General features: G+C 41.2%; 9 protein-coding genes and 1 non-coding gene across 14 annotated transcripts in view; 3 read left to right on the top strand and 7 right to left on the bottom strand.

Moving 5' to 3' along the window:
• The window catches only part of LOC117542648 (protein C1orf43-like), a 3,015-nt gene extending 2,662 nt beyond the window's left edge, over positions 1-353 (bottom strand). The window contains 1 exon segment of the mRNA XM_034210452.1: positions 2-353. Coding sequence (XP_034066343.1) covers positions 2-58 — 57 coding nt within the window. The 5' untranslated portion in view covers positions 59-353.
• Positions 354-13,318: 12,965 nt separating this feature from the next.
• ubap2l (ubiquitin associated protein 2-like) lies at positions 13,319-64,017 on the top strand. Its single transcript, XM_034210304.1, is given in 31 exon segments — positions 13,319-13,416; positions 14,762-14,899; positions 16,264-16,341; positions 21,907-22,017; positions 22,859-23,033; positions 23,526-23,627; positions 23,747-23,792; positions 30,607-30,651; positions 31,422-31,528; positions 33,629-33,688; positions 33,795-33,847; positions 34,039-34,124; positions 40,867-41,047; positions 42,797-42,995; positions 43,134-43,438; positions 48,949-49,121; positions 49,414-49,489; positions 49,491-49,535; positions 49,802-49,841; positions 49,958-50,141; positions 50,286-50,352; positions 51,335-51,641; positions 53,743-53,831; positions 53,939-53,992; positions 54,112-54,196; positions 54,647-54,864; positions 55,311-55,416; positions 58,058-58,177; positions 61,656-61,723; positions 61,845-62,039; positions 62,739-64,017. Coding segments are annotated over 30 exon segments (3,567 nt in total). The 5' UTR covers positions 13,319-13,416; positions 14,762-14,803; the 3' UTR covers positions 62,835-64,017.
• An 8,540-nt stretch (positions 64,018-72,557) lies between these two features.
• Positions 72,558-78,224, top strand: hax1 (HCLS1 associated protein X-1). The gene is made up of 7 exons (XM_034210339.1): positions 72,558-72,741; positions 76,218-76,465; positions 76,724-76,938; positions 77,035-77,095; positions 77,186-77,319; positions 77,546-77,666; positions 77,775-78,224. Exons 1-7 carry the CDS (start codon positions 72,677-72,679, stop codon positions 77,846-77,848), a joined length of 918 nt encoding a protein of 305 aa, XP_034066230.1. The 5' UTR covers positions 72,558-72,676; the 3' UTR covers positions 77,849-78,224.
• Positions 78,225-78,616: 392 nt separating this feature from the next.
• aqp10b (aquaporin 10b) lies at positions 78,617-83,974 on the top strand. The gene is made up of 8 exons (XM_034210338.1): positions 78,617-78,914; positions 79,042-79,104; positions 79,782-80,288; positions 81,400-81,526; positions 81,900-82,037; positions 83,094-83,212; positions 83,305-83,522; positions 83,604-83,974. The coding sequence occupies exons 1-8, from the start codon at positions 78,891-78,893 to the stop codon at positions 83,797-83,799; spliced, it is 1,392 nt and encodes a 463-aa protein (XP_034066229.1). The 5' UTR covers positions 78,617-78,890; the 3' UTR covers positions 83,800-83,974.
• A 22-nt stretch (positions 83,975-83,996) lies between these two features.
• Positions 83,997-98,350, bottom strand: znf687b (zinc finger protein 687b). The gene is given in 11 exon segments (XM_034210337.1): positions 83,997-85,788; positions 86,232-86,319; positions 86,521-86,621; positions 87,306-87,659; positions 91,285-91,447; positions 91,558-91,734; positions 92,346-92,530; positions 93,706-93,986; positions 95,287-96,910; positions 96,912-97,630; positions 98,107-98,350. Coding segments are annotated over 11 exon segments (4,407 nt in total). The 5' UTR covers positions 98,204-98,350; the 3' UTR covers positions 83,997-85,170.
• LOC117542698 lies at positions 91,054-91,192 on the bottom strand. The gene has a single exon (XR_004568474.1). It is a non-coding gene; the product is annotated as a small nucleolar RNA SNORA13 (small nucleolar RNA).
• Positions 98,351-98,691: 341 nt separating the features above from the next.
• LOC117542580 (26S proteasome non-ATPase regulatory subunit 4-like) lies at positions 98,692-102,710 on the bottom strand. The gene is made up of 10 exons (XM_034210336.1): positions 102,594-102,710; positions 101,851-101,991; positions 101,260-101,374; positions 101,025-101,111; positions 100,822-100,890; positions 100,460-100,675; positions 99,961-100,069; positions 99,722-99,853; positions 99,569-99,621; positions 98,692-99,295 (listed from the first exon to the last, which is right to left on the bottom strand). Exons 1-10 carry the CDS (start codon positions 102,617-102,619, stop codon positions 99,125-99,127), a joined length of 1,119 nt encoding a protein of 372 aa, XP_034066227.1. The 5' UTR covers positions 102,620-102,710; the 3' UTR covers positions 98,692-99,124.
• A 473-nt stretch (positions 102,711-103,183) lies between these two features.
• LOC117542579 (phosphatidylinositol 4-phosphate 5-kinase type-1 alpha-like) lies at positions 103,184-120,814 on the bottom strand. Of its 5 annotated transcripts, XM_034210333.1 has the most exons (17): positions 120,675-120,813; positions 120,182-120,288; positions 118,655-118,696; positions 118,413-118,447; positions 118,121-118,207; positions 113,565-113,695; positions 113,331-113,448; positions 111,916-112,068; positions 110,438-110,737; positions 110,076-110,284; positions 109,906-109,989; positions 109,709-109,757; positions 109,532-109,619; positions 108,563-108,730; positions 108,208-108,412; positions 105,705-105,780; positions 103,184-105,611 (listed from the first exon to the last, which is right to left on the bottom strand). In XM_034210333.1, the coding sequence occupies exons 2-17, from the start codon at positions 120,228-120,230 to the stop codon at positions 105,606-105,608; spliced, it is 1,800 nt and encodes a 599-aa protein (XP_034066224.1). In that variant the 5' UTR covers positions 120,231-120,288; positions 120,675-120,813; the 3' UTR covers positions 103,184-105,605. The 5 variants fall into 5 exon arrangements, with proteins under 5 accessions (XP_034066224.1, XP_034066223.1, XP_034066221.1 ...); XM_034210332.1 differs by having other exon boundaries at positions 103,184-105,780; positions 120,182-120,314; positions 120,675-120,814; XM_034210330.1 differs by having other exon boundaries at positions 103,184-105,780.
• Positions 120,815-121,648: 834 nt separating this feature from the next.
• On the bottom strand, positions 121,649-123,954 carry LOC117542637 (extracellular matrix protein 1-like). The gene is made up of 3 exons (XM_034210429.1): positions 123,795-123,954; positions 123,462-123,706; positions 121,649-122,496 (listed from the first exon to the last, which is right to left on the bottom strand). The coding sequence occupies exons 1-3, from the start codon at positions 123,865-123,867 to the stop codon at positions 122,293-122,295; spliced, it is 522 nt and encodes a 173-aa protein (XP_034066320.1). The 5' UTR covers positions 123,868-123,954; the 3' UTR covers positions 121,649-122,292.
• Positions 123,955-133,363: 9,409 nt separating this feature from the next.
• LOC117542565 lies at positions 133,364-136,568 on the bottom strand. The gene is given in 2 exon segments (XM_034210301.1): positions 133,364-134,023; positions 134,025-136,568. Coding segments are annotated over 2 exon segments (3,204 nt in total).
• Between the last annotated feature and the right edge of the window lie 7,611 nt (positions 136,569-144,179).

The raw sequence follows: 144,179 nt of genomic DNA, 5'->3' as shown, positions 1-144,179 counted from the left end.
CCAGGCTTCCATATGCCATAACCAGCACAACATTAACCCCTGATAACGACTCTGCCATGTTATCTGTCAGTGTGTACAGTCTATCTACAGGTCAGTTAGCTCACTCGGCTAACAATGAATCTAACGTTATGTTGCTACATTAGCTTAATCATAGCTAACGCTCGGTGGACCATTATGAAAATAATGGCCAGTGCTGCCCAGACGACAAATTGTTTAGGTCTGCAGGACTGTTTAACAAATAAGATACTATTCAGTAATCGTACTGATATGCCTTTTCATGTTCAGCGACATCATGCAAAGTACGCAGTTTAGCTTGTGCTAGCTAGAAGCCGCAAGGCGACAGCAACAATTGATTTGCGACGCTCCAAATTACCGTAATAACCGTGTTAGTAGGACCAGTCAGGGGACGCAAAATTAATCTGCAATAAATAAATGTGGTTTCATAGTTAGGGGAGGGGTTGCAAAGGGAAATTATACAGAAATGTGAACATAAAGAAAGCTAAATCATTTGAAACAAATTAATGATGAAAAGGTAAAATGAAATAGGTAAGTAAATAAAGGGGAAATAAAGCTAAAGTAAATAAATAAAAAGATGATGATGTTCATATTTACCGGCCTTATTTCTGAACGTTAAAATAAACATTTTACAACAAAATAACTGCCCGTAATGGATATGAAGTTATCATTGTATTAAAACTAGAGGTAGTAGCCTACTAGTAGTGGTTGTAGTAGTCAGGGCCGTCCCTGGTCAACTTGGGGTCCCAAGCATGGGTCCCAAGCGAAATTGTGAGATGTCCGTCATTTCCTGCCAAATACTAGTCTCAAAAATATGAAAATATAATTAATCCAAATAAACTACTTCTACTAATAATCATAATCAATTCAATAATATAAATACTATATTATTTTATTGTAATATAGTAAAGACAAACAATGCTTATTACATGCTCAAAAACTGATATTTCTTAAATCTGTATTCAAATATAGTTCCCTCTGTCAGCAATGTATCAACAACTACACACACATTTCTATCAGTATTTCTCTGTGTTGTGGTTGACATGATAATGACTGTTAGGAGTTAAGGGGAGTGGCTGAGCATCACCATGAAATGTGCAAATTGACATAAAAATGAATAAAAAGGTACAAAATTATCCATGTTTTTTAGGCTGTAAACTTTAACTGTTATGTAAGCCAACTAGACAGACAGTTTATCACTCTTCCTCCTGTACATTAGCAGATAAAAGGCATCAAAGGGTGCTCGGAGAACTGCGCTGAGAACTGCGCAAAAGCCGAGCTCATAAGCCGAGGCCCCCTGCGCGAGGCCCCCTGCGCAATGTGAGGCCCCTTGCAGCCTGCATGATCGGCCTGTAGGGAGGGATGGCCCTATAGTAGTAGTAGTAGTAGTAGTAGTAGTAGTAGTAGTAGTAGTAGTAGTAGTAGTAGTAGTAGTAGTAGTAGTAGTAGTAGTAGTAGTAGTAGTAGTAGTAGTAGTAGTAGTAGTAGTAGTAGCATGGCCGCCCCTCCCTACAGGCCAATCACGCAGGCTGCATGGGGCCCCGCCTTGCGCAGGGGGCCCCGCCCAGAGGGCCTCAGCTGCTGTGCGCAGTTCTCCACTCAGTTCTCCGCTCAGTTATCCGCGCACCCCCCGCGAGAGTGAGAGGTGACAAGGGGAGCACGTGTGTAACCCGACACCGTTGCAATGAATCGACATCTGACCAATCACGGCTTTGATACGGCCACTAGTGCAGGTGAAGAGATGTCGGTGAAAAGACAGTTTCAGTCCGGGGCAAGCAAAAGGGGAAACAAAACATGAAGAAACTAGAGCATCACTCGAAGGTGGGTTATTGTATGAGTCAAATGTACAACTTGTGAATGTTGTATAAGTCAAATTGCCAATTGCCATATTAAAACATCAGCTGCAATTCAGGACATGAAGAAGGCAGTCTCTGCATAGCATATAGGCTAATGGAGATGCAGTTATTTCCAGCATTCTTTATTTAACATTCATTCAAGTATGTGATGCCTTTGATCTGCTAATGTACAGGAGGAAGAGTGATACACTGTCTGTCTAGTTGGCTTACATAACAGTTAAAGTTTGCAGCCTAAAAAACATGGAGCATTTGTTCCCCTTTTATTCATTTTTATGTCAATTTGCACATTTCATGGTGACGCTCAGTCTCTCCCCTTAAGGCAAGGCAAGGCAAGTTTATTTATATAGCACCTTTCAACACAAGGCAATTCAAGGTGCTTTACAAAAATGAAAGACATTCAGACAAAGGCATTTAAAAACAGTAAAAGATAATAAAAGAAACATTAAAAGTAAAGATATATGAATAAAAAGTAAACTTTTACTCCTAACAGTCATCATCATGTCAACCACAACACAGAGAAACACTGATAGAAATGTGTGTGTTGCTGTTGATACATTGCTGACAGAGGGAAATACATTTGAATACAGATTTAAGAAATATCAGTTTTTGAGCATGTCATAAGCATGTTTTGTCTTGACTATATTACAACTATATTATAATAAAATAATATATTTATATTATTGAATTGATTATGATTATGATTATTATTATTATTAGTAGAAGTAGTTTATTTGCATTAATTATATTTTAATCTTTTTGAGGCTAGTATTTGGCAGGAAATGCAGACGTACCTGTAAACGCATACTGAACGACATACATGCACATTTACCATTTACCTCACTGTATAAAAAAGTAACTGTGTTGATAATAATAATAAACAGGAATTATATTTGCAAAGTAGCCTACTTTCTTTCCAAAAACAATTGTCGGTTGGGGGGGGGGCCTCATCTCACAATGTCGCTTGGGGCCCCAAGTTGGCCAGGGGCGGCCCTGAGTAGTAGTAGTAGTAGTAGTAGTAGTAGTAGTAGTAGTAGTAGTAGTAGTAGTAGTAGTAGTAGTAGTAGGCTACTAGTAGAAGTAGTAGTAGTAGTAGTAGTAGTAGTACTTAGTATAGTAGTAGTAGTAGTAGTAGTAGTAGTAGTAGTAGTAGTAGTACTAGTAGTAGTAGTAGTAGTAGTAGTAGTAGTAGTAGTAGTAGTAGTACGTAGTAGTAGTAGTAGGACTCCTACTACTACATTACATTACATTACATTGCATTTAGCTGACGCTTTTATCCAAAGCGACTTACAATAAGTACATTCGACCAGGAAGACACAACCTTGAAGAAAACAGAATCATATAAGTACATCAGGTTTCATAGAGCCAAACATTTCAAGTGCTACTCAACTGGCTATAGATAAGCCAATCCTTTATTAGTATATAAGTGCTTTGTTAATAAATCTATCGCTCGAAGTGGAGTCGAAAGAGATGAGTTTTCAGTTTGCGCCGGAAGATGTGCAAGCTATCTGCTGTCCTGATGTCAATGGGGAGCTCATTCCACCATCTTGGAGCCAGGATAGCAAACCCACGTGTTTTTGCTGATGGGAACTTGGGTCCCCCTCGCAGCGAGGGTGCAGCGAGTCGTTTGGCTGATGCAGAGCGTAGTGCACGCGCTGGGGTGTACGGTTTAACCATGTCCTGGATGTACGAAGGGCCAGATCCATTCGCAGCATGGTAAGCAAGTACCAGTGTCTTGAAGTGGATTCTAGCAGTTACCGGAAGCCAGTGAAGGGAGCGGAGGAGCGGAGTGGTGTGGGAAAATTTAGGAAGGTTGAAGACCAGACGAGCCGCTGCATTCTGGGTGAGCTGCAGAGGTCGGATGGCACATGCAGGTAGACCAGCCAGGAGGGAGTTGCAGTAGTCTAGGCGTGAGATGACGAGAGCCTGGACCAGAACCTGCGTCGCTTTCTGTGTCAGCTGGGGACGTATCTTCCTGATGTTGTAAAGCGTGTATCTGCAGCAACGGGTTGTAGCAGCGATGTTTGCAGTGAAGGACAGTTTGTTATCTAGGATCACACCCAGATTCCTTGCAGTCTGAGTCGGGGAAACAACTGAGGTGCCGATGTTGATTGTTAGGTCAAGAGTGGGACAATCTTTTCCCGGAAGGAAGAGCAGCTCAGTCTTGTCAAGGTTATTACTACTGTAGTAGTAGTAGTAGTAGTAGTAGAAGTAGTAGTAGGAGTAGTAGTAGTAATAGTAGTAGTAGGAGAAGGCAGAGGAAGTTGTATATAACAACATAATACAACACTATATTATGAAGAATTATTCTATTTACATAAGATATGTTGCCTATTTCCTTGTAGTGTACATTTCATAACAATATTGCATATTATTGTACTATTTTAGAATAATGCATGTACATACATACACTTTAATATATTTTTTCACAATGTATTTTATTTATTTTTCATGTATTTACTTTCACACTTACACACTTGCAAATACAACGTTATAGCTGTTTCTACATTAGTGGGTCGGGGTCCCTTAACCTGTTAAGCCCTGAGCCTGTTTTTCAGGTCTCAGGCTCGAAAATGACATTAACAAATGACCATATCTTCCCTTCTAAAAGGGTTAAATTAATTATCTTTTTTCTCAAAGCAAGGTTACATCTGTGAGTTGGATGTAGAAGTGTCAGAATCAATATAGATGTTTTTATTTTAAAGTAAATTCAGATTGAACACAGTAAAAACATTTTTAATTATTGTGTCCGTCCAAAAAAAATTACTTATAGTGAAAACAACCCTTGAATGATGGGATGGTATAAAAGCTTTAGGAATCCAAACTACAAAATATAATAAGTACCCTGTATCAAGATTGATGCAAAACAAGTGAAATTTGACCTTTTTAGAGAGATTTAGCACAAAAAAAACACTTCTGGGGTCATTTGGGTGGATTTTCCATATCTCTGGCCCCCCTTGGTCGATTTTGACGATTGACATCTCTTTTTAACCGCGAGAGCCAATGGAATCGTGGGGAACTCCCACATACACACACACATTACCAAATAAGGAGTGAGAGAAACCGGAAGCTGCGATAACTCTGGTGGCTACCATTAGCAGCTAACTTTTACTCTCCGATTTTTACATAGAAATTGAATTATGGATTATAAATATTTTTTTCAAAGTGACATTCAATTAACCTATGGATTAACCCTCAGCCGCTTTTTTTCTCGTATTAATGCCATTGAACACGACTTTTGATCAGAGACGATGTCCTGTTTTTGCTCCGTAATGCTACGTGTTGTGATGTCTGTGTTTGCTTCCCCTGTCGTGAGTTCTGATCACTCAGTGATGATACTATACATACTCTGTGGAGTCTCAGCTTTAATTGGATATCTTGTATGTGCAGTTACGATAAGTAATAAGGGTATCTTTATCTTGAGTTCTGTGCCTTAGTGCGTTAGCATTTTTCCGCTCAGGGGTCATTTAGATGCTTCTTATGAGACTTGTGTTTTGGTAAAAATGGTTTGTTAGCTGAGATTCTTCCCGTTAATCTGGTATAACACATTAATAGGTTTTTAAATATGAAGATGCCCTGAGACCAGAGAAGGAGTACTCGAGTCCTGGACTCGGACTCGGGTCGGACTCGAGTGCCGATTTTCGGGACTCATGACTCGACTCTGACTCGCGCACTGATTGACGCGACTCGGACTTGGACTCGTGAATTCTCATGCACGATGACTTGGACTCGGACTCGTGAATTCTTGCGTATGATGACTTGGACTCGGACTCGTGAATTCCCCCCCCCCCCCCCCACGATGACTCGGACTCGACTTGTACATTGACGCTCCGACTTGGACGCGAGCAAGTTTTCTCTGGAGTCTGATGTCCTCTATCCTGGCGTGTGCACCTGCATGCGAGGCGAGTTCACGTACTGGGCCCCGCTATTCCAGTCTAAAGATGTCTAGAGACACACCCCGCATCATGCTGTATGCTTTCACACATTCTGCTTCCACATTGGAAAAGAGCAGCGCAAAATGCTCGTTATGTGGAAACAATATTGAAGAGAAGGCTCCGTAACACATTACTCTAAGGATCGAGTTCAGACATATAGGCTGTCTTGAACACTATCATCAGAGTAAAGTGATCTAATCAATAAATAAAGATTCAGCAGATAACAGAAAGCACATGGCTACTTAACATGCAGAATGAAGTCATTTTGCATGCTAGGGCTTAATCTTTATCGGTAAACCAATGTAGGTAAAAGTTCCTTCAAATTAAGAGTCCCGATCTTATTACTATCAAAATAAAAGTGCAAAACGAAAACTTTACCATAGAAAAATATTGTCATACAAATATAATCACTTCTCTAAAAGGTAACTCATTTTAAATATAGTTAGACCTATTAAAGGTAATTTACAATAATAATAATATTAATATTACTCATAAGCTTTATATTTGTATAGCACCTATTACAAGAATTGTAGCCAAACTTGCTTCACAGCAGTTCAATAGACAGATTAGTATAACATGACAGGATGAAAGTAATGTAGAGGAGCAGCTACATTTCAACACATATATCCACGAAGAATAATACATGAAGACTTGTGACTCGGACTTGACTTGGACTCTTCTTAGGTGACTCGGACTCAAACACAGGTAATGATGACTCGGACTCGACTCGGACACTCTTTGGGTGACTTGGACTCGAACACAGGTAATGATAACCAGTGTTGGAACTAACGCGTTACAAGTAACGCGTTACTGTAACGCCGTTATTTTTGGCAGTAACTAGTACTCTAACGCATTACTTTTTAAATTCAGTAACTCAGTTACCGTTACTACATGGTGCGTTACTCCGTTACTGCGTTAGTTTTTTTTATATAGTCAACAGCCAGGCGAACAGAGATGAGAACTGTACTTAAGTACAGTACTTGAGTAAATGTACTTAGATACTTCCTGTGTCACATGCGGAGACGGGCTGTGGGCGGGTTTGTGTTGTTTACTAACAAGACTATCATGGCGGCGGCGGAGCTCAAGTCTAGTTTCTCCACCTGGAGATATTCTCACTATTTTACTTTTGTCGAGCACAAAGAAAAGAAAGTTTCTGTTAAATGTAAGTTGTGTCCTGGCGGGTCAAAGATCTTATCTACTGCCCAAACCAGTAATTCAAATCTCTTAAAACAAATGCAAAAACAACATGCTCGGACGAAGCTATAGCTAAGACCACAGAGACTCAGCCGACGCCACTCCACTCCACCTAAGCAACAGCGGCTGGATTTTAACCAAGGGACTGCTAGCCAGGGAAAAGTCGATAAAGCCATTGCACGGTATGTTGTAGAACACATGCAGGACTGCGGTCAAGCCAGCCTCCACTTGGGAAAACACAGTCAAGCCAGCCCGCACGTGATATTGGGGTGCGCGAATATTAGAAGCATTACGGTAAAATCCCAGCGCTTACTCGGTCAATAACAAAGCACTTATAAAAACAAACCAAACATATTAAATTAAGAAATATGTACTATATAATGTGATCAATAATTATTTAAAACAAACTACGTATAACTACCACGAGTAAATGTAAAATGTAAGGAGTTTCAAAATAAAAGTCCTTTGAAATCTCATATTGAAATCTCATATATGAGCTATCAGCCCTGTGTTTAGATACGAATAAAACGAAATCTCTCCCTGATCCAAGACTCATCTCACTGCAGGGTGATAGAAGGACACCCCATCTACTCACCCAGAAAAAATCAGGACATTCTGATGTGGAGTTTCAAAATAAAATACCTTTGAAATCCCATATATGAGCTATCAGCCCTGTGTTTAGATAAGAATAAAACGAAATCTCTCCCTGATCCAAGACAAGACTCATCTCACTGCAGGGTGATGCACCCCATCTACTCACCCAGAAAAAATCAGGACATTCTGATGTGGAGTTTCAAAATAAAAGACCTTTGAAATCCCATAAATGAGCTATCAGCCCCGTGTTTAGATAAGAATAAAACGAAATCTCTCCCTGATCCAAGACTCATCTCACTGCAGGGTGATAGAAGGACACCCCATCTACTCACCCAGAAAAAATCAGGACATTCTGATGTGGAGTTTCAAAATAAAAGACCTTTGAAATCCCATATATGAGCTATCAGCCCCGTGTTTAGATAAGAATAAAACAAAATCTCTCCCTGATCCAAGACTCATCTCACTGCAGGGTGATAGAAGGACACCCCATCTACTCACCCAGAAAAAATCAGGACATTCTGATGTGGAGTTTCAAAATAAAAGACCTTTGATATCCCATAAATGAGCTATCAGCCCCGTGTTTAGATAAGAATAAAACGAAATCTCTCCCTGATCCAAGACTCATCTCACTGCAGGGTGATAAAGGACACCCCATCTACTCACCCAGAAAAAATCAGGACATTCTGATGTGGAGTTTCAAAATAAAAGACCTTTGAAATCCCATATATGAGCTATCAGCCCTGTGTTTAGATAAGAATAAAACGAAATCTCTCCCTGATCCAAGACTCATCTCACTGCAGGGTGATAGAAGGACACCCCATCTACTCACCCAGAAAAAATCAGGACATTCTGATGTGGAGTTTCAAAATAAAAGACCTTTGAAATCCCATATATGAGCTATCAGCCCTGTGTTTAGATAAGAATAAAACGAAATCTCTCCCTGATCCAAGACTCATCTCACTGCAGGGTGATAGAAGGACACCCCATCTACTCATCCAGAAAAAATCAGGACATTCTGATGTTGAGTTTCAAAATGGATGGATGGATGGATGGATGGATGGATGGATGGATGGATGGATGGATGGATACTTTATTCATCCCAAGTTGGGAAATTGGGTTGTCACAGCAGCATGGACTCATTGTACAGAATCAAAATAATCTTTAAATAGAAGAAAAAAAAGAAATAGAATAAATCTGAGCTTCTATAGGCTAAGACTGTCGGGGGACGCATTGCTTCTTCCTTCTTTCTGCCTGCACCTGTGTATTCTCATGTTCTGATTAACCCAGCCTCCCCCAAATTTCTCTTTTTTTTGTGTCTATATCTACGCCGGGATCCTGAGTCGAGGCTGATCCTATTGCTGTGGTCCTGTGTCCTGGATCCTCTATCCTGAGTTCTGGATTGAGCCCTGGACTTCGAGTCGTGGCTGAACCTGTCTCTGCGGACCTGCCTGACTCTCATCATACTACTTCCCTGATGGCTCCCACAGGATTGTCGACATCCTTGTGGATTCATCTTATTATTATAGACACCTACGCTGTAAATGTATTATCTCTTCAATTTAAACACGGCATCTATTGCACGTCTGTCCGTCCTGGGAGACGGATCCCTCCTCTGTTGCTCTCCCTGAGGTTTCTCCCATGTTCCCCTTTAAACTGTGGGGTTTTTCTCTGGAAGTTTTTCCTTGTATGTGATGGTCTAAGGACAAAGGGTGTCTTTTTCTCATACTGACATTCTGTATAAACTGTGCTGTTGTATTTTTTGTTAAGTGTCTTTATTCTAAAGTATTTTTACTGTATGTACAGCTCTTTGGCTCGACCAAAAATCCTTTTAAAAATGTGCTATATAAATAGAACTTGAATTTATTTTATTTTATTTGAACAAATATAGAGTAAAATAGAAGAGAAATAAAGGTTAAAGCAATAGTATCCATATTCACTGTACAATTTAAGTATCTACATCTAATTGCACACTATAGAACAGACAAGAATACATTTGAAATTCTCAAAATTATGCACTGCATGCACGATGTAAGTATGTAGCAGATGGATCAAACTAAGTTTGGTGCTGGGAGTTATCTGCTCTGCCAGGGATGAAGAGTTGTAGAGGGTTATTGCTTCAGAAAGGTTTTTCTTTTTATAGTTATGTACACATGACAAATAAATAAAGCCTTTGAATTTTTGAAAAAAGTGGGTGTGGAGTCTCTCCAGTTCCTAGAATGCACTATCTTCCATGAGCTGAAACTAACATAAAATTAATATTAATGGATGCCAAGCATAGACTGTTTTTCCTAAGCCACTCCGCCTTATGTCCTATACCATTAGATATATTTGTAGGGGCACTGACATGATATGTTCACTTCCTATTCTTAAATACACTTGCAACAAATCTATGTTTCTTTGATACAAAACACTTAAGTACAACTGTATACATCAAATGAATTGTTAAGCCTTCTTCATTGCCTATTTTGCCTTGCATTGTGCCTTTTAGATAGCTATTTTTTTTCTTTTATTATCCTGAATTTTGAATCAATTTTGTCCTCAATATCTGCCTCCCTTGTTTTATCACTGTGTTTGGGTCCTACCTTACCATTTTATTTTGAAACTATATATCAGAATGTCCTGATTTTTTCTGGGTGAGTAGATGGGGTGTCCTTCTATCACCCTGCAGTGAGATGAGTCTTGGATCAGGGAGAGATTTCGTTTTATTCTTATCTAAACACAGGGCTGATAGCTCATATATGGGATTTCAAAGGTCTTTTATTTTGAAACTCCACATCAGAATGTCCTGATTTTTTCTGGGTGAGTAGATGGGGTGTCCTTCTATCACCCTGCAGTGAGATGAGTCTTGGATCAGGGAGAGGTTTCGTTTTATTCTTACTAAACACAGGGCTGATAGCTCATATATGGGATTTCAAAGGTCTTTTATTTTGAAACTCCACATCAGAATGTCCTGATTTTTTCTGGGTGAGTAGATGGGGTGTCCTTCTATCACCCTGTAGTGAGATGAGTCTTGGATCAGGGAGAGATTTCGTTTTATTCTTATCTAAACACAGGGCTGATAGCTCATATATGGGATTTCAAAGGTCTTTTATTTTGAAACTCCACATCAGAATGTCCTGATTTTTTCTGGGTGAGTATATGGGGTGTCCTTCTATCACCCTGCAGTGAGATGAGTCTTGGATCAGGGAGAGATTTTGTTTTATTCTTATCTAAACACAGGGCTGATAGCTCATATATGGGATTTCAAAGGTCTTTTATTTTGAAACTCCACATCAGAATGTCCTGATTTTTCCTGAGTGAGTAGATGGGGTGTCCTTCTATCACCCTGCAGTGAGATGAGTCTTGGATCAGGGAGAGATTTCGTTTTATTCTTATCTAAACACAGGGCTGATAGCTCATATATGGGATTTCAAAGGTCTTTTATTTTGAAACTCCACATCAGAATGTCCTGATTTTTTCTGGGTGAGTAGATGGGGTGTCTTTCTATCACCCTGCAGTGAGATGAGTCTTGGATCAGGGAGAGATTTCGTTTTATTCTTATCTAAACACAGGGCTGATAGCTCATATATGGGATTTCAAAGGTCTTTTATTTTGAAACTCCACATCAGAATGTCCTGATTTTTTCTGGGTGAGTAGATGGGGTGTCCTTCTATCACCCTGTAGTGAGATGAGTCTTGGATCAGGGAGAGATTTCGTTTTATTCTTATCTAAACACAGGGCTGATAGCTCATATATGGGATTTCAAAGGTCTTTTATTTTGAAACTGCACATCAGAATGTCCTCATTTTTTCTGGGTGAGTAGATGGGGTGTCCTTCTATCACCCTGCAGTAAGATGAGTCTTGGATCAGGGAGAGATTTCGTTTTATTCTTATCTAAACACAGGGCTGATAGCTCATATATGGGATTTCAAAGGTCTTTTATTTTGAAACTCAACATCAGAATGTCCTGATTTTTTCTGGGTGAGTAGATGGGGTGTCCTTCTATCACCCTGCAGTGAGACGAGTCTTGGATCAGGGAGAGATTTCGTTTTATTCTTATCTAAACACAGGGCTGATAGCTCATATATGGGATTTCAAAGGTATTTTATTGTGAAACTCCACATCAGAATGTCCTGATTTTTTCTGGGTGAGTAGATGGGGTGTCCTTCTATCACCCTGCAGTGAGATGAGTCTTGGATCAGGGAGAGATTTCGTTTTATTCTTATCTAAACACAGGGCTGATAGCTCATATATGGGATTTCAAAGGTCTTTTATTTTGAAACTCCACATCAGAATGTCCTGATTTTTTCTGGGTGAGTAGATGGGGTGTCCTTCTATCACCCTGCAGTGAGATGAGTCTTGTCTTGGATCAGGGAGAGATTTCGTTTTATTCTTATCTAAACACAGGGCTGATAGCTCATATATGGGATTTCAAAGGTATTTTATTGTGAAACTCCACATCAGAATGTCCTGATTTTTTCTGGGTGAGTAGATGGGGTGTCCTTCTATCACCCTGCAGTGAGATGAGTCTTGGATCAGGGAGAGATTTCGTTTTATTCTTATCTAAACACAGGGCTGATAGCTCATATATGAGATTTCAATATGAGATTTCAAAGGACTTTTATTTTGAAACTCCTTACATTTTACATTTACTCGTGGTAGTTATACGTAGTTTGTTTTAAATAATTATTGATCACATTATATAGTACATATTTCTTAATTTAATATGTTTGGTTTGTTTTTATAGGTGCTTTTGTTATTGACCGAGTAAGCGCTGGGATTTTACCGTAATGCTTCTAATATTCGCGCACCCCAATATCACGTGCGGGCTGGCTTGACTGTGTTTTCCCAAGTGGAGGCTGGCTTGACCGCAGTCATGCAGGCTATTGCTACAGTGGAGTCACCCGCTTTTAGGTAGCTAGTTAGCATGATACCATGTCCGGGCGGCATATGGGACGGAAAACTTTTTCCAACTACCTGGAGAAAGAATATACAAAAATGGAAATCCAGCTAATATCGATGCAATCCAGATTGCATATAATGCATGTCAAGTTGATCAACAGATTGTATTATTCTCCAATGCAATAACAGTACTGAAATGAAGGCTATAAGGGCATTAATGGGAGCCCTTTTTTCAAGTAACTAAAACGTTACTTTTCACAGTAACACATTACTTTTGGGTTAAGTAACTAGTCTTTACTTGCAATGAAGTAACTAGTAATGGTAACTAGTTACTGGTTTTCAGTAACTAGCACAACACTGATGATGACTCGGACACGACTCGGACACTCCTTGGGTGACTCAGACTTGGACTCGGACTCGAAGAGTGGTGACTCGAGAGTGACTTGGACTCGTGAATTGGTGACTTGCCTGAGACCATGCCTGAGACACAGTGTCGTGAAGAAAAAAAGACCCGCCGAAGGGGCCTTTGGGGCTTAACAGGTTAAATGGTCGCTACCTAAATGAGGGTATTTAATGCTGCACAGACAGCACAATTGCACATTCCTTTTACACTATTCATGAATTAAGATTTGTTTTAAATGTATATGGACGGTATTGTCTATATAACCTGTATTTTGCTTCTATGTTTATGTGCTTGATTGTATCTACTATATTCACTCTTTGTATCTGTTTTGTGCTGTCCTGAGTTTTTTACTCATATTTTTCAATGAATGCATACATGTTATGCACTTTTTCGTATTACATAAATGCAATCCCTCACATGCAGCATCCCTCAGTTTGCTAAATGTTAGTTTGTGATCACATGTGATGGGTCCAGTTTCCTTGAAGCGCAATGTAAACCACGTGACGCAGCGCTCAGTGGTGTCAGAGTGGAAAAGAAACAGGTAAATTCAGTCTCTCGCTTATTGTGTGAGCGAGACGGTTCGCTATATTTTTGTCAACTTAGTTGTATCAACTTGGGGTTCAGGAAATATATCCTGTCCTAAATCCGACTGGAAGGTCGACAACGAGACTTGTCGGTCGGTTGTGTAGCAGTGTCTAATATTGAGCCGGGTTTCTGGTCAGTATCGCCTGTTATTTATTTTCATTTTAGGGGCCTGCAGGCCTACCTTTATCCTCGGTGCTTTCTATTTGAAGAGCCCGGCCATCAAATATAAACTGGGGCTGGATATTAAAGAGTGGTGCAGCAGTTTGTGAAGCTTTGCTAACCCAGCTAACATGCTAACGTTGCCTAGCTGGGCGAAACGTCGTTAGTAAATTAATTTAGCATAGCTAACATTTGTTAGCAGACAACTAGTGCCAATGGAGTGGCATGGGCGTTTTTGGTTTGGGTGAATATGGAAGCCTTACTTCTCGGTAGTAACGTTAGCAGATAAGCTATTTAACTTGTTGGCTGTCAAGCTAAGGTAGCTAACGCTAACCACTCAGCGGTTTGTAGCCAGTTATGGGCACTCAGTTAGCTGGTTAGCTGACTGATGTTATAGCTAGCCTCGTTGTCGCCATGAGGTGAAGCCGTGAGAAGCGGAAGCCCATCAGGACTTAAAAGCTAGATGCTTTTCCCTCAAGTATTAATGTTAGCTAGTTGGCTAGCATTTTGGCCATGTGGCTGGCTAGTAGAATGGGATATGTTGGACAGGCCCTGGCTTTAGGCTTGTTTGTGGGCTAGTCCAAATAGGGTTTACGTAACTTGTGAAAGATTAAGCAGTCACTGTCGATAGCTAGGTTAATCGAGTAACTAACATAACGTGTAATAATCATTACTTTGTAATTTACTCTTCAAAACAATGTGTTCTATATATCATGTTTTTGCGAAAATGCACTGTTGTTTCATAATATAGGTTGGTGAAACACCACCTCGGATATTTTTATAAAGTGTTGCATAATGCTCTGAAGATGTAAATAACTTGGTTAACGTTATGCAGTTGTGAGTCTTTTGTGCAGCCGTGTACCATGTCACTCTTTCATCCTGGGTTAAACCCGTTGCTAGCTTTGGTTTTAAACAGTGACTTAGAAAGGGGCTGAAAAACACCCATTGTCAACGTTTTCCAGGCGTATATGGGAACAAGACTGATGCTGTCTTCTTGACACTGCTGCTAGCTTCCCCCACTAGGCATTAAGCCACTATGCAGTTTGAGGAAGTACTATTCATGTGTACCACACATTTACATCATGGTATCAATAGGTCAAAGTTACAGTCTTGTAATGCCTTTCTCATCCATCTCTCCTCAGGTGTTATTCCTTTGTAAATACTGTTATTTGTATATACTGTAAATGATGACGTCCATGGGCGGGAACCGAGCCCGGGGCAGCTGGGATCAGACACAGGGCCAGACACAGAGTCAGACACAGCACAAGCAAAGGCCTCAGGTAAGCCCACCTTTTCCACCTGTCAGAAGTAGAGACAACAACAATAGGAACAGTGTTAGTCAATATAACTTTGAATTCCAAATGTATAGCTCAACATAATATGCACTCTATGAGGCTGTGCAGAAGGAAGCCGCTTGCATCCCTATTACATCATCTTTTGTCAAGTTTTAAATAGACATTATCTGTAGAATCAGGTCTGCTCATTGTATGTAGTTTCCTTTTCACACATGCAACACACAACAGAAGATTGTTGGTGGCAGAATACTTCTCACCTACTAGATGTACTCCGTTTGGTTTAGGCAATGGTTGGCACCTTGGTAAAGCGTGCAGGATTCACAACATGATGTGGATTATACTGCTACTTCTCACATAAGGGTTGAAGAGTCTAACTCAGTGGTTCTCAACTGGTCAGGCCTCGGGACCCACATTTTTCCTTTGTCAATAAATCGCGACCCAATATTTGGAACCACTCAAATCTATTCAACAAAAAATCGTGCTGTAATATATATATATGCTTTTCAGCATACGATATTAATTAAAGTGAAGTACAGTGCATATATCCCTTCACAGAACTAAAGTATGCTTTAAAAAAGGTTAATGAGATGATGGAATCAAAGCTGAACTGTATAACATAAATAGGCCCACATGCTGAAAACCCAACCCCAGAAGGGGCGTCTGGGGGGATTCTCCCCCAGGAGATTTATAGAAATACTAACATATAAACTACGCATTCTGGTACACTTTGAGAAGAAAATAAATCTATCACTAACCGACATATTAATAATATTTTATGCCATTGTCTGTTTTTCACTTTGTTTTGACAGCTGAACTTGCTGCTTTAAATTGTGGGTAAGGGTAGATGGCTCCCATTGTTCTGTGACCTGTCAATCATCAAACCGGGGGTCATATTTCATTATGTGTTCATTGTTATCTGAAGTTGTACCCATGGATGTATAAAGAATAGTTCTACCGCAAAGTTATTCTTTGTGGGGACTTCCGGCAACTATCTTGATTCTGATTGGCCAGAAGACTCGAAAAACACCACGTGACAGAAGTTTTCGAAACTGTTTATGGTCTCTGGTACTAACAGAAAAAAAAAAGTTTTCCTTCACTCACACATCTGCGACCCACTCGAAACGGGTCCGGGTCGTGACCCACCAGTTGAGAACCACTGGTCTAACTCTTAACAAGGCCTCTAGTAACCAGTGGTGCTTAATGTTTGACGAGGACATTTTTTGTTGTTGCAATTATGGATTTTATAAATTGCTATATGGGTTTGTCCTTTCTGCTTTTACAATGATATAAATAAAATGTTGTGCTTATGCTTGTTTCAAATATTGGATGTTTCACTACCCTTGGAACAGGCTACTGCAGAGCAGATCCGACTGGCCCAGGTGACTTCAGACCACAATGATGCAGACTTTGAAGAGAAGGTCAAACAGGTGAGCTGATGCACATCCTTTTGTTCTTCTTCAGCTTTTTTGGTTCTTGCTCCCTTTTGAAAATGGCTTAGTAGCACTATCTGATTAACGCTGGAATATATTTCCGTACAACTATTCTTTATTGCATTGCGTGTATTTTTTTTTCTTTTATATTATACATGCAATTGGTTTGGTCTTCTAGATGTCATCAGGCACATAGTGAGTGATAAAGCATTCAGTGAATTACATTAAGCTGTAAATATTATTTGTGTGTTTTGTATATGCATGCAAATTATTCGCTTTTCGGCGCCTCCCGCTAATTTGGGTGATTTGTGGAGAACCAAAGAGTTTTCGTTTTGGGGGGGGGTCCGACTCACGGACTGACGGACAACTTCTCACTTCAAAAAATATTTAAGAAATGTAGACCGCAAAGTAATTAAACAAGCGAGTGCCTGTTTTTCCTGGCCAAGGACAGGTTCCTTGAACACGAGCGTAATGTGTCATCACGTGGTGTAGTGCTGACGGAGAGCACCGGAACCCCGCTCCAGCACTTCAGTTATTGCAGTACCCATAAGGAGCCGTACACATGCCACAGTGTTTGCGTGGCTGTGTCTTTAGTTGTAAGCCCAGTGGCGATCTGTTGTTATTAGCATTTGGTTAGCTAGCTATGCTAACGAATTTAAAGAGCTTTTTCTACAACCAGGTGGGAGAGAGCTCTCTCCTGAGAGGCTCAAATAACCTCAGCTCAGTGAGGTTAAGGCACACCTTGTCCTTGATATGATCATTATAGTTAATATAAGTTAAAAAATAAGAGACTAAATGAAAAACAGGTATAAAATACTATATGACAGTAACAAAAAAGTTGTTAAAAATAACAAGAATACAGTTTAAAAGGAGTGATATGTAAAATATCCATAAATAAAAATCTGCTTACAGTTCTGTTTCATATGGATGTTGAGAGATGTATCCATAGATCTCTTCATGTTGCTCTCAAAGTGCACCAGATTGATGCTTTTAACTTCAACATTTAAAACAAATCTTCCCGGGGGAGCATCCCCCCGGACCCCCCTAGAGGATGTGAGGTCCCCCCCCACTTAAATGATGTCCACATGGATAGGATACTAAATACATTTGGACACATCTTGTGTCCATATCTTTCTGTTTTGGTGGTCATGCCACAACCGTGCATGCATACGCGAGTCATGTTAAGATATCTGGATTAAGAGGTTGCTTTTTCTTTGCACAGCATGAAAGAAAGGCCAAATGAATGGGCTCTGATTTTAGTTTTTTTTAAGCAGAGGTTGAGTTCAATAATTTGTACGGCCCTCGGAGGATGTTGTAAAAATTGAAAGGCAAAAGGTTCCCCACCCCTGCTGTAAATAATAATAAAAACCCTTGATTTATAACTTAACATCTGTCTCCTATTGATCTGAGTATATTATAACGAAAAGCCAGTTAATTGAAGCATTATAGCACAGGCCTTTGTCAGATGGTATATTACGCTGTTATTTTTCTGCTTCGAATAGTTCTCTCTTTTTTTACCATACCTCTGTTTGCATCCCTGATAGATAGATATAACCAGGGGTGCACATAACTTTTTTGCCCTGGTTCTCAAAGGAGCACCTGGAGATGTTGCTTGGTGCTCATCCTTAAAATGAAATAAACCGTAACTTTTGAGGGGGTCTTGACTTTATTTGCCAGACACACGGCACTGAACACACATGCAGAGGTGAACACAGAACACACATGCAGAGGTGAACACAAGACAACATTAGCACGACCAGTAATCCTACAAGCTGTCATCACTACCCTCCTGACTGTTCTCCTCACCGTCTTCCTCTCTGTCAGACATGGTAGCTGATGATGTAGGCCTACTACTTTCTCTCTGGTTGAGTCTGCGATTAGCTGCTGGTTTTGGGTCGAAAGTCTCTGTTGTCATCTTAGACAAGTGGATGTAATCAAATAAGTATGTGAACATAACCAATAACCTACCATAGCCAATAACAAATGAATGGAACTTATTATATTTGTGTTGTTCATTCATATCTTATTTTACCTTAACATTTATTTATGCATTTTTTTTTATCTCCAGTTTTAAAGGATATTTTTGGTTACTGTCCTATAGTATACATTGGAATGATTTCAAACCTGTTTATCCCAATAATTATTAGGGGTGCACCGAATGGGAAATTCTTGGCCGATACCGAAAATAGGAAACAGTTGGCCGAAAGCCGAATGCCGAAAGGCCGAAAATGATTAATAGAAATATATATATATAATGTATACATTTTTTACCAATGTTGTTCAGCTACCTGATTATGGAAATAGACATGATTATGGCAAAACTTAACTTAAATAATAATCACTATTATGGGTCCATAAAACATTTATTCAGCACTTTTGAATGCATACAGTACATTTATATATGTCATGTATTATTGCTAAAAACATTATATCGCAGTCTTAGTGTCGCCAACTCGTTTCTAATATGCAAAGACAACAAATGCGTCTATGATGTATTTTCGATCAGACGAGCTCTCTCTCCCCCGTCTGTGTGCGAGGGGTCGGGGCAGTTTACACACACGCAGCTGCTACATGCAGCGGAGCACACTGCGGAGATGGCGGAGAGAACGCGCTCCGAGGTGTGGTTAAACTTTACCCGTCTCGATGTGGAGAATACTTGTTACCATAAGTGCAATAAGAGTTTAGCATGTAAGCACGAGCAATTTGTCTAAACATTTAGCAAAAGTGCTCCACATCCAGACGGAGGAATGTACCGGGTTCGACCGTCTTTCTAGCAGCTCTGTAGCCCCATCCACGAGTAACGTTTCCACGTCAGGTGTTTGTATGCTAGCAGCAACACACGGAGGTAACTACATTATACAAACATGGGTTAATGATTAGAGGTAACTGAGTTACTTAGTTTGTTAAAATTTCAGCTATTCTGTTTACAGTCTGTCATCAGATTATTTAATACGATTTGTTAAAGGCTCAGGGCAATCTCGATGACAAAGGTCAATGTTCCCCCCCCCCCCTGTGAGCCAGCCGCGAGCATGGTCGCCGCGTCTTTATTACGTCATCACAACAACACGTTAGGTTACCAACGTAAGCCTGTTCTGACATTCGGTGAGATTTTTTCGGTGCTAAAACACTTTCGGCCGAAAGCCGAAAGGGCCTTTTTAACCATTTTCGGCCGATAATTTTCGGTGGCCGAATATTCGGTGCATCCCTAATAATTATAAAGGAGTGCCTTGGAAATATGTGTTTACATAAATTGTGACCAAACCGTTTGAACTTAGACTAAGAGTCCTTTACCTCAGTGAGCTGTAGTTAACTTATCAGCCTCTCAGTCTGACTGGAGAGGACTCTTCCTCCACATTATTGTAGAAACATCTTCTTCTTATATCCGTTAGAGCAGCTAGCACGGCACCAGATTCTAATAACAACAGCGCTGGTACCGGTGCACCCTCCCTCTCTCCCTCGCTCACTCGCATTTTGGCTGCGGGCGCCAGATAAGCCAACATCCCCCATTTTCATCACTTACAGCGCCCATCGTACAGGGCAAATGAAACGTGTAACCGGGGTGAAAAGGGTGTTACATTTACTTAATTATGAATATCGTTACATCAAGGCCGAAAATTAGGATGAGCCCCAACGGTCAAAATGTTTTTTTTCCTCCCAGAACTGCCAGCGCAGCGACTCCCCAGATCTGGCGCCCTAGGCGAACATCTAGCCAGTGCTACGGGCCGGCCCTGAGTTCATATCATGGTTCATATGCAACTCGCAAATATCTTCTTTCTCTCTCTCTCTCTCTCTCTCTCTCTCTCTCTCTCTCTCTCTCTCTCTCTCTCTCTCTCTCTCTCTCTCATCTATTTTCTCTTTTCTCTTCTCCCTTCTCGCTCTCCCTCTCTCCCTCTCTCAATGTTGGTACGCAAATGCGGTTGTTTCAAATGACCCGGTGCTCTTTTTTTGGCGGAGGTGCGCATGTGCACCAGCGCACCAGTTATGTGCAGCCCTGGATATATATATATATATATATATATATATTAGTGCTGTCAAAATTATCGCGTTAACGGCGGTAATTAATTTTTTGAATTAATTGCGTTAAAATATTTAACGCATTTAACGCATGTGCAGAATGGCCCGCCCCATACGGTGCCACCAGTGGCAGCGCCAGGGTATGGCTGGGGTAGGCTACAGCCATACCAAGAAATAGCTTAGCCCCACCATGCAAAATGATGTTAAAGGAAGCAAAATAAAGTCTGCCAACTCGCGCGGAGTAAATTGCACAGACAGCAGTTAGTAAGATTGATTTCAGTAGCCACGGTTTTGAAAACTTTTGTCACGTAGTGATCGTCTTCTCAATAGAACATCTTTGATAACGGCGTGGTGTTGTTGCAGGAAGTCCCGACGGAGAATACTTTTGCTGTAGTACAGGGGTGCACATAACTGGTACGCAGGTTATGTGCGTAATCTCTCTGAAATGCGTACCGTCACTTGTGTCACAAAGCGCATTTGCGTACCGACGTACTTGTGAAGCTTTTCCAGAAGGCGGTTAGATCACCGGACGACAGAGTCGGTCTCCGTGTGCACAGACAGGGCTGCTGTTAACGTCGGTCCGTACAACGGAATTGTGCCAAAACTACACCAACCGGCTGCGGAGGGAGACTCCCCCCTTCACTGGAGAACTGCGCTAAAACAGCTGATCACAACGTTCACACTCTGTGGTCACGAAGTACTCCACTAGCCGCCCCCCCCGTCGTCGTCGTCGTCGTCGACTTTCCTGAAGTACCCCCCCGTTGATAGAAATCAACACGTAATGAATTAAGACCCCACGGTTTGATAGGTGTGTGGGTTGTCTTTCATTTTGACATGCAGACATTTTTTATAATAAACATAGATACTGTATGTGAAATGGATATATCCGCCTTCTTTCATTTATCTTTCCATTCCCACAACAATATACATAAATAAATGGCATATTTTGGACATAGTTCGAATGGTGATTAATCATGATTAATTAATTTTTAAGCTGTGATTAATCTGATTAAAAATTGTAATCGTTTGACAGCCCTAATATATATATATATATATATATATATATATATATATTATTTAAAATGCAATCTCGGTTATGAAGTGACAAAGCACATGTTGTTGATCCATTTCATCTAGTTTACTGCTCCTAGTAATAGACTCCTTGTACTAGGATGGGTTAAATGCAGAGAACAAATGTCACTGCTGTGTGCTCTGCATGTGTGACCATTAAAGAGGGTTTCATCCCTCCCATTTCTTCTTCTATTATATGTGTTAAAGGAAAAACTATTAGGATTTCCCCCAATACATGTATTGAAAGATCGCATTGAGCCACAGTCTTTAGGGAAAATGAACTTTGTGTTGAAGCTACTGAAGTGACCAAGATGCTAAATCTCTGCTGATGGCAGGCTTTCTGTTTTGTAGATAACCCTGTATTGTTTATGTATGTCTTTAAAAAGCATATTGTTTACATAAGAGCTTTTTTATTATCAAGTCACCAGGAGTGTGAGCCAGCCTCTGTTACTCATCATGCTCCTTCTTCTTTTGCAGCTGATTGACATCACAGGCAAGGACCAGGATGAGTCTATGATCGCACTGCACGACTGCAACGGGGATGTCAACAGAGCCATTAATGTGTTGCTGGAGGGTAGCCCAGACACTGTGAGTATTGGCTTTGTATGAAGGCGAAATCAGTGCTACTCTGGGTTAGATAAGAACCCAGAGTACTCACAGTTTACTCACTTCCATTCCAGTGAAGGTGTTGCATGGTATGGTCAGGGATTTCCTAGTTTTACGTCACATAGGTTGTAGTTTGTTTAAAATGATTAACAGTGTACTCAGTTTTGCTTGCTGCTTTGAGTATACTGCTAAATCACAACAACCTGCTTGTTAAATTGAAATAGAAATGATTAGCAACAATCTTTCATGGCCAGCTCTTTAAATGTTCAATGTATGAATTTGCCTTGCAACATAAGTACAGCATGTCACAACTTTATAAACTCACAAAATGTAATAGAAGCTTTGAAATAAGTGTAACCAGTAGAACATGAGGGGGAAATCAAACTAGGAAATGTGTTTTGCCAGCACATAAATCAGACCTGATAAGAGGTTGTCGGCTACCTTGATTGTTAAGATGCTGGCTCAGTGGAGACACTTTATAATGAAGTAGTTCAAAAATTGCTTTCTCAGAAATGACAGACAAGGAGTAAAACGTTGGCAGTATTGTTGTAGAATTAGTTTTCACTTAGTGCTTTTCTTAAAATACTACCAAACTCTGAAGTAGTATACTCATGGTGAGAAAAAGTACCATAGGCAAATGTTATAACCAGTTGTCTTGCTGACCTGACTATACTGACAACCAGGCAGCACTCAACATCGAACCTGTAGGTTTATGAAAACATTTCTTTTAGTTTTCATATTTTGGCTGTCAGATTGTTATGGCAACAGTCAGTACAATGTCAATGAGTCCAGCAGTGTAACACTGTTTTTTTTCTTCTCCAAGGACTCTTGGGAAATGGTGGGGAAGAAGAAAGGGGTGTCAGGCCAGAAGGAGACGAGCCAGGCAGAGATCGGAGAGGAAGGGAAAGAGAACAGGGAGAAAGGAGGAGAGAAGGATGCAGCACGTCGTCGCGGTGGAGCTCCACGCAGGGCCCGTGGAGCCAGCAGGGGACGAGAGTGTACGTTTTTATTATCACCTGTATTTGCAGTGAATAAGCAGTAGCAAGTGTTTGTTTTGCCTCAACAGTAGCTTCTAAAATTGTGGGAGCAGTGTGTTCTTTCTGTTTGATGAAGTTAGGATTAGAAAGACTGCACAGCTGCGACAAATTTACTGAAAAACAAAACCCTTTTACAGCTTAATGAAAGTACTTCAAAACAAATCAAAGTAGTACAAAAACACATCTTGATTGCCTCCAAATATAATTTGGAGCACAAAATTAGACTCTTATTAGCCCAAACTGTGGTCCCAAAGGATGGGCAGTGTGTGCCACGGTATATAATACCAGTAAGAGATTTATCATTTATCTTCATTTTGAATTAAGGGCACCTTCGCCCTCATGCCTCTTTTTTATGCAGTTAACTCTAAGCTTTAACACATTTGAGTTTAAATAATTATTTTGTCATCTTTATGTAGTATGAAAATCTTACACTGCTTTTTCTTAACTCGGAAGTTCGTGGTCAAGAAAATGGCTTGGAGGGAGACAAGGCTGGAGTAGTGGGAAGAGGTGCCGAGCGAGGCCGGCGGGGAAGAGGCAGAGGAAGAGGGACTGTCGGTAAGTGGTTATAATCCTCCTTGGACAAACTTTTATTTAACTCGTACAGCAGCCATTCTTTCTTGAGGCAATAGTGAGTCAAGCTAAGAAACTAAAGTAATCTCTTTTGTTCTCCCCAGGGGTATCTGGACGGCGGGGAGGCAGATTTTCAGCGCAGGGCATGGGGTAAGAGAACACCTGCGTTGCCTTAAACCTAAGGGCCTTTTGTTACGCTTTTACCTGTTGCCATGGTCACCAGAGAGCAGGACTAACCCCCGCCTATTGTTTTGCCTTAATCCAAAGAAAGGAGAATATTCATCAGCCAATGGGACAGAACAGCAGGGGCTGAATAATTCTTTTCAGAGTTCACAACATCTAAATATTTGATTTTGAATGAAACTTTGATATATTTACAAAGAGGGTGTCTTTGCTCTCTGGCCCGAGGCTGCAGCATAATTCATGTATTATGCTTGTTTCGTGTGTTTGTGTGTGCAATTATTAATGGGTCTGTTGATGACTTGGCTAGGAGGTGTCATAACAGTGCAAGTGCTTCTCTCGACTGTGATGACATTCTTGCCACGTTTCATGGGGTCACATTTTAATCGTCAACACATTTCCTGCTAGCGATTAGATGTAGTTAGGTGTGTTGTGATGTTACTCTGCAGTTTTAGATCTTAAAATCGTCTTGGTCTGCTGAAGTAGCATGTGTGACATAATGTGGCTTTCTCTAATGAGGTCAACACCCTGATTGGCTTCCTCCCAAGAGAAGAGTGAATGTCTTTCACTTTTTGCTAGTACAATGTATTGAATATGTTCTTCAAAAATACACCTATATTTGAACACCGACTCAGAATGAGTGAGTGACCTGGTGAATTTCACCGAAGTGATGGTGCACACAATAAATGATAACAGAATCATGTTCAATGTTTCAATGCTGCTATGAAAATGTCCTACAATTTTCAGTTGATTTGTGGAGTGTGGACCCAGATATTGACTTTCCTATCTCAAGGAACACAACAATAAGCTTGGTTTCATATTGGTTTATAAGCTATGCTTATCGTTGGTGAGCTGAGTGCTGGGGCTTCCCACCTGAAGTCGCATGCAGTGCTAGCTAAAGCGTTTTCGTGTTACCTCACACCACACACACTTTTATTATTGCTTCTGCTTCTTGCTTGGCTTCAGTGTCAGTCAAAAACTGTGACTTAAATGAACCGTAGTTTTAATGCAGATAAGCTCTTTTATCAGTGATGGGAGGTTTGTGGGCAGTTTTTCCTTTTGTGGGTGTATTCCTGTTACCTTGTGCTAGGTCATTTAAAATGATGCTATGGCAGCGTCTGCCAATCACCTCACATGCACATATTCTGCTTAAAAATGTTGGCATGCACTAAATAAAAATAAACGAATACTGTAAGCTCACAAGGGAAACTGCACTTCATCATCATAACTGATGAACAAGCTGACCAAGGAGATTTGTTCTATAGTTTGTATAAAACTTAAATGACTATGATGTTAGGGTGGATCTTGATAAATGAGTTCAAAAGTATCAACAAATGTTGGTTTCGAGGCAAATATAGCAGATTATATTGTTATTATTTCCATATTAACAACACATGCAAATAATCTCAGACTCACTTAAAATAGAGGTATGAGGAGATACTTGATCAGTAGTTGCCTGATACCTGGGTCATCAAGCATAACCAGTGAGGGTAAATTATTACGACTTCCCTAATAAAGGCAACATGTAAAGGCACTGTAAACCAAAATTACATTTTTGGGTTTTTCATAATGGATTCACATGGTTTGTGAAAAATCATGATTCAAGAATCTCAGACACGATCCTTTTTGTTGATATAGATATAGAGGACAGTCTATCTTTGAAAATGCCCCGGTTTGACAACACTGTTTGTCTTTCAGTGTTTGGTGAATGCCTAATAGAAAGATCACTTTTTGCCTTTTTTTGTTTTTTTATTTAAAACCTTGTGGGGGTATTTTGTCTGTTTATGAATACATATATAGTTTTGGCTCATTACTTGAATCAAATCATGGCTCAATTAAGAGTTTTGAATTGAATTACTGCCTTTTGTATTGTATTTGTGTAGGCCACTGCAGCATGTAACATGGCTGCATATATTAACCCCCTCCATTGCTGATGTTGCCTGGTGTAGGAGATGCATTCATTATGTAGCCACTTGTTGTACTTGTACCACAGCATTGGTTGGTACATTTACAGCGCTGCCTCTTTGGTTAGTCTTAGCTGCCTTTGTATTTGAATTCTCTAGTGTCAGAAAATAAACTGAGGAAAGAGTGGGGAGTGTTGTTTCTATAGACGCCTATCCAAGTTGGCATATACAATGCCCTGATAGTATATACATTTACCCCTGATGTCAAAAACTATAGTAAAAGTATAGTTTTGCTCTGGTGGAGACTGAGCTGTTTGTTTGAATTGAAGCTGGTCTGGGTTTGTGTTTTTAGGGCTGCACGATATTGAAAAACACCGGCATTGCAATATTTTCCCTGCGATTCGAAAAATAATAATGAATAATTAGAAAGAATACAGATTTCTTAGTATCTGGTGCTAGCTAGCTGCGCTAACGGATATAAGGAGCTGTTTCAATGAAAACAGAGGAGCGACATTTCGCCGTCAACTGCGCCGAGCACTTGACTTTATGCAGGAAGCCAGACAGTGTCGACATACAAAGCAAAAACCCCCGGGGATTTTATGGGAGCAATATATATATATTAGGGCTGTCAAACGATTAACATTTTTAATCAGATTAATCACAGCTTAAAAATGAATTAATCATGATTAATCACCATTCGAACTATGTCCAAAATATGCCATTTATTTATGCATATTGTTGTGGGAATGGAAAGATAAATGAAAGAAGGCGGATATATCCATTTCACATACAGTATCTATGTTTATTATAACATTTTTCTGCGTGTTAAAATGAAAGACAACCCACACACCTATCAATCATCAAACTGTGTGGTTTTAATTCATTACGTGTTGATTTCTATCAACGGGTACTTCAGGAAAGTCGACAGAGGGGGGGGGGCGGCTAGTGGAGTACTTCGTGACCACAGAGTGTGAACGTTGTGATCAGCTTTTTAGCGCAGTTCTCCAGTGAAGGGGGGAGTCTCCCTCCGCAGCCGGTTGGCGTAGTTTTGGCACAATTCCGTTGTACGGACCGACGTTAACAGCAGCCCTGTCTGTGCACACGGAGACCGACTCTGTCGTCCGGTGATCTAACCGCCTTCTGGAAAAGCTTCACAAGTACGTCGGTACGCAAATGCGCTTTGTGACACAAGTGACGGTACGCATTTCAGAGAGATTACGCACATAACCTGCGTACCAGTTATGTGCACCCCTGTACTACAGCAAAAGTATTCTCCGACGGGACTTCCTGCAACAACACCACGCCGTTATCAAAGATGTTCTATTGAGAAGACGATCACTACGTGACAAAAGTTTTCAAAACCGTGGCTACTGAAATCAATCTTACTAACTGCTGTCTGTGCAATTTACTCCGCGAGTTGGCAGACTTTATTTTGCTTCCTTTAACATCATTTTGCATGGTGGGGCTAAGCCATTTCTTGGTATGGCTGTAGCCTACCCCAGCCATACCCTGGCGCTGCCACTGGTGGCACCTATGGGGCGAGCCATTCTGCACATGCGTTGAATGCGTTAAATATTTTAACGCAATTAATTCAAAAAATTAATTACCGCCGTTAACGCGATAATTTTGACAGCACTAATATATATATATATATATATATATATATATATATATATATATATATATATATATATATATATATATATATATATATATATATATATATATATATATATATCCCGGGGATTTTATGGGAGCAATATATATATATATATATTGCTCCCATAAAATCCCCGGGGGTTTTTGCTTTGTATGTCGGGGGCGGGAGATTCATGTGATTGGTTGTTGGTCGCGTTGCTTGAATAAAATCCCCAAGCTTCAGACACGCCCAGCTCCAAGCTTTTTTTGAAGCTGTAGTGTGGACGCTCCGTTACAGCCTCTATGCTGTTGATCCGACTCTCCCATCTGGTATCAGACCATGATTTCAATGTGATGTTCACATGGCTTTTCTCACTGTATCACTCAGTGCTGGCCAGTTAGCAGGATCTGAGGGGACTGCAATGTTGGACTCAGATGGGCCTGGGCAGTCAGCAGGATCTGAGGGGGCTGCAATGGTGGACTCACATACTGTGCTCGTTATTCCTTCACCTGCAGGCAGGCAATCCAAACATGCAAATAAGTTATTCATGCTTCAGTTTTCATTATTTATCATAATAATGACAATAATAATAATGACAAAAAGTAGTATATTAACGATTACACAGAGACCATAAATGTTTGGCAAAACTTACATTCTTCAGAGTGTGATGTACATGGGAGATCAGATGTTCCTTCTCCAGCAACTGGGGGCTTTTTGAGGTATTTCTCAAGTGCAGCAGGAAAATTATATGGTAGATATTAGCACATTACAAGCAAAAACATGTATATACAGTCAGGCAAAAATAACTGCTGCAATCTGCCTCAGCTGTATGCAAGTTCACAACTGGCCTATATAAAAGTTAGGTCTGGACTTTGAATCAGGGGGTAGCAAGTTCGAGTCCCACTGCAGTCAGCATGTCGTTGTGTCCCTGGGCAAGACACTTCACCCCAAATTGCTCCTTTGGGGATTGTCCACAGTACTGAATGTATGTAAGTCGCTTTGGATAAAAGCGTCTAACAAATGACATGTAATGTAAATAATAACACATGCCCATATTGGTTGGTCTGCCTCACTTTATACAAAAGAGCAGTTATCCAGATAGCTTTCTTCTGGCTAACATTCACATTATTTCGTTACAGAAGCATATAAAACAAAGCGTTGCACAATAATTAGACATTAAAAAGCGCAGAAAATAAACAAATTCTAAAATATAATAGAAAATAAACAGAAATATATATATAGGCCTACACACAAGTTGACCGTGAAAATAAACTATCTGACAAATTAAACACTATTGGAGGATCAATTTACAGCTATCACAATAGAAAAGTAGTATATTATTTACAAAAAGATTATATAAGAATAATAACACATAAATAAAAACTTTAAATCATTTGTATTTATCATTCTGTATCAGAGGCTCGCGGCTAGCATGGCATCAAAGCTGTATCATGGGCAGGCTACCTCCTTAGCTAGCTAGCTTAAAATCAAATGTCTAACGGTACAGTACATACTGACTTTTTTCTTTTTTACACAAGCCGACATACCTCTGTCTTTGACTTTCGATTCCTCCTGTTCTTTTTTCCGTTTCCTTCCCGTTGCCCCTGAAGGCTTGGACCTTTTCATAATGCTAATTGTTTGCCTCTTGCTGTTGCATCGTTGCAATCTCTGACACTTTCAGCTGGAGCTGCTGAGTCACTTTGGCTGTGAGTCGCGGCCCGTGGGTGCCAGATAAGCGACCATCCCCCCCCTTTCATCACTTACAGTTACAGCGTCCATCGTACAGGGCAAATGCTAAATGTTGCCGCCGGCCCGGGGTGCAAAGGGTGTTTACTTTATTCAATTATTAATGTAAACGTATTACATCAAGGGCATAAAATTAGGCAGAATAAAACTTTTTTTTTTTTTTTTAAATAAAAAAACTTTTATTATTATTTTTTTTTCTCCCAGCGCAGCGCCCCTCCAGATCTGGCGCCCTAGGCGACCGCCTAGTTCGCCAGTGGGAAGGGCCGGCCCTGAGTGCGCGCAACATGATTGCAGCGTCCAGGCAGCTCCCGTTCGAGCATATGCCTTGAGTTGCACATAGCTCCAACGATCCATCACACACACACGCACAGACACACACACACGCACACACACACACTTTGTATTGTATTATTGTATCAGAGAGGTTCCAGGTTGAATTGAGGCGAATATTTGTAATCAATCAATCAATCAATCAATGTTTATTTATATAGCCCAATATCACAAATGTTACATTTGTCTCAGTGGACTTTACAGTTTGTACAGAATATCAGTATGACAATACTGTTCAGAGGTTGTTGTGTTTAATATTCATGAGAATATTTGTCATTGTTCAAATGATAATAAACATTTGCATAAAGCATATTTGTCCACTCATATGTTGATAAGACTATTAAAAACGTAATAAGGAACATTTAGAACAGATAAAAAATGTGCGATTAATCACGATTAACTATGGACAATCATGCGATTAAATATTTTAATCGACTGACAGTCCTAATACAGAGTAAATGATGTTTCATGAATCATACTTGTCCTGTAGTTTATTCAATGAAAATGAGAACAGTTCAAGTGTAAACAATTTTTAATCAAGCAGAAAAAAGTTGTAGCATGAAGTGTTTAAGTCAATTTGCCCTACTTGAAACCGCACGTCCTGCGATGTGACTGTTGCGCATGCTCACATCGCATTGTCAATGCAGAACAAATATATCATGCAGCTCTAATGTTTGTCATTCCCATTTTAAAAGGAAAAACAGTGGGATTAAATAAGACTGGTTGACTTGAGGTGCAGGAGATATTGAAGGCCTTCTGATGAATTCACAGCAGCACTCTGTATTGCTGCTCAGGGACAGCTTTGAAATGATGTGTGATAGAAGGTACCATTACCGTAGATTGAATAGGCATTAACTGCAAAGACGACTGCCTTTAATCTTGCATAACTGCTTATCTAGCAACGTTTTTTGTGTTGGTGGCTGCACTGTGAATACCCTCGGCTTTGGTTTCTTGGGCTTTGTATTTACCCACAATGACTAAAACACTCGGGCTTGCCTTGCATTGGAGAATGACTGATGGGTGTAGAGTGTTTGGTACACTGGCAGATCGAAAGCATTCTGCTTACGCTGCTGCTCTATATTGTGGTCTGAAAACAAAAAGCTTGATCTTCTACTTTTACTTTGTTGTGCTTCTTGTAATTGTTGCCATTATTTTTCCTCTAAAGCCAGATTGATAAGGGGCCCAGATATGATATTGCAGGCGGTGAGAGGTGAGTGAATCGCCTCTGGTGTGTCTGTTATTCTTGTTTTCTGTAGGGAGACTTTTGAGTGCCATACAACAGGAAGTCGTAATATAAGAGCTTATCAAAACAGATACTCCTCATTCTATTAATAGGATATGACCTTCCTGAAATGTAGATGTTTAATCTAGTCTCGCAAGCCATAAATGCCCTCAGATTTGCAAAGGAAGGATCTTAGACAAATAATGAAAGGCTTTAGTTAAAAGAAAAAGTCCTGTACTCCATCATGTTGCATAAGCTGTATATTTCTCAGCATACACAAACGTGACGGATTAATAAGACATTACCAGGAAAGAGTTGTTGAGGAACTACAAAAGCAATATTTAGATGCTCATACATCTTTATTTGCATTTACAAACTCTCAAAGACAGTAATGGTTTCACTTGAGTGTCTTATCATTTCCTCTTCCTGCTACATCCCCAGTCACTCCCCTCTGAAGTGTTTCTATGAGCTAATAGCCTAATGATGATAAGAGCAGTGCTGGAGATTTATTCAAACAGTTCTATATGCAGGCACAAAACTAATGAGCTCAGAGTTTTAAAGCTCTAAATATTGAATAGGGGTCTGCTTCTGCTTAACACTTTCAAAACTTAAACCTGTAGAAGGTAAGGACCCCTGATTTATCATATAGGCACCCAGATATGGCCGAAGTTTTCTTTGTAGTGCCGACGGACCTTCAGCTGTTGGTCTGTACACACACTTGATTTCCAATAAGCCCTTTTTATCGCTCTCTTCCGCAGTACATTCAACCCTGCCGACTACGCGGAGCCAGCCCAGACAGATGAAAACTACGGCGGAGGCAGCACCTGGAATAACACAGGAAGTGGGGAGCTTGAGGAGGAAGCTAGTAAGTTCATTTATAGATTAAGGCGAGACACGGCAGGCAAAAACATCGTTTTTCAAGTACTGGTCAATTTTGAGATTTTGTGCTATTTTGATTCTATAACATGTTTTCTTTCAGGCTTTTGGAAGGAAAACGTACAAAATACACATTTAAGTGTTTATTTTACTATAGTTTGTCTATTTGCGTCTGTAGATTTCTCCTAAATTCACCAAAAGTTAGCATTCTAACGTAACATAAAGTACCGCGACCACTATGTGCATCATGTCAACAGAGATATCGTTGGAAAGCTGTTTCTCCTGCACAATCTCATCAGATCCAAATATGGTCATTTCCTTTGTATCAGCAACCAATCGTGAAAGCACAAAGGGGTCTTAAACCAAGAAACGAAATCTCATTGGCTGGTGTCAATTTCTGACAACGTGATTCGTTCAGATGCGTCACGTGGTGTGCTAAAACACTTCCTGGTTAGCTTTCCGCTAGAAATTGAAATCTCAAAATGGCAAAAGAACGGCGAAAAAAAACGTTCACAGAGAAGACGACAACAATTGTCACTTGCACGAAGCAAGGTTATACAAAAAACAAATGACCCCGAACATGAAATACCTTCACGGAGTGCGTCGATGCGCAAGCTATCATCCAAAGAACAGGAGGGTTTAGCTAGCGCCTCACTGCAATCTTTAAAGCTCGTTTTCTCAAAATAAGTATTTTCTCCTACTCTGAGTTCGAAATTTCAACTTCAGTAGCACGTAGAGACACCAAAACTTCCAGTTATATTCCTATCAATATTATGAAGGCTTTTACAGAAGGGTTTGTTCATATATCATTCATAGCCTGAATTATACAACATTGTATACCTAGAAACATGGCAAAAATTGATATTTTAGGGCTGTTGACAGTATTTTCTGATTTATGGAGTGATAAAAAGAGATATCCAATATCCCTTCTGTAAAAGCCTTAGATACTAATATGACTACAAAATGAAACAAGAATTTTGAACCTGGCTTTATCCAAAGTTCAGATATCGATTCCTGAAATGTGTTAAAATATGTGCATATTTAATGAGATAATGGTTAATTTGCATATTTAAACATGCTATTTCAGAAAACTTGTAATACAAAAGACAATTGCCTTATTGTAAGTAATTAACTGGAGACATTTCTGGCTGATACCTTTTAAGTTAAAAAAAATTACCCTATTCACCTGGGGTGTCTCGCCTTAAGATAAAGGTAGCCTCCAAAAGGAGAAGTTCATCTTATCAATCAAGCATCTGATTACTACTTTAAAAATCCTATCGGCATCCAAAAGAAGCGCGTGCGGTTAAGATGAGAGGAAGGTTCACTTGCATTCAAAGGACACTTACTGTTTGATGCTAGGGATGCCAGCGATTATTTGAATATTCGTTACAGTCTACATAATCGAAAATTATTTTTAAAATTCGATTTTATTTATATATTTTTTTATTATTATTTATGTATTTTTTTTTTTTCTGGCTTAGTTTCAACCAAAATATAGACACCACCAGTTTGTTTTACTGAGAAAGCCAGCAGCGCAGGCTGCGCAGATTGCAGACTGCTGCACTCTGCGCAGCCCTTCGCTGCGCTGCTACACACCGACCCCGCCCCCCCCTCTCCGTCACACGTGCGATTGATTTATTGGAGTGAGAACACAACTAAAGATGAACAAAGGAAAGAAGAGTTCCTCGTGGGCGGGCTGGCTAGTGAACGTTGTGATCAGTTGTTTTAGCGCAGTTTTCCAGTGAAGGGGGGGAGTCTCCCTCCGCATCCGGTTGGCGTAGTTTTGGCACAATTCCGTTGTACAGACCGACGTTAACAGCAGCCCTTTTTTTTTTTTTTCTCCCGCGGGGGGGGGGGAGAAATAATTTATTATTCGCCAGGGCTGTTCGATTTTGATCATGGTCAGTTTCTGGCATCCCTATTTGATGCTGGGCGCTAAAGCTTCATCAACCATGCACGCTGTTTACAAAAGCTTCAAATCCTGGAAACATTGTAATCCTCTTAGACCTTTACGTTCATATCAATGTGTATCCAAGTGTATTCATGCCTCTTTGTAAAATGTAACTTTGATCTCTGTCTTTTTCTCCAGGGTCGGAATATGCTCTAGCGGAGGGAACACATTTCCCGCCCAAGTTTGACTCTGCTCCTGGTAAACCCATCTTCACTTCTGGGTTGTTTGTATGCATCCCTCATTCTGTTTGAATATCTCTTTGCCTATCTGTGCAGTATTGAAACCGTTTATCTCTGAATCACAGGCGCCTGGCGGGCTGCCACTGAGGAGTGGGGCACTGAGGACTGGAATGAGGATGTGAGTGTTTCTGGGCTAAACCGCATGACACGGTTTTAGCTCAAAATGTAATAAATAAAAACCTCTAAACACAAATCAGAAGTTATAACAGAGTTAAATGTTGTTTCAGTTACGGAACAATGGATATCAATGGATTGAGATACGTTTGGTTTTTCCAACTATAATATCTTCTACTTTCTCTTTTTCTGCAGCTATCAGAGACGAAGATATTCACAGCTTCCAGCGTGGTGTCTGTGCCACCGCCTCAAGAGAATGTTACCATCACCAAAGGACAGAGGTGGGTCCCGTACACACCTTTATGACTTAGTTATGATTTACAGGAATCCTAAAGAGAATAGTTTATTTGCTTGCTTTCACTGTTTACTTGTTCCAAAAAAAAGTGGTTGGAGCCCTAGTGAAAATAAAGGTCTAGTTTAGAGGGATCAAATTTAATTAACCTCTTAAGCCCTGAGCCTGTTTTTAAGGTTTCAGGCTCGAAAATGCTATGCCCAAAACAAATGACTATAACTTAACTTCTAAAAGGGTTATATGAATAATTTATTTTATCAAAGCAAGGTTACATCTGTGAGTTGGATGTAGAAGTGTCAAAATCAATATAGATATTTCTCAGTCAGAGTAAATTCAGATGGAACATAGTAAAAAAAGGTAAATTCTTACCCCGCCTAAAAAAAAAACATTACTTATAGTGAAAACTACCCTTGAATGATGGGATAGTAGACTAAAAGCTTTAGGAATCCAAAGTATAACATATAATAAGTACCCTGTATCAAGATTGAGGCAAAACAAGTTAAATTTGACCTTTTTTAGAGAGGTTTAGCAAAAAGTAGTCCAGGCGGACTGACCTTTGGGCACATTTGGATACCATCAGTGCCATTTGACCTTTTTCAGGTACCATACTGTAAAAATAATTTTATTATCACTATATGTAATCATTCCATCCAAATACAAGTGTTTTTAAAAAAATATATATATATATTTTTAAATTACTTTTTTTTGTATGTAAATGGTGTGTGTGTGGACTTTGCCACAGCCCTTACATGTTTATCACCCGACTAACACTTCTAGGAAGGTTTACTTACACAATAACAATTAGGAAACATAGGATACATTTGTCTCCAACAGGAGCAGATTTATTAAAAAAATAACACACTAAAAAACGACACTAACACCGAAATAACACCACAAGCATTTGTTTTGTAAACACTGGCAAAAAAGAAAAAATGTACACAACCTGAATGTGTTTAGTGTTTTTGAATTGAGGCACCAGGCACTTAGTGCAGTAGATAGGTCTTCACCGTCGTGTTGCCAGCATCAGAGCACCTCCTGAGCGCGGTGGCAGCTTCCCCATAATACTTGGGAATGCATACGAATGATGATGGGGGGAGTGGTGGTGGTGGGAGGGACTTCACCCCTCATGTCTGCAGCAAGCTGCTCCCTGAAGGACTTCTGGGTGTGTGGCTTCGTCCTGCCGGGGTCACCCCTCATCTTGTACAGCTCCTTGTGGAGAAGGAAGCTGTTCACCACTGCAATGTCCAGAAAATGGTAAAAAAATTCATGTACCATTTCATGGTTTTGTGGTGAACACTGTAGTACCCAATCAAAGCATCGGACACATCCACGCAGCCCATGCTTCTGTTGTAGTCCATCACAGTGTCAGGAACGGTAACAACCTTAGTCTGCCACACACCAGCCCGTTTCACTTTCCTCCTGACAGTCTGTCCACTGAATCAGAAGATGCAGAGGGAGGCTGAGTTAGTACTGGTGCAGACGTCCGGCGGCGTAGCTTGGATGTTGATGGCTCTGGGTCAACTGTATGCTGATCTGATGCACGTCGTAGCTCGGATGAGGCAGATGTTGATGGCTCTGGGGCAACTGTATGCTGATCTGATGCACGTCATAGCTCGGATGAGGCAGATGTTGATGGCTGTGATCCAGAAGCCATTTGATACTTGTCTTCATCACTGTGAAAACAAATGTGGAAAAAACAATTACTTTGATTACTTCACTGGATTATTCTTTCAAAAATGTAACTCAAATCAGAAATAATTCCTCCATTTAGCGTGTGTGAAATAACAGTAGGCTATACACATATGTGTATACTGTTATTTCACACACGCTATAGTATATATATGTATACTGTTATTTCACACACGCTATAGTGTATATATATATATATATATATATATATATATATATATATATATATATAGACTGATATACAATACAGCTTTATTTATAAACTGCTAATAGTCAATGTCTGTAGAACTACAAAACAGCATCCATTTGGCGTGTGTGGAATAACAGTATATATATATGTGTGTGTGTGTGTGTATATATATATATATATATATATATATATATACATACACACACACACAATGGGTTGATCTACAATACAGCTTTATTTATATACTGCCGTGTTATAGTCACGAAATACAATTAATCTATTTATACGTTCACCAACATGATGTTGCCATTGTTTTAGTTTCTCACGGAACGATAACGCTACAACAACAAAGCGGCGTCCATTTTGTATTTTGCGAGTGTGGAATTACTATAGATTACACCAAATACACAACTAATAGATACAAACAGAGAGAGTACATACCTTTCCTGAAGTTCCTAATCAGGGTTGTCTCTGTGTTCTCTGTTCGCTGTGTACTCTGTTTGCTGTGTTCGTTGCTGCTGTGCTGGAGCGGCTGATTCTGCTACGTCTGTGCGTAAAGCAGCCGCTGCTGGCATTATTCATACTACGCAGGATCCTATCTCTGGAACCCATTGGTCGATTTGGGTGATTGACACCTTTTTTGAAACTTTGGAGCCAATAGAATCGAGGGGGAGTTAGTAAATCCCGCTTTACACTTACGTCAAGGAGAGAGAGGCTTGCGTAAACAGAACGTGAGAAAGCCTAAACCCCGGACTGCAAAACTTTATACCTACGATGCGGCCATGAATGTAATGATGGATTATCAGGAACAATTCTAAAGTGACTAAAAGGATTAACCTTGAGCAGCGTTTTTATTCCCTTGAACACGACTTTTGATCACAAAACAGCAACGGTAGGACATAATTATTTTGATGGTTTAGAACACTGTTGTTGTTTTCTTGCTCTGTTCTGGCTGCTAGCTCAGTGAGTTTGTGTCCTACAGTGATGATACTTATATAAAAATATTCTGTGGAGTATCAGCTTTCAGATGATATGTAGTTTGTGCAGAACATATTAAGTTTTAAAGATCGTTTTTGCTAGTTAGCACCGGAAGTAGCATCAGCCTGTTTTCACTAAGGGCTAATGCTAACGCTTCTTGTGAGACTTCTTGTGAGTTTTTTCCCGTTATTTGAGTATAAGACATTCATAGGTTTTTAAATATTAAGAAGCCCTCAGACGCTGTCTCCTGCAGTGACGCGTTTTTCCCCCCGGTATCGGGGGGCCGGGCTTAAGAGGTTAAGGACACACCGATCCTATACTTGTTTTGTTTACAGAATGGCCACAACTTGTACCATTCATTAGCCTTCCCTGTAGCAGTATTGTTGCGTAACAAAATCATATTGTGAGCTGTGTATTCTGCTGGGTCAATAGCATATCTGTTTTACAGTTTGGGCATGATTTTTTTTTTTTTTTTTTTTAGAGCCAAAACAAAAAAAGCAAAACAAAGTCCTTCCTTTCAAATGTAATATTAACCGCTTAGTTGTTTAAGGGAGGGAAAAATACTTTCTCATTAGCCGCGCTCACACCGCAGTACTTTTCCCACTATAGTTCCGAAATGTCGCGTTCACACCAAAAAAGATCCGGAACTAAAATTAGTTCATCAGAACCTTTTTTATCCTCTTTTGGATAAAGAGCAGGGACTATCGTGGGAGAAAAAGGTTCCTATGTCTGATTGGCTGGGCGGAATGCAAACCACGCCCCGTAAAACTCCCAAAAAGTGTTGTGAAGCTGCCATTTTATTATCCTGCATTAGCATTATTAGCATTAGCCAGAGAGATTAACTTATGGCAACACAAAAGAAAACATGGGAGCGGTGGAGATGAGGAGGTGTCGGCGTTCTGGCGATTTACTCCGAAGGCTTCTACTGAAGCCAGTCCCCAACTCCGAGGACTTCGGGTGGAAGTATACGCCGTGAAGTTGTTTGCGGCATGCCAGTAAACCCAAAGCAGAAGAAGAAGAAGTGACGTCAGCAGCTCATTTGCCTAATCCTTCCCCAGGAACTTATTCCGGTGTGAACGTGATCTGTACTTAGTTCATGAGAACTCTTTAGTTCTCATGAACTAAGTTCCCATGAACCTTTGTGGGAAAAGTACTGCGGTGTGAATGCGCCTATTGTTATTAACTGATTCTCAAGTTTGTTATATGGCCATCCCTCATTTAACCTGTTGGCTTAACAGACCCCAAAGACCCCGCCGGCGTGGCTCTTTTTTTTTTTACGACACTGTCTCAGGGCTTCTTAAAATGTAATAAATTATTAATGTGTCATACTCACTTAATGGGAAGAAACTCAGCTAACTGATGATATGAACTGTTTTTATTGAAACATAACACGAGTCTCACAAGAAGCAGGACAGGGCCACTATGTTAAATTGCTTTAATGAGCATTTTGTGTCCTGCGGTTCCATGTTTGATTCTGTGACTAACTCTGCTTCTGTGAACACCCCAATCCGTGACTCTGAACAATGTGGTCTGGAAAACCCTTTCAGTTTTACTCCTTTTACTGTCAATGTGGTTCATGAAGCCTTATCTAAGCTAGATCCTAAGAAACCGGCTGGCCCGGACAACGTAGAACCTTTCTTTTTAAAGATAGCTGCAGATTTTATTGCTCTTCCTCTTACTACTCTTTTTAACCTCTCCCTCAGCACAAATGCAATTCCAAAAGTATGGAAGTCAGCTTATGTCTTGCCTTTACTAAAAGGAGGGGAGGCAACTATTTTAAATAACTATAAACCAATCTCTAAATTGTCAGTTCTGGCGAAGGTGCTCGAACGCCTAGTGAGTGAGCAGGTAAAGGAGTTTTTATGTAAAAATGATATCCTGTCTAAACATCAGTCAGGCTTCAGAAAGCAACATAGCACCATCACTGCCACAATGAAAGTGGTGAATGACATTACGAGTATTTTAGACAATAAGCAGAGTTGTGCAGCTCTATTTATTGACCTTTCCAAAGCGTTTGATACCGTCGATCATCGCATCTTAAAGCAGAGGCTACTCAGTATCGGCATATCCAGCCATGCAGTGGGTTGGTTTGTGAACTACCTCTCTGAAAGGTCCCAATGTGTTCACTTTGATGGGCTGTCTTCTGAGTGGTTAAACATTACTAATGGTGTTCCTCAAGGTTCTGTTTTAGGTCCACTTTTATTCTCCATATATATCAACAGTTTAGGTGAAAATGTGGATGAAGCTACTTTACATTTTTATGCTGATGATACCGTGATGTATTGTGCAGGTCCCTCCATTAAGGGAGGCTGGTGTTAAATTACAGGCTGTTTTTAACATTATTCAGACTCAGCTTGCTGAATTTAAGCTTATTTTAAATGTTGATAAAACCAAGGTAATGCTATTTTCAAAAGCTAAAAAGACACCAGAGCCTGTTTTGGATATTGTTACTATGCAAGGACAAGTACTCAAAGTGGTTACCATGTTATAAATACCTTGGTATCTGGCTTGATGATTGTCTTACTTTTAAACTTCATGTCATTAATCTGCTTAAAAAGCTGAGGGTTAGACTAGGTTTCTTTTTCAGAAACAAGTCCTGTTTCTCATTTTGAAGCCAGAAAAAGGCTAGTCACTGTGACCTTTTTACCTGTGCTGGACTATGGTGATTTGATCTATATGAATGCACCTGCCCATTGCCTGGAAAAGTTAGATGCCGCCTATCACAGTGCCCTGAGATTTGTTACTAACTGTAAAGCACTTACTCATCACTGTACCCTATATGCCAAGGCAGGTCTGCCTTCACTAACTGTACGGAGACTCAGTCATTGGTACATGTTCATTTACAAAGCCATGTTGGGTAAACTACCTATTTATATCTGCTCTCTGATCTCTCGACGAATTGAAAGTACATATTGCCTGAGATCTCATGATGTTTTATTAAATGTGCCAAGTGCTAGGACTGTCTTAGGGAAGAAAGCTTTTAGTTGTGCAGCTCCACTAAATTGGAACAGTCTGCAAACATGTTTAAAACTGAGCACTTTGGTTCCCCTGCATCATTTTAAAACTCGGATGGGTGACATGCTGTTTGATACTCATGGTACCTGTCACTGTAAATAGAGTTTGTAAACTGTATCCTGTACATTATGTTGTATGTCATCCTTATTGTTGTTCTGTTGTTTTTATGTTACATGTGTAACTAATGTCCTGCAGTTCACCCTTGAAAAAGAGATCTTTTGATCTCAAGGGGCTTTCACCTGGTTAAATAAAGGCTACAAACAAACAAACAAAGAAGCATCTAAATGAACCCTGAGCGAAAAAATGCTAACGCACTTAGCACAGAACTCTAGGTATAAATCGAACTTCCCCTCGATTCCATTGGCTCTAACGGTTAAAAAGAGATGTCAATCATCAAAATCGACCAAGGGGGGCCAGAGATGGGTCAAATCCACCCAAATGACCCCAGAAGTGGTTTGTGCTAAATCTCTCTAAAAAGGTCAAATTTCACTTGTTTTGCATCAATCTTGATACAGGGTACTTATTATATGTTATAGTTTGGATTCCTAAAGCTTTTAGTCTCCAATCCCATCATTCAAGAGTGGTTTTCACTAAGTAATTCATTTTTTTTGGACGGACACAATAATTTACATTTCTTTGACTGTGTTCAATCTGAATTTACTGTAAAATAAAACAATCTATATTGATTCTGACTCTTCCACATCCAACTCACAGGTTTATCATTACTTTGAGAACAAATATTATTAATTTAGCCCTTTTAGAAGTGAAGTTATGGTCATTTGTTCTGGGAATGTCATTTTTGAGCCTGAGAACAGGTTAAAATGTCCTCCTTTTTTAATAAATGTTTTCACCTTGTTAGGATCGACCTTGCAGTGCTCCTGGGCAAGACTCCCCCATCCTCCTCCTTAGAGACAGAAAACCCCCCCATGGAGGCCGCCCAGCCCTCCTCCTTGTCCCAGTCAATGGTTTTCAGCAACTCCAAGCAAGGGGTGCCGCTCTCCCAAACATCCTCCAGCACCCCTTACACCCAGCACAGCATGGTGAGAATGACCAAAACAGCTTCTTTTTTTTTTTTTATGTACAGGTGCATCTCAATAAATAATACATTCAAAAAGTGAAACTCATATATTATATGGATTCATTACACACAGTGAAATATTTCAAGGCTTTATTTGTTTTAATCTTGATGATTATGGCTTACAGCTAATGAAAACCCCAAAATCAGTATCTTAGAATATTGTGAAAAAGCTTAATATTGTAGACTCAAAACACCTGCGAAGGTTTCCTGAGCCTTTAAATGGTCTCTCAATCTGGTTCAGTAGGCTTCACAATCATGGTGAAGACTGCTGACCTGACAGTTTTCCAGAATACAGTCATTGACACTCTCCACAAGGAGGGTAAGCCTCAAAGGGTAATTGCTAAAGAAGCTGGCTGTTCACAGAGTGCTGTATCCAAGCATATTCATAGAAAGTTGAGTGGAAGGAAAAAGTGTGGTAGGAAAAGGTGCACCATCAATAGGGATGACCGCAGACCTGAGAGGATTGTCAAGCAAAAGCCATTCAAACATTTGGGGGAGCTTCACAAGGAGTGGACTGAGGCTGCAGTCAGTGCATCAAGAGCCACCACACACAGACGTATCCAGAACATGGGCTACAACTGTCGTATTCCGCGTGTCAAACAACTCCTGAACCAGAGACTACGTCGGAAGCGTCTTACCTGGGCTAAGGAGAAAAATAAATGGTCTATGGCTCAGTGGTCCAAAGTCCTCTTTTCAGATGAAAGTAGTAGTTGCATTTCATTTGGAAATCAAGGTCCCAGAGTCTGGAGGAAGAGTGGAGAGGCACACAATCCATGTTGCTTGAAGTCCAGTGTGAAGTTTTCACAGTCAGTGATGATTTGGGGAGCCATGTCATCTACTGGTGTTGGTCCTCTGTGTTTTCTCAAGTCCAAAGTCAACGCAGCCGTATACCAGGACATTTTAGAGCACTTCATGCTTCCTTCTTCTGACAAGCTTTATGGAGATGCTGATTTCCATTTTCCAGCAGGACTTGGCACCTGCCCACACTGCCAAAAGTACTAAGACCTGGTTTAGTGACCATGGAATTACTGTGCTTGATTGGCCAGCAAACTGGCCTGACCTGAACCCCATAGAGAATCTCAGGGGTATTGTCAAGAGGAAGATGAGAGACACGAGACCCAACAATGCAGACGAGCTGAAGGCCGCTATCAAAGCACCCTGGGCTTCCATCACACCTCAGCAGAGCCACAGGCTGATCGCCTCCATGCCAAGCCGCATTGATGCAGTCATTCATGCAAAAGGAGGCCCAACCAAGTACTGAGTGCATACACATGAACATACTTTTCAGAAGGCCGACATTTCTGTATTAAAAATCCTTTTTCTTTATTGGTCTTATGTATTATTCTAATTTTCTGAGATACAGATTTTTGGGTTTTCATTAGCTGTAAGCCGTAATCATCAAGATTAAAACAAATAAAGGCTTGGCATATTTCTCTTTGTGTGTAATGAATCCATATAATACATGAGTTTCACTTTTTGAATTGAATTAATGAAATAAATTAACTTTTCCACGATATTCAAATGTATTGAGATGCACCTGTACAGTATATTCTGCCTCTAGAAAAATATCTGCAAAAAAGAATCCAAGTTTCATACCTTAACCATTTCCGAGCCCAACAGGAAAAGGACACGGCCATTGAAATCATCTCATGACAAACCATGTTGTGTCAAGACTTTTTTATTTTATTGTGATAATCTGCTATTGTTGCAGGTCAGCATGCTGAGCAAGAGTTTCGGGGAGGTAGGTGACCCTAAAGGAGCCAGCACAGGGACAACCGGCTCTCAGTTCCTGGAGCAATATAAAACAGCCCAGGCACTGGCCCAGCTGGCAGCCCAGCACTCTCAAACTGGACCCCCCAACACAACCCATTCTTCCTGGAACACCAGTGGACCCTCACTGGGACAATACGGTGAGATGACACCCTACTGTAATTACTCCATTCTCTCCTTCGATCTTTTTTCGCAAGTTAAAGATAATGGCATAGAAAAACTGAACTGCTGTACGGGTTTCTTTACTAACTCTTTCTCCTCCTCTCTCTCACTGTCAGATATGAAGACACAGCCAGAGCAAGTGGTCCATTCGCCCTTCACAAAGCGGCAGCCCTACCAGACCGGCACCTCGTCCATGTTGGATGTTTTCCTGCAGGACAAAGGCCTGCCTCCTTCCTCCTCGTCTTCTCCCTTGCCCCACGCGGTGCCTCCGCCAGCTTCCTCCCTTCCCAAAATGTCAGCAATTCCTTCTCTAGGTCAGCAAGTTTCCCCGAGTTCCTCAGATGCCCATGGTTCAAGTCCTCTGCTTTTGCACCAACACAAACTCAAACAGCAGAAGAAGAGGACTTCCATCTCAACAAAGGTAACAACAGCATTAAATAGATGATATAATAAAGGTTCTATATGTGAAGTTTATTAATCGAGCAGACAACAACTGAATATTGCTTTACCTGACTTGATAAAGGGGTAAATGCCTAATAGAAAAGCTTTGCTAAGCATCTGGACTACCTATGTTGTAAATGTATTATCTTTTCAATTTACACACGGCATCTATTGCACGTCTGTCCGTCCTGGGAGAGGGATCCCTCCTCTGTTGCTCTCCCTGAGGTTTCTCCCATTTTTCCCTTTAAACTGTGGGTTTTCTTCGGAAGTTTTTCCTTGTACGATGTGAGGGTCTAAGGACAGAGGGTGTCGTATTGTCATACTGATATTTTGTACAAACTGTGAAGTCCACTGAGACAAATGTAACATTTGTGATATTGGGCTATATAAATAAACATTGATTGATTGATCTAGGTCTCACTTCATGGACAGCAACTGAAAACTAGAGAATGCAATTCCTGAAGGAATTGCTAGTGGGAATGCTTTATGCTGAAAAGCTGACGCGAAACTGCTATGCTGAAATGTAATGTGTAAGAAGAAAGTGAAGAATTTAGATTGAAATGATACATGAACACTGGGGGCTTGAATGTGTGATGAGAGAAGAAAAGAAAGTAAAAAGGCTTGGAAAAGCAGCAGAATATTTGAACTGCAAACTTTTGAACTAACTTGATGGTGAATGATCTGTCGCCATGCCAACGGCATTTGATGACATCCCATAATACGCTTAGATGCGTTGATGGCTGCATCTGTGAAACCTGTGAAGTTTGAGCATTTTCCCTGAAGTTATGAGAAAACCGTGTTTCATGGCGAACATTGTGTTGTCATGGCAATGGCATTTGAAGAAATCTCAAAACTGTCCCGTAGATGTCTTCACGGCTGGACTGTTGGCACACATGTGAAGTTTGAGCACTTTTTGAACATTTTCATAGGAGTTATAGCGACATCGTCTTTTATGGCGAGGGGTTTCCATGGAAACGGCATATGATGAAACCCCATAATTGATGTAGAACTGTTGAGGCATGGACCGGTGATATACAAGCGTGTCCATTGGAGTTACAGCGACATCGTGTTTATGGCGAGGGATGCTTTTCCATGGAAACGGCATATGATGACACCCCATAATTGATGTAGAGCTGTTAAGGGCAGGACCATTAACCATTATCTGAGCATGTCAGTTGGAGTTATGACATCATCGTGTTCCATGACACAGGTGTTTATATTTGAGCTAACGACTGTCCAGAGATCAAAGGTTTCCATGGTGATCAAATAAATGTGGCAAAGGCTCAAATTTGTTGAACAACACATTTGTAACAGGTTTGTTAATTGACCAAAAATATATGAACAGTTGGAAGATTGAAAATGGGATTATTATTTATTGGATTATTTGTAGGTCATTGAAAAGTAGAATCATTTAGAAAGATGTGAACTTTGAAGTTTCTATTTTAGAAAAGCTGACACTGGACTAACATCGCTGGTTTTAAAAGTGATTTATAAGAGTCATGTTTAAAGATGTGTAATACTTAAAACGTTTATAAACAGGGCTGCACATAACTGGTGCGCAGGTGCGCATGCGCACCTCCGCTAAAAAAAGAGCACCGGGTCATTTGAAAAAAGGCGCATTTGCGCACCAACATTGAGAGAGAGAGGGAGGGGGAGAAGAGGGAGAGAGAGGAGAGAGGAGAGAGAAGAGAGAAAGATATTTGCGAGTTGCATATGAACTCAGGGCCGGCCCGTAGCTCTGGCGTAATAGATGTTCGCCTAGGGCGCCAGATCTGTGGAGGCGCTGGGCTGGCAGTTTTGGGAGGGAAAAAAATTTTTTTGACCGTTGGTGCTCATCCTAATTTTCGGCCTTAATGTAACGATATTCACAATTAAGTAAATGTACACCCTTTTCACCCCGGTTACACGTTTCATTTGCCCAGTACGATGGGCGCTGTAAGTGATGAAAATGGGGGATGTTGGCATATCTGGCAACCGCAGCTCACAGCCAAAGTGCGAGTGAGTGAGGGAGAGAGGGAGGGTGCACCGGTACCGGCGCTGTTATTAGAATCTGGTGCTAGCTGCTTTAACGGATATAAGAAGAAGATGTTTCTAGAATAATGTGGAGAGAGAGTCCTCCCAGTCAGACTGAGAGGCTGATAATACAGCTCAGTGAGGTAAAGTAATCTTGAGTGTTTAGATAGTTAACTTTAGTCTAAGTTCAAACGATTTGGTCACAATTTATGTAAACACATATTTCCAAGGCACTCCTTTATAATTATTGGGATAAACAGGTTTGAAATCATTCCAATGTATACTATAGGACAGTAACCAAACATATCCTTTAAAACTGGAGAGATACATTTTTTTTTTTTTAAGGTAAAATAAGATATGAATGAACAACACAAATAAAATAAGTTACATCCATTTGTTATTGGCTATGGTAGGTTATTGGCTATGTTCACATACTTATTTGATTACATCCACTTGTCTAAGATGACAACAGAGACTTTCGACCCAAAACCAGCTGTTGACTTGTGGATGCGAGCAGCTAATCACAGACTCAACCAGAGAGAAAGTAGTAGGCCTCCATCATCAGCTACCATGTCTGACAGAGAGGAAGACAGTGAGGAGAACAGTCAGGAGGGTAGTGATGACAGCTTGTAGGATTACTGGTCGTGCTAATGTTGTCTTGTGTTCACCTCTGCATGTGTGTTCTGTGCCGTGTGTCTGGCAAATAAAGACCCCCTCAAAAGTTACGGTTTATTTCATTTTAAGGATGAGCACCAAGCAACATCTCCAGGTGCTCCTTTGAGAACCAGGGCAAAAAAGTTATGTGCACCCCTGTTTATAAAGATCCTCTGAGTGTGTGTCATGAGTTAGCTGATAAAATGTTAGGGATAAATACCTTGACATATTGACTTACAAGTGCTTGAATCAAACAAGCAACCTTGTATTTGAAAGATTAACTGACATAGCAACAGTCGCACATGGTATATAAGTGGTGTGGCTGAGTACTTTAAAGGGTTCGTGAATAGAGGGGACTTGAATGTGAAATAAGAACAAGAAAATAAAAGTCTAAATGCATGAAAAAGCAGCAGAATATTTGAACTGAAAACTTTAGAACTAAAAGCATACGACACCAATGTCTAAAATATGTGGAACATGTTGAAGTCAGTATGAAGTCTTCATCAGATGGGAAATAATAGGCTGAGACAGTCTGTTAAACTCCAGTGACCACTCATTAGTCTGCTGCTCTAATTATGTCAATTGGAGTTATGACATCATCGTGGTCCATGACACAGGTGTTTATATTTGAGCTAACGACGTGTCCAGAGATCAAAGGTTTCCATGGTGATCAGTGAGAGGAGAGCATTTTCATTGTTCTGAATGAGAGATAAACCTGTTACATGTGAACGGTTTGTTGAAGAACCGTAACAGATATCGGTGACATTTCAAAGCGTGAAGCATGTCAAGGAACTTGAGCATCTGAAGTGTACTTTTTGTGTACTTTCGGGTTAATAATGTGGCCTTTTTGGCAGATTAACTAAAGGTGTGCGGCTGCTGTGGTGGGGAAAGGTGAGGCTGAATTTACAATGGAGTTTAATGGAGACATGTTGAAAGTCACTTCATGCCCTCAAGAGGCATTTTGTTTAATTTCTTTGCTTAATTTTTTTTGATCTTTCAAGCTACAAGATGTTTTCCTACGTTTGTCATGAACAATTATGTCTCAGGAATGTAGGGTTTGGGAATTATGGCAAGTTTAAAATAAAATATGAAAGCAAAATTAAATCTCCACTCTAGCTGTGACATTATCACACACTCTAAAATCTGAAGAAGGCCTCTTTACCAAGGTCTGAACAATGATAAATATCTGTAAAAGTAAGAACCAGATTTAAAAGTTGTTTTACACGAATAATGTCAAAGATGTGACATTTCAAAGTTGGAATGAGGTTTCTGAGTGAAAGTATGAAGGAGCAGTTAGCAGTTGAAGAAGGAGCAGTTGAAGTTGCATGAAGATAGTTGAAGTCTGAAGAGTTCTCCATTGACTTCCATGTTAAAAATGGGATGTATCTCTTATGAAAGTTATGAATGATAAAAGTAATAGCCATTGATTCCCGACCGATCTGAACGGAGTTTCTACGATGTTCAATGTGGGAGAAGAAGCAGCACAAAATAACCCGGCGGAATAATAAAGAATTTCGTGCGTAGCATAACAGATAGTTGGAATGCTGTGTCAGCATTCCCACTAAATTGCACTAATAATATTTCTCCAATTTACATGCAAGCTAAAAATGTCCTATGACTATCATCCTTAACCTGTTAAGCCCTGAGCCTGTTTTTCAGGTCTCAGGCTCGAAAATGACATTCCCAGATCAAATGACTATATCTTCACTTCTAAAAGGGGTAAATTAATAATCTTTTTTCTCAAAGCACTGATAAACCTGTGAGTTGGATGTAGATGAGTCAGAATCAATATAGTATTTTTTAATTTTATAGTAAATTCAGATTGAACATAGTAAAAAAAATGTAAATTATAGTGTCCGTCCAAAAGAAAACATATTACTTATAGTGAAAACCACCCTTGAATGATGGGATAGTAGACTAAAAGCTTTAGGAATCCAAACTATAACATATAAGTACCCTGTATCAAGATTGATGTAAAACCAGTCACATTTTACCTTTTTAGAGAGGTTTAGCAAACAAACAAACACTTCTTGGGTAATTTGGGTGGATTTGCCATATCTCTGGCCCCCCTTGGTCGATTTTGATGATTGACACCTCTTTTAAACCGTTAGAGCCAATAGAATCGAGGGGAAGTTCCTAAAATCCATCTAAACATTACCATTGAGGAGTGAGAGTGATGCGCACGCAGTTTGCCCAAAACCGGAAGCTGGGTTGTAGCTCTCATAGCAGCTAATATGAAATCTCAGTTTTTGACAAAAATGGAATGATGGATTATCAGTAATCATTTCAAAGTGACACGGACACATTGGATTAATCTATGGATTAACCTTCAGCAGCGTTTTTATCATTTTAATGCCATTGAACACAACTTTTGATCAAAAAAATAGCCTATTAGACATATTTGCCGTTTTGGCACAGTAAAGCTACGTTGTCTGGGTTTGCCTTTGCTGCCCTGAGTTTTGGCACAGTGGTGATACTTGTACCTCTAGAATCTGTGGAATCTCATCTTTCATCCGATATCTTGTTTGTGCAGATCCGATAAGTAATAAAATATTTCTACAGTGAGTTCTGTGCTTTAGCATTTTTTCGCTTAGTGTTAATTCATAGGCTTGGTATTATTCTTGTGTTTCGTTAAGCTAAAAATGGTTAATATCGTCAGTTAGCTGAGTTTCTTCCCGTTAAGTGGGTACGACACATTAATAGGTTGTTAAATGTTAGGAAGCCCTTTTTTTCACAGTTTCTTGTGGGCGGGGGGCTGCCAGGCTAAGATTAAGATTCAGAGTATTTTGGTATATACTTTAAAATGCCCCTCATCTTCTTCAGATTCCGGCAATGGCGGTCGAGATGCCTGGCTCAACAGACATGTCGGGTCTCAATCTTCAGTTTGGAGCCTTCCAGTTTGGGTCAGAACCGGCTATGCCAGAGTACGAGTCCACCCCCGCCTCCACAACACAAGCCCACCAGGTCCAGAACAGTCTCTACACTAGCCCCAGCAGGTCAGTACATCCACAAATACTACCTAGTACCACAATACTTTGAAGATGACGTTTATTTTGTCACACCTTTGCTTAGGGTTATTCACGACATGTTCTATCTAAACATTTTTCTGCTAGCTGCGCTATCTATTAAACAAGAGGTCATAAAATAAATGATATTTGAAGTTTCATTCATTCATGTTTGAGTATTTAAAAGTGCTCTAAAATGTAAGCGTGTATTATTAATGTTCAAGTCAGAACCACTGATTGTTCCTTAAGTACGCCATCTTGTCAATACCGTTACAATCTGCAGTGAGTCAACTCCAGCTCTTTCCAACCCCAGTCAGATGGACATGTACGATCAGAGAGCGTCTCAGACACGCCGCTACCCCCCCCTCCGTCTCCTCCTCCCCTCTGAAGGACATGCAGCCCAAGGTAAGGACAAAGCGTCCCTCTTGATCACTTAGACTTGGTAAACAATCTAACATGGTGGTTTGTTAATGTAGTGCTTAGATAAGTCTGTGTATGTGCGTTTTTTTCAAGGTGTTGGGATTTTAAGACGGTTCTGTTTTAAACATGACTCGTGGTTAAAATGCACTGCATAACTTAAATGTTTCCAAAAGCCCAACACCCTTCATCTTTTTATGAATGGCCTGTTTCCATGGAAACCTGTGAGCTAACCTACATTGTTGGTTTTACAGAATGGCTTCAGTTCAATGCACGGAACACATTCTGGGGAAGGTAAGGGTCTATATACAAGGTTTTTTTTCTTCTTCTCAAAATATTTTTGAAAAAGTCCGGATCACACTGGATTGGAATTTATTACAATGTTGTTTTCTCTTTCTCCTCGGCTGCAGCGGGCTCTGCAGTATCAGTTCGGCAGGTCTCTGATTCAGTCACGCCTGTCAGCATGGGCACTTTGACTGACAGCGGCTCCGGCCCGGCCTCCTTGATGACTTCATCCAATCAGACATCTCTCAGTGGTCTGGGGCACAGTGAAGACATGCCTCCAAATACTTTCCCCCCACCTCAGCACAACAAGTGAGTTTAACACACACAGTAATATAGGAAAGGAAATGGTATCTGCGTTTTATCCAGAGATCATAACTCGAGTATTAGTAAATGTTAATTGTGCTCTGTATAGATAGTTGAGATATGCGTTGAACCTTCTTATTACTTTTACAGCTCTCACCAATCACAGCAGAACAGCCTAGCTCAATCTTCAGTCCGGTCATCCAACTCCAGTTTAATGGTGAGATTTTTATTTTATATTTCTGCATTTGTCATAGAATCAGGCATTCAAATGTTTTTCTCAGTTCCTGTGCTGGTGGATGAAACTTTTGAAAATAACCTACAGCTATTATTTTACCTGTAACTTTCCTTCATTGTTGCCACTTCCATTAACTTTGAGAGTCACGTATAAGGAATTTTTCAAGGTGTAATAATATAAAGAAAAATTATATTATATATATTTTTTTTTTTACTGTACAGTAAAGTACAATATCTTCAATTCAAATATGTTATTTTGATCAATTAATTCAGATTTCACATGTCCAGGATCACCCTAATCATGATTGCTTTACATATTTCAGCAAACCTTTGAAGCAAAACCATAATTTCTATTAATTAAAAAATGAGAGTTTAACAATAAGAACATTGTCAATATTTTTGCGATATTATTTGAGCTTACTTTTCCTTTATTTTAAGCAGAATTACACTCGACAAACTTTCTGTCATGCGATGTTGCGAGTCTTACTTAATAATTTTTTGCCGACTCCAAGTATGGCTACTGCAACAGCACAATTTGACGAGCTTCAAAATCAGCAGATTTTCACCAGGTCTTCTATAGTGCTTCTGTTGTGTTGTCCTATCTGTCAGTGCACTGTCAGTGTCCGATTTTTGTGTGTGGAAAGTGTCAATTGCATCAGTCAATGCAGGTTAGAAGTCCTGCATAACATATGTTGTCATGCACTGGTGCATGGAGAGCTAAGAATAACGTGCGCAGCATTTATGTGTTTGTGTGTTTCAAAATCCTGTGGATTTCTTTGAAGAGTAGGTTGGATGTTGTTTTTTTTAAGGTGTGTGTGTGTTGTACATCCTCCTCCTTAAGCATTTTCAAAGCTTCATTTCCTGTGATGCCAGATGAACGTATTACATGTCCATTTACTCTAATGGAAATGTAATCCCATTAATCTTAACCGCATCTTTTTAACTTCGTCCTTCCGTCTCTGCAGCATCCCAGCGTAGACGGTGACTCAAGCCTGCACTGCTCCAACTACCCCTCCTCCGTGTCATCGGTGCCATCATCAGTCCCCTCCTCTTCCTCAGCGCAGGTGTCCCTAGGGGTCCATCAGGCCTGCTCTGTGGGCTCCAACACAGTTTTAGCTCCCTCTGGTCTCTGCCCCATCAGCAGCCTGGCCATGGGCCTTAACCCCGCCTCCATGGCGGTCCAAGCTGCAGTCGCCGCTGCTTCAATGTCATCGGCAGGCTCAGCCATTCCTTCTTTAGCGACTTCCTCACGCAACTCTGCAGCATCCTCAGGTTAGACATAAACACAGGTGCAAACATTCTTACACTTTGACACCTACACCTCTTTAGACAGTTTAACATCCAAATCTTGCAATTGCTCAACATAAATGTAAAAACTGTAGATTTTCCTTTCCCTCACATTGTATATTTTGCTTACTTTAATTTGAATCTATAGCTTGCAATACCAGTGAGTTAATTGTAGCTTTGGTAATTTGGTGTCAGGACTTCACACTGTAACGCATGACTTACTATATATCCTGTGATGAAAACTTCTGTCTTTCAATGTTCAGTTCAATGAAGGAGACTGGATCGTCGTTAGCCAAAGCACTGACTTTATTCTAAGTACAAACAATTATTACAAACAAACAAGCGGCCGGGGAGCCCGCATAGTTCCACCCTGTTGGGGCGAAACCAAGCCAGCTCTGACACAAAGAAGCGGCACCCTGCAAGATGCACCGAAAGGGCAGGACCCTAGAAAAGTGCGGGCTTTTCCTTAATGCATGCCAGACGTCACAGTTTCAGTTTCGAGCATTTAGTCAATTTTTTCTTGTGTCAGCAGTTTTCTTTTATCCCTTGTTTCGCACTTTTTAAAATACAAATCAATTTGATCACTTGATAAATGATGTGCCCGTGAGAGCTTGTTAATGTCACCAATATGGCTGTTTGTATGCATCACCACACAGTGGTGCAAATTGCTTGGGAATTATGTGGCTTGTTATTAGGCCTGATGATTAATTTTGTTGGACGATACATTTTCCCAGAAATTATTGCGATAAACGATAATATTGTCGGCACCGTTGTAAGACCATTTTAGGCCACTGACATAATGATAATATATAATAATAATTCAAGTACATCCTTTCAAACAGAACTTTTTATTGAACATTCAACATTGCAAATGAAATGTGAAATAATATTCAAATATATAAATTATATATAATAAATAAAACAATTTAATTATAACATATATGAATAAATAAATATGAGCACACATTGTCTCACAAGCAAAACAAACCTCCTTAAAACAACAGTCAAGTGTACAGTCCACTGTCCATACAAAGACCCAGATGCTTCAACAGGCCATATCCAAATCTGTATCAATCAAATCTGTTCGAGCAAGGAACACCAACATGTTTGCATTGTCGGGCAAATGCATCTTTGATTGCAAACTGTCGGGAAGGTGGGGGCTCTCCATCTCGAGCTGCCGTGTTTGCTCCCAGCTGGGAAAACGGAATGGGGTGGTTGTGTTTCAGATGCAGTTTAAGGTTGGTCGTATTGCTAGCTTTTGTTGCTACCTTTTTAAAACAAATGTGACATACTGCCCGGCTTATTCAAGTCCGTAGGTTCACCTCGTTGATTTGGCTTAAATCCAAAATATACCCACACCAGAGATGTGGAATTAGGTTTTGTAACCAATTTAACTTCAAATTCCCCGCGAGTAAATCACACATTGTCTCCTGCTTGTCTCTATGTTATTAATTTGGCTGCTACACTGTTGCACGCGGAGTGTCCTGACCTGGCTGTGTGTGAGCCCCGCCCCTCACAGCGCGCCGGGCCGGCAGACACAGCGCGCCTGGCTAAAATGCCGGTCACATCCTTATGTAAACAAACACGCATGTAAACGGCAATTTATCGAGGTCAGAAAAGTTATCGAGTTCATTTTTATTTATCGTACGATAAGTCAATTTATTTATTATTGCGACAGTCCTACTTGTTGTTCAAATTTTTTGTAAGAATTCAAGCTGGATCAATTGGTTTCCATTTCCTCTCAGTCACTGGCAGGGTTTCCATTCTTCTGACTCATCTCACTCGGTTTGTTTGCTCCCAACGCCTGTCTCTCTCTCTCAAACACATTTGATGTGTTTTCCTTTCTGCCAGTGCATCGTTTAGCGGTATCTTGCGGTGTTGTCATTTACTGATGCATCTCAGGGATAAATGTGTTGAAACGGATCTCTCCTTGCCAATTAAAAACGAGTTGTATATTTAGTGAATTCGTAAAATTACTGTACTTGCATTTCTTTATTTGCCGGTGTGCGTGATAAATGAATGTGTAATGGATCTAAGAATAAGTTTGTAATGCATTGCTTGTGTTATACATGATTTGTCCATGCAGGGAAAGCTCCTCCAAACCTGCCCCCTGGAGTGCCCCCTCTGCTGCCCAACCCTTACATCATGGCCCCTGGACTACTGCACGCCTACCCTGTGAGTTCCTGACAGACTCACTGTTTATAGAAACTGAGCTTTTTATCTGCACTTAATAGAGTTTGTTATATAGTTTATAAAGTAACACTTTTCTTGCTGTGTCTCAGCCTCAGGTGTACGGCTACGATGACCTACAAATGCTGCAGGCAAGAATACCGCTGGTGAGTTTGGTTTTGTGTAAAAGAAAAACAACTCCTGCAATAAAAACATTATTCACATTATTCACAATTGTTGCTCCATGTCCGGTATTAAAAAAACAAACAATGTTTTTTCTCTCCAGGATTATTACAGCATTGCACCCTTTGCAACTCCCACAGCAGCACTGACTGGCCGAGACGGCAACTTGACTAACAACCCTTACTCTGGTGAGCCATCTCACAATTGCTCAGTGTCTTCTCCACAGTTAGCTGCTTGTTGTTTGGTGATGAAGGGACCGTTTGAATTGAATGATTATCCTCACAATAAATGAAGAGCCTTTTTTGCTTGCTGGTAGAATCCAAGCCTGGCAGGTTGACAGTGCAACTATCTGTAGTTTGATTAACTTGAGAACTGTATATATTTAAGGTTTTCCGAATTGACTAGAAACTGTATAATGCCAATAAATAAATTAACAATCTTTAGAGATGATAAGCTTTGGTTGTTCCTTCAAGGCCTTAATGTTTCAACTTCCCGTAGAAATGGCACCTCAAAACAGGCCAGCAGTTTAGGATTTCCTACTTTAATATCTCCTTTTCATTGTTTGCTAGTAATGTATTGTGTTTTATCTCATGTAGACATTTGTACTCAAACACAAACATCCCATTCTGTATTTGCAGGTGACTTATCAAAGTTTGGTCGAGGTGATTCATCGTCTCCTTCCCCAGCCACCACATTAGCGCAGACACAACAGAACCAGACGCAGGCGCATCACACCGCACAGCAGCCCTTCCTCAACCCAGCACTGCCGCCCGGCTACAGCTACACGAGCCTCCCGTACTACACCGGCATGCCAGGCCTGCCCAACACCTTCCAGTACGGACCTGCTGTGTTTCCGGTGAGGAAAAACCTTGCTTTCCAAAAGCTAGCGGACTGGTTGCCTTCAATTACTGACCATTGCTTTGCAGCTAAGCAATCATTGGCATATTAATGTTTGTGTGAATGGACGACTGAGCTTAAAATTGTAAGCCACTTATCAATTCAGCATTTCTCTCAATGTTTTTATTATATTTGATTGAGAATTAGAAGCATCATCTAACATCAGGAACATCTCTGTTTGTTTAGACAGGAGCAAACCGTCAAGTCAAATTTGATGTTTGCACTATTGGAAGAGATCATTTTAGCGCCTTTCCTTTGATGGTGCTGTATTAGAATCCATTTTGTCTGAGTACTTCCTGAGCCTGAACGAGAAGAAAGTTGCATTTTCATGAGTCCCCAAGACAAACTTTGGTTACCCTATTTGGTTACCACTCGATGACTTTACATGGATTTGTTTTTGTCCAGGTGGCTCCTACCTCGTCAAAGCAGCACGGTGTGAATGTCGGCGTCAACGCGTCAGCCGCACCCTTCCAGCAGGCTAGTGGTTATGGTTCCCATGGATACAGCACTGGTGAGGCACTAAACGATACAGAAGCTGGATGTTTACAGGTGTCATGCAAGTCCTACTCGATACACTTGCATACCAATAAATCTGTGCTGTTACTCACAATGAGCCCATTGATTTCGCCTCAATGTGGACTGCATCTTTTATTTGAGCTCTGCAGCCTCTACAAGCATAAACATGATGCTTGTGTAAACACTCTTGTAATATGTTGGGAAGGTATCTGCCTGTAGTTCAAAACACATTCTTGCATGCTGACTCTCACTTGTTGACAAACATGTTTTAGTATTAATGTAGATCAGGGGTGCCCACACTTTTTTGGCTTGTGAGCTACTTTTGAAATGACCAGCTCACCGAGGTCTACCAACCAAAAATAAAATCCCAAATTGCAAGGGTTGCTGAATAACACATTTTATTTATACATGGGATAACTACAATAGGGCTGCAACAAAGGACTAATTTGATAATCGATTAATCTATCGATTAATGAAACGATTACTCGACTATTCGGACTATTACTGTATGGCTTGCACAATTTCTCAAACGCTCTTATTTAGCCATCAACTTTTAGATTTAGCTTGAGGTTGTTTTAGGCATGTGGAAACTAACAATGAAGACAAAGATGAATACTTGATTCAAAAATACATATATTAAATTAACAAATTGTTTACAAAATTGACATAGCTTTTTATTTAAATTAAATAAATAATATTTCACATCAAAAGAAACAACAGTGTTTTAACAAATCGTATTAAATAATCTGATGACAGAACTGTAAACAGAATAGCTGAAACTTTAACAAACTAAATAACTCAGTTACCTCTAATCATTAACCCATGTTTGTATCATTGGGTTAACTCCGTGTGTTGCTGCTAGCATACATAACACCTGACGTGGAAACGTTACTCGCTACAGAGCTGCTAGAAAGACAGTCGAACCCGGTGCATTCCTCCGTCTGGATGTGGTGCACTTTTGATAAATGTTTAGACACATTGCTCGTGTTACCGCCCTCACATGCTAAACACTCTTGGCAAGGAGCATTGTCCGCCTCAAGACGGGTAACATTTAACCACACCTTGGAGCGCTTCTCTCCGCCATCCCCGCCGTGTGTTGCTGCATGTAGCAGCCGCGTGTGTAAACTGCCCCGCCCCCTCGCACACAGACGGGGGAGAGAGAGATCTCGTCTGGATTGGAAAGGTCGAAAATACACCGACATTTGTTTGTCTTTTTGCATGTTAGAAACGAGTTGGCGACACTAAGACTACGAGATAATGTTTGTGTAGCAATAATACATGACCTTTCTCAACTCGCTACTCGGAGGGAAGTCGTTGTCAGCCTTGTGAACACTCCGATAATGCCTCTCCACGTTACCTTTCTTTGGCAGAGCGACGCTTGCTTTACAAATAAGGCAAATAACCTTTGAATGTGACATCACAAACAAATATTCTTCCTCCCATTCTGGGTGGAAGTGGTATGTCTTTAGCTTCTTGCTCGGTCCCGCACTCATGTTGTTGTTTGTCTCTTTAACTTCATTTGAGTTTTCCCGGCACTTGACTGATTTTGTATCGCTTTGCATTCTGGGTTAACAGACTGGAAAGCGATAGGTCGCTTTTTCTGTCAATCAAGTAAACTCCTGAATTAAGTGGCAGGGAGGCCAAGGGAGGAGGGATCAAAACTTGTTTTGTCTATTTTAACGGAGCTGGATTTTTTTTTATATGAATGACTCACGATCTACCAGCATTGCCCCCGCGGTCGACCGGTCGACGTACTGGGCACCTCTGATGTAGAGGTTTAATTTTGTCAGATTAGGAATTGCATCTGCGTCCCGTACCCAGTTTTTATTGCCTTTACACACGAAATAAGTCTCAGTATTTTAAAAACATGTCTGCCATTTAAACTGAATGGGGAAAGGATAGGTTAGGCTTGAACAGAGGCACCTGGCTGGCAGTTTAAATACCAGAGGTCGACATTATCGGTCTCCTGTTGTTTTCCATAGCTTGCTTTGCTCATTTCAGAAAGTTGTCATTTGCCCCAAGGCTTCACCTTCCATAACACACACCACCTCCCCCCACACATTTCATACATTAAACTCATTAACAAACGGCACAACCATCATCCTCCCAAATGTCTTCTTAACCCATTTATTCATATTTTTTAGGCATTCTGGTATCTATTGCTTTTTTTGCTTTTTTCAGTGGTGATTTATTTTACTTTCATAGTTCATTACTCAATATCTACATCTGGTCACATTTGTGCACCATCTGCTGCTTTCTGCCATCACCCAACTCAAGCTCACTCTCCACTCCCCCTCCCACATACACCCTGCCTGCCCCCTCACTTCCCCCACCTCCTTGGGTCAAATAGTATTTGCATATTATGTCGGCGATGATTCTGACATTCATGATGTTCCAGATGGACAGATTTAGCCACATAGGACAATGCATTTGGTGTCAAAGTTCAGATGATAATGTATCGAGTGCGTTTCCTTAAGGACTTGACACAATCTGTATTGTCACAATTTTGTGAAACCTGTCCATCTGGTGCACAGTTTCAAACTTTGAATTATTTGCAAATGCTATTTGAGGCAGGTCGGCTCCCGCTGCCTGGTGTCTAACGCTGTGGGCTGTGGCTGTGTATCTGACTGTTGCAGGCTATGAGGATGTGGGCCAGGCTTCAGGGAGTGGGGATTTCTGTAAGGGCGGATACGGCACTGCCGCTGCCGCTTCTGCACAAAACAAGCCAGCCAGCTCTGTCAGCGGGCCGGGAGTCGGTGAGTGCCGCCACATGCCAAAGCAAAAGGAAAAAAAACCTATCCCTCCCGTCTTCCTCTTGTGTCACCAACCATCCTCCTCCCCTTCCTTGCTCTCAGTCCTTTGCCTCATTGCTGATGAGCTGCGTCTGTAGGAAGACCGTCACACTACATCCGCTGTCCAATGCAGCCTGCCTCTCTTAAAAGCCGTGTCTGCCGTTCTGTCCGTTCCCTGTTCTCTTCCAGGGCGACTTGTCATCAACCCCATCTGGTTTTTACATTTTGGACATGTATGCTATGTTATTATCAGGATTAGAGTCAAAAATGTGGCAGGGCACAAGAACAGTGGCTGCCATAAACTGATGAGTTGCCCTGGTTGATGCTGTCCCATTTTCCATCTGTGCTGCTTGCTCTTCACTCGTGTTGCCATTGCTGGTATGTTCGTCTCCAGAGAATCCAGTTCACTGTCCTGTGGGTGGACCTGGTTACGGAGACACACGCACACACGTGTTATTATTTTACAAGCTCAGTCGGTTTTGGTTCGACTTGCGCATCTCTGCTGTGCACGTTCATGATGATCTCGTTCTTCACATAGAATGGTACCTAAATGAAAACCAGGTTGCCTTGTGAAAGGTTGTCAAGGGATTGATCAGTATATCTTCTATAATCTTTGGATTGTGTTATTTCTCTGACAAATGAGAGTTTCATGTGTTTTTTTTCCGCTTGTACCTAGTAACAGCTCTGTAGCATATCTCAAATCACTTTTCCTTAATATGATGTTTCACCATCTTTGGCTTTAAATGCCAAACATCACATTAGCATTGTGGCTCTCTCTGCAACTTTCATGTCTGATTGAAGCCATGCTAAACAATCACACACAGTAAGAACTTGATTATTGTTGCCGATATGATATGCTGCTAAACCATCTTTCTCACCTCTCTTCATCTCATCCCTCTTTATATCCTTTACCGTACTCCTCACTTTAAGGAAATTCTTCTCACAACATCTATGAACTTTTGCTGGCATAGATGTGTATACTTGAAATTTCCCAAGATTCTATGTAAGATTTTCTTTCTCAGAAACTTGAATTATAGTAAGTATTCCTGTAAAGAAATTGTCTGTCAATGTTACACATTAGTTTTCTTGTTCACTTAGGAATAATAATTCATTCATTGAGCCTTATTTGTTTTTGGACCTTTTTCAACAATGTTATATGTGACCTGCTCTATCAGTCGCATTGACCCGAAGACACATTTTGAGTTGTATGGAAAGAGGAGATTCCTAGCTTTCTGATGATATCAGGATTGTTGTTGTACTCCAATATATTAAGCGAAATATGTCACATTATATAATGACTGTCACCGAGTCATCATTTTGAGAAAAAGGCCTTCAAAGTTTCCTCTTCTCTGGAATCCATCGATCTGATTGGTTATTAGCAAATGATCAAAATACTACGGAGGGAAGATATTTTCGTTTGGATTACTGGTCTGGGGGAAGATCGCGAGTGTGTGTGTGTGTGTATACATGTGTGTGTTTGTGTAATTTTGCATTTGTGTGTATTGCGTTTGTTTCCCAGGGAAAACCCTCACGAGAAACACCGGCTGCTGTGACGTTAAATTACTCCGTTCTCCGCTTGTAATTATGCCGAAGCTTCAAAGTTGTATTTCATCTGAATTTGCCGAAACAAGTTTAATATTCTGAAAGCCAAGACTTTGTTTAATTGAAATCAGATGAAAACAAACTGTAACGGACCCTGCCGTGTTATCTATGATTACTCTACGCTTACATTCATAATGTCAGCCGGAGGGAGGGGGCCGGCGTTGCGGAAGAGCAGATTGCCTGTCATCTTCCCTTTACAAGCTTAAAGAATGTATTTATCGTGTGAGTTTGGAAATAAAAGTTTCATATTCTGAAAGCCAAGACTTTGTTTGTTTAAAATCAAACAAAACACCCAAACCCAGAAAAAATAGTTTTTTACGCAAATCCACGTTTATTTTGAAATGAGCCGTTGCGACTTCCGACTGATTTCGATAGAGCGGGTCACATGTTAAGTGTTTAGATAATTGTATTTGTATTATTGACGGGAAACTCTCGTATTTACCATTCTATACGCAGATCACAAAGTACTGCTATAAAGAAGAACCCACATCACACTGCATTTTTTCTTTCTTCCCTGATACAATAAAAGTGTGTTGTCCCGCCACGCTGTAGCTTTTACACACTTGGAGATGTAAATTACAAGTTTCATCCCGATACAATATGTGACCTGCTCCATCAAAATCAGTCGCATTGACCCGAAGACACATTTTGAGTTGTATACATTGTTGGAAAGAGGATATTCCTAGCTTTCTGATGATATCAGGATTGTTGTTCTACTCCAAATATTAAGCGAAATATGTCACATTATATAATGACTGTCACCGAGTCATCATTTTGAGAAAAAGGCCTTTAAAGTTTTCTCTTCTCTAGAATCCATCGATCTGATTGATTATTAGTGGAGCAAATGATCAAAATACTACGGAGGGAAGATATTTTCGTTTGGAGGGGAAGCTCGTGAGTGTGTGTGTATACGTGTGTGTTTGTGTAATTTTGCGTTTGTGTGTATTGTGTTTGTTTCCCGGGGAAAACACTCACGAGAAACACCGGCTGTTGTTATGCCTGCTGTGACGTTAAGTTACTCCGTTCTCCGCTTGTAATTATGCCGAAGCTTCAAAGTTGTATTTATCATCTGAATTTGCCGAAACAAGTTTAATATTCTGAAAGCCAAGACTTTGTTTAATTTAAATCGGATGAAAACAAACTGTAACGGACCCTGCCGTGTTATCTATGATTACTATACTCTTACATTCATAATTTCAGCCGGAGGGAGGGGGGGCGGCGCTGCGGAAGAGCTGATTGCGAATGAGAGGTGCCTGTCTTCATCCCTTTACAAGCTTCAAACATGTATTTATTGTGTGATTTTGGAAATAAAAGTTTCATATTCTGAAAGCCAAGACTTTGTTTGTTTAAAATCAAACAAAACACCCGAACCCCGAAAAAATAGTTGTTTACGTAAATCCACGTTTATTTTGAAATGAGCCGCTGCGACTTCCGACTGATTTCGATAGAGCGGGTCACATATTATATTGGTTCTTTGAACAACAGTATTTTTGCAGATTGCACAAATTCTACAACAAAAGGATTTTGATTCAGTGGCCTGAGATATTGTGTGCTCATCAAATACATTCAGTTGCCTTCACAACTTAAATATGATTTGACTTTTCCTTTTTTATTCCTGGGCTCTTCCTGACATTTAAATGAATAACAAAAGACCTGTGAGAATAACTGATCCACCTTAAAGGTCAGCCCACCTTAAGTGACCCGCTGTTGTTTTTCACTTTGGGTCTAATCCAGGAATTGTAATCAGCAGGTGGGCAGCAGGACCACGCAGCTTGGCTTGGGCCTGTAGCATTTATTCAACACAAATGACAATACACACACTTGTCTCCTGTGTCTGCAGGAGTCTCTGTGACATCAAGCAACACGGGGGTACCAGACATTTCAGGGTCCGTTTACACAAAGACTCAGGTAATTACAGATCATAAATATTTAACGCCCATTCTCACAGGAAACAACTTTCCCCCCCCCTCCATGCAGTTTGAATTAAACAAAGATGTCATGTCTTGTTTTGTCTCCCTTCCCCCTGCAGTCGTTCGATAAGCAGGGTTTCCACGCTGGCACGCCAGCAGCTTCGTTCAGTCTGCCGTCAGCTCTGGGGAGCGGGGGTCCCATCAACCCCCCGGCCCCCACCGCCTACGCCCCGGCCCCCTTCATGCACATCCTGGCCCCTCACCAACAACCCCACTCTCAGATTCTGCACCACCACCTGCAGCAGGACGGACAGGTACAGGAAATGTCACTGTTGTGTTTTTCTCCATCTGTTGATGCAGCTTGATTTCACTCCTATAGTTCACGTTAGGAATCGAGAAATAAAGACACTTAATTGGCTTTTAGTTCTGGTTTTCTTTTGTTTATAATTATCAGAGATGATATGAACTCACAGGTTACTTGTGTTTTTATTCATCATCATTTAGCCTTGTGTGCTGTGATGAATTTGGCATGCAGTGGCAACACACCAGTCAGCATTTGTTTTTAAAAGGAAAACCATTGTTATGGAAGTAAGAAATATCTGGAGAAGCAGGCTAACAGCTTTTTTAGTTAATTTAATTTAAGTTAGTTTTTTAATAAGTGCTATGCGATTGATCTAATTTATGTTGATGTTGTTTTAAGCAGGGCTCGTGGAGTTTTTTTTCGTGGAAATTATAAAGTGATTGCATTCAAGAACAGAATTTTGTGTGGTGGTAGAATGACTGATTGTTTAGACACAAAGCTAATCCTAGTGGAAACACTGTAGCCTGTGCTTTTATTTTCATGCCTTGTAGGTAATGTCCAGGCCAACGTTTGCAATCCCATTTGAAAGTGGTCTATTTTCAGATTAATGATTAAGTGTATTTAGGTTTGTCCTGTCGCTTGGCAACAAAATACTTGAGTTAAAACATGGCATTGATGGACAGCTCACATCAACTCTTTCCTTTCCCCACAGAGCGGCACTGGACAGCGCAGCCAGAACGCCTCCCTTCAGCAGAAGTCTCAGATCAACAAGTCGGCATACAACACCTACAACTGGGGGGCCAACTAACATCTACTGTCGGGCCCCCACGCTGTTAACAGAAGTTAGAAGGGGGCTCATCACTCCTTCCGCAGACGGTCTCCACATATAAACTCCCTCTTCCTCCTGCAGAGATCCCGCCCCCGTCTCTTGGCCCAGCACTCCTGCGCTCTGCCTGCGGTCAGGAGGTGCTGTGCCGAGAGGACGAGCACTGTAACGATGCATGGATGGGTGGGGGGTGGGGGGGGGGGCAGGAAGGGCTTAGAAGAGAGGGGAGATCAAAGCTGAATGGTTATAGAAATGCACCCTCAAGAGGTGAAATATTGAGTGTTGGGAATTTGTATCGTGTTAAACCCCCAGCCCGCCCTCTTTTTTTCTTTGACTTGTATGTAACATAGAACTGTTTTCTAAAAGAATGAATGTTTCCTGTATGGTCTGTTTTTTTTAGTCTTCCTTCTCCCCTTTTTTTCTTGCAGATGGGGAGGAATGAAGTAATATCTGAAGGTGGGGGGACAGGCTGGTTTTGTATTTCTCACCCTCAAATCCCCACTCTTTAACTTTCGTGAAAACGTTTCCCCTCCCTCACAAAAAAATAAGCCCAAACACAAAAATTAGCTTGATTGCTGTTAAATGTTTTTTTTTGTCATTTTAAGTTTGAAAAAAAAAAACAATTCTCTAAATTGGTAGAGTTGTGAAGTTTATTTTTTACCAAATATAGATATATTATATATAAAGACATATAAGCGAACTCACTGGCTCGGACTGTGAGGAAAGTGTGTTCGTCATGTGACTGCGTGCATGTTTGTACACACGGGGGCCGTGGTTGTGTACTGTGCTTTGTTTTTTCCCTAGCACAGCATTTTTCATTATCCCACACTTGTACAATAATTGTTCCCATGAATTATAAAGATGTTGCATTAAGGCCCCACCTATTCTGCAAGAGTTGTTGAATGATTTCCAAGGCCAATACACACCCAATCTGCCTTCCAGTGCGTTTTATTTTATTTAGTTTTCTGAGGCCCCCCACCTCCTCCCTGCTTCACCACCTGTCCCCTATTGTAAGGAAACCTGCAGCATTGAATACTGATGGACAGAATTGTACTATGGGTTTTTTGTCAGTGATTTATTTTTTCTTTTTGTACTGTGCGTTTTAAAAACAATTTAAATGGATAAACTTGTCTTGTACATATATAAAAAAAACACAAGTACTGTAGTCCCTGTTTGTTCAATGGCTTTCTCCTTTTCCTTCTCAAATCCTTGCAGATTTGTTAGCTTTTCATTTCATATATTTTTTTTATTTTGTATAAATATTAAGTAAATAAACAAGAAAAATACATTTTCATCATTTTGGATGTGAATGTCTTTTAAGAAACTATTTGTTTCTCATGTGGCTTGTAAATGTAGCAGCATCTCTTCTTCCAACATGTGTGTGTGTGTGTGTGTGGGTGTGGTAAAGTCGCTGACTTGATATCAGGGGAACAAGGAAATGACAAACGAGCTGTCCCATCAAGTGACAACTGAAACTATCTGGCCGTTTCTCAATGTCGAGTATACCTGCTGCAGAGCCACTATTTCAAGTATACTATGTCATCGAGTGGCGCAGAATGCTGGGCATTTAAACAGTCCTTCGGCGCCACTCGATGACGTTGTATACTTGAAATAGTGGCTCTGCAGCAGGTTTACTCGACATTGAGAAACGGCCTCTGACTCAGGGACTGGAGGGTTGGTGTCTGAGTTATCTAACAGACTAGCGATCAGCAGGGCCAAATTACACTTCTCCAGACATTTGCATTGTTTCTTTTTTGTTATAGTGTGTAGGCCTATGCATCATTTCAAATCTAAATACACTTTTTTTTTTTTTAAGTAGACAGCTAGTTGCTTACCAGATTGGTCTTGTTAGTTATTTAAGATGCCATCTGAATACATTGCAATCTTAACATTTACTAATCCTTACAGTGTATGTATTGTAGTATGTAGGCTATTAAGCCCCGAGCCTGTTTTTCAGGTCTCAGGCTCGAAAATGACATTCCCAGAACAAATGACCATATCCTCCCTTCTAAAAGGGTTACATTAATAATCTTTTTTCTCAAAGCAAGGTTACATCTGTGAGTTGGATGTAGAAATGTCAGAATCAATATAGATGTTTTTATTTTAAAGTAAATTCAGATTGAACACAGTAAAAAAAATATTGTGTCTGTCCAAAAAAAAAAATTACTTATAGTGAAAACCACCCTTGAATGATGGGATGGTAGACTAAAAGCTTTAGGAATCCAAACTACAACATATAAGTACCATGTATCAAGATTGATGCAAAACAAGTGAAATTTGACATTTTTTAGAGAGATTTAGCAAAGAAAAAACACTTCTGGGGTCATTTGGGTGGATTTTCCATATCTCTGGCCCCCCTTGGTCGATGTTGATGATTGACATCTCTTTCTAACCGTCAGAGCCAATGGAATCGAGGGGAACTCCCACATACGCACACACATGACCAAATAAGGAGTGAGTGACGCATAGCCAACACCGGAAGCTGCGATAACTGGTGGCTACCATTAGCAGCTAACTTTTACCTCCGATTTTTACATAAAAATGGTATTATGGATTATAAATAATTTTTTCAAAGCTACAGACACATTATCAACCTATGGATTAACCAATTCAGCCGCTTTTTTTCTCGTTTTAATGCCAACACGTCTTTTGATCAGATTGACAGATACGGTGAGACGATCTCCCGTAAAAGCTCCGTAAAGGTAGTGTTGTGATGTCTGTGTTTGCTTCCCCTGTCGCGAGTTTGGATCGCTCAGTGATGATACTATACCTATATAATCTATGGAACCTCAGCTTTAATCGGATATCTTGTATGCGCAGCTACGATAAGTAATACGGGTATCTTTATCTTGAGTTCTGTGCCAAAGTGCGTTAGCATTTTTCGCTCAGGGGTCATTTAGATGCTTCTTATGAGACTTGTGTTTTGTTTTGGTAAAAATGGTTTGTATCGTCAGTTAGCTGAGATTATTCCCGTTAATCTGGTATAACACATTAATAGGTTCTTAAATATTAAGATGCCCTGAGACAGTGTCGTGAAAAAAAGAGACCCGCCGAGGGGGTCTTTGGGGCTTAACCCTCCGGTATCATTCGATTGGACTACGCAAATTAGTCATTCGAGACAAAAATGTCCACTGCAAAAGACTTTGATAAAAACATATAAAAAGGTTTTTTTCACAACTTTTTTGGGTTCAATCTTTAAAGCAACTTCCGCCCTAATAGAAAATACCAAAAATGTAATCATTCTCAGGATTTTAACCCTTTAAATGCCATTTTGAAACCATGAAACTGCTGTTTTTTTTCATGATGAAAACAGAGAAAATGAGTTATTTTCCCAAAAATACATATCTGGGGACTGGCTCTTTATGTCAAAGATTAGCAACAAAATGGATTTTTTTGCATTATTAGTTTTTGCACAAAATCAGATTGAATAAAAAAGTTACAAATTAGTCATTCGGGACAAAAATGTCCACTTCCAAAAACTGCTCTAAAATGAACACAGATTAATATTTTTTTTAACTTTTTGGGGTTAAATCTTTCAATCAACTTCAGTCCTGATCAAAAATACCAAATGTTAAATTATGTTCAGGATTTTAACCCTTGAACTGCCAGTTTGAAAACATGAATTTGCGTTTTCTATGAAAAACATGCACAAAAAGGCAGTTATTTTCCATATAATAAATGTTGGGGGGGTCGGCTTTTTTTTTTTTTATCACAGTCTTGGATATGTCAAAGATTAGCAATAACATTTATTTTTTTTGCATTATTAGTTTTTGCACAAAATCAGATTAAACAAAAATACTCACACATTAGCCACTCACGTCCCATCCACTCCCATTATAACCACATATTTTGATCTCTCCGCCATACCGGTATATAATCATTCATTTTATAATGTCAGGGTTTTATATTGGAGGAAAATAGTTAAATGTGTCCCTTTTTACTGTATATCACCAGATGTGACATTTTACCATTGAATTATATGACCTATAAAAACACTGAAGTAATACTATTTTCAACTTTCTCTGAAATCATTTTTAAATCAGCATCAGATGTATCAATGTCAACATTTATTTTCCAAACAGCAAACTGCAATCAACATTCATGAACAAATCATACTATGGTAACAGCAGCCGGTGTACGAGGTGGATGCTTTCTCCGCATGATTTTTGCAGACACCAGAGATCTCCCCAACTCCCCCAAGAAAATCCTCCTCCTGAAGGACTTGGCTTGCTTCCAGGAGGGATCCACAGCAGTAAAAAGCACAAATGCATGAAGGCAGAGACATCTATCATGTTGTGGAAGAGGACCTGTGGCCACCGATGGGTCATCCTCCTGCAGCGGTAGGAGCCCACAACCTACAAAAGACCAATACAAAATTAATACAAATATTCTTTTAAATTATTAACAACTGTATCATGTATTATTTATATACTGGTAATGCCTCCATACCTTGTCTAGGTTGTCGACAGCTCCCTTGCAGTGGTTGTAGTCTGCAATGATCACAGGTTTCCTTTTCTCCTCCTCTGTCACAGCTGGGTCCCTGTGTTTGCTGCTGAGGAGGAGCACGTTTCTCCCCCGTTTGGGAATGTAGCTCACCGCTGTGGTGTTCTTGGTAAAACCAAAAAGAGAGGAGAGGGCAGCTCTCTGCCTCACCTGCAGGAGTTTGGATGGAAGCTCAGGCTTATTTCTTCGGATGGTTCCGACAAGGGCCACTTTCCTCTTTAGTAGCTCCTGCACAAGTGCATATGACGTGAACAAATGGTCACAAGTCACAGTGATCCCTTGGAGCCCCTATGTCATTTCCAGGACGACACGCTTTCCCTGGCCCACCTCGGCAGCACTGCCAGCAGCTTTACCGGTGTAAATCTGGCACTTCCAGGCATAGGAGGTTTCAACGTCAGCGGTGACCCAGATTTTTAGCCCATACTTTGCTGGCTTGCTTGGTATGTATTGCCGGAATTTGCAGCGGCCTCTGAAGGGGACAAGCTGCTCATCCACACACACATCTTCACCAGGGTTGCAAAGCATCGGAAGGTGATGTGTCCACTTCTCCCAGAGAGAGCGGATGGGGGCAAGCTTGTCCTCTCTGTGACGGGAAGGTCTCATCAGCTTGTCGTCAAACCGGAGGGTGGTATTCATCAACCGGAATTTGGTGTGGGTCATTGTGGCACGGAAGATGGCACGTCCACTGTGGTCAACCCAGAGGCTGCGGGTGGATTCGCCCTTCGATTTGTAAACTCCAGCCAATATCAGGAGACCGATATATGCACGAATATCTGTGGCATCCACATCACTCCAGTTTGCCACCGAACGTCCCCCCTGCAAGTTTGTCATGTCGACAATACTACTGATGATCTCAGCAGTGAAAAATAAATTGAAGGAGGATTCCACGTCATCAATTATTGTAATGGCATAACGCGTGGGCCCTGGAACCAAACCTCTGGCAGCGGGAATGTAGCGCAGCGTGTCGTTGTTAGAGGGAGACCAGATTTCACAATTTTTTTATGTCCACCCACTGCCAGAATCTTCTGTTTCCTCTGCAGTTTCAGCGGAAGGGTCAGAAGAAGAAGGATCAGACTCCACTACAAACTCCACATCACATTCTTCTTCTGAGGTTGTTTCTGATTCAGAAGAAGAGTCAAGCAACTCGCTGGAGGTTGCCGGCTGCATCACCATATCCCTATCTTCTTCCACAGAGAAGCGCCTCTTCATCTTACTCGCTTGTTGCGTATCACAGGAATGAAACGACCAGCCAGCCAAACTACACATATTTATGGATCTGGCTTTGCAGCCAGGTGTTCGCTTATTGACTTAGTGCATGTATGGCTGTGTATGTTTGTATGCTAAAGAGACATTATCAAAGCCTTTGAAGTTCCAAACAATTCAAAACAACAAGGTCAAGCTGGGTCAAGATCATACCTCTGTTTACCTCTAAGACACATGAAACAGCACAAATGAAAACAAAATGCCACGAGAGAACACTTACTCCTACATTCTCACACACATCAAAGGTAAAGAGATGATGGGAAAATTGCGAATGCTGTAAACTGTAAATCAAGACATGACAAGCATGTAATTCAATGTAAAATGTCACATCTGGTGATATACAGTAAAAAGGACAAATTGAACTATTTTCCTCCAATATAAAACCCTGACATTACAAAATGCATGATTTTATACCGGTATGGCGGAGAGATCAAAAGATGTGGTTATAATGGGAGTGGATGGGACATTTTTGTCTAATCTGATTCTGTGCAAAAACTAATAATCCACCAAAATAAATGTTGTTGCTAATCTTTGACATATCCAAGACTGTGATAAAAAAAAAAAAAGCCGAACGTCCCAACATTTATTATATGGAAAATAACTACCTTTTTGTGCATGTTTTTCATAGAAAACGCAAATTCATGTTTTAAAACTGGCAGTTAAAGGGTTAAAATCCTGAACATAATTTAACATTTGGTATTTTTGATCAGGACTGAAGTTGATTGAAAGATTTAACCCCAAAAAGTTTTAAAAAATATGAATCTGTTGTCATTTTAGAGCAGTTTTTGGAAGTGGACATTTTTGTCCCAAATGACTAATATGTAACTTTTTTTGTTCAATCTGATTTTGTGCAAAAACTAATAATGCAAAAAAATAAATGTTGTTGCTAATCTTTGACATACCCAAGACTGTGATAAAAAAAAAAAAAAGCCGACCCCCCCCAACATTTATTATATGGAAAATAACTGCCTTTTTGTGCATGTTTTTCATAGAAAACGCAAATTCATGTTTTCAAACTGGCAGTTAAAGGGTTAAAATCCTGAACATAATTTAACATTTGGTATTTTTGATCAGGACTGAAGTTGATTGAAAGATTTAACCGCAAAAAGTAAAAAAATATATTAATCTGTTGTCATTTTAGAGCAGTTTTTAGAAGTGGACATTTTTGTCCCGAATGACTAATTTGTAACTTTTTTGTTCAATCTGATTTTGTGCAAAAACTAATAATGCAAAAAAATCCATTTTGTTGCTAATCTTTGACATATCCAAGACTGTTATAAAAAAAAAAGAGCCAGTCCCCAGATATGTATTTTTGGGAAAATAACTAATTTTCTCTGTTTTCATCATGAAAAAAAACAGCGGTTTCATGTTTTCAAAATGGCATTTAAAGGGTTAAAATCCTGAGAATGATTACATTTTTGGTATTTTCTATTAGGGCGGAAGTTGCTTTAAAGATTGAACCCAAAAAAGTTGTGAAAAAAACCTTTTAATATAATGTTTTTATCAAAGTATTTTGCAGTGGACATTTTTGTCTCGAATGACTAATTTGCGTAGTCGATTTGTTACACAGTGAATTAAAGACCGATTTGAAAAATTGAAATTGGAATTCCAAAATAGATCGAGAAAATAGCCTTGTTACAAAAATCCAGGCCGTTTGCACCAACACAACCAAAGTTATTGCAAAATGAAAAGTGAAAAATGACCCATATGGACAAAAACGTCCACAGTGATACCGGAGGGTTAACAGTAAACACACGAGGTTTCTCAATACTCACATTTCCCCTCCTCGACTCCTATCCTCGAGACTTAGTCCCGCCCACAGGAGATGCGAGCGGAGGAGCCGAGGAGGGGAACCGAGGAGAGAGGAAGGGAAGCAGCCGGCGGTTAGAGAAATGAGAACTCCTCTCCTCTGAGCGGTCATTTTAAAGAGACGTCCATTAATGATGACAGGAGGCACAGCAGCCCTCTGTCTGATGGACAGATGTGTTCATGACGACTTATATATTTACTTTAATTCATTCACAGTGCGGTATAATGAGACAATAACAGGCTACAGATGCGGACACACACACACATATATATATATATGTATAAATATATACAATTTCAGAATCAAACAGAGCACTCTCATAATAACGTAACATTATCAGAGACTGGATATATCCCCCCTCTCCGGTCGCTACAATGAGGAAAATAAATTACGGGCCAAAAGTTTTATTTACAAGTATTAAAAGTAAGCAGAGGACACCAAACCAACTGAGACCTGTCTGTCCGCTGCATCTACGCACACACTGTACCACACACACTGTACCACACACACGCACAGCTCCTAAAACAGGCTACAGCCGTTGTGTATTTTATTATGTGAAGCACTAAATGGTTTTAGAAAAAATATCGACTCTTTGTTTGTAGATATCTACTAAACTAAAGCAAATAAAGAGAGTTGGCCTGTTATACTGAGTGATATATATTTTACACACTGCTCTGCTTTCTGCACGGACCTCACAGCTGTTCTCACTGTCAACATCGCGTCGCGATGAAAACAGTTAATAAAATAATATCCAGGGGATGCATGCAGAGCTGTCATTGGCTGAAGTCCGGCCTTGCGTCACGACTCTTTGAAACATCTCTGTTCCCGGAAATGCATCCACGAAGGAGCCGTGGAGGACCGTGGAGGACCCATCTATAGGCGCATTCACACCGCAGTACTTTTCCCACAAAGGTTCATGAGAACTTAGTTCATGAGAACTCTTTTGTCGCGTTCACACCAAAAAGAGCCGGTACTAAAATTAGTTCATGAAAACCTTTTTACCCGCACGAAAGTCCCTGCTAGAGAGCCGGGACTTTCGTGCGGCTCTCTTGTGAGAAAAGAGCTATATTTCTGATTGGCTGGGCGGATTGCAAACCACGCCCCGTAAAACTCCCAAAAAGTTTTGTGACGCCGCCATTTTATTATCCTCGCATTAGCATTATTAGCATTAGCATTAGCCCAGCGCAGAAACGCAGAGAGACTAATTTATGGCAACACAAAATAAAACATGGGAGCGGTGGAGATGAGGAGGTGTCGGCGTTCTGGCGATTTACTCGGAAGGCTTAAGTAGAAGCTGCTTGGAGTCCCAGCAGCTTCTACTGAAGCCAGTCCCCAACTCCGGGGACTTCCGGCCGGGGACTTTGGGCGGCAGTATACGCCGTGAAGTGGTTTGCGGCCTGCCAGTAAACCCAAAGCAGAAGAAGAAGAAGTGACGTCAGCGGCTTCATTTGCCTAATCCACCCTCAGGGATTTATTTCGGTGTGAACGCGATCTGTACTTAGTTCATGAGAACTAAAGAGTTCTCATGAACTAAGTTCTCATGAACCTTTGTGGGAAAAGTACTGCGGTGTGAATGCGCCTAGTGTATCTTCGGTTAGAGCTCCTCTAGAGAGGAGTCGAGGAGTCGAGCAGGGGGGTTTGATGAAATGTGAAAGGGCCCTGGTTGCTTGGTGATGGAACGCGGTTGCTAGGGAACAGCAGACTTTAAACATGCAAACACTTCAGCGGGCTTCAACCAACCGGCAGTGTTTGGCTAAAGTTTATTATTAACATCAAAATAAATTGTAATAGAGTATTAATACTTTTATTAGAGGTTTAAAATGTGTTAAGGTGTTGATGGTCAAATATTTTGCATGGTATTAAAATGCAGCAATATTTAACATGTAAGACTTGGCCTAATGTAACGTAGCGTAAACATTAAGTTAACTTTACATTAACAACATTGATGAACCATTTTAATTATTTAATTCCTCCCAACCTCTATTTCAAACATTAGAAACTCAAACAAGAGTTTCACATTTAGCATCCTTGTTGACATCAGAGAGGCTCCCGAGACGAGTGTGCTTAGTTTTTGAGTGCACGTTACTTCTATAACTTACGGTAACGTAGCATTACGACTGATTACGTCATTCTGAAGTATTCTAGAGAACACTTTACGATACTGTTGACAACTGAGGATGTCGTGTCGTGTCTGCTGTTGGAATTGTGTTTAGTTATGATTTATTTTTTAAACAAAAGCTGGAGTTAAATGAGTTTTTTTGACTTATTTCGCGGGTTCTTCGGAGTACCTGGAGGCCATTATCGTGGCCGAAGGTAAGTGTATTGAGTCATATTCAGGACGCAGCTGTACTCTAAGCTAAGCTAACAGGAGTTAGCATCGCACGCTATTCCTTAGTTAAACAGCTTTAGTATTTCCCAGCCAGGCTGACCACAGGGGTCCCTCGGCTAGCATGGTGGCTGTTTTATTTAGAGTGACCTCCGGATTAATACGATTGAGTACTTCAAAGTCTATTAATAACTAATAACTAATCAGTTATTTGTTTGTTTCTTTATTCACGCATGTCATTAGAATAAGAAAGGAGTGTATATAATTGGCAAGTGAATCTGTAGGATAATAGCTGAAGACCTAGGCCTTGAAAAGGGAATGTGTATGTGTCATTGCAATTATTTAAAAATATGTTTTAGACATCTTAAAGCATTATAGTACAAATCAGTTGTACAATACAATGCATCAGTCACGTGGTGTCATGTCGACTCACACATTTAGAAGACTCATTTATATTACATAAAGGTATAGACAAACTGTCATTGATAAACTAAGAGCATTCAATCGTGTGACATGGCTTGTGTTCACTAGAACATAAACTCAAATAATATTAAACGTGATCATAATAGGGCTTTACACTCAACTGACATTACACTAAATGGTTGTTAGCAATACAAAAGTCCTCTGACAAGTCCAGGATCTCCAGTAAAAGGGTTATAGCATGCGGGTTAAGTGATCATTATATGATATTCTGTACCCGCAAAAAGCTAAAACAAAGGGCCGGCTGTCACAAAACAGTCATATCTAGAGACCTCAAAAACTACTCTAGCGAGGCCTTTAACCTAGAACTGGAGAGCCTGGACTGGTCAGATGAGCTCAGTGGTACACACGTTGAAGAAACATGGCTTGGTTTCAAAAACAAATTCTCTGCAATACTCAATGATTTGGCCCCCCTAAGAACAACCAGGGTAAAAAATCGCACTGAGCCGTGGATGCACTCCGGCATACTGACCGCCATGAAAACCAGAGACAAAAAATGCTCTGAGTTTCATAAAAGTCAGTCAATGCTTTCCAAAAGCACAAGCAGTGAACTCCAGGCCCACGTGACTGAACTCAAAATTGAAAGAAACAGACTAAGAAATGACGTAAGCTCCATGATCAAAACTGCCAAAAAGAATTTCATCAATGTCAAAACTGAGGAAAACTAAAATAAACCCTGTGAACTTTGGAAATTACTCAATAACCAGCTTGGCTGCAGTAAAGAACTCAAAACGAGATTTTCTAACTTAAACACAAAGACATATAACAGGCTCATCACAGACAAACGGGATGTGGCCAAGTACTTGAACATTTTTTTCACAAACAGCCACAACTCTTGTAAATAAATTACCCTCCCACTCAGGGCTTTTTGGAGTAGATCACATCATGACCTACTACAAAAACCTAGGGGTACGCAAAGATGATTTCAGTCTAGCAAGGGTAACAACAGCAGAGGTACTCATTAAACTGAGCGCCCTCCAACCTAACAAGGCCACTGGCCACGACAATATCCCCTCCAAATTCCTCAGAGACACAGCAACCGCCATCTCACCAGTCATAGCTCACATAATTAACCTCTCCATAAAACAGGGGAAAGTACCCAAAGACTTCAAAATTGCAAGAGTAACCCCCCTGCACAAAAAGGGCAGCAAATTGGACCCAGGCAACTACCGCCCTGTTTCTATACTTACCTCCATCTCGAAAGTCATGGAAAAAATAGTATATGAACAGGTCGAAAAGTACCTCGCAGAAAAGAAACTAATCTATGAATTTCAATCTGGCTTTAGAACATCCCACTCCACTGACACATGCCTTCTTTATTTGAGCGACCACATCAAACAAGAGGTGGACGAGGGCAAGTACTGCGGCATGGTGATGCTGGACCTACAAAAGGCTTTCGACACTGTCAATCACCCCATTCTGATTGACAAGCTAAAAGCAATTGGTTTTGATAAACTATCGGTGAGCTGGATGCAATCCTACCTGGAGGGGAGAGAACAGATGGTGGAGGTAAACGGTACTCTGTCCCCCCCCCTCCCAGTGAGCTGTGGTGTTCCACAAGGAAGCATATTAGGTCCGTTACTGTTCCTAATTTATGTAAATGACATGTCATCAGCATGTGACTGCAACTTGTTCCTGTTCGCGGACGACTCAGCCCTGCTGGTCTCTGACAGGAGCAGATTGCAGGTTGAAAAAACCCTCAGCTCCGAGCTCGGCAGAATCTGCACCTGGCTCGCCGATAATAAATGATCATTACACCTGGGTAAAACAGAGTCCATTCTCTTCGGTTCGAAACATAATCTCAGAAAATCCGACGACTTCTCAGTTGCAGTGGGCGACATTATTGTCACAAGTAAGAAGGAAATTACATACCCAGGATCTATTCTTGAGGCAAACCTCTCCTGTGACAAAATGGCATCCAATGTAATAAAAAAAGTCAATCAAAGAACTAGATTCCTATACCGGATCTCCTCTCTGGTAAACAAAAACACCCTGAAGACTCTGGCAGGAGCACTCATTCAAGGGTACTATGACTATGCTTGCACGTCATGGTACCATAGCACCTCCAAGGCGCTAAAAATAAAACTTCAAACATCGCAAAATAAACTGGTCAGACTACTGCTTGACCTTTCATCTAGAACCCACCTCACCTCTGCCCACTTTGACAACCTAGGATGGCTTAGAGTAGACGACAGAGTACAGCTACTTGCAATGGGCCTGGTCTACAAGATCCACTACACCTCTATGGTACCCATGTACATGTCAAAATTCTTCCCAAAGGTCAAGGAATACCATGATCATAACACCAGAGGGAGCTCCACAAATCATGTGAAACCCAGATTTGGCACAAAAAAGGGGGAATACACGTTTTGCAATTATGCCACATCAAGGTGGAACGCTCTTCCCACAACTGTAAAGGAAAGTAAAACTATACTTACCTTCAAAACCTCTCTTAAAGAGCACCTTCGGGGGAGAGCATTGCAAAACTGGCCCCGGTAATGGTACAAATCTCAACCTGTCGTTCAATGGACAGCTTCCCCCCCCCCCATCTATGTATATACTCGCATTTTAGACTCTGTTACTAACTGTATATCTGTAGACTTGGTATGTCTTAAATGTCCGGTTAGGATGTATTAGAACGAAATGTAAATTGTAAATAAGCAATCTGTATGTAAAAAACCACCTGTATGTAAATTGTAAATAAGCCATCTGTATGTCAAATATGTCTTATATGTCTTAAATGATATGATGAATTGGAAATGGGGGACCCTGATGTAAACAAGACGAAAGTCTTTCTCTGGTCTGCATCCCCTTAACAATTGTATGTTTTGAGCTGTACTGTACTGTACCCAATATACAAGCTGTTAATAAACTTTTCAATCAATCAATCAATCAATCAATCAATCAATCAATCAATCAAAGCTAAATGGTGTCCATGCCAAGAATACTCATGACATCTATTTGACTTGCTGTAATGCATCAGGGACCCCTTCTTCGATGCTATGACTCATGACGACGACGATGATGATGATGAAGAAGATGGATACAATGATGGCTTTCGAGGGGACCAGCAGGACCCCTTCGACAGTGCCTTGAGGTTTGGCTTCAGCGTGGGCCCTGACGGGATGAGGATCCAGGAGCCCCCCATGTTCGGCCAGGTCCTCAGGGAGATGGAGGAGATATTCTCCCAGCTGGGCGGCTGGGACGGGCAGCCCGGCTCTGGACACTTTGGTATGAAGACTGCCATGTGATCCAGTACTTTACCACTCATCTCAGTATAGAGAAGGAACTACTTAGGTTTGCTTGTGCTATTACAAATTATACATTAAAACATTTCATAATACATCAAGACAGGATGTTAAAATGTTTTTATTTGTATTTATTTTTGTTTTAATGTTTAACAATGGTCAAAATTTGTATTTTTAGTGAGAATGAGTCAATGAGCAATTCTCCATTGTAGATTTAGACTGTGTTTCCCTTATGTTCCAGGTGTTCCCAGAATCCTGCCGCCATCACCACCTCAGGACAGAGCTGAAAGAGGTGCGGGGGGGGTTGGTGGGAACCCCCTGAGAGACTTCATGCTCAGATCTCCCAACAAAGAGCCACAGGGACCCCAAACTGAGCCCAGACATGATGGCCATCCTTCTTATGATTCACCAGAATTCCCAAGCTCGCAATTTCATGGCTGGACCCCTTTTTCAAAGGTGATTTAAGATACACACTTCCATTTTGCCATCGATACTTTTTTTCTGTGGCAACATGCAGTGTTACTGTTATGTATTAACTTCTCTTCTTTATAGTTTAATGATATTTGGAAAGGAGGTCCACAAAGAACTCCAGAGGAGCACAAAGAAGACAGAGGTGGGTTTTTTTGTTTAATCCTATGGAAAAACAAATGAAGTTTATGATTTGTGTTCAGACTGATTATCTGTTCCCATCCTTCCCTTCCAGATCTGGACTCTGCAGTGTCCTCTCGGGGCTTGGATCAGATTCTGACGCCACCTGCTGGTCAGGCACCCAACCAACCCAGAGTCCACTCATTCTTCCAGTCAGTCACCGTCAGCAAGGTGGTGAAACCTGATGGGGTGAGAGAAACAGTTTCTCCTGATGTATGCATGTACTGATACGAAAACATTTTAAATTCTCACAATTATCCCTCTTGTCTTTAAAATATGCTCAAACCCTGAAAAGGGAGATATTTATTACAAACTTCCCTATGACTATTTTATATATTTAGCTTCATCCTCTTTTTATTTCACCACTTTGTTATGAATTCCAATGAATGTCTCTTACTGTGTTGACGTCTGTCAGACTGTAGAGGAGAGGCAAACAGTCAGAGACAGCCAAGGCAAAGAAGAGACGACGGTGACCCGCTCTGTAGGGCCCGGGTTCCTGGAGGGCCCCGAGCATCAGAGAGGACCGGCCATATCAGGTCAGTCAATACATAGTGACTATTCATGAAGTGTACAGGCTTTTTTATATTATCTTGACTAATTTAGCTGCTTGATTTAGGTCTAATGCATTCTTGTCTGTATTTCAGGCGGGCAAAACCCCTTTGGAGACATGCGGGACGATGACTCATTATTCTCAAGTTTCTTCGGAGCGTTTAAATAAAACGTAAAGTGGAGTATTACATGGAGTACATTCTCTAGCTTTGATTCCCTGAAAATGTTGCAATTTATGAGTGTTTCACTCTAGAGCTGTGAGTTTGCATATGTTAAGAATATATCTGTATTTATGAACAAAAACACTTAAGTAACCTTCGATTGCCAAAAGGACTGAGCTGGATTAGGGCCTCTGGCCTGTTGTCAGGGTTACCAATGTAGACTCCAAACCTGCCAATCCCTAAGACTAGTGATTTAACAAATCAACACAAATCAGGTAGTTAACATTTCACAATTACATATTTTATTTTAGAATTTTTCCTGTAGGATAAGCTTGTATGGATGTGAGTGTGTGATATGTCAAATAAAGAGTTTTAATGTATTAACATTGTTGTTATTTGCCTGTTTTTGTGGGGGTTTTACACAGTTCAGGCTAGCCACTTTTAAATAAGAATCATTTTTCACACAAGAAAAATGACTAACAGTCTTAATAGTAAAGGTTGATTTATTTAATACTTCCATTTAACATATTTAGAGATGGTTAATGGTGTCAGACTGATGAGCAGTCCAGCTGGAGTTTTAAATTGATGTGTGCTTAATTCAAGTAAATAACATTTTTTAAATCCTTGTGGCTTACTAGGGACTTTTTTGGCATTAATTTCAACAAGGATAGGAGGTGTTTTGTTGACTTTTTTACTGATTTTGGAAGTTGAACCTAAAATATCCTCATTATACATTTTACAGCCTATGATGTGGTCCACCCTACCAGGTTAGTGTGTGCTGAAAACCAGTCAGCTACAGTGTTTTTAGGTCAACTGAAATGAGAATGTATGGAAGTTATGCATTTGAAATGGTTTGGTTAAAATGGTTTTAAATGAAACCTTTCTAAACCTGCTTTTTCATTGTGGTGATGTACAGGAGGGCATTTCGACATGCAGCACGTTCTGTTCCTGTCATGGCTTTGCTGTTTCTGCCAAGCGTATAACAGACTTCATCATTTCAGCTCTTTCTTCACAGCTTGTTATGGATGACTGCTTCGGCCCCCTTAGTGAATGTGTCAGCGTGACCTCCATCAGGTTTGTACTTTCCATGTGCTTTGGAACCAGAATTATTTTTAATTTAGGTCCAGATAAAATAAAAATAATTACACGCTCTTTCATGAGTGAAATATCAAAAGGTTTAATTTCTCTTTTCATCTTCTAGAAAAGGTGTCTTTGTGAGGGGGGTGGAGATGATAGGACCTTGGGAGTTTTCCTTTTGAAAATGGTCAGTAAACTCAACTTCAGAGAGAACAGATTTTTTAAAGCATTTTTGTAAATGTAGAAGAATGATATAGTGTGGAGTTCATTCTGGTAATGTCCTTTAGACACTAACCTATTTGTGTGACATAAAATCAGATACAATTAAATAAAGTAATTATTTGTTTACCTTCCTCTTCATTCACATTTTAGTTGAAAGGTTATCTTCATATGAATCATCTAAATGGACTTTAAAACATAGTTTACAGATGCTATTAGACCATTAAAAAAAGAGGTATCTTGAAATGCGATTATATTCTACTAAACTCTGCTTCTCTTGTGTTACACTATCTAGTTCAGTGACATATTATCAGTGAACTATAATCAGTGTGATAATCTCTTGACGAACATGTTATCTCCTCACTTATATGTGTTGTTTGCAGCGAGTTACTGCGCTGTTTGCAGCAGTGTAAAATTCAACAGAACTGATGGTGTATATGAGCTGTGAATTATCTCTCATGTAGAGTAATTATCCTTAGCAAAAAATATAATGATGAGCACATATTGCCAAAGAGATTTCCATCTCTTATCAGCTTTATTATTCTGTGGTAAACAATAAAGTAGCAATATGGCACCGAAACAAGTTGATTCCTCATAAAACAGAAGAACTTTACTGAATATTTGGACACACTTTTCTTGTTTTAGATGAAGGATGTCGAGCTTGAGGAGGCTCAGATCCTGATTTTTTGGTCAGAGAAGAAGAAATGTAACAACCAATCAAACAAGAGGGACAATCAGAAGTCATTCCAATCAGCTGTGAAACCCTCCAAGAAAGTCAGGCCTGTTAGCAGGAGTCCAGCTCTGTGCAGTTCTGTGTTCTTTAAGCATATCTTCAGTAGTTTAGGTATGAAGATGCCCTCCAAAATGAACTACTCTCCTCTCCTGCATGTACACTCACCGCCACCTCAGCCATGTCATAAAGTGTGTGACGTAGAATACAGCTCCAGTATGAAAGGGCAGACTGTGCTCAGCCAGGCAGAAAGAGCAGTGCTGTGTGGGGCCCCTCCACCTGCAGCCAGCGGCCCCGCTCTGAAAGATCAGCTGTGGCCCGAGGAAAGCTCCGGGATGGAGAGGCTGCTGAGGAAATGTCACATCAGAAACCAGCTGGTCAGGGAGTGCATGGCCGAATGCCTCGGGGTCTACGTCCTCATTGTGAGTATTCAACTTATAGATCTACATTTAAAGCATAAGATTTTGACAGCAATCAAAGTCAATTTCAATACTTGGTGTCCTTGAATATTTAAAATTCTTCTGTAAAAACATGTTTCTGTTCAAATTTATATTTTTACAGTTGCTGCAGCCTTATGCTTTAAATATAATTTGCTGTAAAATACAAATTACAATGCATTTCTTCTCTAGCAGTTCTTCGAAAGTGTCACCTGATCAGTAAACTATGTAATAAATCTACAGGGTATGCTCGGTCAATTATCTCTGTCATAGAGTAATTATCTTTAATATTATAATGACGAGAGATTTACATCTCTTATCAGCTTTAATGTTCTGTGGTCAATTATAAAGTAGCAATATGGCACCAGTTGATTCCTCATAAAACTGAACTTTACTGAATCAAAGTCGATTTCAATACTCGGTGTCCTTGAATATTTAAAATTCCTCCGTAAAAACATGTTTCTGTTCAAATATCTATTTTTACAGCAGCTGCAACCGCATGCATTTAATAGAATGTGCTGTAAAATACAATGCATCCCTTCTCTAGCTGTTCTTCAAAACTGTCACCTGATCAGTAAACTCAACATCAAGTATTTAATCAATCTGAAGCAATAAAGCAATAACATGCTCACTCCCTTGTTTTGAAGCAAGTTGTGAATCCGCACAATAGATAACCAAGGACTTTGGCCTGAAAGACAGACAGTATGAAAGACAGAGAGAGAGCCAGTGGGTGGGGACGGGGGAGGATTAGAGCGAGGGTGGTGCATCAGTGATTTGGTATGAAGCAGAGATGTTTGTTGGTCTCTGCAGCTGTCTCTCCTGTCGGGGCAATTAACGTTTACAACCCAAATCATAAAGCAGGCTCCTCAGCAAAGTTCATAAAAAAGGAAATTATACCAACAATGTGTGTCCTCTTGTCTGAGCCAGATCATGCTGGACTGTTCTGTGTGCAAATAAGCAAGTACATTTGAAGTTTAATCACATCTAAAAAGCTGCAGTTGTTTAAATACATTGTAAAGTCATGCAGATTGTATTTAGTTGAATGTTTTTCACTGCTCTTTATGTTTTGCTAATATAGCTCTTCATTTCATTGCAGCTATTTGGATGTGGCTCCGTTGCCCAGGTGACCACAACTGAAGATAAGAAGGGGCAGTACCTGTCAATCAATCTGGGTTTTGCTCTGGGAGTAACATTTGGGGTCTTTGTGTCTCGTGGAGTCTCAGGTAAGGAAGGGGCTATATCAACCTTCAGTTCACTAAAAATGCTATTCCTCCAGGTTGGAGCCGAAGACTACCAGTTTGAAAAGGAGGAATAAAAAAAACCTTAACTGTCAGAGTTGAATTGCTCTGTGGGTAAAGGTGCCAGGTTTATAATGGAACAAGATCCTGTCTCTGGTTCTGCTGTTTTTTTTAACATGTCAATCATGACAGTGTTACTAGTGTAAAGGAACTTCTAATGTGCTCCAACAATGTACACATAATGAATGAAATGGAAACGCTGGGAGTAATCCAGACATTCTATTTTTGTCGATTTCAGGAGACCTACATCTGTTTTTTAAATTCTGAATGTCTCATTCTTCATTATTCTCCTCCATAGGCGCCCACCTGAACCCTGCTGTCTCTCTGAGCCTGTGTGTTCTGGGCAGACATCCCTGGCTGAAGCTGCCCTTCTACGTCTTCTTCCAGGTGCTCGGAGCCTTTCTGGCTGCTGCCACCGTCGGCCTGCAGTACTACGGTGAGTTCCACCATGATCACTGCAGTCACAATCACACCATATGCTGAAGAGCACTTTAGAGCAGGGGTTCTCAAAGTGCGGCCCGCGGGCCAATGGCGGCCCTCGGAAATGTTTCTGGTGGCCCGCGATAGTCAATGTGACACGCTGAAATGCATGCGTTATATTTTAATCCTCCATGGTTGTATCTAGTAAGAATTAGAATGGAATTTAAGAATGGTAAAACTGCACCCCCTGGGTTGTCATTCCTAAATTATGAATGACAGCTTGTGGAAAGTTTGCTAGACTACTGGTTGCATGGCAACTAGGCATCTCGCGAGCTGCGGTAATTGGTTAGTACAATAAAGAAAGGATTTGTTTTGGAATTATTTTGTGTTCCGTTTTTTCTTGGGCGGCCCTCAATCCAATATTGGGTACCTAAATTGGCCCTCACTCATCAAAACTTTGAGAACCCCTGCTTTAGAGGAACCAGAAATGTTCTAAATATACAAGAGGACAGTCCATATTAAAGGAAAACCTTTGTCTTATTGTCAACGTGCATTAGTCCGTCTCTTTTTCTTTTATTAACTTACCAACCATTTCTGTGGCCCAAAGCCCATTCAGAAAAACAGGTCACAAAGATTCCTTCTGCAAAAAAAAAAAGGAACAACACTTTCAAAAACAGCTGGGTTAGCTAGTTTCAATCAAGTAATACTAAATGTAGAATAACTTTTACATTTGTTAGGGACTATTGGATTAGGACTTTTAAGAGACTGTCATTAATTTCAGTGGATTACTATAAACAATATGACTTTGTATCTGGTATATACTAAAACAGATTTAAGTGTACTTTGATTGTTCTGCTCTGAAACACCATTAAGACGCATTGAAATCTACTTCATTACAATTTGGAAATAATATTGATCCCTGAAAATAGTAGTCATTGACAATTAATTGTACATCAGTACATATTTAGTTACACTGAAAGATAATTATTCAATAAATAGGATTTAATTTTTTAAGTTGCACAACTTCTATGTACTTTAATCATGCTCACATCAGTCTGGTGTTTGTCTACAGATGCCATCCAGACATACAGCGGAGGAGTGCTGACAGTGACAGGTCCCACTGCCACTGCAGGGATATTCTCCACCTACCCAGCTGACTACCTCAGTGTGTGGGGGGGAGTGGTGGACCAGGTTTGAATCTGTCATTCTGCACCTGCTCTAAATATATATATACACACACACGGTGCCTTTCTTCATGTGTGTAACACTCCCATGTCCTCCAGGTGATCGGCACGGCTGCTCTGCTGCTGTGTGTCCTGGCTCTGGGCGACCGGAGGAACAGCCCCCTCCCTGACGGGGCTCAGCCTGTGCTGGTGGGGGCAGCCGTGTTAGTGATTGGCATCGCCATGGGCTCCAACAGCGGCTACGCCCTCAACCCGGCCAGGGATTTCGGGCCTCGACTTTTCACATACATCGCCGGTTGGGGGGTGGATGTTTTTAAGTGAGTAGTTGGACCCAGGCCATTGATTTAATCTGTGAAATTTGCCCTCGTTTGACCCACGTGAATGCTCTATCTCCACAGGGCCGGAAGCGGGTGGTGGTGGGTGCCCATAGTGGCTCCCTGTGTCGGGGCGCTGCTGGGAACACTGATCTACGAGCTGATGATTGAAGTCCACCACCCCCCCACTGCGGCTGAGCTCCAGACCTCGTGTCTGGAGGTCACTGAGGGCAAGATGGGGCTGGAGTTCGGGGGGCCGGAGTGTGTAAAGCCTGCTTAGCCATGATAAAGAGGAGAACAACTGTCATGTGTGCAGTAAATGCTATTTATATTGTGCTTACTAATGAAGCTGTCTTTGTAAATGTCTGACTGTTTATTTGAATATCTATTCTGGTGCAGCAGATCAATGAAAACAGTCCCATTTGTAAACAGAAAGAAGCTGTAAACACTGTGTGACTCTGCAGATGAAGTCAATCGTCTCTTTTACACATTTATTTTCGAAACAGCACAAAGTGTATGGCAAGCAGACCACAACCATGGAAAAGAAAAAAACATAAGATGTTCCACTATTGAGCTATATAAATATGATATGACATATAAAAGATAGAAACAAAAGAAGGCCTCCGTCACATGACCATGAAGGCTGCTTTTAAAAACATGTAAAATAAATAGTGAGTACAGCAAGCACTGATTCTGTCGATAAAAAAGAACTGTCCCAAGAGATAAACGTTTGTATTCATACACATTAAGACAACACAACCCCCGCGCCCTCCCTCCGCTTTGTAATTACAATGTATAGCTACCTCTGGGGGGGAATTATTTTAAACTTTTTTTTAAAGAAAGGGAACAGTACAAATACTATACGTATTCACATTATCAAAGCAAGTTACTAAAACCAGAATGCTTTCTTTTAGTGTAATATGTATTTACAGGGCTAAACGTACACATATTCTACTGGCCTGACCGCTCTTCTTCTAGCTTAACGATAAACGCACATTATTCACACTACACAGCTTACAGACCTCCAGTAACCCCATCTCTAATGACTTCCTTCGTAAATCTCAACATGTCCGACTCACAGAAATATCAATAGCAGTAATGTGTTTCGTATAAATAAATATTATAGCAACATAAAAATCTGTGTTAAATTCTTCAAACACCCCCCTTTTCATGCGTCTCGAGATCAGTTTTAAACAATAAAAATGATCTCATGCTGGAAATAATGAACATGGACAAACGTATAAAATCACAAACAATGTCAGGTACAAAAATATCGGCACTACAGCTGTCGGGATGGGGTGGGGGGCGTATGTATATTAGTGTTACATGGAAAAACAGGCAAGTGGCTACAGTCAGTGCAGAGTGAAATGGAAGGACACAACGTATTGAACACAGTATGGCTGATATATAAAGGCTTTCCTCTGGGCCGTTTGAGAGCCTTTCCACTTAGGAGTCTATCACTGGTGTGTGTTCAGTCACATGATCAAACATGCAGTTACATTCGCACAGAAGAGGTGCCGAGTAAAACTGTTCATGTGGCTAAAAAAAAACTGCACAGGAAGCAGCTGTTTCTTCTCAGGATTAACATTCATATTCTACATCCTGTCGACTCCTCGTAGATGATCTCAGAGCCGCCCCCCCATCCCCTCCTCTACTGGGGCTTGTCTGTCTTGTGTGCGGTGAGGAAGGCCATGCCGTGGGTCCTGAAGTGGGTGTTGAGGTCCGAGGCCTTGTCGAACCGCCGGCCGCACACCTTACAGCACATGTTCCCATCTCCGTCCTCGCCCTGCGCCTGAGGGGAGCCGTCGGGCGAGCCGTCGGGGGAGCCGTGAGTGCGGGGGGGGCCGCGGTCTGCGTCGCCCTGGTTGTCCCGCACGCGGTGAGCGATGAAGCGGTGCCTGCTGAGGGAGCCCGCCGAGGCGAAGCAGACGCCGCACTGCAGGCACTGGAAGGAGGCGGTGTCGGCGCGGTGCTGGGGGATGTGGCGCTGGAACTCCGGCCCGTCCTCGCTGGAGAAGCCGCAGGGGACGCAGCGGAAAACGTTGTCTTCCTCCTCCAGCTCGTTGGGGGCCAGCGATGTCGATGCAGCGGACTGCCGGGTCCTCTTGGCAGGAGCTGGGGGACCTGAAGGAGCCTCCTCACCCTCCTCTGTGTTCTCTTCCTCGTCTCCCCCCCGGGCTCCAGGTGGCCCCCCCTCCCCGTCCTGCTCCGAGGAGCTGCCGGGCCCCTCCCCCCCTGTCGCTGCTCGCTTCCTGGTCATGGGTCTTTCCTGAGGACACAAAAAGGAAGAGAGACTAAACATTGTTCTGAATTTATTTTTTGATGAACACCATTGCTGTCTCCAAATTCCACAGTACATAATTAATAAAGACAATTTATATAACAGACACCTAACACACAATTAAATGATTATTGACTATTTAAGGCAAGGCAAGTTTATTTATATAGCACCTTTCAACTCAAGGCAATTCAAAGTGCTTGCCATCATTTAAGAGAAAAAACATACTAAACTAACTAGAACCTTTTCGTTATATCCACGCTACATTCACATTGTATACTGTGCTACTGTATAAATATATTAAAAGATACTATTTGCAGTTATAATAATAAAGATGATACTGTTTTGCTATAGCAGGAAATGATGCAATATGCATGGTGTAGTGTTGGGAAACAGCTTTATCCTCTTTGTGTCCAGAAACCGTCTAAACTCACCTGTCCGTCTGTGGATCTGTGATGGAGCCGGATATGCTTGTCCAGTAGGAACCGACTACCAAAGGTGCGTTTCCCTTCTGTGCAATATCTGAAAAATAATTATGAAGTGTTAAAAAAGCATATAAAAACAATTTGGACGATAAAATGACCGATATTTGGGATTTTTTTAAATTCTGATTACAATATAGCAGTAGTTCAGATGCATAAACAGTAGATCAGTCAGAGATTTTCTTTTGGTGAAACATTGAAATGATAAAACATGTATTTAATAAAAGCTGAGGCCACTCACTGGCAATGGAAGACTCTCTTGTTGCCCTCATGAATGACTCGCTCGTGACGTCTCAGGCTGGAAGACGTGCTGAACGTGCCCCCACAAATACGACAAGGGAACTTTGGAGTTGGCGGCACACACAAAGGCAGATAAAAACAAATTGAGTCTCAGTCAAAGATACTGCAGTGCAGACAGGAAATTAACAGCCTCAAGCCTTCAAGTACCGGTGCTTCTTTTTCAGCTTTACCCTCCATGATCAGGGTCATTCCTCCTTTCACACAGTACAATTAGCTAGTTCAACTGTTGGTGCATTAATCATTGGATACAGTGGTGCAGAGATGATGTGTTTATGAAAAGCCAACCCTGAAAATAAGAATTTCATGGGGTTCCTCTACAAAAAAAAGCAATGGGAACTTTTCATTGGACCTTGGAATATTGCATGAAATAGGACCATGGCAAACACACATTTTGTTCAGTAGAATAATATGTGCATATTAACACCACTTTTATGCTTTTTTCAAGTGTAAATGCAATTGACAGAAGTACAAAATTATCGTTTGGCTATAAACAAACTACATAACGGATGGATGGCTGGGGGTCAACCACCGTTAAGCCAAAGGAAGCTAATGTTTGGCGTAATGCTTTATCAACCACCAATTTTAGGAAACAAAGACGCTTCTGCCATTTACTACTGGGGTATTTGGCGTATTTAATGTTGTAGAATAAAACAAGAAAATCTCTTAATCTTGGATTAACCAGATATTAATCCGATTAAAATAGAAAATAATGGGAACTTGCTGTACCTTGCCATGCTCCGTCTTCACGTGACTCAGATAGTCGTCGTTGTCAGTGAAGGTGGTCTGACACTGAGGGCAGGTCCACTCAGTTGGGGCGGGGGGCTGACTGCTGCCCCCCGGGGCGGTCGGGTTACCGCCTGGAGCCTCAAAGTCATCGTCAGCATCGTCATCTTCATCATCTTCCTCCTCCTCTTCCTCCTCCTGGTCCCGACCCCAGTCCTCTCCGTCTGAGTTGTCCGGTTTTCCAGACGATTTGGATTTGAGGCCAGAGGAGGCGGACGTGTTGGCGGGGGCCGAGGGGGGGGCCGAGGCGTCGGACTGAGACTCCGTCTGTTTGGCTGATGGGCCTCTGTGAGCCGTCTGAGGGGGACACAGGGGAGTGTGAGAAAACACAGAGCGTACAGAGTATACAGAGTATACAAAAGGAATTAAATGTAGCTTTAAACAAAACGTACTCCAACTGGCACAAAAAAAACACAAACTTATTTCTGGTACTATGGCGCATTTCCACTACAGCGCGGAGCTCGCTTTAAGCGTGCCATGCCCGTTTTTGGTTGCGTTTCCACTTGGCATAGTTCCGGTGTCAGTACCATATGTGTTCGCCCCACCATATGTGTTCGGGTCCTTCGCTTACCAATGACGTCACACATTGTGATTGGCTGTACGGTAATCACACGCTGATTGGTGTAACTAGGGGCGCTGACTAGGGTATACTGGGGGATAACGAGTCACAACCATAAGCGACCTGTTATCATTCAGGAAACGACAGCGAAGCATCTGGGGTGTTTTCTGGCATTTATTCTGAGAATGAACACAACATTCTCTTTACATCCGCGTTGCATGTCACATCTCCACATAACTGCTCACGTCACTGTCACTAGAATTTTATTTATACATACTAGGGCTGTACCCGAATATCCGAATATTTGTTCGTTGGAGTACTATTCGGGTTTCAATTTCGTTATTCAGATATTCGTTTTGTTTGTTTTTTCCCCGTTTTTTTTTCAAATTGAATTTATTGAAAACTCCAATATCAACATAAGAGCTTGTGCCTCTTCGGGGGGTGCTAACACTTAACCATAAACGTTATCGTTTACTTTCTCCGTCTTTATATGTAGATATTACTTTTCTCTGTTAATCTCCGTCACCTTGTTTCCAAAGCAACAACAACTTCCTGTCAACTGCGCTACCTCTCCTTCAAAATAAAAGCATGTCCATAAATAGGAAGCCAAGCCAAATTACATTTAAGACATATACAACTGCAACGAAAGTAACAAACACAATGCGATATCCTTTTCAATTTCAAAGAACACACATTGGGTTACATTAACAAATAACTATAAAACAACAATACTGTAGAATAACTAAATGAATGCCGTGAATACACCGAAATACGCTTGTTAAAGCGGTTCGCTGCTGATTACTACGCCCCCCCCCCCCCTCTTACTGCCCCGCGCGGGCCGAATATTCGGACAAAGTAAAGAATTAAGTGTATGTTTAAATGTTAGCACCCCCGAAGAGGCTCAAGCTCTTACGTTGAGTCTGGAGTTTCAATACATTCGGAATTTGGCCGTGTAAAATGTCCTCTTGGGTTGCCGTCAAGCCAATGCGTGACGTCATTGGTAAGTGTAACGGACCCCGAACACATCTGGTAGGCCGAACACATATGGTACCTACACCGGCTAGCGGGTACTATTTCACAGTTTTTCTGGCCCCATAAAATTGAGGTTCTTTCCGGGCCAACAACCAGGCTGAGTCGGGCTGAGAATGCTAAACTAGAGAGAGAATCGCTGGCAAGGGGGCTACAACCAGTACTCGAGTTGAGGGGGGATGGCATCCCCCCTGAAATAAAAACGGTCAAAATCATCCCCCTTCTAAAACTGCCATTCCCCCTTTCCATCCCTTATGTAATTTTATCAATGAACGTGGCACTGGTATTACTGCTATTTCAATATTAATTTTGCGCATTTTGAGTAAAATACTGTGGGCGAGGGAGCACGCACACACGCAATGACATTTTTACCAAGTCACTGACGCTATACTATGCGAGTGCCCTAGAGGGCGCCAGAGCGCAGTGATGCGCCTGTTTGATCGATGCCAGAAGCTGCATAGCAGCACTAGCGCAGGTAACGGTCATCACAATGGCCAAGCAACCAGGAGGACAACGCGATCTGAGGGACTTCATATTTAAAAATACTAAAAATAACATTTCAGGTAAGTCAAAAGTCAATAATCTTAGTCATTACTCATTACTTTAGTCACCAAAGGTGGAATCTATGGACATAAGCAGCAATAACAACTTAGTTTGGAGTTTAGCTACGTTTTTCTCTCGTGTTAGCTAGCTGGTAAGACTCAAAACTGTTGATGAAATGATACCACCAGCACCAGAAGAGCTGAAACCCTTCCTTCAAGCAGTGAACACTCTGTTCATCTCCACAGCTGAGTGTGAACGTGGGTTTAGTCAGATTTTAACCACAACTAGAAGCTTCCTAGAGGTAAAAAGCATGTCAGCCTTGCTTTTCATCAAGTGTGTTGGCCCTCCACTGAACAAGTTCAGACCAGAGGTATTATGTCAAGACTTGGCTTCAAAGCCATTGCTTAGCTAACAATCCGAAAGCAAGAGCCAGAAAAATTGAGACCAAAAAGCATGATTATGAAAATCTTTGGAAACTTCTATGAGATGGGGGAGAGTGGAGTAGGCAGCCATTGACAACATTGGTCCTATTTTGTATTATCTGTATAATCTTTTAATATATTTTCATATTTTGTAAACAATTTCAATTTGCACTTAATGCCCTGTTAAAAAAAGTAACATTGGGAATGTTAACATAAAATATTTGTATTTGAAATGCAATAAAATGATGACGGATCAATATTTTTCTAATTTTTTTCCTCAAATTTTTCATGAAGTGTTTAATTTACATAATGATTTAATTAATTACGATACCAATGTAACCCTTTAGATACCAGTTTTGATCGTATACCAGTAACTGCTTTTTTGAAAAAATACACTATAATTCAATATTCTAAAAAGTATTTTGACTTTATTATTAGTATAATCAGCTGATCCATCTGAATAATAAATGAGGGACTGTTAACCTACAAGATTTGTACCATAGACTTCCATTATAACCACATTTTTGTATCCCCTCCCCCCCTTTCAATTAAAGTGATTTTGCACTAATTGTCCTCTGCATTTGACCCTAAATCTTAGTGGTGCCATGGCAGCCCGGGGACCGACTCTAATTCTGAGGTGCCTTGGTCAAGAGCAATGAAAGGAGTATCTGAACATCCATAACATGCATGTTGTTTTAGGAGTATAATAATTATCTTTATGCTGGTTGGTCTCCCACCCTCGGCGGGTTATCAGAATAAATTATGTCCCCATGTGATAAAATCCACCATCCCCCTGATTTCTTTTTACAACTTGAGTACTGGCTACAACTACAACAAGATTAACATATTTGACCGTGATTAAATTGTAATACACGTTTCAAAATGATGCCGAAGTAACAACATACTGATACCGGTTAGTAAAAACCATGAATTAATGCTTTGACAAGTCTGCAGACAGACGGCAGGCGAAAAACCTTTTAAAATGCGTGTTGTCTGAATGGAGATCGGCTAAGCTAACGCAGTATATGCTCCGACCGTCCACACTCAGAACAACGGCCTACAGACATAAACAAACTCCTAACAAGGCCTAACGAGGCCTAGCCATACCGAGCGAGGCCCTGTAGTGGAAATGCGCCATAACAGTTCTTGGTATAGAACTTAAGACAAGGCCACTGAGGAGGAACCTTGCTAAGGCCGATACAAGAAATTGCTGAATGCCTTATTTGACACCACATTCACTGTAGAAAGCAACAAATGGGCAACACATTATAAAGGCAAAAGGCTAATACATGAATTCCAGTGATATTAGGCAGTATCTAATTAACTAACATCTATGATCTGTGGATTGCTTCCTCAATAATAAACACACCTTAATATGCTCCATCATGGATCCTTTCTGGGCGTAGAGCTTGGTGCAGTCAGGGCACTTGAACACATGCACTTTTTGCTTGGCTAAGTGAGTGTCAAAGTGCATGTACAGCAGGGGTTTCTGGGTAAAAACCGTATCACACATCACACACTTGTAGATCATTCTGCAAAAGAAGAATGAAAAGAAAACTTCAAAATGTGTGACAACCAACGTATTTCCTACACATGGGTTGAAGATGATCACGTGTTGTTTTGGTAGAGGGTCTACACGTACTTGGCCTGTCCCCCAGTGAGCGTTGGGTGCTGGGTGCTGATGTGGCTCTGGGCGCTGGGTGCAGACTTGAAGGCCATGGGGCAGCTGGGGCACTTGTGAAAGACCTCGCAGTGAGCGGTCTGGATGTGGGACTTGATGGAGTTCAACCCTCCGAACACAACCTGGCAGCTCGAGCACCTGGAGAAGATTATGACACAGAGAATTATGTATTAGGGTACTAATACAAGATATTTTAAAGGATGTCTTTGATGTGTATATTCCTAGATGTCCACTATAAAAATTTCAAATCAGTAGACATTACTTTTTGTGTCTATTTGCATCTAATTAGGAAAATGGCCAATGCATTGACAAAATGCAGATGCAAATGTGACTTCTTAAACACAAGCCATTTTTATTTCAACTTTGAATCACTCAAACATTTTGAACTTTGGCTGTTGTATGACTACTTGTTACTGAACATTTTATTTTTGGCAGATCTACAAGAACAGTTTTGGAAAGTGAAGATATATGATTTTCTACTTTCTTAAATAATAACAAATAATAATACTCTGCTTAAAAACAACTGTTGTTGAAGATAATCAAAGAACAAATTCAGTTTTCAATGCACTCAAGTATTAAGCATCAAGTGTCCCTTTGGTGCTCTGGGTCATCTATAAAAGAATAGCCTATTTGAAATAAATAGTCAGTGATTTACTCTTGTCAAGGCATAGGCACGATTTGAAGCTATATTACAAGATCATTTAGAGAAGTATTTAAGGTCTTGATGTTTTTTGAAAGTGATTCCCCACCTGTATCCGATGCGCCTGGCGAAGTGCAGGCAGGCCTCCTCCAGATGAGTCTGGAAGCTGGCCTGCCGGGCGGTCCCCCCACACTCAGGACAGACATGAGGTGCTCGGTGTTTATGGATCCTCTGGTGGGCCGACACTGCACACGAGTTAGGCAGCATCATCGGGGGCGAGCACTGCGTACATGTCTGAAACAGAAGATAAGAAAATCAAACGGTGATCACCAGTGTTTCTTAACATCAGGTACCAGCGTCATAGACAGTGGCGACTGGACATTAGGGGCAGGTGGGGCACAGCCCCACCTAGTGTCAGCAGAAAGTATTAAAATAATGATTACAACAAAATGCAAAAAATTAATTAAAATATATATTAAATATATTTTAAGATCATGTTTAATCATCTGATTCGTCTGTACATTGCTGTTTTAGTATGTGTTCTTCTAATTAGTGTCTACAGTGTGTGCCTATTGAGCTGTTTAGAGCCATGTGGGACAAAACCCGATCCTGCCCCTCCCTCTCACTGTCTAAGTGAACGGTGACTGTAAAAACGACACTGCGCATGCTCAGAGTATTTTTCTATTTAATGTGTGTGGCAAAAAATAATGACCATAGGGGCAGTGAGCTGCCATCCCCACCATACGTCATATCACATAATTCAGAGCTGATTGGCTGTAAGTACGTGTGCTGCGAAAAGTGTGGTGTGTGAAGAGCAGGTGAAGAGGAGGAGAGTGACGCATCCTAAAACCAGGAAGTAAGCTGCGCATGGCTTCCCTCCACAAAAAAGCAATGAGAATTCTCCATAGGATTTTAGAAAATAGCTCAAAATAAGATCTGTGGGAAACGTAGCTGTTAGATAAATGTACGTTTTGTTCAGCCGGATAATAGCCACATGTCTACCCTACTTTTATAATTTTCTAATCATAAATCCATCATTTAGATTTATGATAGACTTTTGAAACTACAAGAAGTTAAGGAGGACTTTTACAAAAAAGTAATAGAGATTTTTGTCCAGAAGGATAGGACTTCATCTTCAAGTCAAGGTAAGACCACCATTTTATTGAAAATGGGATCTTACTAAGAGAGAACAATTAAATATTTAAATGATAAAATTACATTTTTTGGGTATCCTTCTGTTGAACTGTCTGTTTAAAATTAATTGACGCATCAGACAAAAGAGGCTTTTGTAAATAATATTATATTTTGATTTAGGTCAAAATATAATATTTGTAAACCTGAAGAGTCAGTGCCAGTGCCTCACCTGCCATGAATCTCTGCAGAAGCTTATATATAGACATCTAAGTTTTTTGTGCCCCACCACTTTTGTACATATAGAAACGCCACTGGTCATAGAGACAAAGACTCACTGAGTTGGGAGCAGCTCTGATCTGCTGGAAGTGAGTGACCAGCTCCGCCTTGCCAGAGAACTGTGTTTGGCACTCAGGACATTTGAAGCTGTTATACTGCAGCCCCTCTGCCTTCTTGCAGGGCAGGGGCATCAGGGCCTGGGGGCCTTGAGGTGCGCGGCGGACCGTTCGAGGCTGAGCTGCTGCCGGAGAGGAAGCGTCCTTCAGGGGGCTGGAGTTGGCAGAGGCGGTGGCAGAAGAAGAGGAGACTGGAGGAGAGGAGGACGAAGAGGAGAGCAGGCCTGGTCAACCAAAGGTGGAGGTCAGGAGAGACAGGTGGGACGTGGTCAATGGAGATCAAACACAAATGAGTGATGAGCTTTTTCATTATTATCAGAACACCTACTTTTTATGGTTCTTCACTATACTCTACACTAGGGCTGTGCAATTAATCGTATTGTAATCTCGATTACGATTTTGGCTTGCAACGATTACGAAAACAACGTAAATCGAAATGCTCCTCCCTGAAAGCCCTCTCGGCCAGGTTGTGTTGTGACTTGCAGTTTGTTTAATAAATCCATATAGACACGTTACAAGGGAAGCGTGTGTGTTTATTCTCAGGTCTCTAGCTACAGTCAACTTGTACTAACCTCATCAAGCTGGAGCCTTTTAGCTACTTCCTGTTTCCGGATAATGGGTTACCAAAATAAGAGTAGAATATAATTAAACATTACAGGTTGTGAGTGAGATTAGTTATCATATTTATATGTTAAGTAGGTTGTGGAAGTGTGCTCCAAAATATTTGTTGATCTTGTTTATTGGTATTTATTATTTTCATAATATTTATTTAAATGAAGATATAAATGTATAATTTAATTTTTATTGAATTTTTGGGTTTTTCAGTTGAATTATACTTAAAGGTCAGGGTAATCAACTGTTAAAAACATAGTTCAATTTTGTTTTTGTTTAAAGTTCAATATATGGATGTTTGCAAAGTCACTGAATAATCGTATTTAATAATTGTGATATCAATATTGACCAAAATAATCGTGATTATGATTTTTGCCATAATCGAGCAGCACACTAGTTGAAATATAAATGTAGAGCTAAAACGATTCAAAACTAAATGAATCTGTTGATTAATAACCAAAATTATTACTATTATAAGCTGATTACAGCTCTTCAGGTTCCTAATTTTTGAATGTTTGCCTGCTTCTTTATAGTCTTATTTAATAGTACATTGATTTTTAATCAATAGCTATGTTTAAACAGCAGTTTATGTCAAGATAAGTATTATTTTTAGGAGATCTGGAAGAATAGTGACTTTAAAACTGACAAGCGACACATTGTAGTTACAAGAGACAACAGACAAGTTTAGCTCACGTGTTAAGTTTCATCTGATTGGTCTTTAAAGAGATCACTACAAAACTATTTAGAACAAATATCTGCAAACAACAATCGGTGTTGGCCGATAACAATTCATCTCAGCACCCTAAGAATGGATTTGCTGTTTTCTGACATAGTACTGCCCCAATGAAAATGAATGAAATTGTAACAAATTAACCAACAGTAAAGATTATTGATCGTCGCATCCATACTCACCACCAATGGGTGTTATGTCCTGCTGTCCAATCATCTGCTCGACAGTGACCGGCCTCATCACCAGGTGTGAGCACTGCATGACCAGCCCACGCTCCTTGTGCTCCCTGGCATGCAGCAGCAGGCTGCACTTGTTGAAGAAGGCCAGCCTCTTCGCACAATGGTTGCAGGTCACCTCGATGCGGAGAGATCTCCTGTCATAGTGCCGAGCCAGGCTGCGCTCCAGGGCGAAAGCGTCTCCACACTCCAGGCAGCGGTACCCTGTGGCTGGGAGCGGGAGACCCCACTCAGGTGGTGGAGGGGCTGAGAGGTCCGGCTTGTAGCTCGGCAAAAGGTTCTTACTGTTCAGGATTTTGTTGAAAGCCTCCACCAGGCTCGACTGACTGCGGGAGATGACGGCTCCTGTGCTGTTGACAATGGAGGCTGGTTTGTTTGGCTGGAGGGTGCCACCAATGATAGTGCCACTGCCTCCGTTAGCCGTCTTATTAGTGGATGTACGTACACTGATCCCACCTGCAGCCACTGAGAACTTTGGAGAGGAGGCCACAGCTGGGGTCGCAGGCAGGGCAGCAGATTTAGTGATGCTCACAGCGGTGGCAGAAACCTTGGCCTTGTCAGATGCAGCCATTTTGTTTTGGACCTTGGTGGCAGCAGCTAGCATGACGCTGCTGGCTGCTAGTGTAGACACAGGTAGAGCATTGAGAGCAGTTACTTTCTGGGAATTAGTTGTCATGTGACCTGGGGAGTCAAGTTTTTGCGCCTTGTTTCCTACCACCTTACGTTCCCCAGTTTTTGGGTCCAGACCTTTTCCCGCAGCGCCACCTTTAGCTGCTACTCTTGTGACAGTTCGGGTGATTCCACCTGTGGAAGTCTTAATTGTTTTTATTCTGACTTTAAGGGGTCGGGCTGGAGCTCCAGCAGCAGCAGCAGGTGCAGCAGCTGCCTTTCCTCCATCACTGGACAGAGGTTTAGACTTGCCATCATCCACATCCATCTTCTCCTCACTTGTTCTTCCATTTTCTCCCTTGTCCCCTTTGCCATCAGCAGCCTTCTCTATTTTATTCCCCACTTCCATCTCTTCCTCCTCCTCTTTGGGCTCCCGGAGTTCAGGAGGAGGCGGAGTGGAGGCCACCGCAGGGCTGGAGCACCTTTTGTTTGCCACTTGAGCAGTAGATTTTGGCATCTCCGGTTCAGGACTCTCTGGCGAGTCTCTCTCTTCTATTACGTGTTCGGGATGCCTGTCCTCCAGCTGAGGACTCTCTGTGGAGCCAGACTGGGGTGTTGATGATGTCAGAGACGCCCCTGAAGGAGTGTCTCCAGGTTTAGGCTGAGATGCAGCAGAGGATGTGGGCTGTGTCGAGGCAGAGTCAGACTTGTAGCGCCGGCTCAGCTGAGTGCAAGTCGGGGAGTCGGGGCTCTCTTGGATCACCAGTGGACTCCCCAGATCAGGGTCAGAATCATCATCCTCCTCCATCTGCTGGTGCAGAAATCCAGCAGGGCCCACTTTGGGTGCTCCGTTAAAAGGCTGAGATGAGTGCAAAGGGTGTGATGATAGGGCAGAGGGTGGAATGGGAAGCAGGGGCTTGGAGGGGGGAAAGAAAGGCGAGGATAGTCCGACGGCCCCCCCCTGCAGCCAGAGGAGACGATCCTGCTGACAGAGAGGAGGATGAAGGTAATGATGCTTTGACACCATCTGCCCTCTCTTGGCCTGTATCCTGCTGCTGCTGGTGTTGCTGCTGGAGGAGCTGCATCTTACGAGCCCGGCCGACTGGATCTCCAGACCCCTGTGCCACAAGCGGTTTAAGTCTGTTGAAAATGTTACCGCCCTGCTTATGTGACTTGCCTGCACCAGCGCCTGCTCCTTCTGAAGATACTTTAGGGGTGTTAATGGACCAGGGCGCTCCGTTAGACTGGGTTTGGCTGAGGGGAAGGGGCGTGGAAACAGCAGACGTCCCAAAACCGTTGTGGTTGAGGGCCTCAGATTCAGCCAACCCAGGGGCACACGCACTGGGACCCATATCCACCCCTGCGATCACATCAATAGGGTCCTGGTCTGTGTCTCCCTCTCCTCCATCTGCGTTCTCAAGGCGTACTTTATTTTTCACAATAACACTAACAATTGGGGTGTCCGCCTGGGGGTCTGCAGGGCTCGGCGGTCTCAAGGATGACCCAACGCCCACCCCGCTATCTGACTTTCCCAGAGGTGCACCTGCAGCTCCATGGGGTCCCTCTGCCTCATCTGGGGCAGACTGGATGGCCTCTTTGGCATCTATGTCAGGAATGTCAAATGCTGCCAACAGGTCATCAAAATCTGGGGTCTTCATGTCCCCCATACCGGGATTACCTCCTGTAGAAACACAAATGTATAAACATAATAACAGCAGGCACCACAATAGCATGAATCAGCCTGTGTTGTTGTCCATCAATCTCTGCTCTGCCTTGCTAGCATAATACCTGCTACATGCAATATGGTAAAATAGTTAATAGTCTTAATATGTGAACGTTTTCGAGATTAATTCAAAGCATTATATTTATTGCATGTACCTTTCGTTATACACAAACTAACAAGCTATAGCAGTTTAGCTTGTGTTCAGCAAAGCTAGCCTAGCTATCAAGATCCTGCACTAGCATTTGTGTTAGCCAGCTAGCCCGCTGCTAGCGGCTGCGTCTCTGCAGCCAAACCCACCTCTTGATAACAGGTTCAGCACTCATTTGCTATGAATGGGAAACACTGCTTTAAAAATGCTTTCAGTGCATGCTTGGCTTTGCAGTAGTGAGCAGTTGATAAACAGTTCAACCAGGATAGCGTTTGGTAGCAGAAACCTCGAAAAATGTTGATCAACGATGGTCCTTCCCGGCGGAGGCTTGCTAGCTGGCCGCTGAGCTCCAGCCAAGGCAGACAGAGAGGAAAAGGGGTCATTTAGCTAGCTAGCGCTCGCCATTAAAAACCCACTGGAGTCTGCTGAGGCATGGTGAGACAGCGATAACAACCCGGTGATGGTAGGGTCGACGATGCCACAAAAGAGGATGATTGGGATGGGGATTTTTGTTTCATATTTTATGTATTTTGATTGTTTACCTGGATATGCGAATCCCGACTATCCTAGCTCGTTTTCAGATGAGAATGCACTGCTTCCCGTCACATGACCCGAGCCATCCTATCAGGCTGAGATAGCGCTGGGAAAATAGACGGAGGATGCTGCAGACGACACGTATATTTGATTCTAACGTGAATTACATTACACATGTATTAAATGTTCTCAACGGACTATTTTTAACATCTTGAGAAGACACTTGAACTCGGGACAGTGGTCTTGAGGAAAACAAATGTATTGTCTCCTCAATCTGCTCACAGAGCTGTCATCAAAATCAGGTTCTGAGGGCAGCAAAAAACACCAAAACACAACATGATTACATATAGCTTTTATTGCAAAAACACACAAACATGACAGGAGTGTGGCTAACTGTTAAATTGAGGAGCCTGTCATCCCAAACGATGTTCTCTTCCGATAGGTAAATTATCAGTAATAATATCATGTAGAGTTGGCCCATATAGCATTTTCACGATCAATTTATGTTATAGGGCAGTCAGATTTGACACTAAAGTCTTTCAGTACTGTGGGTTTTTCGTCATTTCTGTAAATATTGGTGCTTTTGAGTGTCTGACAAAAAAAATTTGAATAATAAAAAGTCAGAGTGTGGTCTCATGCTGGGCTGTCAGTCCGACGATGCATCAGCAGTATTTCAGTATAGTAAAGTAATCCTGCATGAGTCAGCAATTGTCCGGTTTTTAATTTTTTTTTAGTTGCTGTCTGAAGACTGTGTCCATCTCTTTTGTTCCTCACTTCTTTTTCTCTTCATCCTTTTTGCCTTCTGGCTTGTTTCCAGTCTGGGAAGCCAGAGAGCCCATGGCGTTGCGGATGGCCTCGTTGTTGGGGTCGACACCAGGCAGGTTCTCCAGGACGCTCTGAAGGAACTCCGGGTCTTGCATCACATCATAGTCGTCTTCCTCCTATTTTGTAACAATAAAAGGACACAATCACTTTTGATGGATTATGTATTCATACAAGTTAAGATCCCTAAACAAGGCCTGCTTACATTGTATTTAAAAAGTGACCATAATGTCTTCTTTTGTAATTAATAATATCCCACTGTCCAATATTGATTCTGCAATTTATGGGTTTCTACTATGCATTTCATCTTACAGTTAAATGGATTTTGATTTACTTTTTTGCATTTCAAACATGTCACAATTGTTGATTTGAAACATCATATGATGACTCACCTTGGCTGATTCTGCAGTGTCCATTGGGGCCCCTGTGTCCATTTCTCCATACTCTGTTCACAGAAAAAACAAGTAATTAACAGATAACCCAGCAACTATAAGAGTGGTCATAAGTGGTAGCAAGAGAAATTTGAAAATCAAAATGGAACTCACCTCCTCCAGCAAGAGACATCTGCATGGCGTAGGCTATCTGCTCCTCCTCTGTCATGCTGCTGAAGTCAGGAAGCACGGCTGCACCGCTCTCAGGCTGAGACACTGACATCTTCAATAAAGCCTCCTCTGATTCTGTGGGATATTTAATCAAAAATAAGTAAGTGTCATTGTCTAATTCTAACAATTAACATTAACAGCCAGGTCGTGTAGTTAAAGCAAACTTGTAGTCCTCCACTCACCATCTGCACTGGGTGTGGGCACGCCTGCCTCAGTGGCAGAAGCAGCAGCAACTCTGCGGGCCTCCTCCTCCTGCCTCTGGCGCTGCTCCTCCATTGAGACACGCAGTGCCTAAAATAAATCACAGTGAGAATTAGGAAAAACCACAAATGTTTTTTTATGTTTATGCTTATTTCAAAGATACCCAAGGGCATATCATCGTCTATTGTGAAAAGTCACTCTTTTTTTATGTTGCCATTTCTTATAATGCAATACCACATTGGCTATTTATGTGTGGTTAAGTTTCTAACCTCGTACTGGTTCTAAGGTGCTGATACACATGTTTCCATATGTAATAAGCATCTCACACATTAGTGTTAGCTTAGTCTTTCATCAAGTACCTAATAGATTTCCCCACTATTTGCACAACTATACATCATCAATTACTCCTTACAAATATTTGTCCTGATAAGTAGTGTACAATGTTTACTGGCAGTTGAAATGCATCCAAACGTTGCTCACCAGGGCGAGTTCTGGATCAGCACTGGGATCCACACCAAACTCAAAGTCACTGGCACCAAGACCCATCATGGAGCCTCCTTCCCCGGCCAGGATGGGAGAAGAGAGCAGCGCATCAGCCAGGCTGGGCCCCGGAGGGACGGTGACCAGGTGGGAGCCGGTCCCCTCCTTCCCATTCAGAGTGTTGATGAAAGCAGTCAGCTTCTCTGTGTTCAGCTCCTGAAAATAACAGGAGACAGATGGCAAGGTCAGTTGAAACTTAATTTAGAAAAAAGGGGAAGACATTTCAGCAATGGAAATCAATAAAAATACTATATTGTGGGTTATTATCCTTTGTCAATAGAAGATACATTCAGAACTCCTACCTCCTCTCCAAAGTTGATAATATCCACATTCACTTTCTCTTTTTTCAAGCGCTTTGCCAACTTGACAAGCTGCAGGGTGAGATGAGGAAAAACAATTTAAGTGATATTGACAGTGTGAAAAGAGTTAAAAGTATGATGTATAATGGGTAGGAAGTTTTGTGTGTGGGATTGGCACAAAATGTGATGCAAGACTTCCAACTCACTTCTTTTTCATTATCCTCCACAGGACTCCCAACAAAGGCAATGATCCTCATCTTGTGGTTTTTTCCTTGTCTGTGTTTCAGGGCCAACTGTGCAGGAAAAACATATAAAAAATATGGGTACTCAAAAACTGATGCAGCAGAAACCAAAACCCCTCTTGTTTTTTTCCCACCAATTTAGTTAGCAATAAATAGAGCTCCTTCTACTCAGTTTGACACACATATTCAAGTTACACACATGAGCCACTCGGATGCCCACGCAGAAGCAGATGTTTCCTTTGGGCTGGATAGCGTGGAGTTTGGACAAGATGCGGCCAGAATCTGGAGTCAGTGTTGTCAGGACCTCCGCGTTACTGTATGGAAACATGACAAACATCTATGGTTAGTTATAATAATCATCGGCCGTGTGCAATTAAACCAGCAGAACTCTACTTTGGCTGGTGTAATGCAAATCTCGCCTACAAAACACAAGCCCTGACACACAAAACCATATACATCAGACAATCCCATTAGCTTTTTGTACTGGTATTGTTATATATATATATATATATATATATATATATATATATATATATATATATATATTTTCTTCTTCCAGATATTTTGCCATTACTATAATGTAGTCATATCATTTGTATGTGTGTAATATTGTAAACTTTGACCATTATATATGTAATCCCTGCGGGTTTCCATCCTCTCTTTTATATATTTATTATATATATTTATTTTTTTAACTTTGTAATTCTGCTCAAAAACGTACACCAACTGTGCTGGAAAATAACGTTTTGATTATCATCCAAACTTTGACCATTTTGAGAGAACTACTTACTTTGCCATTGTGATGAGGCCCACATTGTTTTCCGGATTGCTTCTTGTTTTTGAGTGGCAAACAATGTTGACAGCATCCTGTTGAGCCTGTAGCCTCGTTGGTAGAAAGTCTCCATTTCTCATGTATTCACTGTTGTCCACACTGCAGAGAAAATATCAGTTTAACGTTGCTCTTATAGCATTACTTAGCTCATCAGCTAGCATCTGACATGTCATTCCCATATCTACTGTGACCAGGCTAGTTAGCCTAGGGAGGCCTAGAGGCTAGTTTGAATTGTTAAAACATCTAAATTACGCTTCACAGTCAGCTCCGTCTGGAAATCTCCGTCGTCTTCACCGGGAGGTAACTATGTAGTTAAATTGCGTCGTCAAAAAAAACCAGCATTAGCATGGTGGGCTAACGATAGCAATTGGTTTTAGCTCATAAGTCGCAACAATCAAATCAACGGAAGATGTCAGTTTCGATAGAAAGCACTCAATTGTAACGAATAGCATTCGTCAATGTGGTTGTATGAGTTACAGCTAAATAAATACTTTAAATCTAAGCATATCTCAGCTAACTTGAGCTACAATGACTCAGCCCGGCTAAACGTCAACGGTCGATAATCAGCTCAGTTAAACGGGACATTTGCTCAAAAACAGATAAAAAAAACGACTAAGTCGCATAATTATTTATTAAAGGCTGAATGAACCGTAAACATTACGACAAATGCACACAAAAAAAGGTATTTGTAGAGTTCTTACCAGACCATAGTACTTTCCAGCCCCATTTTGGAAACTTCTTGTTGCTCTCTGTCGTAGCCTTACAAGCTCACAGGCTATTGGACAAACGCTGAACAAAACGGAATCTGATTGGCCGGGCTTTGTGACCTGTATTTCACATAGTAATTTGTTGATGAACAAGAAAGTAGAATAATATTAAACTTTAACTTAAAGTCCTCTTTTTAGCCTTTTCTGGAGCTTTCAAGTGCATCTCATATTCAATATTCACTTTAATTCAACGTTATATATTCTATTTAACTCAATATCTGTTTATGAATTCCTGTGTGTAGGTTGTGTTGGGGACTTGGATGTACCTTGTGGTTGAAAGATAGATGAGTAGACATGGATAAAAAGGCCATAGTCAATACAATTAAGTGAATGTTTATATTAAGATTATATTGAAATTGGTTATTTTCTTTACATTTCAATCTAGTTGTGTTTATTAAATTGCAAATATAAAATGGAAAGCTACCTCAACATTTATATTGTCTTGCAGTATTTATAGCATACTGCAAAACACTGAAAGAGATTTAAGGTTGATCTGTATAATGCAAACAAATCAACTGAGACAATTTTGCAATTTTTTTCTTTAATAATTTCAGGTACAAGTGTAGAAAAACAGTACATCCCTTGTAAATACATAATCTGTGAAAAGGCCTTGCTGTGGTTCCTGCATAGATGTGCACACATTTATTGTATATAATTCAAAGGCAAGTGAAGACCAACTAACAAAGTATACAGAAAGAAATACATTATGATTTAAGAAAGCAGCCTTAGATACAGGCTTGCTGTGCTATAGAAAGGCACATTTTCAATCCATTATCACTATTCATAAACATTCTGGGCACCAGATCAATACATTCAGTAATAAATACTATAATACATATAACTATGTACATGTTAGGTTCATAGGCTGCATGTGTGACTGATTTGGTGTTTATTCAATGAGAAACAGTTTTACTTTAAATATGGGGACATAATTGGCTGACAGATTGAACAGCCAGCAGAATAAAATATAATTTACAGGATGTATAAATGAACCCAAATGATGCTTTTTAAACTTATGTTGGTGGGAATATTATCAATTAATTTAATGTTATGCATCGTTTTATCATTCAGGAATATATACGATGTAAACAAAGATTTTTGTTGCATGGTCAAAGCATCTTTCAATGTTAAATTAAGACAAATAAAATTACAACTATGCCTTGGTTGGGGCCTGTCTCAAAAATATTTCTTTAGTTTATGAGCCTCAACACACTTTACACTAACAATTTGTGTCTTTTTCTTAATGATTTTATTAAAAGATGACAAATGTTATATTTATGTCATTATTATCACCATTAACCATAAGAAGCCCCACTGGAATATAAAAGCAGGAACAGGAATACAAAAAGCTTAAAATAATAAAACAGTCAAACATGAATCAAGTTGAAAATACACTTAATATATGGTTGACATAAGTAGTAGAGGTGTTGGAAGTAGATTACTCAAATTTAAATAATCCATGTTGAGTTTATACTTCGCTTTTTTCACTTATAGCATCGGACCACAAATAGTGCCAACTTGCAAATAAAAATACTTTATAAAATGTGGTACCCCCAGTGTGTATAGTTTGAAGTATTCAGAAACAAAGTCAAAAACTCCTTTGAAACCATATTGCTAATTTTCTTTTGGCCACTGCATCCCACCCAATGACATTCGGCAAACTTTTTTTCTCGTGGAGGAAATGTAAAAAGATAAAATGGCAAGCATGCACACATACACCATCGAAAAAGAAACAAACCGTTTTGTGTGCAGTGGCTGCAGTGTTAGAATGTGTTCATACTACACTGAACAAATAGGAATACTATGAAACAATAGTTTATAGACTACAGGTACATCTACGTTAGCATTGCCCTGCATGTTTAGAGACATAGTGGGACACCTTGTACTGCAAACATGTATTATATTATAATACAAATGTAATAAATTATAATGGAAACAAGATGATTGTACTGCATTTGTAATAATGTCATACACTTTGGTACATGACACTTTAAACTAAATGCTGTTGTTTTTTTAACTCCTGTAAGAAAGGGGCCTGTAAGAAAAGGGAATTTTCACCCTCACAGCCCATATGTAAGGAGTTCTTTTATCCACACTAAACTTAGCTGACTAACTCACTATTCTTGCTTCATGAGACAGACCCAAGCTCAGGGTTTGTTGTGGTGCTTTGTTTAAAGCCATTCGAGTACCAGTACTTGCGTCACATTTGGACATCTACACACTAGGCCTGAAATTGATATCAGATCGTACAGTTTATAAGTATAAACACTGCTTTCAATAAACCTTTTGACCTGAACATGAGAGGAGTCATTTCTTCTAGCATGGTTTGCATTAAGAGTAGACTTAAAAAAGGCAGCATACCCATTATGAATACAGTAATTTCCTTAAATTAAAACTTTTATTTAAAACTGTGTTCTGAAACACATATGACATGGTTTTGTGTTAAAGCATTCAAGCCATACATGATACTCTGGGCTTGAGACACTTACAGATCCAAGTATGCATGATGATGTGCGACAGCGTTTGTTATACACCAAAGAAGGAGAAATAAAAAAAAAGAATACCATTCAATTGATAACATCGCTTAAATAAGGCAAAGTCCTCTTGTTACACTCTAAATGGAGATGGGCACATCGGTGCCAAGAATAATCCTTGATTGTGCATAAAAAAGCTTTCCTATGAGATGAATAATAGTGTTCAATAAGCACCATAGCCTTAATGTACCCGCAATCACTAGTGTCCGACACAACCACCCGCTAACATGCTCACACCATGTTGAGATTTGGAAATCAAAGTGCAAAAACTAAACAAAAAAACATTTAAAATCCCACTTGGTCTCACTGAAACGATATATAACTTTACCTCAAATCTCACCAAATGAGAGGTTGTAACATTTGTGCTCATAACATCTTCCAAGTTTGTCTCTGTTCATTTGAGTTCATTTTTCTACACCTGTAAACCAAAAACAATGAACACAATTAAAAAAGAAAAATACCCAGAATGAGCTAAAGGTGTCACAAGATTCAGAGGATTTTATTAACTTACAGAGCATTTGCTTGCAGCAGGAACAATGTCACGAAGTGAGACGACCTCCACAGAACCGATTTCTTCAAACTGAGTTCTGCAAGCAACACAGGAGCAGAGTAGTAAAATTGAACAATATAAATCATTGTGAAAAAAACGAATATACAACAAAACTACAACTTCTGATCTGATAAAAAGTTATTCACTTAAATCCTTCTAGTTACTTCCAAAAGTATACATAAACTATTCCTCGTTTTTAGTTAGGTTGTTATTTAAAAGTCTAGATGTCCCCTCTTAAGACGCTGCACTTCCTCAACATGCCGTATTTCCTGAGGATCTGGTTTGTTGACATTTCTGCAGGTGCAGTGTAATAGTCATAGCCATTAACAGTACAATCGATGGGATTTGTACGACGCCTTTACAGAAGGTCTTTCTGAGGCTTAAACCAAAGCAGAAAATTGTATAAAAAATGATAATGCCTCATTCACCATAAAGATTATAATTTTTTTATCTGCAACTAAAAATGTTCATTATCGACAAGGGTTCGGCAGAAATGGCGAAATGATACCAGATTCAACACCAGGACCCGTCAAGTGATACAAATATCAATACAGAACTTCCTGTATTCATTATGCGTCATGTGAATAGGCGCTTTCACGCCGGAGTACTTTTCCCAGGAGTAGTTCCGATAGTTCCTGGGATTTCGCGTTCACACCAAAAAGATCTAGAACTTTTTTTTGCGAACCTTTTCACCCCAGAAAGTGCCCCGGACTCTGAGGAAAATATTCGTTGATATCAAACGGCGGTACTACACTTCCGTATCAGTCGCTGGGCCCAGAAATACTTTTTCCCATTGACTTACATTGGGAAAGAGACGTCTGTAAATCGTTGGATATTTTTTTTTAAACGAAATAAACTACCCAGTATGAACATTTGTATAGCCCTTATTAAAAACATTCGGTCCTCAAGTTGTAAAATGTGCTAATGACGTTATTTTCCTCGGCATTATGAACGCGGATCTAACCCACGGGACCGCGCCACCCGGTGTTGTGTCAAATGATGCACCCCCATCATGAAATGCACCCCTTGTCACGGGAACGCGCATTTGTAAATGAAACGTTAAGACTTCTATGGTTAAGACCTTAAAACGATGCTTAAAACGAAAACTAAACGTCCAGGTTTTTTTTAATGGTAATTTACAGACTGAGTCGCTAGTGGTAGCTCATAATAGTCTTGATTCTTGTGGTTAAACTTTTCGCTCCGTATTTTGATGGTAGTGGTGTAGAATCCTGGATTTTTCATTCATTCGTCACTTCTTTTACGTTCCCACAGAACTAACTGCATTCTCAATTACGTTTAGCTAGAAACGTATTTTCTCCCACGTTACGTTAGTTATGAACGTATCTTAAATAGGTTTATTTTCTACATATCTTTTATCTTTTTTTTTATCTTATTATCATATAATAAACAAAATATATGTTTACAAATGTTACATAGTCTTTGTCAGCATATTTTTGCCACGTTATGCACCCCTTGCTATCTTACAAAATAAAAGTCTCACATTCATGAAACTTGCTCTATTCATTGGTACTAGTCCTACAAATATACCCTGAATACTTGAGGGTGGGAATAAGAGAACCATCTTTTTTAGGTGGGTGCCATTTCTTATAATGCAATGTTTAGTTTTTGTTTTAAGGTCTTAACGTTTCATTTACAAATGCGCGTTCCCGTGACAAGGGGTGCATTTCATGATGGGGGTGCATCATTTGACACAACACCGGCACGTTCATTTGACGTGTTCAGTACTACATGAGTTTTACCTTTACCCATGGATGCACAATAAGAACGGATTATATGATTATATGAATACTTTTGTGACGTTTCACTCTTAAAAGTTGGGCCATTTTGTCTTCATGCGCCAATGAGCAACTCTCATAGGAATGAACGAGGCCCCGCCTCCCACGCTGTATCCAGTTCTTATTATACATCCATGCTTCATTTGCGTAATCCTCCCTCAGGGACTTATTCCGGCGTGAACGCGATCTACTAGATCGGGGAACTAAGTTCCGGGAACTATTCCTGGGAAAAGTACTTGGTGTGAAAGCTCCTAATGGAAGCAATCAGTTGCGGAAAATTCAACCACCAATCTCCCACCCATAATTATTTGAATGTTTTTCAAATCAATAAATTCAAATTGTATTTAAGCTGCACTCGATTTAACCACACCCCAGACTACATGGCTTTGAGCTGCTACAGAAGCGGCCATTCACGCATTGCATTAAATAGAATATGGCTTACGACAATAAGCTGCAAGAAAAACCTTAAACAGTATTTTAAATGTTATTTTAAATTAAATTATATATAAGAAAAACACACATTTTATAATTGCCTTTTAGACTATATATATATATATATATATATATTTATAATCTTTATTATAATCTATGTAAGTACCGAACACATTTAAATATCCTGCTGAGGATCTCTCATATAAAAACATCTTCATGAGTATTGTTCCTCTTACCTCTTGGTGGTGCTGTGCTCCTGGTCTTTGTTCGATGTGTTGTTTAAATCCACTCCCACCGACATGTATGTGTCCTCAGAGGAAGGCGGAGGCTGACTTGTTGGAGCAGGGTCTCCCGTTGAGGAGGCGGTTTCAGCAGGTTTGCCAACAGCATTGCTGGGCGGTAAGGTCTTTGGGAGGAGGTCAGGACGACCTGACTGGAGGACTGGGTGGAACGGGAGGGAAAACAGTTATTGCTGTGTTGTGAGAGAAGCACTTCACAAGCTGGGACACGCTGGAGGACTTAATCTGCACAAAGCAGAATGAGTTTTCTGCACTCCAGCTGAAACATACAATTCCTATTTCCAGTTCTTACCTTTGTCTCCTTCGGTTTCTTCTTTGGTCTCATCGCTGCTTTGACTTTGGAAAACAGGGTGCTGGCTGTTGATGCTCACTTGAGTCGACAGAGGAGGCCCCGGTCCAGCCAGCTTTCTCAGAGGAGCATGTGACACGGCTCGCCGCTTCTTAGATGGCGAGGTCTTCGCTACATACAAGAGGAAAAAGGATCAATGAACAGTCCTAAACTCAGACATTATGGGCTCAATGTTGGTGTCAGGGCACGAGTGTGCACTGACAGGAAGAGAGGCGCTGCACAGGGTGTGGCAATGCAATCCTGGTGCCAAGATGCATTCCATAATATGTTTGTGACTTTGTTTGTTGAATGGCTTAAAGGGATCCATGTTGACACTTCACACACGCATTAGAATATGTCTCAACATGTATCTCAAGTGATCAGATCTCATTCAAATCCAACATATAATTTCTGTTTGCCTACACCAAATGCATTGTTGTTTTTGACGAGGTGGTAATACACTCCTCGATCCGTGTCTGCCAAAAATGAAACCCAAATAGCGAAATATGTTTGATGCACTCACATCAATATGGTCTTTTTTGACATTTCAGACGTCATACACAAAGCCAGTGTAAGCGAACTAATCTGATGGTTATGAAGTTACCTATGGGAAGCAGTATTAACATCATATGGGAGCAATTAAAAGTTTGTCATTTTAGTTTGGACTACAGAGCCTATTTGTTATTATTTTACTTCACAAGCAACTTGAGAATCAACTAGAGATAAGACTGGAGGAACAAAACAAGAGGTTTTGATGACGTATTTTCCTGCTACGCCCTTGTCTCGATGCATCAAGAGATATTAGCGTTTACACAATAAAAGATTTGTGGCCAAATGTTTCCCAGACCAGATCTACAAGTAGTTTGAGAAATCCAATCACAGTGCAATCGTTAAGATGGTGAAAACAGAGTTATGAATGCAATATCTACTTACATATAGATAGCTTCCTGAAGACGACATTGCACATGAACTTGTGAAATCGGTCTGCGTAGAAACTCGGTCTGTGAACCGATACAGTATCCTACAGAAGAGGAATGATTCACGGGTTACATATACTGTGAATATTTTCATTTACAACACAATTATCTGATAAGAGTGGGGGTACCTTACCCCATCGTGTACCAGCGCTTTCCACGAGTGTTCAAGCCTCTTTACAAATCTGAAAAACAACACATATAGCCCAGATTACACTCAGTACGCCTGAACACATCCTGGGTTAACACAGAGAGAGCCTAGAAGAGAGTGTAGAGAGTGAATCAGTGACTGGATGAGGGGTTTGTCGATTAAACTTAATAAAATGTGCTTACCTATAGGACTGCAGAATGTCAATGATACCAATATACACCAGCTGCCTCTCGCCTTTTGAGTTGCGTGCTGGGATTCCTCCAGTTCTGTTCAAATTTAAACAAAAACAATTAGATTTAATGTATTTCAGTGAACATGACCGCTCTCTGGCAACTGAAAATCAGTCGCTCACTTGTCCTCTGTGTCCTGTGATCCCATGCGCCCCACATCAGCCTGGATGGCCTCGATAGCAGTGCTGTAGAGGGACTTCTGACCCTGCGGCCTCCTCTGGTCCGCTGCCCCGGCAACTGCCTCTTCGCCAGCATGCTCTAAACACGCCTGATCAACATTGTGGACTCCCACCAGAAGGCTGTAGTCCATAATCTTAAAACTTTGCAAAAGCTGGAAGGAAATCAAGGAACACACCAACATGGGAATACAAACTAATTAGAAAGAGAAGAATATGAGGGAAAAAAGCAGGTGTGTTTTTCTATTACTGATTTGTGTATGATCTTGTGTGTAGTGTTTAAGCAGGCATCACTGTGGCTCTCTCACCAGACAGTCTCTCTGGAGGGTCTTGCAAACAGCATGGTACTTGTCCCCCTCCAGTAACAGCCCATCCTGCATGTTCTGCAAGAAATCCAGGTCCTTGTATGTGGGCACGGCCTTCTCCCTCTCTTTAGCTGAAGCTCGTCTCTTGTAGGTGGAGCCCTTCAGATCGTACTTGAGGTGCATCCGTACGGAGCTCGGCAGCAGATTGTTCATGACTACAATGCGGATGTTCTTACCCGCTGCCTGGACGCAGTACAGGCCGTAAAACTTTGGTAATAAGGTCCGCTTGTTCTGGTTCAGGTTCTAGACGATGGCAGAGAAGAAGAAAGCGATTTAAATTATTAAAAAACGAAATGGTTGACTAAATTGAAAAATACATAAATTATAAATCAAATGAGTAAAAGATAACAAATCATCCCACATTGTTAAGAAATCTTGAGTCGGTGTGTATCATTTTAGAATGTGCAAATAAGACGCAGACAATCAAATAATGTAGGGGTAATATTTGGATTGAGAGTTACTTCAAAATCAAATCTAAGTATTTAAAATCTGTTGAAGCAGAATCTAATGATTTCTTTTTTCTAAGGATTCATTCATTTCATTGTTTATTTTAACAGGGACAATGCACATTAATGAACACTTAAGACAATATGCCGGATTTTAGCTTTGAGCTAATTTCCATCCGCAGTCCCTCACATACAACATATAAGAACATGACATTTATAAACATAACAAAAATAAATACATGATATGCAAAAAGAGCAAGAGCAGCATACACAAGCATTTACCACATGGCAGTAAAATGTAGCAGCAACGACATATTAAGTGCAAGAGAAGATACAAGAGCTGCATAAAGTGCAAGAGGAGATACCCCTTCATTAAACGGTGATTGCACGTCTGTTTGTTTCTCAACCATTCTTTGAGTTGACCTTTAAAACTATTGAGAGTGGGACAATCCCGTATCTCAGTTGGGAGGCTGTTCCACAATGAGCTGCCTTTAACGGAGAGGACATTTTGTCCAAAAGTGGTCCGTCTACGGTGGACCTCAGTCTCCTCTGGTTTCTGACCTAGTGCAGCGTCCAGTGTCTTTTTTGTGGATGAATTCCCCTAAATTCAGGATCATTGGTCTACAATATGACTGTATTTCTAAATGAAATGTATTCAAATCTATCATACTTTCAAACCAACAGACTAAAGCCAAAAGGTGTTTAGTTTTTTGTAAGATTTGCATGGAACGAGCTACAGCCAGTTCATGGAATGCTTTGCATGAAAAAAGGACTAGGATTTAAGAGTAGTGGATTATGAAAATAACTGCAGATTCATTCTCATTCTTAGAGTTAAATTGTAACAGCACAAGTTCTATCTAAGATACTTTGAATTTGAGGGATCAATGTACAAGAGTATATTGAGTAGGATTCAGTCCATAGTTTTTTTTCTCTGCAGATACCATCTTGTACATAAAGCCACTCAACAAATCTTACCATGAAGTATCCTGGAAGCAGTTTCTGCAGAAACTCCGCCTCTTTGTGCTGCACTGTCTTGATGATGAACTCATCATCACTGGAGACGTAGAAGAGAGATCCACTGGCTCCGGAGTTTGACAGCTCTATCAGCGACTCATTACACAGAGAGTACTGTAACCAGACAAACAACACAGACTCAGAGGTTAGAAACAAGCTGGCCAACCTCCTCACAGATCTTCTCGTTATAAAACCTGAAGGTAACCCTCTACTAAACCGACAATCAAACCTAAAGCAACACATTGCTGTTTAATTGTTTAGACTTTTAAATACTGGATCAGGGATACTTTGAGGTTCTTGAAATCAGATGTGATGGGATTTGATACCTTTACTGTGTGACTGCCCTGTATCACATAGTTAGTTAACAACTTTTAAACATAGTTATCCTATTATCAAAATCAATTACTTTGTATGCGTCACCCTTGGTTATTATTTACATTATTGTATTGATGCATCTGCAAATAAGAATGTGTAGATTAACATATCAGTGATACTGTGTGTGCACTGAAAAGAAAAAAAGAAAAGAGGGAGGGAGAGGAGGGAGTCAAAACAGATCAGCCATGCCTTTACATCAGACGCAGCTCCACCTTCACATTAACGGTACGTCCACACAGCAGCTTTAAACAAATCTTCCAACGCTTCTCTGCCCATTGACTTTGAATGGGGATGACGTCACTTTGCCTTGCTTTTCGCCGAACTGCATTGTGGGGGAGCGAAGCGAAGATTTCTAGGATTTCCAGGATTCAAAAGTTGAGCAATGTTCTACTTTTGAAGCTGAGCTGGAAGCGTCATCCAATCAAATCCCGTTTATGCAAATCTGACAGTAGAAGCGCCAGCCAATCAAACCGCGTGTAAGCAGGGAGAGCCAGACCGCAGTTCATTTCCTCATATTCCAAACGAGAAATTACGGTAGCAAATCACCCGGTTCTTTACGACCAGACTCTTTACCGGGATACCAACCGGAGGAACCAGGCATGGAGAGAGGTGGCAGAGACAGTGGGTGAAACTGGTAGGTTTTCGCCTGTTTGGGGAGTTTATATATATATATATATATATATATATATATTGCTCGCATAAAATCCCCGGGGTTTTTTGCTTTGTATGTCGGGGGCGGGAGATTCATGTGATTGGTTGTTGGTCGCGTTGCTCGCAAAAAATCCCCAAGCTTTCAGACACGCCCAGCTCCAAGATTTTCGAAAAGCTGCTGTGTGGACGTACCATTAAGTGTCAACACCCGATTACTTCACACTTCCCCAGTTTCACTCTTTACACTTCCTCAATAACGCCTTTCTTCTCACAGTTCACATCTCTCTTTCTATACTGTGCATGTAGCACATTTTCTGTGAACATATAAGATGCTGAGTAAACAAGAATACCATGTAGTCGTCAGGCCGGATGCCAAACATCTCCCTGAAGTAGCGGAAGGCCATTGGGGCGTACGTCTTGAACCTGAAGTCTCCATAGTGGTGGGCTGGTGTCAGGTTACTGCCCTCACTGCCAGAAAAATACACAAGAGCCAGAGGATTAGACTACATAAAGAGTTAGGTAAAGGAGTAATAATGTAGCACAGACAAAACATAATTACTTCTACAACAATATTTAAGACTCGCCTAGGAAAGAAGATGCTTTCGATGCTTTCAAAGTCCTGCAGCAGCACGTCTCTCTCAGGTTTCTGAGTTAAGCTGCCCACCGTGTGTGTGATGCCTAACTGGATAGCGCCTTGGAGGGCGGATGATGTTGTCTGGAAGAAAGAGCAATCTCACATGTAATAACAAATATATATGTCTATATATGTGCAGTGTGCATCTGGACCCGGTGACGACATTACCTATTGACGCAGCAACCACTGTAAGTTATATTCTTGTTTAATTAGACTTCTCTGTTTCATTTATTCGACTCTGTATAAATTGTTATTGTAGTGTAAACGGCTAAATCGCGTTTGAGAGATTTTAAATCTCAGATCTGCTCAGGCGAAACCTGCTTTACAGGTCTCAGCACTCAAGCCTGCATTAATATAGGCAGGGCCAGTCTATTGATAGCGTGAAGTACAACCGCGTGACTCAGTCATTTTGTACCTTAAAAAGCATTTAAATACCACATTTAAAATCTGATGAACTCAGTGTGCATCTGGACCCGGTGACGACATTACCTATTGACGCAGCAACCACTGTAAGTTATATTCTTGTTTAATTAGACTTCTCTGTTTCATTTATTCGACTCTGTATAAATTGTTATTGTAGCGTAAACGGCTAAATCGCGTTTGAGAGATTTTAAATCTCAGATCTGCTCAGGCGAAACCTGCTTTACAGGTCTCAGCACTCAAGCCTGCATTAATATAGGCACGGCCAGTCTATTGTCGCCCATCAGCTGTAGATAGTTAACTAATTAGAGGGCCGTGGCCCTACAGCTGTGTGAACTGAGCAATCAGGTGTCCATTTTTGGGGAGCTCTTTCCTGGAGCGTCAGACAGCCGAAGACTGACAAAGACATTGGAGTCCTGCGGGAGTCAAAGACTGACAAAGACATTGGAGTCCTGCGGGAGTCAAAGACTGACAAAGACATTGGAGTCCTGCGGGAGTCACGAGGGAGGCAAAGAGGAGGCAAATCCTACTCTGATCGAGCTGGTGTCTTATTTCTCTTTTCTTAAGTTTTCTAGCCCCGCATGCTATAATCATGTGTATTTTCTCTATTCCTGTTCATGTGTCTTCTCGCAATTATCACTGGCCCCGTGTATCTCCTAATCGATATAACCGGCCTGCTCTCGTCTATCCCACGTGCTCCACTGAGATCCAACATCTAGTTTCTGGTGGCCTGTGGAATTGCCAGTCAACTGTTCCTAAGGCTGACTTCATCTCTGGCTACGCCTCCCTGCAGTCTCTGGATTTCCTTGCTCTCACTGAGACCTGGATTACTCCATCCAACACATCCACCCCAGCAGCTCTCTCCACTGCATATTCCTTCTCCCATACACCCAGACCCACTGGCAGAGGAGGTGGCACTGGTCTCCTGCTCTCTCCCAAATGGAGCTTTTCCCTCTTCAAGCTACCTAACTTCACTCCTTCCACCTTTGAATTCCATGCTGTCACAGTAACCCATCCTATACAGTTAACCATTGTTGTTCTCTACCGTCCACCAGGCGCCTTGGGGGACTTCTTGGAGGAATTAGATCATCTCCTCTCACTCATCCCTGAAACTGGCCCTCCCGCTGTACTTCTCGGAGACTTCAACCTCCAGACGGGGAAGATAGACGAACTAACATCTCTGTTAACCGCCTTTGCTTTCTCACTGTCTCCGTCCCCACCGACTCATAAAGCTGGCAATGTCCTTGATCTCATATTCTCAAGGAACTGCGCTACTTCTAACCTCTCTGTAAACCCGCTCCACACATCCGATCACTTCTTCATTTCATTCTCTCTATCCCTTTCCAAACATAACAAACTAATCTCTTCTCATCCTGCACTTGTCCGCCGTAACCTTCGCTCCCTCTCCCCCTCTAGCTTTGCCTCGTCGGTGCTCTCAGCCCTCCCTTCCTCTGATTCGTTCCATCTCCTGCCTCCAAACTCTGCTGCAGAAACTCTCCTCTCTACTCTCTCATCCACTCTGGACTCGCTCCGTCCTCTCACATCTCGGCAGGCTCGTCAGTCCCCTCCTGCTTCCTGGCTAAATGACGCACTGCGTGCTAATAGAACCGTCCTTAGGGCAGCAGAGCGGAAATGGTGGAAATCCAAACACCGTGACGACCTCCTAACCTATCAAGCTCTCCTCTCCTCTTTCTCTGCTTCGATCTCTCAGGCAAAAAGCACTTTCTTTCAAGATAAGATCCAATCTTCCTATTCCAATCCTAAAAAACTATTTTCCATCTTTTCCACCCTCTTGGACCCCCCCAAAGCTCCTCCCCCCTCCTCACTTCTGTCAAGCGACTTTGTTACCCACTTTGAAAAAAAGGTTGATGACATTCGCTCTTCTTTTTCTGACTCACCGCTGGGTCACCAGACCCTCCTTCCACCAACACACTTACCTCCTTTTCCCCTCTCTCTCCAAGTGAGGTTCTTATCCTCATTACCTCTGCCCGCCCTACCACCTGTCCTCTGGACCCTATCCCTTCAAACCTCCTTCAGACTATCGCTCCTGATATTCTACCATTTCTCACCCATTTCATCAACACTTCTCTAACTTCTGGTCACTTTCCAAACAGTCTCAAGGAGGCAAGAGTAAACCCTCTCCTAAAGAAACCCACTCTCAACCCGTCTGATGTTATAAACTACAGGCCTGTCTCTCTCCTCCCGTTCCTGTCTAAATCACTTGAACGCGCTGTCTTTAAACAACTCTCCTGTTATCTCAATCAGAACAACCTTCTGGATCCACACCAGTCTGGTTTCAAGGCAGGTCACTCCACAGAAACTGCTCTCATTGCTGTCACGGAGGAACTGCACACTGCCAAAACTGCATCCCTCTCCTCTGTCATCATCCTATTGGACCTGTCTGCTGCATTCGACACGGTGAATCATCAGATCCTCCTTCGCACTCTCCAAAAACTTGGAGTTTCAGGCTCTGCACTTTCCCTCCTCACCTCATACCTGAAAGACCGTACCTACAGGGTGACTTGGAGAGGGTCTGAGTCCGACCCTTGTCAATTAACTACGGGGGTCCCTCAGGGCTCTGTTCTTGGTCCCCTCCTCTTCTCCCTGTACACAAACTCGCTCGGATCAGTCATTAGCCCGCATGGTTTTTCATACCACTGCTACGCTGATGACACCCAATTAATTCTGTCCTTTCCCCGCTCAGAGACCCAGGTCGTTGCACGCATCTCTGCTTGTCTAGCTGACATCTCTCAGTGGATGTCTGCTCACCACCTCAAGCTCAACCTTGACAAGACTGAGCTGCTCTTCCTCCCGGGAAAAGATTGTCCCACTCTTGACCTAACAATCAACATCGGCACCTCAGTTGTTTCTCCCGACTCAGACTGCAAGGAATCTGGGTGTGACCCTAGATAACAACCTGTCCTTCACTGCAAACATCGCTGCTACAACCCGTTGCTGCAGATACACGCTTTACAACATCAGGAGGATGCGTCCCCAGCTGACTCAGAAAGCGACTCAGGTTCTGGTCCAGGCTCTCGTCATCTCACGCCTAGACTACTGCAACTCCCTCCTGGCTGGTCTACCTGCATGTGCCATCCGACCTCTGCAGCTCATCCAGAATGCAGCGGCTCGTCTGGTCTTCAACCTTCCTAAATTCTCCCACACCACTCCGCTCCTCCGCTCCCTTCACTGGCTTCCGATAACTGCTAGAATCCACTTCAAGACACTGGTACTTGCTTACCATGCTGCGAATGGATCTGGCCCTTCCTACATCCAGGACATGGTTAAACCGTACACCCCAGCGCGTGCACTACGCTCTGCATCAGCCAAACGACTCGTTGCGCCCTCGCTGCGAGGGGGACCCATGTTCCCATCGGCGAAAACACGTGGGTTTGCTGTCCTGGCTCCAAGATGGTGGAATGAGCTCCCCATTGACATCAGGACGGCAGATAGCTTGCACATCTTCCGGCGCAAACTGAAAACTCATCTCTTTCGACTCCACTTCGAGCGTTAGAACTATTAACGAAGCACTTTTATACTAATAAAGGACTGGATTACCTAAAGCCAGTTGAGTAGCACTTGAAATGTTTGGCTCTATGAAACCTGATATACTTATATGATTCTGTTTTCTTCAAGGTTGTGTCTTCCTGGTCGAATGTACTTATTGTAAGTCGCTTTGGATAAAAGCGTCAGCTAAATGCAATGTAATGTAATATATCTCTATCATCATAATCAATCCCAATAACAGGACTGGCCAAGAAACAGACTAATCAAATCTTATAAAATTTTGCTTTTTAGGCTTTAAAAAAAATACATTAACAGTAAGAGTAGAGCTGCAACAGTTACTCAATTAATCGATTAGACAATCAACACAGCTATTTTGATATCGGATTTAATGTCAGGTCATCTTTTGAGGTAAGACTCAATACATCGTTAACACTTTGAATTCCTTTGGGTTTTGGAGTGTTGGCCAGACAAACAAAAAGTATGAAAGAGTCACGTCTGGCTCTAAAAAAAGTCATATTAAAGTGACAATAATTGGCAGCTCTAAGTGAGTAAATGTGTGTCAGTCAATGGCGGCCCTACCTTCTTATACGTTGTCTCCCCCGTGGTGTCAATTCCTCGATGGCCGATGGTTTTTTTCATGGCCGGAGACATGGTGGTGATGGGACTCTGTTGGTAGAAACAAGGTGGAAAGGAGAATTACGAGAGGAAAATCACTCAAATGTAATATTCTGTACTTTGTTCAAAGAGGAAGGAATAGATGATGTGTCAGCCAAAAATCTGTAAACTTTGTAAAGATGAACGCAATGTGTGTTTCCTAATTGACACATAGCTAGATTACGCATTTCCTACCAACAAATCAGTTATTTCTTACCTCCGGAGGCGCATTTTTTCGAGTCGCAGCCGAAACTGAAGTGAAAAAGGGAAGGAGCAAACATTTTAGAAATGAATACACAAAAAGGAATAGAAAATAGGTAATTCGACAAATGCAATCTCACACTGGATGCATAAATATCACACAGCACAGCTTGAAACAGCATCTACCATTTCAACTACTGTGGAAAACAAAGGGTGCAGCTTTGAAACAAGCATGCAGACGCACCTCGTTTACATTACCTCTGAGAGAAGACAGTCTCCTCCAGAACTGAATCTGCAGGTCTTTGCGTGCAATGGGAGGAATTAGATAAGTATGCTATTACTATTAACGTGGGTTCAAACAAGGCTAATGAATGCTAAAGTCGATAGGTAGGTTTCTGGGAGTCCAAAGTCAACATTAGCCCTAAATAGTTTACTTTTATATTTTAAGAATAAACAAAATGTTGTGACTGTGTGCCTATCAGTTTGCATCGTTTCATTATTTACAGGGAAATTCCGTCATGTTACACTTTAAGGAGAAACTATATTTGTGGTAAAGTCACACTTAATTAGACAAGAAAAACAACATTTGCTGAGTTAACATTTTTGCTAAATTGCCCTATGTCCTGCAGCTTATCTCCACTCACTTGGTTTTTAGTACACCTGGCTAAAGCTAATGCAGTCTCTGTGCTAATTCTTTTTGACAACAACAGATTAGAGCTGCAATGATGAGTTGATCGACAGAAAAATAATGACAAAATATTGAGAGTTCCTTCTTTTATCGGTTTTATATCATAATAAACTGAATATTGTTAGTTTCAGCACCACTGAAAAAGTATTGGTGGCTTTAGATTAAGCTAGGTATGTCTTATTACCTGGAAACCGAGGTACAACACAACAATGGAAATCATTTGAGAATTACAGTTATTAGGGTTACACAGTTGTGTGTGTGTTAAACTAGGAAGATACAGGTTTGCATTGTGACATCTAGGTTAATTAACCACCTTGGTAACTGACTTACTAACTAATAAAATGGTGGCATGCCCAAACATGTTTGTCCAAAGAAATCCATAACCCGAGCCGATGTCCATGTATCTGTCTATGTAAGTGAATGACTCATCTCAAAGGGTTCATCCTTATGTTCCCGAGGGTCCAACACCGTTTCTAATTATGGTTTGAAAGAGGAAACATGATCATGGTAAGTTGAACCTTGTGAAATGACGTTGCACCAGAGCTACATCCTCTCAAAGTTGTTCTGTTGCTTTTTTCTATTTTGAGTTGGTCTAGCCTTGTGTTGAGTTTTAGGCATGTCTGTGTCTCATGACATGATCTCACACTGTAAGAGACTGGTGGTAAATGATACCTATCTTAAGAGTTCAAATTGCAAAGGAACAAAGGGAAGTTGATGTTTCAAATCCAGGTTGTCTGGTAAAAAAAAAATCAATCAAATCACTGTGGACATATCAACGTTTAAAGTCAAGAAAACTAACATGCCTGCAAATCTGATGGCATCGGATAGTACCAAATCAGTTGGCTATAAGCTGTATGTGGATGGTTGTGACGTATTGACAAATGGAAACATACATTAAACATTGTACCTATGGAAAAAAGTATTGCTGAGAAACATAAAACCCTTTGAAAGATCACCTAATGTGTCATATTAAGAGGATATTGAACTGTAGAACATAGAACCCTAGTAGACATTGGTTAGCTTACGTGTCAGATACATCTGATATATTCCTTCTAATAAAATGGTAGTGTATAACTTTTTAATAAAACAGTACTTACTGCCAGAGATGCCAGGCAGCCCTGGAGGCTCCTCTGCAGCTGTGGCCATTCAGACCAGAAGCTGAACCTAGACTTGGTTGTCGTGAAACTCAGATCCTGGCTCCCTCCTGGACATCAAACGTATTCAGTTTATCTGTGTTAGCACGTCAGTTAGACAAAAAGTAGCTACTTAACAAAAACACCTCAGATGACTTCATGCCCCAAATATTGACAGCAGCCACGTTGGCTCTGCTGATGGGGGATTTGAAAATAAACAGGACAGGAGAGTTACCGTGAATAATGGAAATAAAGTTGAAAAAACGTTAAATGGAAGGATTCAGTGGATGCTACAACGAGCTAGCAAGAACTTTCTGAGGAGTCTGGATTACGACATTTAACATAACGAAGCCAGAAGCTAAATTAGCTGCTAACTCTGATTACACTTTTCTAACTTTAGCCAAGCTAGTCAGGCTCATGACTAACTAACAAACACACAAACAGAAAGCCAACTCACTCAGAAAGGTTGTGGAGAATTACTCGCCGTTTCCAAAGACAGAATAAATACACTTCTTACTCTTCTGAAGGCACTATTTCACCTAAAACTAATAAACAAGGAAGCAGTGCGGAAGCGGCAGTTTGGTGTTCTGTTCTCTTCCACAAAGAAATAGTATAATTTCCGGTGAAATTAGTTTCAGAATAAAACAGAACGTGCCTAGAAAACCGAAAAAATAGATGTATCGTAACAGCTAAAGAAATAAAGACAGAGGTGGAAGTTAAAAGTGGAAATACTACAGTGTTAAAATACTTTGATACAACCAAAAGCCCTGCATGCAAAATCTTACCTGAGTACAAAAGCTAGTAGAATAAAATGGAAATACTTAAGTAAAGTATAAGTACCTTAATGTCGTATTGAAGTACAGTACTTGAGTAATTGTACTTTAACATTACACCACTGAATATAGATATATATGTAGTTAAATACTCAAGTAGGTATTTAGAGCCATTAATAGAGTCCAAGTAGCAATTAGAACTGAAGCAAATAGTCAATAAATCTACAGATCAGCTTTTCCCTGTTTTACCAAACCAAAGATTAAGCAGTGACTGAATCACAAAAATTAAATGCACAATTACCTAAAAGTACAATTACCTAAATGTGTACTTAACTAATTGTTTATTTCATTTCACTCACCATTGCAATACTGTTGATACACTGACAATAGCATGACTAATTTCACAACACAAATGTGCCAATTATACTACTATGCAATTTTTATTTTGTTTTTATATTTTTTTGTATTTGTTCTGCTATTATCACAACTGTTTTCCTACTCTCAAGGATGATCTGTTCTGATTCTGAATGATCCACAATTATTTTGAAGCACAACCGGAAATGATCTGGTCTTTCGTTTGTTGGCCTGGAGCAAATTAACAGTTCAAATACAAAAACATACTGTACACATTTAAATATCTCAGTCAAACAGTTTTAAGATGTTTTATTATGTTTATTTGTGAATTTTTCTCCAGCTATTCAGGCCCAGCAGCACTTCCAAACTGTTTTTTAGTGATCACAGATCTGTGAATGTCCCACACCCCTATGTGTTTCATTACAGGAAACGGTGACCCCTGGTGGGCTATTTGTAAAAGGTTTAATTACATGTGGGATTTTTCTGTTACATGACATGACCTTGTTTCAACACTCAACTTGTTTTTTATTTCCTGTTACCATTTGTTCCAATGTATGTCAATTCCACTATCAGTAGCTTGTTAAGTGACAAAAAAAAGCAGTTGAGATCTTTTCTGTCTTCATTGCATCCTTTATTTCTCTAATAAAACAACATTACATGTCAGAAACTGTCTTATTTGAGTGTTGACTGAAAATGTGCAATTAAAAAAAACATTTTCTTGTTGTTGTGACAAAGCATGGGTAAATACAGAGATACAATAATACTTCAGCTGTTATCACCCTTACTACTGTCCTCCTCTCTGATAAGAACGGCAGGATACATCGCATTATACCTCTTATTATTATTATTATTATCTTGTACACATTTTTTTTCTTCTTACCCCCTAAAAGTTATACAATAGGCGTTTTTTGTTTTCTTTAATACTGTATATGTTATGTTGATTATCCCTTAGCAAGCATTTGCATCAAAGGTGAATCCTGCCTCCTCAGGGAACGGGGGTGCAGTGTAGCCTGGGGTTGTATCATAGTTTGGGTTTGGCAGCTCGCTGTTGAAGCAAGTCCAGCGAGCCTCTCCTGTGTCCGCACAGCACACATATGCCACAGTCATGGTGGAAGACTCTTCAGTACAGAACTGGGACAGGGCTTGTTTCCACTGTAAGAAAAACATTCATGGTGTCACAAAGTGGTATTTCATCTCCCCTCAAAAGCATCAGCTCAATCTGCACATCCTCACCATTCACTTAGTTAAATATGTGGCTTTGTTATTAGGTGCAGAAGACTACATTACTCTATGATTTAGTAATTCTTCAAAACGTTTATTGTCATTTGTATTTTAATCTGCTCATGCTGAATCTCTGAGGCCTTTTGGTCACCATGTAGCTATCTTTAAGAATAGGCACATACAAACTGGCATAAATATAATCTGTTCCTGAATTATGTTTTAAATCAACAGTTTTCATTGTTACATTATATCAATTATGTTTTTCGTGTTATGATTTGATTTTTTTTTAAAAACACATTTTTTTTTGTAAATCTTCAAATACAGAAAGTATTTTCTTTCTTTTATTTTTATTTTGATATACTTTATTAATCCCCGTGGGGAAATTGTTTCTCTGCATTTGACCCATCCTGTGTTAGGAGCAGTGTGCTGCCATTTTGAACGGCGCCCGAAGAGCAGTGTAGGGAACGGTGCCTTGCTCAGGGACACCTCGGTAGCACTTGGTCTTGCCGGGACTTGAACTGGTGACTTTCCAGTTGCCAAGCCAAGTCCCTATCGACTTCGCCACCACCGCCCTTGTTTTAAAATAACCCCAAATAAAAAAGACATGTACATGAGGACATTTAAACATTTAATATTATATTCCCTGATGAAAAACTAAGAGTTCTAAGTGTAGTTGGGCTTGTTATTAAAGCAGGGGAAACATTTTACAAAATGCATTTATCATAGTAATTTTTGTTTTGAGGTTCGAATATTTTATAACATTCGAATTGGAATCTGAATTATATTTCTAATTTAATCCAAAAGCTGATGTATCTAGCTAAGAGTCAGGTTTCCTCTGCATACATATATTTATAAATACCTATGTAATATCATTTCTCCCCCACACACACACTCACAGCTTGTTGTGTGCAGCAGAGGATCTGGTCCTCCTGTCCTCTGCAGCACAGACTGAACCACGACTCCATACGGTTGATGGAGTTTCCACGGCGACGGAAGTGACTGACCCCGGAGTTTGGAAAGAAGCTGGACAGGTATCTGGGACGACCCTGACCCAGGAGGCAGACGGCAGCAAGGTTCTTCACTGTGGGACATGCAGGCGGGAAAGGCACGTCAAGCTCATTCAGAGAGCTTTTCTTGGTCTCTGTGGGAAAAGATTCACAAAAGTTAACAGCATTGCAATTTGAAGAGTACATTAAGTATAAATGCTTGAAGAATCTTAAAGCAAATACCTCCCACATCTGCGCCATGGAGGGTCAGCAGTGCGAGTATCCAAAATCCTGAGAGGCCTACAATCGAAATCATAGCTGTATGGTAGCAGGAGCTTTAATTTTGAAATTTCTCTCCAACAAGCTGCTTGTGGTATTGTGACCTGAACGTTACCAGCTTATATGGGTGAGGGGACTGGAGTCTGTGGGCGTGAAATGCTTGGAAGTGGGGGTGTAAGAGATTAAGGGAAATGGTGTGTATGTTTGAGTGTGCTTGTGGGGGTCAATGTCATGTCCTGTCAAGATAAAAACGTAATGAGTTTGAACCTTGGTGATATCTGCTGATACAGACAACATAACAATTTGTTCTCAAAAGTCTGCATTCGTAAGGGAAATAAATAATCCAGGGCCCTGATAATACATGTCGTAATAAGCCCTTTTCACCGCAGAAATGTTGACTTGTTATCCGAGGAAAAAAACATTCTAACAAAGCTAAAATAAAAACAAGTGTCTGTTAATCTACTTGATGGTTTTGTGGGTTGGAGTGAGAGGGAACAACTTGTTGAAAGTTGTCCAACTTGTCTTTCATGGCAAAAAGTTGTTCCGAATGTAAAAACAGTGGTGCCTTCAGGTGTTCAACAATGCTGGAGCATAACTTTCTTCGCAAGTCCGTGGACAACATTTTTTCTTTGATCTGTTGTGTGAAATGAGGAGTGTGAAATACAATAACAGACTTATTATTTTGGAAAATAAAAAAGTCCTCCCAGTATTAGGTAATCTTTGAATAGCAGGCCAAGCTATGATTCAAGGTGCCCTCAGTAGAATAACACTCATCACATTGTGATCATACCTCAGGCAAAATGCTGCTGTGGAGTTTCCTTTCTGAGTAATACAGTCTGTGCTGCTACTTAAAGGGGACCTATCATGCAAAATGCACTTTGTACGTCTTTTATACATGAATATGTGTCCCCGGTGTGTCAGGGAACTCACCAAGTCTCAGAAAACACAACCCTCTCACTAAAACCGGGGCTGCAACGGAGCTGATACAGACTGATACAGATTTGAAATTGTTCTGACGTCAGAAACAGGGAGCTCCGCCATATGGGCAACTCTCCACCTATCAGGGGAATGGGGGGTTGGGCCACGGCCATTGCCGCTCGAAAGCGCTGTAGATGCTGTGGTACATATGCCAGGCCTGTAGGTGGCGCTGTAGTCTGCCACAAAAGCAGCGAAGAAGACTTCTCACAGAATCAGCCCTTGCAAAAACAGGGCTGGAAAAGAGCAAATAGAGCTAAATGAGCCATGGCTAAAATGCATGATCTGTTTGGTATTTTGAAAAAAAACTTCACAGACATGTTTTATATAGGTATGGCCCGACAATATATTATTCAAATATAGCATGATAGGTCCACTTTAAATTGAATCAAACATCGTCTGGTATTTATGGAGCATGAGGTGGTAAAGTGTTGCCCGATATAGTTTCTTACTTGTAAACAAAGAAAGAGTGGTAGGTTGTCTTTTTCCTGAAACTGCGGAAAACGTAAGATTTGTCAAAAGGCCCCATCACAGACTGATTGGGAATTAAGTGTTCATCAGAGCATGATCGAGTTTGAGAAATACTGTGATAAACTGCATCTTGTGATTGATAATACCAACAAATCTGCTTCTAAGCTGCTAAAACGAAAACTGTGTCCCATCTGCACTATAAGTGACACATGCCAAAACAATTCTCTATGTCAAAAGGATATTTGAAAAAAAGAAAAATCTGTGAATTCATTTGGGGATTTCTTTTTTTTAGGAAAAAAGTGTTGAGCACTTGTTTGGTAAGCCGGTGATGCTTTGCTGACTGGATAAAATGGGAAGTGGCACAGCCTGGCACCTGTGTCAAAACAACTCTGAAATGTCAGACTTTATGGTAAACTCGCTAACCCCTGTTTTAAAAAACAGGCTGAGTGTGCTTTCTGTAATCAGAAATACTCAACCTCTCCTCTCATTTCGTTATCTACAAACAGAGTTTTGATTTGCTACATGTGAGAGGAAGGAAGGATGCACTCGCTGGACAATCAGTGAGTTCCCTCCCTACAATTCAAACAATTCTCGCACAATTATTTCAGCTGTCGGCATTGTTCTGTTAGAAAGTTGATTGAATCACAAGCTAGCTGATGGTTGAGATATTTTATATTTTATATCTTGTATAATATGTAATGTCAATTTATTTCAACAACATGACTAAGTCCATAAAAATCCATCAGTATTTGATTGGTCTCTTTGTGTTTTGGGTGTTTATTGGGGTGTGTCTTTAGATGTGTCATTCCTCCACCCTTCACATGTGCACTGTCATCGCCAATGCAATCTGCAAATGTCAAATACTGACTCATTTGATTCATATCTTTCTCATGGAAGTATAGTTCTATCGTTTGTTTTTGTTATTTGGTATCCATGGTCCTTAGAGACTCTCTCATATATTTCTAATGTAACCCTTAAGCTCGATCAATTTTACCTGAAAATAGTAAAAGCGGTTGGAAAAATTGGCACAATATGTCTTACAATATAAAATCACCTGGTGTTTGCATTTATCATGTATTCATAATAAGTATTTTTGATGTAAGTCTATTATTTAATTTGAGTCGAACTGTTGAATTGTCTGAAGCTTAGCGCATCACAATCCTCATACATTTAGCATTATGTTTAGGTGAGAGGGTGTTTTGTGAGTCCATTTATGATCCTGTGATTCTTTAAACTAGTTCAACAAAACCCTGACAAGTTGAGAATTTGGCTTTCACCTGACTTGTAATATTTGCCAAGAGAAAGTGTTGCCTTTTGATTAGAGATTTGGTTGATGACATGGCATCCGTGCCGCGCCCTGTCACCTTCTCCCTGATTGGCTTTCCCTGCATTACCAAGACAAATAAAAGGACATAAATCGAAATACCTTTTACGGGATCCTTGGTTTTGTGGTTCAGGTAAGGTTGATTTGCAAATATTACAGACGCATAAATATACTTAAACAAACCACTCAAATATGGTTTAAAGCTAAATGTTGCTGTAACAGCTTGATTTTAGTATTTATATCTTAGAAGATACCCTTTGTGCTTTAGTATTACAATTGTGAAATGCTCTAATGAAGGCTTCATGCTCAAAAATCTTTTATTTGTTAAAGTCTGATGAGGTAGAAAATACAGTTAAACTCTCATTTTAATACAATTTTAGTTTAATTATTGTATTTATTGTATTAGTGTTGTCAAAGTGTTCACCTCTTCAATCGTATTCCCTTCTTCATGCATTTTTGAAGTGGGTTACATTGTGCCAAAATCCTGTCTCTGCCTCTTGTTAAACTCCTGCCTTCGGTTCTTTTCTGAATGATAACATGCTTGTTAGTTGTCAGACAGCCATCATTTTGTCTATTCTTGGAAATGTAGATACTTTTTTTAAACAATTTGAACAGTGTTATTTTGTGTCTAAGATTGTGCTCTGTTGTTTTAATGCTATTGTATGGATAACTTTGTCAATGTGTTTAAATTATTTTAGGTTCAACAATGGAAGGGCCGGTCTACTGTCTGGTGGTTGTACTGCTCGGTGGTAAGTCAACAAAAGAAAGCACATTTTTTACTGCTATGAATGTGCTTATGTTTGAAAACTTGCCTCGTCGTAGTGGTATCACTTATAACTAGTACATATTATTTCTATATTTACATTTTCAGGCTGTCAGGAGAACATGTCATTTCATTTAACATTGGTGGAAAATAACTTGATTATTTCTGTTATTAAGTCCATACGTCTACCCTACATGCCGAGGCAAAATTATGTATTGTTTTTTTGTCCACCACACTTATTTGATGACTTTATTATGTATTTACAGCAAATTCATATAATGAATACTAAATTATAATCAAAAAAGTATATTAAGTGGTAAAAATCTGCTTATTTATTAGCAGCTGCATTAAAGCATTGACAACAATAATGCACCAATAATATCTGTCCAATGTTCACTAATATAATATACAATAGTCTAAAATGGGTGATTTTTTTGATCATGAAGAGTTTATCTTTTGGTATGTTCATACTTGTATCAATTTTATTTAAATACAATTCCGATTATTTATAAATTGTGCTATTTCTATGTTTACTAACTAAATTGTTCTCACTGGCATTTAAAGATTTTTCTGCTAACCAATTTTCTCATTTTTTGTGATTTCTTTCCAGGACTCTGTTCTGCTTCACCAGCAGGAAGAGATTTTGCCACATCTTTCATGCAGAACCTTTACGCGGACACTAAAGATACTCGTTTCCTGGTTGAGGTCACTGCTCTGCCTTCTTCACAAGGCAGCACCAAGGTCAAGGTGTCTGCTATGGGTGAGGTCTTTGAAAAGGAAATTAGTCCTGGTTCGAGCGGCTCCTTCAAACTACCTGACAGTGTGGAGATGAGAGGCAGTGAAAAGTTCAATAAGACTGTGCTGATCGAGGCGAGCCAAGATATCACTGTGATGTCTCTCAACTTTAAGCAGTACACGGCCGACACCTCTGTGATTTACCCAGTGAAGGACTGGGGGACTGACTACTTCATATTCACTCCTAACAGCAACCTGAAAGGCACCTTTAAAGAATTTTCTATCACAAACCACAAGGAGCCTAACTTTGTTGAGATTTTACTACAGGGCTCTGTGAGATTCCAAGGGAAATATTACAGGAGACAAAGCAAGATATCCCTGAAGCTAGAGCCGTTTGAGACCGTTCAGATTCAGAGTCACGATAACCTGAGAGGTACTAACGTAGTGTCCCGCCTCCCTGTCGCCGTCTCCTCCGGACATAGCTGTATTCAGAAGTTTACTGCCTGCAACCATGTCTATGAACAACTTCTCCCTGTAAACAGCTGGGGGAAAGAATTCATCATTGCACCCCTGCCCTACCGCTACCTATTTTCTACATATGATAGTGTTATCGTCCAAGCATCCCAGCACACTGAAATAAGCGTGAATTTCAATGGAAAGGTGCAGAGTTACCATATGTTTGCGGGACAAACTATCGAGCTCCAGTCTCAGTGGCCACATCCTATGTATTTGAAATCAGACAAAGGTGTCCAAGTGCTGTTTGAATTCAACGGAGGTCCTGATGACGTAGTCCAGTCTGTTGATCCCTTCCTGATGACTATACTGCCCACAAGTCATTTCAGCACCTCCTACTCCCTGGAGGGACAGGGAGATTTCTACAACTATATTATAGTTGTGGCTCAGAACAAACACCTGGATGGCATCAAAATGGACCCCCAGCCCCAAACTACAACGTTCAACTGGCGAAAAGTGGATGGGACTGATTACTCCTGGGCTGAGATGTACTATAGCACCGGGGCAAACTTCTATCAAATTTCTCACCCTGACTCTCCATTCGGAGTCTACAGTTATGGTGTTGCTAATGCTAATGGGTACGGATCCTCTGCAGCTGCTGACCCAGCAGGTAAAGAATGAGTCACAATATTATGAAATGAAATGCATAGAATAGCAAAGTTCAGTCGGAAACCGGTGAAGGCTTTTTTTTAAATCCCGCTTTCTCAGAATCACAAGTTTGTACTTTGTCATTTAAAAACATGAGCTTTGTTAACTGGAGATAACGACATAATCAGCCTGATAGCACAAGAAAACTAAAGACCAGTTAAGAACTTCAATGAATCATCATAGTTGATTTGGAGGCAAACGATTTTAAATAGGCCTACTAAATGTATATTAAAAAACAATATTACAAGAGAGATGGCATTCACAATCGGCCTAACACAAGATAACTTAATAAGTATCAAACAGTATAGCCTACAGGCCGATCACGCAGACTGCGTGGGGCCTCATCTTGCGGAGGGTTCTTCATTTTGCAGAGGGAGCCTCATCTGAAGTGCAAATGCGGCACACCTACAGTCTAATCGCGCTGCGAGGCTCCATTAGCACCCCCCGCCCCCGACCCCCGTCCGTCTGTCGACGCTCGCGACACAGAGGGCCTCATAACTTTGCGCGTGGGGCCAACCTGTTAGAGATTTAAAGGGATATCTGGTCCGCTTTTCAAATCTCCGCGCGTCCCTATCAAGCTGGTTATAATACAGGAAGGAATCCAGTGCCACCAAGTAACCGTTAAACAATAATCTACTTTAATGGTAATATGATAATGCAATACAATCAATACAGAACAAATTCAATACAGTTAATCTTTGGGATCCCGAATTTACCTGCACGTGAGCCAGCCAGAGGAAAGAGGCTGAACACCGCGTGTGTGTCTGTGTTTATACTCTTTAACAATGGGAGGAGTTATCAGATCCTCCCATTTGGATCTCCTTGATTGGCAGCCCCAAATATCACTAACACCTCAAATCTTAGGTTTCCCCAATCACTGTAGCTAGATCTAAATTGAATGCAAATCAAGACATGCTCTCACCTTCCCCCATCTTCCTTTGTCCTCAAAAACACATGTCAACAGGCCCCAAATCCAGCTCACAGTTTTACCCAAATTATTCCCATTTTAAGCTTATCCATAGTTTGCTAACATGAATACATACAAATATTCCACTACAAATCCCCCTTTTGGTCTCATTTTAAGAGATCAACTATTTCAAGACATTCACATTATAACCTGGGATTCAGACTATTTAAACATTCAGGAATGGCTCCACATATCAACTTCATATGACCGTGTAGAAATACCAAAATATGTCCTCAGTGTTTAGACAAATCGTTCATCAATAGCACAAAAATAAACATACCAAAAAATATAGAAGAAAATAGTAAAATATATGTTTTCAAATAACCTCTTTTATCATTTATCATTCAGTCCTCCTTAATCATCAAATTACAAACTTTAAAAATAGCTTGCATCTCAAAGATTTGCTTCAAGACAATTATAGTAAAAACACATTTAACATTTAGGATTATTAGCAATCCACCTGAGGTATAAAATCTGGATTGTAAAGGTCCAGTTGAAATTCACAGTTCAAGGTATAACATTCACAGTGGTGATTCAATTAATCTGTAATCTGAGAAATTGCAGTGTCTTCAAGCTTTAACATTACTTCACGTATACTTCATTACGCTTTAGTCAAAAGTAAGGCACTTATCTATACATTCATTTTAGTCAAATACATTGTTCAAAAATCTGAAAAAGAAGAATCAGACATTTATTGCGTAGTGTAAAAACCCGAAAGGGTAAAATCTATATACATCTTCTACATTCTGAGTGTCAATTTTAATCAACTTGTCATTCATTTTGTGGGGGTCCCCATGGCGCAGAAGCCGTGATTGAGCCCCACGGATCTGAAAGCTGGGCATCGTACATCAACACGGAGTCATCAACTGTGGAATATCCTACTAGTCTCTGTGGAGCCTGGAGGGCGGTTTTGGTCATCTTTCGTATGGCTAGTTTAACTACAGTGACCAAGCAGATTATCACAATTAGCACAACTAAGATAAACATTGAAACGGTTACTGCAAATTTAACCAACCCCGCACCCCACGATCCAAAAGTTCCAGTTAAATCCCCAAGGGTAAACCTATGAGTTTCATGCAACTCTTTTATCCCCCTGGCGGTATCATGAGCCATATCCATTACCTCAGGTGTAGCATCAGAGATGAAAGAACAACACTCAGATCCAATCACCTTGCATGTGCCCCCCTGGGCGGCTAATAGAAGATCGAGTGCCATACGATTCTGTAATGCTACAGTCCTAACCTCCTGTAATTCTTTATGTTCGGCTAACATGGCTGTGTTAGATGCATTTAAGTGATTTTCCACTACTTTGGACAACGCCACAATTTCCTGCTGAGAAACATAAATACCGTACCATGGTAAAAATAGACTAGCCATCCGCTGTCCTTCTGTAATCGACCTGCTGTTTCTATGTAGAGAGGGAAGTATAGCTGCAATCTCATCAGTCTTTACTTTACGGATTAAAGGGATTAGATAGGCCAGGTAACAGGTGCCATAGAAAATGTCATAAGGCATACAGCCATAGGCTCGGTCCCCACAAACTAAGTAAACCCTCTGCGGGAGGGGCGTTCTGGCTAACTGCACCTTTATTACGGTATTACAGTCGCTGTGGCCCACATCTGGAGAGGTAAGAGATCCTCTTTCATTCTGGAAACAGATGGACACATTCTTCCACTCATGTACTACAACTGGGGGAACATAGACAGAACAGTCACGGGTAGGGGACTTACCTAAGGGTAATGGCTGCGAACAGTCATGTATTTTAACCTCAACTGATTCCACTGTTCTGGAGCCAAACCAGGGCACTACTGTTACCAAAGCCTCAACTAATAAAGATGGAGTGTGTGGTTGCAGTGTACATATTGGACTGGTAAAGTTAACCGAGCAATTAGTCTGGGCTAGAGCTAATTGGAATCTGTATTCAAAAGCTAGGTTAATATATTTCTTCACATATATTAGTCTTAGGACCGTCAACTGTTTGAACCCCTCTGGCAGGTAATCTTTATTTACTGTCTCAACAATGAGCGAGATTAAACCCTTGTATTGTAGAGGTTTCTCAGAGTTTATTGGATACGAAGGAGTGTAACAATCCTCGGCCTCATCTCCAATGCGGGATGCTATGTCATTCCAGCTAACTAAACCGTAGTCAGCTTTCGTGAAAGGAATTGGGCTAAACATGGGAGAATGTACGGATTCTGGCATGTTTTGACACAGCCAACAGTTGCTAACATTGCGTTCATGTGCATAGTCTAACATTAAACTCATTGCCGAATTGGTCTTAGTTAGTTTAGGTGGAGCGATTAAGGCCTTTTTTGAAGAATCTACATCCTCTCCTGTTTGTTTAGGTGGAGTGGATATTAGGGCATTTTTCGGAAAACCTGTTTCATGATATGGTTCAATATATGTTCTAATAGAGGCGTGTCCGGCGACCCCTAAATTAGAAAAATCTGTTTCATGCTCTGGTTCAATAAATGCACATCCAGTGACCCCCGAATTGGGAGCTTTGTAATCTGGTTTCCTTGCCGTGCACTGGGACTCATATTTTAACTGTTCTGCCGTGCTACACCACAGTTCTGGGGGCATATTTGCAATGGTGTTGAGTGTTATTCTTACCATCCGTGACGAGACCCGGAACTCCTGATACTGCGTCCTTGGATACGCTTTCCACACCGTGGAGTCGCCACCCTTGCTAAAAAAACACAGGGTACGTAATAACACAGTTTGGTGAGTCACATATTGCAGTTGGGCAGTTAAAAGAAACATTCTGTGGTTCGTGAGCAGAGAGAGGGGCATTCCTCCTTCTTCTCTCTCTGTGTCTCTCTCTCATCGTACTGAATGTTTGTGTGGTGATTGGAAACAACCTGTCTTTGTCGCTAGGCACTGATTGGCCCGTTGGTGTGATTTTGCCCTCAGGGTCTGGGCCCTTAGATAAGAGTACCTTAATTTCTCCCCCAGAGGGGCGAGAGCCCTCGCCACCTGTCGTTGGAATGGTCACAGCTTCATCAAGCGGGGCTACCTTGGACAGGTACAGCAGGCCCAGCACGAGGAGGATGATGACAGCTTTCTCACGCCAGCCTCCAGTGGAGGAGACAGACGCCATCTGGAAGCGTTGATCCACCCCGCTCTGCCTCGTTCCCTCAGGGCCGTTCCTCGACGTCCTCTTCACCCCGCCCGCTTATGGCGGCTTCTGGGTCGGTGATAGGAGTGTTGTCCTCTGGTTCCTCCTCCTCTGCGCGGACCACGTCCGTGATGATGTCGTCTAGGGTCCTTCCCGGAGGTTTCCCCACTGCGCACTGATTCCAGTGGTACCAGATGTCTCCTTTCCCTTCCAAGCGGACAGCGTGAGATGTCCTCTGCATCACCCGATGGGGTCCAGAGAACCTGGGTCTCAGCCACATGGGTCTGATCGCTTTCAGCCAGACGAACTCCGCAGTGTTCGCTTCGTGTTTCTCGGGTCCCCCTTTTGCCTCTGCAACCTGGGTGGAAAAATCTGCCACCAATCCCTTAAGTTGCTGGAAGTATGGTTTCGAACTCAGAACCTCTACTTCCTTTCCTACACTTAGGGCTCCTGGACCTGGGAACTGGTGACCATAAGTGAGCTCAAATGGAGAGAAACCTGTCCCTTTGTTAATGGAGCTCCTGATTGACATAAGAGCTAGAGGCAATGCGTCTAACCATTTCATGCCTGTCTCTTCACATGCTTTGCTGAGTTTTTGTTTTAAGTTCTGGTTCATCCTTTCCACTTTTCCCTGAGACTGTGGATGATAAACTGCTCCAAAACTGTGTCTTAGTCCTATGGGACTCTTCTACTGTGCGTAGGTCATGGTTCTTGAAATGGCTGCCATTGTCTGACCTCACTTTCCTAGGAAATCCATGTAATGGAATGTAATGCGTGACTAGGAATTTGATCACTGAGTCTGCATCTTCTCTTCTGCAAGGGATAGCTTCTGGCCAACCTGTGTATCCATCTACTACTACTAACAAATATCTGAATCCTCTTACTTTGTCAATCATGTCAGTGTAGTCAATGATGATTTCTTCTCCTGCCATCTTAGGTAAAGGAAACTTTCCCTGGTGTGGTTTCACAGTGGCTCTGATGTTATGGGTTAAGCAAATTACACACTCTTCTAGGTGATTTGCTATCATGTCTGGTAGGTATGGGTGCCACCAGTGGGTCAGGTGCCTGTTCATCTGAGTTTTACCACAATGTGTTGGGCCGTGTGCTTCTTTAAGCATGGATCTTATCCACTCTGGGGGTATAACCGGTCTCCCATCTGGGGAGTACCATATCCCCTCTTTGTTGGTAGCTCCCCTGTTTGACCATAGTTTTTTGTCTTGAGGAGACCCCGCTTCTTGAGCTTCTTTAAGCGTCTCATCTGTTATTGCGGGCAGCAAGTCAGCAGATTTTAAGACAAGCATTTGATACCATGGTGTATATCCTGCCTTCTCTTTAGCTGCTTTGTCTGCTGCATTGTTACCCCAAGCCAAGTAGTTGTTTTCTGTGTTGTGACCTTTACACTTAAGTAAAGCTAACTTGTTGGGCAACATTACTGCTTCCGCAAGCCTTTTGATCTCTTTCTCATGTTTGATGGGGGTATTTGTGGACGTTACAAATCCTGCTCTCAACCATTGTCGCATTTCCACGTGAATTACGCCGTGGACATATGCTGAATCAGTGTAGATGTTTACATCCTTTCCTTTTGATAGCTCTAATGCTGCAATGACTCCCATTACTTCTGTCAACTGTGCTGATACTTTCCCTGTTACTTTCCCAGCTGATACTTCCTCAAAGTTTCCCTCAGGTTCTTGTTTTACCACGGCATAGGCTGCTTGGAGGCCGTTTTGGGGGTGTCTAAAACAACAGCCGTCTGTGAACAGGTTTTCTGCCTGTGGGATGGGCTCGTCTCTGAGATCTATTCTTAGTTTCACATCTTGGATGATTCTTTCCTCACACCTATGGGGCTCTCCGCTACCTATGGTGTCTGCGCTGTTAACTCCTTCGTGTGTGTATGTGATGTGTGCCTTTGTCAGAGTTTTCTCCAGCCTTGTTTGTCTCGTTGAAGTCATTGTGAATGCACTTGAGTTCACAAAAGAGACAATGCTGTGTGTTGTCAGTACTGTCAAAGGATGGCTCATCACAATGTGTGAAATCTTGTTTAAGATACGTGCTGTACCTGCCGCGTGTCTCATGCAGGGAGGTTCTCTGTTTTCCACTCTGTCCAGTGTAACACTGACATACATCAATATTGTCCTACAACCCCCCTTTTTCTGAAAAAGAATCCCATTTACTGTGTTTTCATTTTCAGAAACATCAAGAAAGAATGGTAATGCATAGGATGCAGCGGCGAGAGCCGTGACTTGGGACATGGATTGTTTGAGAGAAATGAACGCAGCTTCTGCCGCTTGTGTCCAGTCTAGTGTGGCAGTGAGATTGCGCATGCCTTTCTCATTGATGAGTTTTCTGAGTTCAGCTGTTCTTGGGTTATACTCTGGGATGTAGTGTCTGCTGTAGCCTGTGAGGCCCAAAAAAGACAACATGTCTTTGACTGTCTTGGGTTTCGGGTGGTTCAAAATGTGTTCCTGATGCGCTGCTGACATGCCCGTGCCTGCTGGGGAAATCACTCTGCCCAAAAATGTCACCTCTTTACGGGTGCATTGTAGCTTTTTCTTGGAGACTTTGAACCCTGATGTGTGGAGGCGCACCAGTAGGTTTCTGGTGGCCTCCAAACAAGAGGCTGCAGAAGGTGCTGCGATGAGAAGGTCGTCTACATACTGTATTAATACTACCCCCACTGGCAATGTAACGCCCTCTAGCTGTTCCCTGAGTACTTTGTTGAATATTCCTAGAGACAAACTGAAGCCTTGTGGTAGTCTTGTGTATTGTAGTTTCTCCCCTCCTATTGTAAAAGAAAAAATAGGTCTCATACTCTCTGCCAGAGGTATGCAGAAGAAAGCGTTGGCTAGGTCAATACAGGTGAACCATGTATGTTCAGGTGAGACATTACAGATAGCCGTGTAGGGGTTAGGAACTGGTATCAGAGCTGTAGTCGTAATAGCATTAATGGTTCTCAAATCATGAGCCATTCTGTACTCCCCGCTAGATTTTGATACAGGAAGTATGGGAGTATTCCAAAGGCTTTGTGAGGGTTCTAACACCCCTGCTCTCTTCAGTCCCTCAACTGCCTTGTCAACACCCCCTTTTGCCTGTGGTTTGATCGGGTATTGTGACCGGCTCACAGGCACAGAGCTGCTCACCTCAAATGTTACTGGTGTGGCTTTTAAGCAGAAACCTACATTATGAGAGTGCGACGGCCACAGGTCAGACGGGAGATCACGCAACATGTCAACTGTATATGCATGGTCAGTTTTTTCCCTACCATGATGTCTATCTACTTCGTGTCTCTCCATGTGGATGCATTCTTGTGTGTAGATTTTAAGACGATAAGCTCTGTGTGAGGGAGAGTATGTCAGTGCCGCGATCTGCGTAGGTTCCCAATCTTCGACTTCTAGCAGCGTCTTTACCATGGGACCAAGTTCTTTAGCTTCATAACCCTTTCTGATAGCTAATGAAATGTGTGGTGTGGACTCAGCAGACAAACGGTACCAGTACAGTTGTTCATCAGAGAGCTCAACCGACGCAGCCACACCCGCCTGTCCCACAAAGAGATTTGTCGTGGTAACGTCCCAAACGGCCATAGACACCTCATTATCATACTCATATTCATAACTTTGGTCGTCTCTTCTATCATAATTCAGCGTCAGGTGGGGGGGGGGTCTGGAGGGGGGCCATAAGGCCTGAGGAGGTTAATCCATGGCTTCCATTGTTGAAAAATGGAATATAGTCCAGGTGTGTTGTCCCGAGGTCGGTCCAACAGTCCCCAGAATATAGTGGCATGTTGGGTTGCTTCTGCCTCAGTGGACTGGGCCAACATCATCTGAGAACCTGATTTTATGGTAGATAACGAACAATTGATGGTTGTGCCATTTGGGAATGATATTATCAGTCCATCCGGGGAACAGAGGATGGAGGCATTCGCTTTGATCAGAATATCCCTACCCATGAGGTTCGCCGGGCTTTTAGGTGCAAGAATATACTGGTGTAAGAATGTCTGTCCTGCTATCTTGGTGGATAACAGCGTGGAAAGCGGTATTTTTTCTATTTTTCCCGAAAACCCTATGACTGAGACTGTTGTAGATGAAAGGGACGCCTTGAAGACGGGAGAATTGATGGTGGAATATCTTGCTCCTGAATCAACAAGGAATGTTAGGTTTGAGTCTTTAACAGTCATATTAATGTATGGATCCGCCAGGCCCGTACATCCAGAGTTCCCTGGGCGTCTTCATTCTTCGTAGTACTCCCCATCAAACAGGACAAACTGGCCATAGGGGGCGGCCATAGCATTAGGGGCAATGTGACCCTGGTTCGGTTGTTGCGGCAATGGGACAGCCTCCTGGGTTGTCTGGATATATGGTCTCTCTGATCCGTTCCCCCCTCCGTATCCTCTCTGTCCCCCTTTAGCCCGCCCCCTTCCTGGTGGGGCTTTATGTGGGCACTGCTTGAACCAGTGATCTGGCTGTCCACAAATGAAACACACCTTCAGGTATTCCAATCCAGGAGTCATTCCAAAGCCACCTCGACCTCTGACCCCGCCTCTGAACCCGCCCCTCTGTTGCCAAGAGCTATTATCGTAGCCAAATTGGGGCTGACTATAGGGCGGACCCTGGTTGGAAAGGCCCCCTTTTGGGTTTTGCTGCCCCTGTGGCTGCACGGCCGGCGCTACTGGGTGAACAATCAACTGTTTGGCATTCTTTTTGTCATTCTGAACTGTTTTCCGGGCTATTTCCAGCTGCGTTCGCAGTAACTGCACCCTCAACTCCTCTTCCTCAGTTTTACCCTCTGTATGTTGTTTGTTAAATCTACTCAAATGATGGGCTAAATGACGTTCCCACGTCTGTGTGTTTAACTGATCTACCTCTGGATTGTCCTCCATCAGACTTTTAATTTCTTTCGGCACTGCTGCAAGCACTGCCTTACGGAACATCTGTATATGTTGGTCATTATTATCTGGACTGTAGTCAGTTGCCATTGTGTATTGTTGGCGTGCCCTGAGCAACATGGTTGCTGCAGCCTCTCCAGGTGTAAATGTAAATGACAGTGAACCGTAACCTCCTCCTGTCTGTGGGAAATGTTCTCTCATTGCTTTGCCCAGTTTGCTGTGAACATCTCTTTCTACCTCATAATAGGAAGTCTGTTGTGCTAGTATTCTCCTGAGATCTCCCAGACAGATAGTCTGTCCTACATCCATGTCCGCAAACCTTCGCATCCAATGTCTCCCTCCCTCAGTAGGCAACGGCATTTTATCGATCAGCCATGTATGTCCCCTAGTGTGAAAGGATGATAAGCCGTTTTCCCGTTTTGCGCGGCCACTAAAGGCGCCTGTAATACTGGAAAAATAAAAGCATGCTCGGTGGGGTCTTCTGCGGTGTGGTGAGACCTTAATCTGTTACGGGGCATTGAAAGAACCTGATCTACCTCCACTAGTTCACTTATTGTTCCTGTCAGAGATATCTGCTTAACTTTGCACCTCGCCCTCCTGCTGTCTTCCTCTTCCTGTCAGTGCTGGAATTGGGCCGGTACTCACCGGTACGCAGTACCGGCACTTCTGGTTCTGACCCATGGAGTACCGGCACTTCTTGCTCAGTACCGGCATGCTGGCGGTACTCCGGTACTCATGCACCGTGCCAGTACTCAACACTCTCCCGCCGTTCTTATTATACATCCATATATATATATACAGCCGCCCGGTACTCAGTAGATGCGTCATGAGGTGCCGAACGGACATTCTCATCGCTCTAACCGCTGGAGTTTCACAGCGGCTGTCAGCTGTTTACTCCTGTCATTCAAACAGAACGTGCTGGAGAGGGGGCGGGGCTTATCTTCTCCATGTAAATACTGTGGTGGAAACGACTATGTCAAAATTAACCTATTTGACCGTGATTTAATAGTAATACACGTTTCAAAATAATAATAATAATAATGCCGAAGTAACAACATACTGAAAACTGTTAGTAAAACCATGTTTTAATGCTTTACAATTTACATACCTAGATGCACGTGTGTTGTGTTTATGCAGTGCAACTCCCACCCAGTGGGTGGCTATGTAGAGTGATAGAACAGAGCAGGCACGCCCCCGAGAGAAGGAAAGCAAGTCACGTCACAAATTAGCATTTCTAAAATGTTAGCGTGGATTAATAAAAGTGCAAAAAGACAGCGGTTGTCGCCGGAAGAAACTTCAAATACAGAGAATGCTGTGCCTGTGTTGGAAATTGTGTCTGATGGGGAGCTTTCTTTTGTTGATCCTCCTGCTCCAAGTTCTAGTGCATTAGCATTAGCACTAGCTCCGCCGCCTCCTCCAGAGCCTCTAACGTTAGCTGCTACTACCCAGTTGTGTAGTAAATTCCCAAGCCTGTTTGTGTGGCACTGCTCCAATCATCGTCTAGAGCTGGCAGTTGGGGATGTGGTCAAGGAGGTCTCAGGGCTCAATCATTTCCAGATCTTTTTTGACAAACTCTATTCCTTGTTCCATGCCTCCCCCAAAAATCAGAGGCAGTTAGCGCAGTGTGCGCAAGCAGTCGGACAGCGTCTCCTGGTGATAGGGCGTGTTTTGTCCATCCGCTGGGTGGCTTCAAGTGAAAGGAGCGTCAGAGCAGTCTGGGAAAACTACCGAGTGCTTCATGATCACTTCACAAATGCTGCAAACGACACGAGCAGGGATTCCAGAGACAGAGCAAAGTACAAGGGCCTGGATGATGTGCTCACATCTGCAACGTTTGTCAGCAATCTGGGACTGATGTACGATGCGCTCACAGAGCTCAGCGACCTCTCTCGGCAACTCCAAAAAAGAGAGATGACACTGCCTACAGCAGATAGGCTCTTAACTCGAGAAATACGAGTTTTTGAATCCATGGTCACCATGCCTGGCCCACACATGACTACAGTTCATACAGCTCTAGCTGAGAAGTCCTTCAAGGGTGTTGCCCTGCGTGAGAATGGCAGGCTTGTACAGATTCATGCAGGTCAGTTTTTCCGCAGTATGGTAGATAATCTGAGACACAGAATGACTTCCACAAGCTCCTCTCATGTCAGCACAAGAGAAATCCCATTACATGGCCGGGAGGCCCGGGACAATCAGCTAATCCAGGACATGAAAGTTATCCATCCTGGAAGTTGGCCTGAAGAGGAGTTAGACGTACAGTATGGGGACGTAGAGGTGCTACGTTTGTGCGAAGTGCTGAAAGTGGACAGAAGAGAGACTATTCAGGGCTTTCGCGAATACAAGGAAACCAGGGCATCCCGTACACCTGCTGCCATGGAGACTCTACTGAAAGCAGTCCGAACCATCGCTGTCTCCACTAGTGAGTGTGAGCGGGCATTCAGCTGCATGAACGATATCCTTACTGCAAAAAGGAATGCTCTCTCTGTCAGCCGACTGTCCAGCCTGGTTTTCATTAAATGTAATGGACCATCACTAGGGCAGTTCAATCCGGAACAGTATGTGAGGTCCTGGCTGGCAAAGGGAAGGAGAAGTGCTGATGAAAGAGCCTGTCCAGCCCCTGATACTGATGTCCCCAAGGCCTTTGGAGCCTTTTCTAACAATGTGAAGTATATTGCAAAGCAGCTCACCCAGTGAGAAGACTTTTGGCATAATGTGCCGATTTGTACAGATCCTGGAGATAGAAGGACTTCAGACCAACCAGGGAGTTATCTGATCAGCTTGGTGTTCAATGTAACTCTTTACCATGGCTCAGACTTTGTTACTTGCAGTTACAGTTTCTCATTTTAGATTGTGCAAATTTTGCATTTGTTTTTACATGTTCTTTGTTCATGCTCTTTATCATTTTTCTGAGTTGGAAAGTTAGATTGCATCATAGTTTACTTTATACATATTTGTATTCTTCAGTGGTGAAGTATATTGCAAAGCAGCTCAGCCATGTGAGAAGACTTTTGGCACTTTTTCGTTTTTCGTTTTCTGAGTTGGAAAGTTAGATTGCATTCAAAATGTACAGAAATACTTAATTTTGTTAAAGCTTTTTATAAAAAATGCTTCTGACCAGAGCTTTGTTTCCTTGTCATTAATGTTGAACACCACCAGAGGGGCTCTCACCTGAAAGGTCTCTGCTTCATGTGTCTTCAGCAGAAGATCTAGACTTTGATTGCTATATTTTCAGTTAATATTGACCTTACTGAGCTTTAGCCATATCCGCTGCCTATCATAAAAAATGTTAAGTACAGTGAACCTTTCTAAAATATACAGTAGTAAAGAGACAAACCCACCAGCATTATAGTAGCCAAATTATTGTTTGTGGGCTGTATATATAAAATTGACTTGAAAAAGTTGCTGATTTTAGAGTACTGGCACCTTTTTCATTCCAATTCAAGCACTGCTTCCTGTCCTGCTTGTTCCTGCTGAAAAGTGTCCTGATAGCTGTCTTTACGACCCTGGCCTCCTGCTTCATTGTAAAACCCCCCAGTTTCATGGCTTGCTGTTTCCCTATCCCTTTTATGGCCCGCTATCTCAAGTCAATTGTTCTGAGGTGAGCTCCTTATCAAGTGGTCGACTGTCCCTTCTCGGGGAAACCCCCTCCTGGTCTGTGTTAAAACTAGGCCTCCGCGTGTTGTGTGCGCTGTCTATTCTGTCTAACGGGGAGGAAACTTGTTTTTGTTTAACATTTAGTCTTTTCTTTGGAGTAGGGACGCCCCTTAACGGACTCAACGCTACTGTTCCCACCATTCTATAGTTCCCTACACTCATGGCCGCCTCCTCTCCTTCTGTGTCCGATGCATCTGCCACCATCATTTGCAATTTATTTGCGCTTTCGTCGGGTAGAGAATAAGGGGGAGGGGGCTGTGTAGTCAGACTACCTAAATCCGGGTAAAGGAGAGAGGAGCGGGTGGGAATAGCCGGATTTTGTATGGGCCTCGTTTGAGATTTCTGCTCTGAGTTAGAGACAACATTATTTTGCATTCTTTTAAAAATATTCGACTCGTTCTGCTACATAGTCAAGAATGTCTCCATGTGTAGGCACCTCCGTGTCTTTAATACCATGAGGGAACAGAAGAGTGTTAACTTCATCTGTTTTTATGGGGTTTTGGATTGCCATTGCACCCGGGAGATTTTCGTCTGTGACGGGAGGAATATTAATTCCAATCATTGCGAGGGCAGCATTGTGACAAACCCTCCTCAATCTATCTAGTGCCTGTTTTTGTTTGTTCCATTCGCTACGGGCAAACCATCTGGGCTTCTGTTCGTTTAGGTGTGCAAGTTGCTTTACAATCTGTCTTTCATATACATTCAATGCTGTGCCCAAATTACCTACGGTGTCGTCATCCCCCACTCTATTCTCTGTTATCATTTTATCGTGTAGGAATCGGAGATCCGTACAAGCCTTTTCTTTAGCCCCCTGTTTGATTCCACTTAAAATCAATCTCTTAATCTGTTCCCATTGCTCCCGGTAACTCCCTGGAATTTCAGAATCGTCTTTACCATTCTGTCGTTCCATATTCACTTCGCTTTTATTTATCTGACTTAATTAATATGTGTTCACTTGTATTAATATACTGGGCTATTGTCGTTGTTACTATTAACGTGCTTCCCGTCTTCAATACCGGCCAGCAATGTAATGATGAAACTCTAAGCTTGAAGCTAAACTAAATAAAAATGTCAAGGGTGTGTTACCCCCTTTCAGCCACTAGATGGCAGCAGCAGGCCACAAATGAGCTTCACTCTTCTGAGTGCCTTTTTGAGCCCCGCAGCCAATTGAAAAATCACACAGATTTATTCCCCGTACAGTTTGTCCAGCTTTTATAATGTGATGTTTATTTCAACAGGCTAGTGGACCCGAATGATGCTTCGACACTCTTAAAGAATGTGACCATTCCATGGGGAACTCCCAGGTCGTGAAGAGCCCTTTATCACACGTTTAGCTTTTCAAATTAAGTTTACAGACAAAGGGAAAACGAGAGACGGTCCCGTCACAATTTTGGTGAGGTTCGTGTTCTCTCCCTCGATTTAACATATAACAGACCTCTGGCTTTTAGCTTTCAGCCTTGGTCTGTTATTTAACCCCAGTTTTAAACGGCGACCCGATCTGATATATCGAGTTTCCAGGTTTTGTCGTGGAGGAATCGAACCTCGCACCGAACAAACTGCACCGTCTCCACGCCACTCAGGAATAAACTACCTGCAGATCCGCGCCAAACTGCTCTATTTACGTTACGCAGGACTTTCCGTCTACCTGGCGATCAACGTTTACGTTTTGTATATAAATTTCCTAACATAGTAAAATATGCATTGTATATTCCATTTAAACTTTAAAAACACTGTGAAACGCCTACAGACAATCCTAAAGTTTTAGTGTATCCAATTACAGACAGTCGATTTTCATAACAGGCGTCTGCGTACCTTATTTGTATAGTTGTGCAGGGCCCTGCCGATTGTCTGAGATGTTTGAAAGCGTTTGTTCCCGACCCATTCTGGTCGTCTGGATTCTTCCTCAGCTTCGTTATATCTGGCACGTCTGGGTCACTTATTAATGTATGCAGACAATCACACAATCTATGTGATTTTTGGATTTACCGTGCCTCTCAATTGCCCGTGACAGGTTGGCAAGGTCGATGAATCCTGAAGTTGCCCAAGGATTGTTCAGGGAGCACGAATCCTTGTCAAAAAGAAGACATGGCCAGCAAAATAGACGCTGAAGTTTAGCGCTTCCAGTTAGCCACTCCGTGCAGACATAATTGTCCTCATTGAACGTCCAATTCTCTCCCTTTTTCCTCTGTGTACACCATAGACTGGTGTACACACAGCTCGAGTGCAGGCATTGGCCTGTCATCTGATTTAATTTTTAGTTGCTGCTGTAGCGGAAGTTTAGTAAAGTTATGTTTGATTAAGT

The sequence above is a fragment of the Gymnodraco acuticeps genome, unplaced genomic scaffold, assembly GCF_902827175.1.
Source record: "Gymnodraco acuticeps unplaced genomic scaffold, fGymAcu1.1, whole genome shotgun sequence".
Taxonomy (NCBI): domain Eukaryota; kingdom Metazoa; phylum Chordata; class Actinopteri; order Perciformes; family Bathydraconidae; genus Gymnodraco; species Gymnodraco acuticeps.
Note: the sequence above shows the minus strand (reverse complement) of the source record. Positions and strands in the feature narration are given on the sequence as shown.

Coding starts and splice junctions, on each gene's coding strand:
- LOC117542579 (XM_034210332.1), bottom strand. CDS start 120,230: ATGGCCACAGCTGCAGAGGAGCCTCCAGGGCTGCCTGGCATCTCTGGC. Junction 112,069..113,330: donor TCCGGCCTGACGACTACATG/GTATTCTTGTTT, acceptor GTCTGGTTACAG/TACTCTCTGTGTAATGAGTC. Junction 109,758..109,905: donor GACATTCTGCAGTCCTATAG/GTAAGCACATTT, acceptor GTTGTTTTTCAG/ATTTGTAAAGAGGCTTGAAC.
- hax1 (XM_034210339.1), top strand. CDS start 72,677: ATGAGTTTTTTTGACTTATTTCGCGGGTTCTTCGGAGTACCTGGAGGC. Junction 72,742..76,217: donor GGCCATTATCGTGGCCGAAG/GTAAGTGTATTG, acceptor GTAATGCATCAG/GGACCCCTTCTTCGATGCTA. Junction 76,939..77,034: donor GCTGGACCCCTTTTTCAAAG/GTGATTTAAGAT, acceptor TCTTCTTTATAG/TTTAATGATATTTGGAAAGG.
- LOC117542580 (XM_034210336.1), bottom strand. CDS start 102,619: ATGGGGCTGGAAAGTACTATGGTCTG. Junction 101,375..101,850: donor GGCCTCATCACAATGGCAAA/GTAAGTAGTTCT, acceptor GTTTCCATACAG/TAACGCGGAGGTCCTGACAA. Junction 100,891..101,024: donor TGGAGGATAATGAAAAAGAA/GTGAGTTGGAAG, acceptor CTCACCCTGCAG/CTTGTCAAGTTGGCAAAGCG.
- aqp10b (XM_034210338.1), top strand. CDS start 78,891: ATGTGTCAGCGTGACCTCCATCAG. Junction 82,038..83,093: donor CGTCGGCCTGCAGTACTACG/GTGAGTTCCACC, acceptor GTTTGTCTACAG/ATGCCATCCAGACATACAGC. Junction 83,213..83,304: donor GGGGGGGAGTGGTGGACCAG/GTTTGAATCTGT, acceptor CATGTCCTCCAG/GTGATCGGCACGGCTGCTCT.
- LOC117542637 (XM_034210429.1), bottom strand. CDS start 123,867: ATGATTTCGATTGTAGGCCTCTCAGGATTTTGGATACTCGCACTGCTG. Junction 123,707..123,794: donor CCATGGCGCAGATGTGGGAG/GTATTTGCTTTA, acceptor CTTTTCCCACAG/AGACCAAGAAAAGCTCTCTG. Junction 122,497..123,461: donor TCTGCTGCACACAACAAGCT/GTGAGTGTGTGT, acceptor TTTTTCTTACAG/TGGAAACAAGCCCTGTCCCA.